General features: G+C 43.6%; 7 protein-coding genes across 7 annotated transcripts; 3 read left to right on the top strand and 4 right to left on the bottom strand.

The window, feature by feature from the left end:
• Positions 1–32,259: 32,259 nt before the first annotated feature.
• LOC138366398 (putative uncharacterized protein DDB_G0290521) lies at positions 32,260–32,949 on the bottom strand. Its single transcript, XM_069327440.1, has one exon. It carries the CDS (start codon positions 32,947–32,949, stop codon positions 32,260–32,262), a length of 690 nt encoding a protein of 229 aa, XP_069183541.1.
• A 13,430-nt stretch (positions 32,950–46,379) lies between these two features.
• Positions 46,380–47,372, top strand: LOC138366397 (uncharacterized PPE family protein PPE24-like). Its single transcript, XM_069327439.1, has one exon. It carries the CDS (start codon positions 46,380–46,382, stop codon positions 47,370–47,372), a length of 993 nt encoding a protein of 330 aa, XP_069183540.1.
• A 3,739-nt stretch (positions 47,373–51,111) lies between these two features.
• On the bottom strand, positions 51,112–51,897 carry LOC138366396 (uncharacterized). Its single transcript, XM_069327438.1, has one exon. It carries the CDS (start codon positions 51,895–51,897, stop codon positions 51,112–51,114), a length of 786 nt encoding a protein of 261 aa, XP_069183539.1.
• A 15,713-nt stretch (positions 51,898–67,610) lies between these two features.
• Positions 67,611–90,190, top strand: LOC138366256 (cubilin-like). Its single transcript, XM_069327217.1, has 7 exons — positions 67,611–67,660; positions 70,214–70,286; positions 80,705–80,853; positions 82,702–82,844; positions 84,497–84,713; positions 88,879–89,018; positions 89,569–90,190. The coding sequence occupies exons 1-7, from the start codon at positions 67,649–67,651 to the stop codon at positions 89,678–89,680; spliced, it is 846 nt and encodes a 281-aa protein (XP_069183318.1). The 5' UTR covers positions 67,611–67,648; the 3' UTR covers positions 89,681–90,190.
• A 2,792-nt stretch (positions 90,191–92,982) lies between these two features.
• Positions 92,983–109,272, bottom strand: LOC138366255 (transmembrane protein 192-like). Its single transcript, XM_069327216.1, has 7 exons — positions 109,144–109,272; positions 108,270–108,404; positions 106,984–107,100; positions 106,023–106,137; positions 100,845–101,009; positions 98,780–98,879; positions 92,983–97,412 (listed from the first exon to the last, which is right to left on the bottom strand). Exons 1-7 carry the CDS (start codon positions 109,162–109,164, stop codon positions 97,289–97,291), a joined length of 777 nt encoding a protein of 258 aa, XP_069183317.1. The 5' UTR covers positions 109,165–109,272; the 3' UTR covers positions 92,983–97,288.
• Positions 109,273–109,898: 626 nt separating this feature from the next.
• On the top strand, positions 109,899–119,160 carry LOC138366253 (small ribosomal subunit protein eS1-like). The gene is made up of 5 exons (XM_069327215.1): positions 109,899–110,062; positions 110,230–110,333; positions 115,440–115,636; positions 116,869–117,156; positions 118,991–119,160. The coding sequence occupies exons 1-5, from the start codon at positions 109,914–109,916 to the stop codon at positions 119,141–119,143; spliced, it is 891 nt and encodes a 296-aa protein (XP_069183316.1). The 5' UTR covers positions 109,899–109,913; the 3' UTR covers positions 119,144–119,160.
• Positions 119,161–120,792: 1,632 nt separating this feature from the next.
• LOC138366252 (collagen alpha-2(IV) chain-like) lies at positions 120,793–128,045 on the bottom strand. The gene is made up of 2 exons (XM_069327214.1): positions 122,321–128,045; positions 120,793–120,933 (listed from the first exon to the last, which is right to left on the bottom strand). The coding sequence occupies exon 1, from the start codon at positions 127,978–127,980 to the stop codon at positions 122,347–122,349; it is 5,634 nt and encodes a 1,877-aa protein (XP_069183315.1). The 5' UTR covers positions 127,981–128,045; the 3' UTR covers positions 120,793–120,933; positions 122,321–122,346.
• Between the last annotated feature and the right edge of the window lie 16,134 nt (positions 128,046–144,179).

Raw genomic sequence — 144,179 nt, 5'->3', positions numbered from 1 at the left:
AAATGGGACTAGGTGATAGGAGACCAAAGGGACAGTACACAATGAAGGGGAACAGCCTACCTGTAACGACGCGCGAAAGAGACCTGGGGGTGGACGTAACACCTAATCTATCTCCTGAGGCACATATTAATAGGATAACGACAGCAGCGTACTCTACACTGGCAAAAGTTAGAACATCATTCAGAAACCTAAGTAAGGAGGCATTTAGGGCGCTTTACACTGCCTACGTGAGGCCAGTCTTAGAGTATGCCGCCTCATCATGGAGTCCCCATCTGAAGAAGCATATAATGAAACTGGAAAAGGTTCAGAGGTTTGCAACGAGACTCGTCCCAGAGCTACGAGGGATGGGGTATGAGGAGCGCCTGAGGGAACTGTGCCTTACGACACTAGAAAGAAGAAGGGAGAGGGGGGACATGATAGGAACGTATAAGATACTCAGAGGGATTGACAGAGTGGACATAGACGAAATGTTCACACGGAATAGTAACAGAACGAGGGGACATGGATGGAAGCTTGAAACTCAGATGAGTCACAGAGATGTTAGGAAGTTTTCTTTTAGCGTGAGAGTAGTGGGAAAATGGAATGCACTTCAGGAACAGGTTGTGGAAGCAAATACTATTCATAATTTTAAAACCAGGTATGATAGGGAAATGGGACAGGAGTCATTGCTGTAAACAACCGATGCTCGAAAGGCGGGATCCAAGAGTCAATGCTCGATCCTGCAGACACAACTAGGCGAGTACAACTAGGTGAGTACACACACACACACACACACACACACACACACACACACACACACACACAGAGAGGTGTGTGAGGAACTCAACAAGAGGTTCCAGGAGGTCTTCACAATAGAACAGGGTGAGGTCACTGTGCTAGGAGAAAGGGAGGTAAACCAGGCGGCCTTGGAGGAGTTCGAAATTACGAGAGAGGAGGTCAAGAGACACCTGCTGGATCTGGATGTTAGAAAGGCGGTTGGTCCAGATGGGATCTCACCATGGGTACTGAAAGAGTGTGCAGAGGCACTTTGCTTGCCACTCTCCATAGTGTATAGTAAATCACTAGAGACGGGAGACCTACCAGAAATATGGAAGACGGCGAATGTGGTCCCAATATACAAAAAGGGCGACAGACAAGAGGCACTGAACTACAGGCCAGTGTCCTTGACTTGTATACCATGCAAGGTGATGGAGAAGATCGTGAGAAAAAACCTGGTAACACATCTGGAGAGAAGGGACTTCGTGACAAATCGCCAACATGGATTCAGGGAGGGTAAATCTTGCCTTACAGGCTTGATAGAATTCTACGATCAGGTGACACAGATTAAGCAAGAAAGAGAGGGCTGGGCGGACTGCATTTTCTTGGATTGTCGGAAAGCCTTTGACACAGTACCGCATAAGAGGCTGGTACATAAGCTGGAGAGACAGGCAGGTGTAGCTGGTAAGGTGCTCCAGTGGATAAGGGAGTATCTAAGCGATAGGAAGCAGAGAGTTACGGTGAGGGGTGAGACCTCCGATTGGCGTGAAGTCACCAGTGGAGTCCCACAGGGCTCTGTACTCGGTCCTATCTTGTTTCTGATATATGTAAATGATCTCCCGGAGGGTATCGATTCATTTCTCTCAATGTTTGCGGACGATGCTAAAATTATGAGAAGGATTAAAACAGAAGAGGACTGTTTGAGGCTTCAAGAAGACCTAGACAAGCTGAAGGAATGGTCGAACAAATGGTTGCTAGAGTTTAACCCAACCAAATGTAATGTAATGAAGATAGGTGTAGGGAGCAGGAGGCCAGATACAAGGTATCATCTGGGAGAGGAAATTCTTCAGGAGTCAGAGAAGGAAAAAGACTTTGGGGTTGATATCACGCCAGACCTGTCTCCTGCAGCACATATCAAGCGGATAACATCAGCGGCATATGCCAGGCTGGCCAACATACGAACGGCATTCAGAAACTTGTGTAAAGAATCATTCAGAACTTTGTATACCACATATGTCAGGCCAATCCTGGAGTATGCAGCCCCAGCATGGAGTCCATATCTAGTCAAGGATAAGACTAAACTGGAAAAGGTTCAAAGGTTTGCCACCAGACTAGTACCCGAGCTGAGAGGTATGAGCTACGAGGAGAGACTACGGGAATTAAACCTCACTTCGCTGGAAGACAGAAGAGTTAGGGGGGACATGATCACCACATTCAAGATTCTGAAGGGGATTGATAGGGTAGATAAAGACAGTCTATTTAACACAAGGGGAACACGCACAAGGGAACACAGGTGGAAACTGAGTGCCCAAATGAGCCACAGAGATATTAGAAAGAACTTTTTTAGTGTCAGAGTGGTTGACAAATGGAATGCATTAGGGGGTGATGTGGTGGAGGCTGACTCCATACACAGTTTCAAGTGTAGATATGACAGAGCCCGATAGGCTCAGGAATCTGTACACCTGTTGATTGACGGTTGAGAGGCGGGACCAAAGAGCCAGAGCTCAACCCCCGCAAACACAACTAGGTGAGTACAACTAGGTGAGTACACATACACACACACACACACACACGTGAGTGAGTACACGCACACAGCAGCCCATAGCAGCTGTCTAACACCCACATATATCTATTTACTGCGAGGTGAACAGGTACATCGGGTGAAAAAAAAACCACGCTGCCTATTTGTTTGTGCCCCGGCCGGGACTCGAACACAGGTGGGAAGGTGGGTGTCGGCGGGTGTGTGGCGCCGGGGGGGGTGGGGGTGAGGAGGGTGTCAGCGGTCACGGGTGTTACGGAGACAGCGGCGCGGAACGGTCGTTAGCGGCTCGTTAGCGCGGCTCTGATAAGTTAATCGCTAGTCTCGAGGTATCAAGACCGGTTAGGCTTAAATTAATGCTAAATAGTACGCTGTAGACCCGTCACACGCGCGTGTGTGAACGCTCTCGTACTCCGGTCAGACGCGCGTGCACGGTGCACGCTGGAAGACAGAAGAATTAGAGGGGACATGATCACCACATTCAAGATTCTCAAGGGAATTGATAGGGTAGATAAAGACAGGCTATTTAACACAAGGGGCACACGCACAAGGGGACACAGGTGGAAACTGAGCGCCCAAATGAGCCACAGAGATATTAGAAAGAACTTTTTTAGTGTCAGAGTGGTTGACAAATGGAATGCATTAGGGGGTGATGTGGTGGAGGCTGACTCCATACACAGTTTCAAGTGTAGATATGACAGAGCCCGATAGGCTCAGGAATCTGTACACCTGTTGATTGACGGTTGAGAGGCGGGACCAAAGAGCCAGAGCTCAACCCCCGCAAACACAACTAGGTGAGTACAACTAGGTGAGTACACATACACACACACACACACACACGTGAGTGAGTACACGCACACAGCAGCCCATAGCAGCTGTCTAACACCCACATATATCTATTTACTGCGAGGTGAACAGGTACATCGGGTGAAAAAAAAACCACGCTGCCTATTTGTTTGTGCCCCGGCCGGGACTCGAACACAGGTGGGAAGGTGGGTGTCGGCGGGTGTGTGGCGCCGGGGGGGGTGGGGGTGAGGAGGGTGTCAGCGGTCACGGGTGTTACGGAGACAGCGGCGCGGAACGGTCGTTAGCGGCTCGTTAGCGCGGCTCTGATAAGTTAATCGCTAGTCTCGAGGTATCAAGACCGGTTAGGCTTAAATTAATGCTAAATAGTACGCTGTAGACCCGTCACACGCGCGTGTGTGAACGCTCTCGTACTCCGGTCAGACGCGCGTGCACGGTGCACGCTGGAAGACAGAAGAATTAGAGGGGACATGATCACCACATTCAAGATTCTCAAGGGAATTGATAGGGTAGATAAAGACAGGCTATTTAACACAAGGGGCACACGCACAAGGGGACACAGGTGGAAACTGAGCGCCCAAATGAGCCACAGAGATATTAGAAAGAACTTTTTTAGTGTCAGAGTGGTTGACAAATGGAATGCATTAGGCAGTGATGTGGTGGAGGCTGACTCCATACACAGTTTCAAGTGTAGATATGATAGAGCCCAGTAGGCTCAGGAACCTGTACACCAGTTGATTGACAGTTGAGAGGCGGGACCAAAGAGCCAGAGCTCAACACCCGCAAGCACATCTAGGTGAGCACACTTAGGTGGGTCCTCCAAGCCAGGAGTTAATATATGGAAAATTAATACAAAAGTTCAAATGTAAATATGATAATACTTAAGGGGAGGGTGGCGCCACATGCAGCGATCAGGGGGTTGAGAGGCGAGGCCCAAGAGCCGCAACACAACCCATGCACATAACCTCACCCAGCCAGTTACAAGCCCCGTCTCTCTGTGCCTTAACCTCACTGTTTAACCTCATCATCTCACTGATATGAGATGATTGTAGTTATGGCATCTGTCGAGGGGACTGGAGCCCAGGAGCTGAGTCTTTATTATTAGGGCCTCTCCACACGTGGTCTGCGTACATGTGTGCACACATGCCACAGCGCGTACACACGCGTGCGCACACACACATACACATATTTGCTGATGATGCTAAAATTATGAGGAGGATTAAGACAAGAGGAAGACAGTAGGAGGCTACAAGATGACCTAGACAGACTGCATGAATGGTCCAACAAATGGCTACTAAAGTTCAACCCGAGTAAATGTAAGGTAATGAAACTAGGGGGTAGAAACAGGAGGCCAGACACAGGATACAGAATAGGAGATGAAGTACTTAATGAAACAGACAGAGAGAAAGATCTAGGAGTTGATATCACACCAAACCTGTCTCCTGAAGCCCACATAAAGAGAATAACATCAGCGGCATACGCGAGGCTGGCTAACATCAGAACAGCCTTCAGGAACCTGTGTAAGGAATCATTCAGAATCTTGTACACCACATATGTAAGACCAATCCTGGAGTATGCGGCCCCAGCATGGAGCCCGTACCTTGTCAAGCACAAGACGAAGCTGGAAAAAGTCCAAAGGTATGCCACTAGACTAGTCCCAGAACTAAGAGGCATGAGTTACGAGGAAAGGCTGCGGGAAATGCACCTTACGACACTGGAAGACAGAAGAGTAAGGGGAGACATGATCACAACCTACAAAATCCTCAGAGGAATCGACCGGGTAAACAAGGATAAACTATTCAACACTGGTGGGACGCGAACAAGGGGACACAGGTGGAAACTGAGTACCCACATGAGCCACAGAGACGTTAGAAGGAACTTTTTCAGTGTCAGAGTAGTTAACAGGTGGAATGCATTAGGCAGTGATGTGGTGGAGGCTGACTCCATACACAGTTTATAATGTAGATATGATAGAGCCCAATAGGCTCAGGAACCTGTACACCAGTTGATTGACGGTTGAGAGGCGGGACCAAAGAGCCAGAGCTCAACCCCCGCAAGCACAACTAGGTGAGTACACAGTCCTGTGCGTTGGAGCCAGGGTGTGTGTACTCACCTAGCTGTGCTTGCGGGGGGTTGAAGTTTAGCTCTTTGGTCCCGCCTCTCAACTGTCAGTCAACACTGGCACTCACCTAGTAATGCTTGCCTTGAAGAGGTTGAGCTCCGGCTCTTTGGTCCCGCCTGTGCGTGTGTACCAAGCCCCCCCCCATACACACACACACACACACACACAATTAAGATCACCCAACAAACACCCCCCCCACTCCCCCTCCCCCCCCCCCCACACACAGCATAAACACACGCAAATACGTCAACACACACACACACACACCGACAAAAACAGCCAGAAAATCCAACATCCGGCAACCCCCCCCCACCTCCCCTTTTCTCTTGGGCCATCTGTCCTATTGTGGCCCCTCCCCCCCCCCCTGGGGCCCACACAATGGCCTCCCCCCCCCCCAGGCTGTTACAAGCCACGGGTATTTAAATCTCATCGTGCTGTAGTTACCCCACACCCACATGTCACGAGCCTCTCCCCATGGTCAGTGTTCTCTCACGTTTTCTAACTCATGTTGAGATAACATCTGCCTCAAAATAACCCTCTCTCAAGATAACCCCTATCAAGATAACCCCCTCTCAAGATAAACCCTTCTCAAGATAACCCCCTCTCAAGATAACCCCTTCTCAAGATAAACCCTTCTCAAGATAAACCCCTCAAGATAACTGTCTCAAGATAACCCCTTCTCAAGATAACCCCCTCTCAAGATAACCCCTCTCAAGATAACCCCCTCTCAAGATAACCCCCCTCTCAAGATAACCCCTCTCAAGATAAACCCCTCTCAAGATAACCCCCTCTCAAGATAAACCCTTCTCAAGATAACCCCCTCTCAAGATAACCCCTCTCAAGATAACCCCTCTCAAGATAACCCCCTCTCAAGATAATCCCTCTCAAGATAACCCCCTCTCAAGATAAACCCTTCTCAAGATAACCCCCTCTCAAGATAACCCCCTCTCAAGATAACCCCCCTCTCAAGATAACCCCTCTCAAGATAAACCCCTCTCAAGATAACCCCCTCTCAAGATAAACCCTTCTCAAGATAACCCCCTCTCAAGATAACCCCCTCTCAAGATAAACCCTTCTCAAGATAACCCCCTCTCAACATAAACCCTCTCAAGATAACCCCTCTCAATATAACCCCCTCTCAACATAACCCCTCTCAAGATAACCCCTCTCAAGATAACCCCCTCTCAAGATAGATGTTTTTCAGTCTATGTTTATGTCTAAATCTACAAGTTTATGTTGGTTTCTTCCAACTTCCAACTTCAGTTGGAAGTTGGGAGTTAAGAGGGATAAGTCCACTTCTATCTTCTGTCTATGTTGGTTTCTGGACCTCATACTGACTCATGTGGTCAGTGTGACACTGAGTGTGACAGTATCTTAACTAGCCATTGGCTAAGTGGTATAAATCTGGGGCCTGATTCACGAAGCGGTTACGCAAGCACTTACGAACCTGGGGCCAGACTCACGAAGCGGTTACGCAAGCACTTACGAACCTGGGGCCAGATTCACGAAGAATTTACGCAAGCACTTACGAACCTGGGGCCAGATTCACGAGGCAGTTACGCAAGCACTTACGAATCTGGGGTCAGATTCACGAAGCAGTTACGCAAGCACTTACTAACCTGGGGCCAGATTCACGAAGCGGTTACGCAAGCACTTACGAACCTGGGGCCAGACTCACGAAGCGGTTACGCAAGCACTTACGAACCTGGGGCCAGACTCACGAAGCGGTTACGCAAGCACTTACGAACCTGGGGCCAGATTCACGAAGAATTTACGCAAGCACTTACGAACCTGGGGCCAGATTCACGAGGCAGTTACGCAAGCACTTACGAATCTGGGGTCAGATTCACGAAGCAGTTACGCAAGCACTTACTAACCTGGGGCCAGATTCACGAAGCGGTTACGCAAGCACTTACGAACCTGGGGCCTGATTCACGAAGCATTTACGCAAGCACTTACGAACCTGGGGCCAGATTCACGAAGCAGTTATGCAAGCACTTACGAACTTAGGGCCAGATTCACGAAGCATTTACGCAAGCACTTACGAACGTGTACATCTGTTCTCCATCTTTGGCGGCTTTGTTTACAATTATTAAACAGTTAATGAGCTCCGAAGCACCAGGAGGCTGTTTATAACAATAACAACAGTTGATTGGCAAGTTTACATGCTTGTAAACTGTTTAATAAATGTAACCAAAGCCGTCAAAGATTGAGGAAAGATGTACACGTTCGTAAGTGCTTGCGTAACTGCTTCGTGAATCTGGCGCCCTGCTTTATGTATATATGTATAAAGGTAGAGACGATAATGTAGAATTATACATAGGTATACTCACCTAGTTGTACTCACCTAGTTGTGGTTGCAGGGGTTGAGCTTCGGCTCTTTGGTCCCGCCTCTCAAGACACATGTATACTGTATACATAGGTGTATACATAGGTGTATACATAGGTGTATACATGGGTGTGAGGTGTCTCTTGCTGTTAGGATACAACGCAAGAAGGTGTTTTGGAGCAGTTTGAATTACACCTGAGATATAATTCATGTAGGAAATATTTTCTTCTTGCAGGTCTGGGTTCGATCCCCGTTGGTTTAAGTGGTTATAGTCACAGTTGCTTAGTCTGTCGCGTATCCCTGCCAAGGATAGTCATACTGGCTTAGTGTTTTCTTACGATAGTTAAATGATCTTTAGACAGGTCCACAGAATACTTCTGAGTTCACTTAAGAGATCTGTGGCACTTACGAGGTCGTGGCGGCATTTACTAAACTGTTTACGAGGTCGGAAGTCTTAATTGTTATGACTTACGAGGTTGTAAACTCCACAACCCGAGATTGTTATAAACAACATCGTGGCGCTTCGGGGCTCATAACCTGTTTAATATATGTAAACACACCCGCCATGATTGTGGAAAGATGTAGAGGTTTCGTAAGTGGTGGCGTAAATGCTTGGTGAATCCCGGGCCCCCTGATCTTACGAGCTCCGTCCGGCCAGACATGTGTCGACCCTTTGTCGGAGCCCACACTTGTCTAACCCCCCCTCCCCCCCCCCCCCCCCCTCCCTGGCCCCCCCCCCTCCCTGGCCCCCCACCCCCCCTCTTCGACCCATAACACAATACGAAATAAACAAAAATCTAATTTATACCCTTGATTCCCCCAATCTCTTGCGAAACCTGTACATCTTTCCTTACTCCTGACGGCCTTATATACATGTATTAAAGCAGGTTATGAGCACCGAAGCGCCTCGGGTTGTGGAGTTTACAAGCTGGTAAACTGTTTACTATATGTAAACACCGCCGCCATGATTGGGGAGGGGGAAGATGTAGAGGTTTCGTAAGGAGCTTCGTCGCTGCCTGCTGTCACCCGGGTGTAAGTTAGTGTTGTGTATACAGTCACCGGGAGGTGTCGCTGGCTGCTCTCTCCTCATACTGTAGTAGTGAGGGAGAGGTGAGGGAGAGGTGAGGGAGAGGTGAGGGAGAGGTGAGGGAGAGGTGAGGGAGGGATGAGGCAGGTGAGTAATGAGGGATGAGGCACTATAACTGTGGCAGTATACGTGTGAGGGAGGACTATGACGCAGCATACACACCCAAGACAGTACTATGACGCAGCATACACCCAAGACAGTACTATGACGCAGCATACACACCCAAGACAGTACTATGACGCAGCATACACACCCAAGACAGTACTATGACGCAGCATACACCCAAGACAGTACTATGACGCAGCATACACACCCAAGACAGTACTATGACGCAGCATACACACCCAAGACAGTACTATGACGCAGCATACACCCAAGACAGCATAATCTACCCATAGATGTGAGTGCTGTAGGTGTGTCATAAGGTGAGTACAGCTTACCCAGCGTGCCAAGAGCCGCGGACCAATACCTTAGCCTCGTGTCAGAACAATATCACACTAATTATACCACGAGCCACACCACCGTGCCCCTCGCCTGCCCAGCCGCCGCCAGGGGCAAAAAGAAAGAAAAATCGGTGCCATAGGGTAAATAAAAAGGGCTCCCCATTCCCCCCCTATACAGACCCCAGGGCGTTACGGGCTGTTGCTTGCCACCTCCCCCCCACCTACCACCCCCCCTTCCTCATGTCCAGAACCATGCACTCTGGCCTGTGACACGGGATTCAGCTTCATGGAATATATCTATTATGTGTATATTCATGGGTTGAGTCATGTGGTTGATGCAGTAGGCTGCGGGGCGGTGGGTGGAGGGTGTTGTGGTGGTGAGGGCCGGGCTGGCCACCTGTCCCCCCGGTGCGCTGAGCTGCTGGCCAATGGATCAGAACACACGGAGAACAAAAGGCGTCTTGTTACAGGGTGAAGAATGGAGTAGAGAGGACCCTTGGCCATATGTCCACGCTATTCCAAGCCAATTAATGATCACGTGGAGTTAAACGCAATAACGACATTTGCGCATAGCGGCCATTGTTGACGCCTCTAGGCACGCCGCTGGCCGGCGTATCACGTAGCTCTTGTGTAAGATGAAAGTATGACGTTATCCATATATATTTTTCCCCGTAAGGGTACCATGAACTACACCAATGTGTTAACATTGATGGATAAACGTACATTGGATTATTTGGGTCAGTCTCCCCTTGGCAGTGTTGCCACCATGTAAACAAATGCGCCTCGGTAACAACTTTTTATTTGATTTATTTATAATATGTAACTTCCCGTGTTCTATTGATCTCCAAGGAAAGTTAATATATCTATTAATCTTTTGATACTAAATAGAGAACTTTGATAACAATTAGAGAACCATTCTTAATGTAAATCAAATCAATCATATAGTGAAGCCTGACAACTTGTGTGTTCTCGGCCGTGATTGGCAGATGTTGCCAGAACTGTTATCATAAATCTATATTACATCTATTACTGTTCCAAGTCTTTAATTTAAGCTCTGGTGTGAAACCTTTCAGTGTGATGTTGCCTCTAGGTCACCCAACTACTAGTTCACTAGTTCCCTTACCACACACCTCGCCATTTATGGCCAGCATACACATATATACAACCAGCATACACACATATACAACCAGCATACACATATATACAACCAGCATACACATATATACATACATACAACCAGCATACACACATATACAACCAGCATACACATATATACAACCAGCATACACACATATACAACCAGCATACACATATATACAACCAGCATACACATATATACAACCAGCATACACATATATACATACATACAACCAGCATACATATATATACATATATACAACCAGCATACATATATATACATATATACAACCAGCATACATATATATACATATTTTCCTGTATCCTATATAGGCAGTGTTAAAGAACTGTTACAGGGTGAGGGAGGGTGACTGAGGCACCAGCAGGGTGAGCGAGGGTGACTGAGGCACCAGCAGGGTGACTGAGGCACCAGCAGGGTGACTGATGCACCAGCAGGGTGAGGGAGGGTGACTGAGGCACCAGCAGGGTGAGCGAGGGTGACTGAGGCACCAGCAGGGTGAGCGAGGGTGACTGAGCCACCAGCAGGGTGAGCGAGGGTGACTGAGGCACCAGCAGGGTGAGCGAGGGTGACTGAGGCACCAGCAGGGTGACTGAGGCACCAACAGGGTGACTGAGGCACCAGCAGGGTGAGGGAGGGTGACTGAGGCACCAGCAGGGTGAGGGAGGGTGACTGAGGCACCAGCAGGGTGAGCGAGGGTGACTGAGGCACCAGCAGGGTGAGCGAGGGTGACTGAGGCACCAGCAGGGTGAGCGAGGGTGACTGAGGCACCAGCAGGGTGAGGGAGGGTGACTGAGGCACCAGCAGGGTGAGGCACCAGCAGGATGAGGGAGGGTGACTGAGGCACCAGAGGGTGAGGGAGGGTGACTGAGACACCAGCAGGGTGAGGGAGGGTGACTGAGGCACCAGCAGGGTGAGGGAAGGTGACTGAGGCACAAGCAGGGTGACTGAGGCACCAGCAGGGTGAGGGAGGGTGACTGAGGCACCAGCAGGGTGAGGGGGAGGGGGGTGACTGAGGCACCAGCAGGGTGAGGGAGGGTGACTGTGGCACCAGCAGGGTGACTGAGGCACCAGTAGGGTGACTGAGGCACCAGCAGGGTGACTGAGGCGCCAGCAGGGTGAGGGAGGGTGACTGAGGCACCAGCAGGGTGAGGGAGGGTGACTGAGGCACCAGCAGGGTGACTGAGGCACCAGCAGGGTGACTGAGGCACCAGTAGGGTGACTGAGGCACCAGCAGGGTGACTGAGGCGCCAGCAGGGTGAGGGAGGGTGACTGAGGCACCAGCATGGTGACTGAGGCGCCAGCAGGGTGAGGGAGGGTGACTGAGGCACCAGCAGGGTGACTGAGGCACCAGCAGGGTGACTGAGGCACCAGCAGGGTGACTGAGGCGCCAGCAGGGTGAGGGAGGGTGACTGAGGCACCAGCAGGGTGACTGAGGCGCAAGCAGGGTGAGGGAGGGTGACTGAGGCACCAGCAGGGTGAGGGAGGGTGACTGAGGCACCAGCAGGGTGAGAGAGGGTGACTGAGGCACCAGCAGGGTGACTGAGGCACCAGCAGGGTGACTGAGGCACCAGCAGGGTGACTGAGGCACCAGCAGGGTGACTGAGGCACCAGCAGGGTGAGGGAGGGTGACTGAGGCACCAGCAGGGTGAAGGGGAGGGGGTGACTGAGGCACCAGCAGGGTGAGGGAGGGTGACTGAGGCACCAGCAGGGTGACTGAGGCACCAGTAGGGTGACTGAGGCACCAGCAGGGTGACTGAGGCGCCAGCAGGGTGAGGGAGGGTGACTGAGGCACCAGCAGGGTGAGGGAGGGTGACTGAGGCACCAGCAGGGTGACTGAGACACCAGCAGGGTGACTGAGGCACCAGTAGGGTGACTGAGGCACCAGCAGGGTGACTGAGGCGCCAGCAGGGTGAGGGAGGGTGACTGAGGCACCAGCAGGGTGAGGGAGGGTGACTGAGGCACCAGCAGGGTGACTGAGGCACCAGCAGGGTGACTGAGGCACCAGTAGGGTGACTGAGGCACCAGCAGGGTGACTGAGGCGCCAGCAGGGTGAGGGAGGGTGACTGAGGCACCAGCAGGGTGACTGAGGCACCAGTAGGGTGACTGAGGCACCAGCAGGGTGACTGAGGCACCAGCAGGGTGACTGAGGCACCAGTAGGGTGACTGAGGCACCAGCAGGGTGACTGAGGCGCCAGCAGGGTGAGGGAGGGTGACTGAGGCACCAGCAGGGTGAGGGAGGGTGACTGAGGCACCAGCAGGGTGAGGGGGGTGACTGAGGCACCAGCAGGGTGAGGGAGGGTGACTGAGGGACCAGCAGGGTGACTGAGGCACCAGCAGGGTGAGGGAGGGTGACTGAGGGACCAGCAGGGTGACTGAGGCACCAGCAGGGTGAGGGAGGGTGACTGAGGCACCAGCAGGGTGACTGAGGCACCAGCAGGGTGACTGAGGCGCCAGCAGGGTGACTGAGTCACCAGCAGGGTGACTGAGGCGCCAGCAGGGTGACTGAGGCGCCAGCAGGGTGACTGAGGCACCAGCAGGGTGACTGAGGCGCCAGCACGGTGACTGAGGCGCCAGCAGGGTGACTGAGGCGCCAGCAGGGTGACTGAGGCACCAGCAGGGTGACTGAGGCGCCAGCACGGTGACTGAGGCGCCAGCAGGGTGACTGAGTCACCAGCAGGGTGACTGAGGCGCCAGCAGGGTGACAGGCACCAGCAGGGTGACTGAGGCGCCAGCAGGGTGACTGAGGCGCCAGCAGGGTGACTGAGGCGCCAGCAGGGTGACTGAGGCGCCAGCAGGGTGAGGGAGGGTGACTGAGGCGCCAGCAGGGTGACTGAGGCGCCAGCAGGGTGACTGAGGCATCAGCAGGGTGACTGAGGCGCCAGCAGGGTGACTGAGGCGCCAGCAGGGTGACTGAGGCGCCAGCAGGGTGAGGGAGGGTGACTGAGGCGCCAGCAGGGTGACTGAGGCGCCAGCAGGGTGACTGAGGCACCAGCAGGGTGACTGAGGCGCCAGCAGGGTGACTGAGGCACCAGCAGGGTGACTGAGGCACCAGCAGGGTGAGGGGGACAGATGTTATCAAAGGATTACCCTAATAGTATTGAGCTATCTTGCCCCGTGTGGAGGATTATAGTCATGGAGTGTCGCCCACTCCTCCTCCTCACTCTTTGTTCTCCCTCCCCTACCGGGGCCAGCCCCCCCCCCCCCCCCCCTGGAGGACCCTTTGCAATAGGTAGGGACGCAACTTTTGCAATAAATTGAGGCAAATATATATATATATATATATATATATATATATATATATATATATATATATCACAATGGTGTGCTTTCGTTGTAACATCACAAAAACTCACAGATACTTCCCATAATAGAATACAATGTTTTTGACTATTTGTCAAGAGCATAAACGAGATATAACACTGATTCCAGTGCCTCAAACCACCACACTTCCCCATGATGCAAATGCGTCACAATTTGCGTACCTTAGAGACATTAGTGAGGGGATGTGCGTGTGGCAACTGGTTCAAGCAAGTCTCCTTCAACATGTGAACACTTCTTCACTTCCTATAGTGTGGGACAACTCTCACTTATAATAATAAATACAGGAAGTACCACCTCTGACTGGAAGAAGGGGGACCCTTAGCCTCGGAGGAAAGCACACATTACCGGGGATGTTAATGTCTCCTCCAATACAGTGTCTATGTTCTTTTCTCCTAAAGTAGGAGGCCAGATACTCGGCACTCGCCTCACCCATTTGCAGGGGAACTCGTCTAAGGTATGGGGCTGACATAGGTTACTAAATGGTTTAAGAAATATTATCATTTATAAACAGTCCAAAGTGTGAAATATTTCGTGTGATTCTCCGAGAGTTTTAGTCATTGAAATACAATATTTTGTGAAGATATCCTCACAGTATACCCAAAATATGCCAGTGCAGGCTACTAAACACATGGCTCTGTATGACTAACCATCCTGCGAGATGGGGACTTGTATTACCACTGCTACCTTATTCAATCTTGTGTTGTTGATATCCTCAAAATGCATCCGGAGTCTGCCAGTGCAGACCGCTTATCACATGCCTCTGTATGACTAACCATCCTGTGTGATGGGGATTTTTTAGCATCACCTAGTTAGCTTTTTTGACACCCTGTACTCCACTTCATATAGTCTAGGGCAGCTGCACTAATGCAGATGTACCTCATGTATTAATACAAAAAAAAATTGTGAGCCTTGTACGGCTCTTACCGTGTTACCGTGTTAATAATATATTTTATGTAAGGAGAAGACTGGGAGGTGGAGAGGGACAAAGGGACGAGGTGAGGGACCAGAGTGACTGGGCCGGAGGGACCAAGGTATTAAGTGGGAGGACAGGGTGACCTACCCCCCCCCCTCACCTAACAGACAGAACACTCTTAACTCTGTATTAGACTCATGTCAGGACCGAGGGTCAGTCATCTCAGCAGAGAAAACAAAGATACACAATCGGCGCCCACCCAGGCAGGGAGGAGCTGTTCGCAAGATGCAACAGTCTGATGGCTCCCAACTTGACTATGTAAACAGATTCAAATACCTTGGCCTTGAGGTGCCACTGTATGGTCCTGTTGTATTCAGACTCTGTCGTCAGTATAAAGAGAGGCTCCGAGCTCTCAAGGCTGTTGCAGGTGATCACTCAGACTATGGTGCCAATGTCAGCATTGTCAAAATGCTGTACCTTGCATACATCAGATCTTTAGTGGATTATGCTGCACCTCTGCTTGCTGTGACGCCTGAAAGAAAGCTTGGAGGGCTTGACAAATTGCTGAACGAAGCCTTGAGGATAATCCTTGGGTGCCCTCGTACCACAAAGATACTTAATATGAGAAAGGAACTTAATATTCCGAGCGTTGTTGATCGTGTTACTGAAATTATCTGTCAAATTGGTATAAAAATGCTTAGGCTAACTCATCCTAACCCTTGCACAGAAGCCCTCCAGAATTTCTTTATTGAAGGTCAGCATTGTTCCAAATGGATAACTGGAACTGGAACTCAACTCAGAATGTATCAGGTTCATGATTTGTACCAAGAGAAACAACAACGGCACTTTCCTGCACCGTGGGAGGTTACACCCTTTCCAGTTTTAATCCCTCCCTTTCCACCCAAGAAGCAAATTAGAGATCAGCCCAAGCTTCGTCTTGAGGCAAAGCTCAACGCCTTAAGCCATATTGATGCTCTGTCCACAGAGCATTCTCTCTCTCTCTCAAATCACATACACTGATGGTTCCCTACACCGCACCACGGGTGCAGCTGGAAGTGCAGTTGTCCTGACAATGGGCGATGGCTTGTACTTTGAGTGGGGAGTCCGTATAAACAACTGGGCCTCTACCCTTCAGACTGAACTATTTGCCTTGATCCTTGCACTGAAATGTGTACAAGTCTCCAAACTTGATACATTAATTGTAAGTGACGCCTTATCATCCTTAAATGCTCTCAACTCTTTAAGACATAACTGTAACATGCTCGTGTCCGAAGCTAGACACAAATACAACAAAATTATTAAGGATGGTAACAGAGTCCATTTCATGTGGTCTCCATCTCATGTTGGCCTCCGAATGCATGATAGAGCTGATAAGTTAGCCAAAGAATCTGCCTTTAAAGGAGCCGTTGAGTGTAACCTTGGATTGTCAATGAGCAATCTGAGAGCAGCAGTACACCGAGAACTTCAACAAGATCTTGTAGATCTGAGGCAAAGTGAAATTGACACCAGTAATTCCATCTATCATCATACTATCATGCAAGAGGAGCCACACATCTATGGATCATCCAATAAAATCAGCAGACTTCTAGATGTTACTACTGCTCGGCTTAGACTCGGTTACAAGTATCTCTGGGAATTCTCATTATCTGCTGATGTAGACCTGACCAAATGTAAACTGTGTCAACAAAATTATTCGCACACCCTCCGTCACTATGTGATGGAGTGCGAAAAGACACGTGAATTTAGAGACAATTCTATAACCAATGTTCCAGCGATGTGTCAATATTTCATTCAAAATGATCTGCTACCAGAAATTTTAGCCAAATATCCCCAGTTTGCTAACTGTAGGTAGTAACTAAGTGATTGTAACCTATCCACCGCTGCCCACTGGATGGGGGGCTGTGTAACCTATCCACCGCTGCCCACTGGATGGGGGGCGGTGTAACCTATCCACCGCTGCCCACTGGATGGGGGGCGGTGTAACCTATCCACCGCTGCCCACTAGATGGGGGGCGGTGTAACCTATCCACCGCTGCCCACTAGATGGGGGGCGGTGTAACCTATCCACCGCTGCCCACTAGATGGGGGGCGGTGTAACCTATCCACCGCTGCCCACTGGATGGGGGGCTGTGTAACCTATCCACCGCTGCCCACTAGATGGGGGGCGGTGTAACCTATCCACCGCTGCCCACTGGATGGGGGGCGGTGTAACCTATCCACCGCTGCCCACTGGATGGGGGGCGGTGTAACCTATCCACCGCTGCCCACTAGATGGGGGACGGTGTAACCTATCCACCGCTGCCCACTGGATGGGGGGCTGTGTAACCTATCCACCGCTGCCCACTGGATGGGGGACGGTGTAACCTATCCATCGCTGCCCACTGGATGGGGGCGGTGTAACCTATCCACCGCTGCCCACTGGATGGGGGACGGTGTAACCTATCCATCGCTGCCCACTGGATGGGGGCGGTGTAACCTATCCACCGCTGCCCACTGGATGGGGGACGGTGTAACCTATCCATCGCTGCCCACTGGATGGGGGCGGTGTAACCTATGCACCGCTGCCCACTGGATGGGGGCGGTGTAACCTATCCACCGCTGCCCACTGGATGGGGGACGGTGTAACCTATCCATCGCTGCCCACTGGATGGGGGCGGTGTAACCTATCCACCGCTGCCCACTGGATGGGGGACGGTGTAACCTATCCATCGCTGCCCACTGGATGGGGGCGGTGTAACCTATCCACCGCTGCCCACTGGATGGGGGACGGTGTAACCTATCCATCGCTGCCCACTGGATGGGGGCGGTGTAACCTATCCACCGCTGCCCACTGGATGGGGGACGGTGTAACCTATCCACCGCTGCCCACTGGATAGGAGGCGATGTGCAGAACATATAAACATCACATTTTTAATGTACTGGTCTATCTTTTAAAAAAAACAAGTGACGTAGGTCTGACCAAGACGTATAACATGAGAGGACAGAGGCAATACGTCTAAAAAGCGACGTATGAAGCAAGAGAAGGTGATCCAAGATGGCGTCAGCTCGGGGCATTATGGCGGGAAAACCAGTGACGCGCCCTCTACCGGATTACCACGAACGCATCGGATTGGAACCCTCTCTTTGGGCCCAGATTAGGATCCAATTGTTTCGTTAATGGGATTACAAGCCACGGTAGAAGGCTCTTTTATTATCTCCTGTGAAGAGCCACACCTTGTTAGAGGGCTGTCAGCTGGCACTGGTTCAGGAGACTGTTGTTGCTGGCTGATGGTGGTGTGTTAGTTGGTTGTTAGTGTGTTGTTGTTGTTGTTGTTGCTGGCTGATGGTGGTGTGTTAGTTGGTTGTTAGTGTGTTGTTGTTGTTGTTGTTGCTGTGTTGTTGTTGTTGTTGTTGTTACTGTGTTGTTGTTGTTGTTGTTGTTACTGTGTTGTTGTTGTTGTTGTTACTGTGTTGTTGTTGTTGTTACTGTGTTGTTGTTGTTGTTACTGTGTTGTTGTTGTTACTGTGTTGTTGTTGTTGTTGTTACTGTGTTGTTGTTGTTGTTACTGTGTTGTTGTTGTTGTTACTGTGTTGTTGTTGTTGTTGTTGTTACTGTGTTGTTGTTGTTGTTGTTACTGTGTTGTTATTGTTGTTGTTGTTACTGTGTTGTTGTTGTTGTTGTTGTTACTGTGTTGTTGTTGTTGTTGTTGTTACTGTGTTGTTGTTGTTGTTGTTACTGTGTTGTTGTTGTTACTGTGTTGTTGTTGTTGTTACTGTGTTGTTGTTGTTGTTACTGTGTTGTTGTTGTTGTTACTGTGTTGTTGTTGTTGTTGTTGTTACTGTGTTGTTGTTGTTGTTGTTGTTACTGTGTTGTTGTTGTTGTTGTTGTTACTGTGTTGTTGTTGTTGTTACTGTGTTGTTGTTGTTGTTGTTGTTACTGTGTTGTTGTTGTTGTTGTTGTTGCTGTGTTATTGTTGTTGTTACTGTGTTGTTGTTGTTGTTGTTGTTGTTACTGTGTTGTTGTTGTTACTGTGTTGTTGTTGTTGTTACTGTGTTGTTGTTGTTGTTACTGTGTTGTTGTTGTTGTTACTGTGTTGTTGTTGTTGTTACTGTGTTGTTGTTGTTGTTGTTGTTACTGTGTTGTTGTTGTTGTTGTTGTTACTGTGTTGTTGTTGTTGTTGTTGTTACTGTGTTGTTGTTGTTGTTACTGTGTTGTTGTTGTTGTTACTGTGTTGTTGTTGTTGTTACTGTGTTGTTGTTGTTGTTACTGTGTTGTTGTTGTTGTTGTTGTTACTGTGTTGTTGTTGTTGTTGTTGTTACTGTGTTATTGTTGTTGTTACTGTGTTGTTGTTGTTGTTGTTGTTGTTACTGTGTTGTTGTTGTTGTTACTGTGTTGTTGTTGTTGTTGTTACTGTGTTGTTGTTGTTGTTACTGTGTTGTTGTTGTTGTTACTGTGTTGTTGTTGTTGTTACTGTGTTGTTGTTGTTGTTACTGTGTTGTTGTTGTTACTGTGTTGTTGTTGTTGTTGTTACTGTGTTGTTGTTGTTGTTGTTGTTACTGTGTTGTTGTTGTTGTTGTTGTTACTGTGTTGTTGTTGTTGTTGTTACTGTGTTGTTGTTGTTGTTACTGTGTTGTTGTTGTTGTTGTTGTTGTTACTGTGTTGTTGTTGTTGTTGTTGCTACTGTGTTGTTGTTGTTACTGTGTTGTTGTTGTTGTTGTTGTTGTTACTGTGTTGTTGTTGTTGTTGTTGTTACTGTGTTGTTGTTGTTGTTACTGTGTTGTTGTTGTTGTTGTTGTTGTTACTGTGTTGTTGTTGTTGTTGTTGTTGTTACTGTGTTGTTGTTGTTACTGTGTTGTTGTTGTTGTTGTTGTTGTTACTGTGTTGTTGTTGTTACTGTGTTGTTGTTGTTACTGTGTTGTTGTTGATGTTGTTGTTGTTACTGTGTTGTTGTTGTTGTTGTTGTTACTGTGTTGTTGTTGTTACTGTGTTGTTGTTGTTGTTACTGTGTTGTTGTTGTTGTTACTGTGTTGTTGTTGTTGTTACTGTGTTGTTGTTGTTGTTACTGTGTTGTTGTTGTTGTTGTTACTGTGTTGTTGTTGTTGTTGTTGTTGTTACTGTGTTGTTGTTGTTGTTGTTACTGTGTTGTTGTTGTTGTTACTGTGTTGTTGTTGTTGTTGTTACTGTGTTGTTGTTGTTACTGTGTTGTTGTTGTTGTTGTTACTGTGTTGTTGTTGTTGTTGTTACTGTGTTGTTGTTGTTGTTGTTACTGTGTTGTTGTTGTTGTTACTGTGTTGTTGTTGTTGTTACTGTGTTGTTGTTGTTGTTACTGTGTTGTTGTTGTTGTTACTGTGTTGTTGTTGTTGTTGTTGTTACTGTGTTGTTGTTGTTGTTGTTACTGTGTTGTTGTTGTTGTTATTGTGTTGTTGTTGTTGTTACTGTGTTGTTGTTGTTGTTGTTGTTGTTACTGTGTTGTTGTTGTTACTGTGTTGTTGTTGTTGTTGTTGTTGTTGTTACTGTGTTGTTGTTGTTGTTACTGTGTTGTTGTTGTTGTTACTGTGTTGTTGTTGTTGTTGTTACTGTGTTGTTGTTGTTGTTGTTGTTGTTACTGTGTTGTTGTTGTTGTTACTGTGTTGTTGTTGTTGTTACTGTGTTGTTGTTGTTGTTGTTGTTGTTGTTGTTGTTGTTGTTACTGTGTTGTTGTTGTTGTTGTTGTTGTTGTTACTGTGTTGTTGTTGTTGTTGTTGTTGTTACTGTGTTGTTGTTGTTGTTACTGTGTTGTTGTTGTTGTTGTTACTGTGTTGTTGTTGTTGTTGTTACTGTGTTGTTGTTGTTGTTGTTGTTACTGTGTTGTTGTTGTTGTTGTTACTGTGTTGTTGTTGTTGTTGTTGTTGTTACTGTGTTGTTGTTGTTGTTGTTGGTTGTTACTGTGTTGTTGTTGTTGTTACTGTGTTGTTGTTGTTGTTACTGTGTTGTTGTTGTTGTTGTTGGTTGTTACTGTGTTGTTGTTGTTGTTACTGTGTTGTTGTTGTTGTTACTGTGTTGTTGTTGTTGTTGTTACTGTGTTGTTGTTGTTGTTGTTACTGTGTTGTTGTTGTTGTTGTTGTTACTGTGTTGTTGTTGTTGTTGTTGTTACTGTGTTGTTGTTGTTGTTGTTGTTACTGTGTTGTTGTTGTTGTTGTTACTGTGTTGTTGTTGTTGTTGTTGTTACTGTGTTGTTGTTGTTGTTGTTGGTTGTTACTGTGTTGTTGTTGTTGTTACTGTGTTGTTGTTGTTGTTACTGTGTTGTTGTTGTTGTTACTGTGTTGTTGTTGTTGTTGTTGTTACTGTGTTGTTGTTGTTGTTGTTGTTGGTTGTTACTGTGTTGTTGTTGTTGTTACTGTGTTGTTGTTGTTGTTACTGTGTTGTTGTTGTTGTTACTGTGTTGTTGTTGTTGTTGTTGTTACTGTGTTGTTGTTGTTGTTACTGTGTTGTTGTTGTTGTTGTTGTTACTGTGTTGTTGTTGTTGTTGTTGGTTGTTACTGTGTTGTTGTTGTTGTTACTGTGTTGTTGTTGTTGTTGTTGTTGTTACTGTGTTGTTGTTGTTGTTGTTGGTTGTTACTGTGTTGTTGTTGTTGTTACTGTGTTGTTGTTGTTGTTGTTGTTGTTACTGTGTTGTTGTTGTTGTTACTGTGTTGTTGTTGTTGTTACTGTGTTGTTGTTGTTGTTACTGTGTTGTTGTTGTTGTTGTTGTTGTTACTGTGTTGTTGTTGTTGTTACTGTGTTGTTGTTGTTGTTACTGTGTTGTTGTTGTTGTTACTGTGTTGTTGTTGTTGTTGTTGTTACTGTGTTGTTGTTGTTGTTACTGTGTTGTTGTTGTTGTTACTGTGTTGTTGTTGTTGTTACTGTGTTGTTGTTGTTGTTACTGTGTTGTTGTTGTTGTTACTGTGTTGTTGTTGTTACTGTGTTGTTGTTGTTGTTGTTACTGTGTTGTTGTTGTTGTTACTGTGTTGTTGTTGTTGTTACTGTGTTGTTGTTGTTGTTGTTGTTGTTACTGTGTTGTTGTTGTTGTTACTGTGTTGTTGTTGTTGTTACTGTGTTGTTGTTGTTGTTACTGTGTTGTTGTTGTTGTTACTGTGTTGTTGTTGTTGTTGTTGTTGTTACTGTGTTGTTGTTGTTGTTGTTGTTGTTACTGTGTTGTTGTTGTTGTTGTTGTTGGTTGTTACTGTGTTGTTGTTGTTGTTACTGTGTTGTTGTTGTTGTTACTGTGTTGTTGTTGTTGTTGTTGTTGTTACTGTGTTGTTGTTGTTGTTACTGTGTTGTTGTTGTTGTTACTGTGTTGTTGTTGTTGTTACTGTGTTGTTGTTGTTGTTACTGTGTTGTTGTTGTTGTTGTTACTGTGTTGTTGTTGTTGTTGTTGTTACTGTGTTGTTGTTGTTGTTGTTGGTTGTTACTGTGTTGTTGTTGTTGTTACTGTGTTGTTGTTGTTGTTACTGTGTTGTTGTTGTTGTTGTTACTGTGTTGTTGTTGTTGTTACTGTGTTGTTGTTGTTGTTACTGTGTTGTTGTTGTTGTTGTTGTTGTTGTTACTGTGTTGTTGTTGTTGGTTGTTACTGTGTTGTTGTTGTTGTTGTTGTTACTGTGTTGTTGTTGTTGTTACTGTGTTGTTGTTGTTGTTACTGTGTTGTTGTTGTTGTTGTTACTGTGTTGTTGTTGTTGTTACTGTGTTGTTGTTGTTGTTACTGTGTTGTTGTTGTTGTTGTTACTGTGTTGTTGTTGTTGTTGTTACTGTGTTGTTGTTGTTGTTGTTACTGTGTTGTTGTTGTTGTTACTGTGTTGTTGTTGTTGTTGTTGTTGTTACTGTGTTGTTGTTGTTGTTGTTACTGTGTTGTTGTTGTTGTTGTTACTGTGTTGTTGTTGTTGTTGTTACTGTGTTGTTGTTGTTGTTACTGTGTTGTTGTTGTTGTTGTTACTGTGTTGTTGTTGTTGTTGTTACTGTGTTGTTGTTGTTGTTGTTACTGTGTTGTTGTTACTGTGTTGTTGTTGTTGTTGTTACTGTGTTTTTGTTGTTACTGTGTTGTTGTTGTTGTTGTTACTGTGTTGTTGTTACTGTGTTGTTGTTACTGTGTTGTTGTTGTTGTTGTTGTTACTGTGTTGTTGTTGTTGTTGTTGTTACTGTGTTGTTGTTGTTGTTGTTGTTACTGTGTTGTTGTTGTTGTTGTTACTGTGTTTTTGTTGTTACTGTGTTGTTGTTGTTGTTGTTACTGTGTTGTTGTTGTTGTTGTTGTTACTGTGTTGTTGTTACTGTGTTGTTGTTGTTGTTGTTGTTGTTGTTACTGTGTTGTTGTTACTGTGTTGTTGTTGTTGTTGTTACTGTGTTGTTGTTGTTGTTGTTGTTACTGTGTTGTTGTTGTTGTTGTTGTTACTGTGTTGTTGTTACTGTGTTGTTGTTGTTGTTGTTGTTGTTACTGTGTTGTTGTTACTGTGTTGTTGTTGTTGTTGTTACTGTGTTGTTGTTGTTGTTGTTGTTGTTGTTACTGTGTTGTTGTTGTTACTGTGTTGTTACTGTGTTGTTGTTGTTGTTGTTGTTGTTACTGTGTTGTTGTTGTTGTTGTTGTTACTGTGTTGTTGTTGTTGTTACTGTGTTGTTGTTGTTGTTGTTGTTACTGTGTTGTTGTTGTTGTTACTGTGTTGTTGTATTGTTGTTGTTGTTGTTGTTGGTTGTTACTGTGTTGTTGTTGTTGTTGTTACTGTGTTGTTGTATTGTTGTTGTTGTTGTTGTTGGTTGTTACTGTGTTGTTGTTGTTGTATTGTTATTGTTGTTACTGTGTTGTTGTTGTTGTTACTGTGTTGTTGTTGTTGTTACTGTGTTGTTGTTGTTGTTACTGTGTTGTTGTTGTTGTTACTGTGTTGTTGTTGTTGTTGTTGTTACTGTGTTGTTGTTGTTGTTGTTGTTACTGTGTTGTTGTTGTTGTTACTGTGTTGTTGTTGTTGTTGTTGTTACTGTGTTGTTGTTGTTGTTGTTGTTACTGTGTTGTTGTTGTTGTTGTTGTTACTGTGTTGTTGTTGTTGTTGTTGTTACTGTGTTGTTGTTGTTGTTGGTTGTTACTGTGTTGTTGTTGTTGGTTGTTACTGTGTTGTTGTTGTTGTTGTTGTTGTTGTTACTGTGTTGTTGTTGTTGTTGCTGGTGATGACGTCACCACCTGTATGGTGGTAGACAGAGTACTGGTAATGACAAACATTGAGCCACACTCCCCTGAGAGCGAGTAGAATTACCACAAAATAACCGAGGGCTCATCCCTGGACGATAGCTAACTCACCCCTGGACGATAGCTAACTCATCCCTGGACGATAGCTAACTCATCCCTGGACGATAGCTAACTCACCCCTGGACGATAGCTAACTCATCCCTGGACGATAGCTAACTCACCCCTGGACGATAGCTAACTCATCCCTGGACGATAGCTAACTCACCCCTGGACGATAGCTAACTCATCCCTGGACGATAGCTAACTCACCCCTGGACGATAGCTAACTCACCCCTGGACGATAGCTAACTCACCCCTGGACGATAGCTAACTCATCCCTGGACGATAGATAACTCACCCCTGGACGATAGATAACTCACCCCTGGACGATAGATAACTCACCCCTGGACGATAGCTAACTCATCCCTGGACGATAGATAACTCACCCCTGGACGATAGATAACTCACCCCTGGACGATAGCTAACTCATCCCTGGACGATAGATAACTCACCCCTGGACGATAGATAACTCACCCCTGGACGATAGATAACTCACCCCTGGACGATAGATAACTCACCCCTGGACGATAGCTAACTCATCCCTGGACGATAGATAACTCACCCCTGGACGATAGATAACTCACCCCTGGACGATAGATAACTCACCCCTGGACGATAGATAACTCACCCCTGGACGATAGATAACTCACCCCTGGACGATAGATAACTCACCCCTGGACGATAGATAACTCACCCCTGGACGATAGATAACTCACCCCTGGACGATAGATAACTCACCCCTGGACGATAGATAACTCACCCCTGGACGATAGAAAACTCACCCCTGGACGATAGATAACTCACCCCTGGACGATAGAAAACTCACCCCTGGACGATAGACAGCTCACCACTGGACGATAGATAACTCACCACTGGACGATAGACAGCTCACCACTGGACGATAGATAACTCACCACTGGACGATAGATAACTCACCACTGGGCGATAGACAGCACCCACAACACCCCATCTATCGTTAACGGACGATAGACCACCACAATAGTGACCGATTATGAGCTAAATCCATAAATAAATAAAAGTTACCTGCCCCAACAGCGCGGGAAGGAGGTATAAGGGTGGAGGAGGGGCGCGGACCCCACACAGCCGCGGGGGTTAAGAGGATTTGACACTCTATTTTCTGCCTTATCAGGGAAACAATAACAGGCGACAGTCGACCGCTTACCGCGTAATCGAATTCAATCCTCCTCCTATCGCCTCCAGTCCCCTCTAAATGTTATTCAATCCGCTCTAACGTGATTATTTTCCCTGCCCTGTAATGAACGGCGGGACGATGTTGATTAGTTTTACTGATTTATTGCCCGTTATTGTCGGTTTATTTTCCCGCGTGATTTTGGGGTTTTTCTTTGTGTGTTGTTAGTGGGTTTTGGGATTTTATGTACTAGATTTATTTATAAATCTAACTTTATGTTTGTTACTCATCTTGTGTGTACGTACTGTTACCTGAATTTGAATTTGAATTTGAATTTGAATTTGAATTTGAATTTGTCCGCCAGTGTTGCCAACTCATCCAGTATACTCAATGTATATACACCGAGAAGTGTATATACTTCTGGCTGTATATACCATTTCTCTGTTGAGACATTCTTAGACTCACAGAACCACCCCACAGAACCATCCCCACAGAACCATTCCACAGAACCATTCCACAGAACCATCCCCACAGAACTATCCCCACAGAACCATCCCACAGAACCATCCCACAGAACTATCAAACACAATCATCCCACAGAACCATCCCCACAGAACCATCCCCACAGAACCATCCCCACAGAACCCTCTCACAGAACCATCCCCACAGAACCACCCCACAGAACCATCCCCACAGAACCATCCCCACAGAACCATCATCACAGACCCATCCCACAGAACCATCCCCACAGAACCACCCCACAGAACCATCCCCACAGAACCACCCCACAGAACCATCCCCACAGAACCTTCCCCAAGAAACACACCACAGAACCATCCCCCAGAACCATCCCCACAGAACCATCCCACAGAACCATCCCCCAGAACCATCCCCACAGAACCATCCCACAGAACCACCCCTAGAACCATCCCACAGAACCATCCCCCAGAACCATCCCCACAGAACCATCCCACAGAACCACCCCTAGAACCATCCCACAGAACCATCCCCACAGAACCACCCCACAGAACCATCCCACAGAACCACCCCCCAGAACCAACCCCCAGAACCACCCACAGAACCACCTCCTAGAACCAACCCCCAGAACCACCCCCTAGAACCAACCCCCAGAACCACCCCTAGAACCAACCCCCAGAACCACCCCCAGAACCACCCCCTAGAACCACCCACAGAACAATCCCCAGAACCACCCACAAAACCACCCCCAAAACCACCACCAGAACCACCCCCCGCAGAACCACCCCCTAGAACCAACCCCCAGAACCACCCTCTAGAACCACCCATCAGAACCACCCCACAGAACCAGAACCACCCCCCAGAACCACCCCTAGAACCACCCCACAGAACCATCCCCACAGAACCACCCCCCAGAACCACCCCCTAGAACCCCCCCCCCAGAACCACCCCCTAGAACCACCCCCCCCCCAGAACCAACCCCTAGAAAAACCCACAGAACCACCCCCAGAATCACCCCCCAGAACCATCCCCTAGAACCCCCCCCCAGAACCACCCCCTAGAACCACCCCCCCCCAGAACCAACCCCTAGAAAAACCCACAGAACCACCCCCAGAATCACCCACAGAACCAACCCCCAGAACCACCCCTAGAACCACCCCCTAGCCCCCCCCCCCCCCTCCAGAGCCCGGGGGCCGGATGGTCGAGCTCCCGGCTGACACGGCCTGAATTACGGCCCTTATCACCCGGCCGGTCCGAACTTAACGTCATGTGATCTATAATAAATATGATAATAATGCTATAGTGAACAAGTTATCCTTGGCGGGGTGCCGCCACGAGAGGCGCGGGCCGGCTCTATAGGTCCGGCGGGACTCTGGCCTCTACGGCGGAAGGGGATAGAGGCTATAGAGCCCCAGGTGGACGGCGGGCCGGCTACGTCGCTGACAAAATGGCGGCGGTTCGCGGCCCATCTCGGCTATCAAGACCACATTAAAATTCATTGGCGCTAATCGCGGGAGGACGGGTATGTGGTTAGACGGGTGTGTGGTTAGACGGGTGTGTGGTTAGACGGGTGTGTGGTTAGACGGGTGTGTGGTTAGACGGGTGTGTGTCTAGACGGGTGTGTGGTTAGACGGGTGTGTGGTTAGACGGGTGTGTGGTTAGACGGGTGTGTGGTTAGACGGGTGTGTGTGTCTAGACGGGTGTGTGTGTCTAGACGGGTGTGTGGTTAGACGGGTGTGTGGTTAGACGGGTGTGTGGTTAGACGGGTGTGTGGTTAGACGGGTGTGTGGTTAGACGGGTGTGTTTGGTTAGACGGGTGTGTTTGGTTAGACGGGTGTGTGGTTAGACGGGTGTGTGGTTAGACGGGTGTGTGGTTAGACGGGTGTGTGGTTAGACGGGTGTGTGGTTAGACGGGTGTGTGGTTAGACGGGTGTGTGGTTAGACGGGTGTGTGGTTAGACGGGTGTGTGTGTCTAGACGGGTGTGTGGTTAGACGGGTGTGTGTGTCTAGACGGGTGTGTGGTTAGACGGGTGTGTGGTTAGACGGGTGTGTGTGTCTAGACGGGTGTGTGTGTCTAGACGGGTGTGTGGTTAGACGGGTGTGTGGTTAGACGGGTGTGTGGTTAGACGGGTGTGTGGTTAGACGGGGGTGTGTGGTTAGACGGGTGTGTGGTTAGACGGGTGTGTGGTTAGACGGGTTTGTGGTTAGACGGGTTTGTGGTTAGACGGGTTTGTGGTTAGACGGGTTTGTGGTTAGACGGGTGTGTGGTTAGACGGGTGTGTGTGGTTAGACGGGTGTGTGGTTAGACGGGTGTGTGGTTAGACGGGTGTGTACTCACCTATATGTACTCACCTATATGTGCTTGCAGGATCGAGCATTGACTCTTGGATCCCGCCTTTCGAGCATCGGTTGTTTACAGCAATGACTCCTGTCCCATTTCCCTATCATACCTGGTTTTAAAATTATGAATAGTATTTGCTTCCACAACCTGTTCCTGAAGTGCATTCCATTTTCCCACTACTCTCACGCTAAAAGAAAACTTCCTAACATCTCTGTGACTCATCTGAGTTTCAAGCTTCCATCCATGTCCTCTCGTTCTGTTACTATTCCGTGTGAACATTTCGTCTATGTCCACTCTGTCAATTCCTCTGAGTATCTTATACGTTCCTATCATGTCCCCCCTCTCCCTTCTTCTTTCTAGTGTCGTAAGGCACAGTTCCCTCAGGCGCTCTTCATACCCCATCCCTCGTAGCTCTGGGACGAGTCTCGTTGCAAACCTCTGAACCTTTTCCAGTTTCATTATATGCTTCTTCAGATGGGGACTCCATGATGAGGCGGCATACTCTAAGACTGGCCTTACGTAGGCAGTGTAAAGCGCCCTAAATGCCTCCTTACTTAGGTTTCTGAATGATGTTCTAACTTTTGCCAGTGTAGAGTACGCTGCTGTCGTTATCCTATTAATATGTGCCTCAGGAGATAGATTAGGTGTTACGTCCACCCCCAGGTCTCTTTCACGCGTCGTTACAGGTAGGCTGTTCCCCTTGTGTGTGTCCCCTTGTGTGTGTGTGTCTAGACGGGTGTGTGTGTCTAGACGGGTGTGTGGTTAGACGGGTGTGTGGTTAGATGGGTGTGTGGTTAGACGGGTGTGTGTGTCTAGATGGGTGTGTGGTTAGACGGGTGTGTGTTTAGACGGGTGTGTGTTTAGACGGGTGTGTGTGTCTAGACGGGTGTGTGGTTAGACGGGTGTGTGGTTAGACGGGTGTGTGGTTAGACGGGTGTGTGGTTAGACGGGTGTGTGGTTAGACGGGTGTGTGTGTTTAGACGGGTGTGTGGTTAGACGGGTGTGTGGTTAGACGGGTGTGTGTGTTTAGACGGGTGTGTGTTTAGACGAGTGTGTGTTTAGACGGGTGTGTGTTTAGACGGGCGAGGAAGGGAAGGGGAAACATACAAACAGATCAATCTCAAAACCAATAAAGAGTTTTGAATTCCACTCAACATTTTTATTTACCTGTGATTCAGGAGTTGAACTGGATACCATTTGACTTCCACTGATGTGCAATTCAAAAATAAAGTAAAAAATAACTATTTTCTTTACTTCTTACTTGAATTTGATTCATATTATTTGTAATAAATTTATTTTTATTTCATATTAATCCCATTTTGTATTCATAATATATTTAGGAAGAAGGAATAAGGAATATGGAGAGAAGGATTAGTGACAAGAATGAATAGGTGGGAGAGAAGGACTAGAGAGTCAAGAAGGGACAGAAGGAAGGGACAGGAGGAAGGGACAGGAGGAAGGGACAGGAGGAAGGGACAGGAGGAAGGGACAGGAGGAAGGGACAGGAGGAAGGGACAGGAGGAAGGGACAGAAGGAAGGGACAGAAGGAAGGGACAGAAGGAAGGGACAGGAGGAAGGGACAGGAGGAAGGGACAGGAGGAAGGGACAGGAGGAAGGGACAGGAGGAAGGGACAGGAGGAAGGGACAGGAGGAAGGGACAGAAGGAAGGGACAGAAGGAAGGGACAGGAGGAAGGGACAGGAGGAAGGGACAGGAGGAAGGGACAGAAGGAAGGGACAGAAGGAAGAGACAGGAGGAAGGGACAGGAGGAAGGGACAGGAGGAAGGGACAGAAGGAAGGGACAGAAGGAAGGGACAGGAGGAAGGGACAGGAGGAAGGGACAGGAGGAAGGGACAGGAGGAAGGGACAGGAGGAAGGGACAGGAGGAAGGGACAGGAGGAAGGGAAGACAGAACAAGGAGACGGTGACTTGATAATGACAACACAAGTGGATAATAAAGACAGAATTACAGAAAAATTGAATTTTAACTCAATCCGGTTGTAAGATGGGGTCTGGCGGAGTGGGGGGGGGGGGGGGGAGGGGGAGAGGGGGGAGAGAGACTGAGAGAGAGAGAGAGAGAGAGAGAGAGAGAGAGAGAGAGAGAGAGAGAGAGAGAGAGAGAGAGAGAGAGAGAGAGAGAGAGAGAGAGAGAGAGACAGAGAGACAGACAGACAGAGAGCGAGAGAGAGAGACAGACAGAGAGACAGACAGACAAACAGGAACACTACAATAGAACAGAACAACAGAGAACAACAACAGGATATAAGCAAGAGAACAACAGGACATAACCAACAGAACAACACAACAGAAAAACAGGAATTCAAGACAGAACAACATCAACAAGAACAAGAACAGCAACAATAACAACAGAAGAACAGTAACATAACAACAGGAGACACGACACCCACACCAACAGAACACCAACAGAAAAGCAATTCAAACAACAGATGAATATCAACAAATCATCCCCCTCCCTCCCCCCCAACCCCTCCCAATCCCCAACCCCCCCCATCCCCTCCCCCCCCCATCACCCTGGGAGCGAGTGCTGGGAGAAGCGGCGGTCGCCCACAGCAAATTGATGCATGATAGCCATTTGTATTCAAGCTTTATCACTCAAAGTCGGCCCAGTCAATCCCTGCCCGAGCAGCGCCATTCAGAGCTCCCTTGTTATATGTGGGGTTTATTTGTGTCTTCTCGGGGTCTGGGGAGAGTTGGGGGAGGTTAGGGGAGGGTCTGGGGAGGGTTGGGGAAGGTTAGGGGAGGGTTGGGGGTGGTTGGGAGGGTTGGGGAGGGTTGGGGAAGGTTAGGGGAGGGTTAGGGGTGGTTGGGAGGGTTGGGGAGGGTTGGGGAAGGTTAGGGGAGGGTTGGGGGTGGTTGGGAGGGTTGGGGAGGGTTGGGGAAGGTTAGGGGAGGGTTGGGGGTGGTTGGGAGGGTTGGGGAGGGTTGGGGAAGGTTAGGGGAGGGTTAGGGGTGGTTGGGAGGGTTTTGGAGGGTTGGGGGAGGTTGGGGAGGGTTGGGGGAGGTTGGGGAGGGTTGGAGGTGGTTGGGGAGGGTTGGAGGTGGTTGGGGAGGGTTGGAGGTGGTTGGGGAAGGTTGGGGGTGGTTGGGGAGGGTTGGGGAGAGTTGGAGGTGGTTGGGGAGGGTTGGAGGTGGTTGGGGATGGTTGGGGAGGGTTGGAGGTGGTTGGGGAGGGTTGGAGGTGGTTGGGGAGGGTTGGGAATGGTTGGAGAGGGTTGGGGGTGGTTGGAGGTGGCTGGGGATGGTTGGGGAGGGTTGGAGATAGTTGGGGAGGGTTGGAGGTGGTTGGAGAGGGTTGCAGGTGGTTGGGGAGGGTTGGGAATGGTTGGAGAGGGTTGGGGGTGGTTGGGGAGGGTTGGGGATGGTTGGGGATGGTTGGGGAGGGTTGGGAATGGTTGGGGAGGGTTGGGGAGGGTTGGGAATGGTTGGGGAGGGTTTGGGAGGGTTGGGGATGGTTGGGGAGGGTTAGGGATGGTTGGGGATGGTTGGGGAGGGTTGGGGAGGGTTGGGAATGGTTGGGGAGGGTTTGGGAGGGTTGGGAATGGTTGGGGAGGGTTGGGGAGGGTTGGGAATGGTTGGGGAGGGTTGGGGAGGGTTGGGAATGGTTGGGGAGGGTTGGGGACGATTGGGGGTGGTTGGGGAGGGTTGGGGATGGTTGGGGAGGGTTGGGGAGGGTTTGGGAGGGTTGGGGAGGGTTGGGGTGGTTGGGGATGGTTGGGGAGGGTTGGGGAGGGTTGGGGATGGTTGGGGAAGGTTGGGGATGGTTGGGGATGGTTGGGGAGGGTTGGGGATGGTTGGGGATGGTTGGGGAGGGTTTGGGAGGGTTGGGGAGGGTTGGGGGTGGTTGGGGAGGGTTGGGGATGGTTGGGGAGGGTTGGGGAGGGTTGGGGAAGGTTGGGGAGGGTTGGGGATGGTTGGGGAGGGTTGGGGAGGATTGGGGATGGTTGGGGAGGGTTGGGGAGGGTTGGGGGTGGTTGGGGAGGGTTGGGGATGGTTGGGGAGGGTTGGGGATGGTTGGGGAGGGTTGGGGAGGGTTGGGGAGGGTTGGGGAGGGTTGGGGAGGGTTTGGGAGGGTTGGGGAGGGTTGGGGGTGGTTGGGGAGGGTTGGGGATGGTTGGGGAGGGTTGGGGATGGTTGGGGAAGGTTGGGGATGGTTGGGGAGGGTTGGGGATGGTTGGGGAAGGTTGGGGAGGGTTGGGGATGGTTGGGGAGGGTTGGGGAGGATTGGGGAGGGTTGGGGATGGTTGGGGAGGGTTGGGGAGGGTTAATTGGGGGTGGTTGGGGAGGGTTGGGGGTGGTCGGGGAGGGTTGGGGAGGGTTAATTGGGGGTGGTTGGGGATGGTTGGGGATGGTTGGGGAGGGTTGGGGATGGTTGGGGAGGGTTGGGGAGAGCGTCAAGCAGGGCGGGCGTGGGGGCGGGCGTGGGTGTGGGCGTGGGGGCGGGCGTGGTTGTGGGCGTGGGGGCGGGCGTGGGTGTGGGCGTGGGGGCGAGCGTGGTTGTGGGCGTGGGGGCGGGCGTGGGGGCGGGCGTGGGTGTGGTCGTGGGGGTGGGCGTGGGGGCGGGCGTGGGGGCGGGCGTGGGGGAGGGCGTGGTCGTGGGTGTGGGCGTGGGGGCGGGCGTGGGTGTGGTCGTGGGGCGGGCGTATGTGTGGTCGTGGGGGTGGGTGTGGGGGCGGGCGTGGGGGTGGTCGTGAGGGCGGGCGTGGGTGTGGTCGTGGGGGCGGGCGTGGGCGTGAGGGCGGGCGTGGGTGTGGTCGTGGGGGCGGGCGTGGGTGTGAGGGCGGGCGTGAGGGCGGGCGTGGTAGGGGCCACAGAGAACATTAAGGGTGGCGGGGCAGGAGAGTGAGATAGTTGATGGTCCCGCCGCCAGGGTGAGACGGGGCGCCGCCACCACCGGCAAATGGATGGGTGTCTTCCCCTCCCTCTCCTTCACTCTATCCTTCCTTCCTTCCTTCCTTCCTTCCTTCCCTGTCTTCTGTACTCTTCCCGTCCTCCCTTGCTCCTTCATTCATTCCATATCGACTTTTACCACTATCTCCATCTCTCTGTCTCTTTGTCTCTCTCTCGTCTCTATCTCCATATCTCGTGTGGGTATGGTGCCCATGTGCCTGGGAGAGGAGCGGTCTCCCAGGCACCAGTGGGAGACGGTGGGAGAGGTGGTGGGAGTATGGCGGCTGGCGGCATATCCGCTCCGCACCGCGGGCTTATACTCACAAGTTTTGATTAAAGCTGCATATTTTAACGACTGTGGAATACTTCTATTCCTGCGTGTGTTGGGGGGAGGGGGCTCTCTCTCTCTCTCTGTCTCTCTGTCTCTCTGTCTCTCTCTCTCTCTGTCTCTCTGTCTCTCTCTCTCTCTCTCTCTCTCTCTCTCTCTCTCTCTCTCTCTCTCTCTCTCTCTCTCTCTCTCTCGTTCTCTCTCTCTCTCTCTGTCTCTCTCTCTCTGTCTCTCTCTCTCTCTCGTTCTATCTCTCTCTCGTTCTCTCTCTCTCGTTCTCTCTCTCTCTCGTTCTGTCTCTCTCTCGTTCTCTCTCTCTCTACGGCATTTTAAACCCAGATTTCGTTAACTGACACTATCACATCTGTATCAAATGACGTTTGTTTTTTTGCGAGGTATGAAGCTGGACGCTAGGGAATAGCCTCATAAAAATTGACGGAATTAGTGGTTATATTATGGGGAGTGTCATATAGTGGGTGACCCCCCATGCCCTTCTTTAAGTAGGATTAGCTTCAGTTACGATCAAGAACGAGTCCCCATGAAGTGTGGGTTCGATCCTCAATAGGATACTTTCCAGCTGATTGCTCTGTTTAATTTATTAAGAACGTTAGTGACAATTCTGTTCTTTTCCAAGTTCTCACGCATGAAACAACAGCCTCCTCTATCAACAATTTAAGATCTCACGGGTCAGTACAATTACATAAGAAAACATTAGGATAAGATGACACCATTACTATCCCGTCTATTCAAACCGTTCTCCTAAGGTTTCCCAATTTTCCCTAAGGAAAACGGTCAATTTAAAGTGGTCCCTCCTAACCTACCAGAGGACGTAAAACAGAAAACGGGACAGTACGTCAATTTCGTAAGATGCTGCCATTTTCTAGTACGACAATTTTTGGCCGTATGTGACGCCTACGAGCGAAGAGCGATGCTCTTTGTAAAACTATTTGTGTAAAAGATTTACTATCGAAAGAAAACACAGAATCAGATGTTGTAATCTCTAATAACTTACAAAGTTGATTCACATTTAAAATTATACGAATTTTCTCGAAGAAAATAATTCAGTGTCAGCTGAGAAGTGTCTCTAAATGAGACATTTGTGAACCAGGGTTCGACCCCCAATTTCTTTAACAAATTGAAATGCATTCTCAACAGAATAATTATTTCTAGTAAAAAGTCTTGTAATTGGAACTAAATAATTTAGCTCAATTACAATCAAAAGTAACTATTGAAGGGATTGTGTCTAATTCAACAATTTGTTTATGGATTTTTAGAAGACCTTAAATCCACCCGGGTTTAGGTCCGTATAAAGATCATTATTAATTCTATTTCCTTAATTACTTTTTTTTTTTGAGATATATACAAGAGTTGTTACATTCTTGTAGAGCCACTAGTACGCGTAGCGTTTCGGGCAAGTCCTTAATCCTATGGTCCCTGGAATTCGATCCCCTGCCGCGAAGAATCGTTTTTTCATCCAAGTACACATTTTACTGTTGCGTTAAACAGAGGCTACAGTTAAGGAATTGCGCCCAGTAAATCCTCCCCGGCCAGGATACGAACCCATGACATAGCGCTCGCGGAACGCCAGGCGAGTGTCTTACCACTACACCACGGAGACTGTTAACTTTAACTTTACTTTACTTTACCAACTTTAACAAGTAACTATTTAATTTGTCATCAAGCTTTGACACAGAGGAAGAAGTATCGACTTTGTGGCTCTCACACCCACAGTGCCTCCGTCCAACACTGTCCCTACCATCCAAGGACCAAGATTTACGAAGCAGTCACGCAAGCACTTCCGAACCTGGGGCCAGATTCAAGAAGCAGTCACACAAGCACTTCCGAACCTGGGGCCAGATTCAAGAAGCAGTCACACAAGCACTTAGGAACCTGGGGCCAGATTCAAGAAGCAGTCACACAAGCACTTAGGAACCTGGGGCCAGATTCAAGAAGCAGTCACACAAGCACTTAGGAACCTGGGGCCAGATTCAAGAAGCAGTCACGCAAGCACTTCCGAACCTGGGGCCAGATTCAAGAAGCAGTCACACAAGCACTTCCGAACCTGGGGCCAGATTCAAGAAGCAGTCACACAAGCACTTCCGGACCTGGGGCCAGATTCAAGAAGCAGTCACACAAGCACTTAGGAACCTGGGGCCAGATTCAAGAAGCAGTCACGCAAGCACTTCCGAACCTGGGGCCAGATTCAAGAAGCAGTCACGCAGGCACTTCCGAACCTGGGGCCAGATTCAAGAAGCAGTCACACAAGCACTTCCGAACCTGGGGCCAGATTCAAGAAGCAGTCACATAAGCACTTAGGAACCTGGGGCCAGATTCAAGAAGCAGTCACGCAAGCACTTCCGAACCTGGGGCCAGATTCAAGAAGCAGTCACGCAAGCACTTCCGAACCTGGGGCCAGATTCAAGAAGCAGTCACGCAAGCACTTCCGAACCTGGGGCCAGATTCAAGAAGCAGTCACGCAAGCACTTCCGGACCTGGGGCCAGATTCAAGAAGCAGTCACACAAGCACTTCCGGACCTGGGGCCAGATTCAAGAAGCAGTCACACAAGCACTTCCGAACCTGGGGCCAGATTCAAGAAGCAGTCACGCAAGCACTTCCGAACCTGGGGCCAGATTCAAGAAGCAGTCACGCAAGCACTTAGGAACTTGGGGCCAGACTCACGAAGCAGTTACGCAAGCACTTACGAACCTGTACATCTTTTCTCAATCCTTAACTACTTTACATACAACTATTAAACAGTTAATGAGCTCCGAAGCACCAGGAGGCTGTTGCTAACAACAACACCAGTTGATTGGGCAGTTTACCTCGTGAGAAATTAGCCAAGGAGGGAATAAGCTTTCCGAGTAGAGGGTTATCTGGAGAGGTTATCTTGAGATGATTTCGGGGCTTTGTAGTCTCCCCGCGGCCCGGTCCTCGACCAGGCCTCCACCCCCAGGAAGCAGTCCGTGACAGCTGACTAACACCCAAGTACCTATTTTACTGCTAGGTAACTGCTAGGTAGGTTGGTTTAGGGAGGTAGCCATCTTGGACGGCAGAAACTGTGGCGGGACGCCTCGGCCAGAGAGGAGAGGATTAACACACCGTCACCGCTTGTGGTCAGGAGGGAATCGATACCGTTGCGGTGAGGTCACGCCCCACGTCACGGGGAGGGACCTATCAGGAGCCTTCAGCGTGCAGGGTGGTAAAGGTGCCTCTGATAGGCTTATTGTGAGATAAGGCTATCATACCTTACCTTGAGGTTACCTTGAGGTGCTTCCGGGGCTTAGCGTCCCCGCGGCCCGGTCGTCGACCAGGCCTCCTGGTTGCTGGACTGATCAACCAGGCTGTTGGACGCGGCTGCTCGCAGCCTGACGTATGAGTCACAGCCTGGTTGGTCAGGTATCCTTTGGAGGTGCTTATCCAGTTCTCTCTTGAACACTGTGAGGGGTCGGCCAGTTATGTCCCTTATGTGTAGTGGAAGCGTGTTGAACAGTCTCGGGCCTCTGATGTTGATAGTTCTCTCTTGAACACTGTGAGGGGTCGGCCAGTTATATCCCTTATGTGTAGTGGAAGCGTGTTGAAGAGTCTCGGACCTCTGATGTTGATAGTTCTCTCTTGAACACTATGAGGGGTCGGCCAGTTATGTCCCTTATGTGTAGTGGAAGCGTGTTGAACAGTCTCGGGCCTCTGATGTTGATAGTTCTCTCTTGAACACTGTGAGGGGTCGGCCAGTTATGCCCTCATGTGTAGTGGAAGCGTGTTGAACAGTCTCGGACCTCTGATGTTGATAGTTCTCTCTTGAACACTGTGAGGGGTCGGCCAGTTATGTCCCTTATGTGTAGTGGAAGCGTGTTGAACAGTCTCGGGCCTCTGATGTTGATAGTTCTCTCTTGAACACTGTGAGGGGTCGGCCAGTTATGTCCCTTATGTGTAGTGGAAGCGTGTTGAACAGTCTCGGGCCTCTGATGTTGATAGTTCTCTCTTGAACACTGTGAGGGGTCGGCCAGTTATGTCCCTTATGTGTAGTGGAAGCGTGTTGAACAGTCTCGGGCCTCTGATGTTGATAGTTCTCTCTTGAACACTGTGAGGGGTCGGCCAGTTATGCCCCTTATGTGTAGTGGAAGCGTGTTGAACAGTCTCGGACCTCTGATGTTGATAGTTCTCTCTTGAACACTGTGAGGGGTCGGCCAGTTATGTCCCTTATGTGTAGTGGAAGCGTGTTGAACAGTCTCGGACCTCTGATGTTGATAGTTCTCTCTTGAACACTGTGAGGGGTCGGCCAGTTATGTCCCTTATGTGTAGTGGAAGCGTGTTGAACAGTCTCGGGCCTCTGATGTTGATAGTTCTCTCTTGAACACTGTGAGGGGTCGGCCAGTTATGCCCCTTATGTGTAGTGGAAGCGTGTTGAACAGTCTCGGACCTCTGATGTTGATAGTTCTCTCTTGAACACTGTGAGGGGTCGGCCAGTTATGTCCCTTATGTGTAGTGGAAGCGTGTTGAACAGTCTCGGACCTCTGATGTTGATAGTTCTCTCTTGAACACTGTGAGGGGTCGGCCAGTTATGCCCTCATGTGTAGTGGAAGTGTGTTGAACAGTCTCGGGCCTCTGATGTTGATAGTTCTCTCTTGAACACTGTGAGGGGTCGGCCAGTTATGCCCTCATGTGTAGTGGAAGCGTGTTGAACAGTCTCGGACCTCTGATGTTGATAGTTCTCTCTTGAACACTGTGAGGGGTCGGCCAGTTATGCCCTCATGTGTAGTGGAAGCGTGTTGAACAGTCTCGGGCCTCTGATGTTGATAGAGTGACTAGTGAGCGGGATAGAGTAAGATAGAGTGATAGAGTGAGGGTGAGAGTGATAGAGGATAGAGTGAGTGGGATAGAGTAAACCATGACTAGGCTTCGAGAAGGATCGAGATGCCCGATAGAGAAGGATTCTCATTCCACCAGGAGCTGGATCGAGGATCATTCCGTAACCGAGCACTGTACAAGGCAGTTGAGTCGTTCATCATTGTCTATTAAGTCTGATAGATAATTCATCATACCACTAAACTGTAACTTTAATTTATACATCTATACAAAGGGAGCCGAGCGGACAGCACGCTGGACTTGTGATCCTGTGGTCCTGGGTTCGATCCCAGGCGCCAGTGAAAAACAATGGGCAGAGTTTCTTTCACCCTATGCCCCTGTTACCTAGCAGTAAAATAGGTACCTGGGTGTTAGTCAGCTGTCACGGGCTGCTTCCTGGGGGTGGAGGCCTGGTCGAGGACCGGGCCGCGGGGTCACTAAAGCCCCGAAATCATTTCAAGATAACCTCAAGATATATCTGGCGGATGTCAGGACTCAAGGACATGAAGTTATACATTATAGAGGTGAGTGAGGCAGTTATAAAAGCATCAACCCGGCCTCTGACCAAGTCCATTCCATCCAGCGGTCGACCCCGCGGACGCATTCATCAATTTTAACATGCAGTTCATTTGAAACAGGAATTTTCTCAAATATAAATTAATATTATAATAGCATATTGTGCATATATAGGCATAGGTTAGGTTAGGTGTTTAGGTTCTGTTGGCGATTATTTGTAGTACGTGGGTGAAGCATTTACAGCGTTGTGGTTCGAACACAAGTCGTCAGTGAAGCACTTGTTCCGGAAGTGTTCGGACGTCATCAGTTGTGAGTCATGTGTAAACTGTTTTTCATTCATAAACAGCTTGGGTTTGGCGGGTGGATGGAATGGATGGTCTTTGTTTATGAGGACGGGCTGTATGAGGACGGGCTGTATGAGGACGGGCTGTATGAGGACGGGCTGTATGAGGACGGGCTGTATGAGGACGGGCTGTATGAGGACGGGTTGTATGAGGACGGGCTGTATGAGGACGGGCTGTATGAGGACGGGCTGTATGAGGACGGGTTGTATGAGGACGGGCTGTATGAGGACGGGCTGTATGAGGACGGGCTGTATGAGGACGGGCTGTATGAGGACGGGCTGTATGAGGACGGGCTGTATGAGGACGGGCTGTATGAGGACGGGCTGTATGAGGACGGGTTGTATGAGGACGGGCTGTATGAGGACGGGTTGTATAAGGACGGGTTGTATGAGGACGGGTTGTATAAGGACGGGCTGTATGAGGACGGGTTGTATGAGGACGGGTTGTATGAGGACGGGCTGTATGAGGACGGGCTGTATGAGGACGGGTTGTATGAGGACGGGCTGTATGAGGACGGGTTGTATAAGGACGGGTTGTATGAGGACGGGTTGTATAAGGACGGGCTGTATGAGGACGGGCTGTATGAGGACGGGCTGTATGAGGACGGGTTGTATGAGGACGGGTTGTATGAGGACGGGCTGTATGAGGACGGGTTGTATGAGGACGGGCTGTATGAGGATGGGTTGTATGAGGACGGGTTGTATGAGGACGGGTTGTATAAGGACGGGCTGTATGAGGACGGGCTGTATGAGGACGGGTTGTATGAGGACGGGTTGTATGAGGACGGGCTGTATGAGGATGGGTTGTATGAGGACGGGTTGTATGAGGACGGGTTGTATGAGGACGGGCTGTATGAGGACGGGTTGTATAAGGACGGGTTGTATGAGGACGGGTTGTATGAGGACGGGTTGTATGAGGACGGGTTGTATGAGGACGGGCTGTATGAGGACGGGTTGTATAAGGACGGGTTGTATGAGGACGGGCTGTATGAGGACGGGCTGTATGAGGACGGGTTGTATGAGGACGGGCTGTATGAGGACGGGCTGTATGAGGACGGGCTGTATGAGGACGGGTTGTATGAGGACGGGCTGTATGAGGACGGGTTGTATGAGGACGGGCTGTATGAGGACGGGTTGTATAAGGACGGGCTGTATGAGGACGGGCTGTATGAGGACGGGCTGTATGAGGACGGGTTGTATGAGGACGGGTTGTATGAGGACGGGCTGTATGAGGACGGGTTGTATGAGGACGGGCTGTATGAGGACGGGTTGTATGAGGACAGTCTGCGCTACAAGTGATCGTCTGCACTATCTATGGTGATCTTTATTCTACTTCTAATTATTTCTATCTTTTTGTGTACTTGCATTTATTGTTGTGTTTTGCTATAATAACTTTCTATTTACAGCAGATTTAGTATTTAACTGTTCCTGTAATTGCTTATCTTATTGTATCATGACCCATTGCATCTATATGCTTACTGATATTGATCCTGATCGAAATCTTCTGTCTCATATCCACACAAATCAGCACATTGATCATCATTATTGCAGGTATTACACAGCAAGTCTTGCAAAAAACAAACTCCTAAATAGCACCTGCTTATCAGTTTACAACCAAAATGTTAGATTCACTTGGTAAACATTTTGATGATATAAATGCATTACTCACAGCACTAGGTACTAATTTATCATTCATCATTTTAACAGAAACTTGGCTAAGTAATGACTATACCCAACTCTACAACTTAGCTGGTTATAAAGCCATTCATAACTGCAGGCCTAATAAAAAAGGTGGCACAGCAATATATTACAAAGATACCTTCATCTGCAATATTGTCATCAGTGATAGAGACGACTATTGTGAATATACCTTTGCCAAGTTCTCCAGTAAATCCCTTAAATCCTCTCTGACTATCGGTGCCATCTATAGATTTCCTAATACCAACATAGCGTCATTCTCAGATAACCTAAGGTATCATAAATAACAATCTCAACAAAAATCACATCATTCTAGGAGGTGATTTCAATATTGACCTGGGTCTTCAAAACAACCCTCAAGTTGACTATTTCCGTAACAGCATGCACTCCTGTATGCTAATCCTCACAATCACCAAGCCCACCCGAGTCACTCAAACATCTGCCACTACCCTGGATCACTTATGGACTAATATAACAGCTGCCCTTACATCTGGGGTAATTTATGACAGAACAACTGACCACTATCCTACCTTCCTCATAGCAAACATGGACACAACACCACCAGAAACTAAGAAACTCACATTCAGGCTACACAGTGAATCAGCTTTAGGCAATCTCTCTAATGCACTTCACAATATTAACTGGGAATCTGAATTTAATAATACACAGGATATAAACTCATTAACTAACCTCTTTCTCTCCAAAACTCTAAGCCTCTACAACACTCACTATCCCCTCCTTACCAAACAAGTAACTGATAAAAGATTAAACAATCCGTAGCTCACACGTGGCATATTCAAATCAACAAAAATCATGAATATGAAAAGAAATTTAGGTTTGGCCTAGTTACAAAGGAAGTAGTTAAGAGGTACTCATCAGTGCTTACCAGTATCATAAGAAAAGCTAAACTTTCATATTATGAGACTAGATTCAAAGAAGCAAAAGGCAACATGAAAAGCACATGGAATATCATCTCTAATATCCTAGGAACTAAACAACACTCCCACAACCAGATAACACTCTCTAAGGATGCCCTTACACCGTCATCTGATTTAGAAATGGCGAATGAATTTAATAGCTTCTTTTCATCGGTTGGTGCTAACCTTGCCAGTAAAATCCCACAGACTCAGACACATATCAACACATATCTCTCAGGCAGCTATCCAAACTCTCTTCTCCTCTCACCAGTCAGCCCGACAGATGTTGTGTCCATCATACACTCACTAAAAACCAAAGTTGGGAACATCAGTGAAATACCATCCATTGTATACAAGAGCGCCTCCCATGCCCTTGCACCACCTATAGCTCTGCTGTTCAACAAATCCCTTGAGTGTCATACCTTCCCTGATATCCTTAAAAAAATAAGCAAGAGTAACGCCAGTTCATAAAGGAGGTAATCCGGCGGACATAAACAATTATAGACCAATATCAAACCTACCCATACTATCAAAAATATTTGAAAAAATGATCTACAAACACCTCTACTCCTACCTCGTAAAATTTGACATACTCAGTCCCTGTCAGTTTGGCTTCCGCTCCCAAAAGAGTACCATTGATGCAATTATTAGCTCTCCTTGATATAATTTACTCAGCCCTTGATAAAAATGAGTTTCCGATTGGACTCTTCATTGACCTGAGAAAGGCCTTTGATACTGTTAATCACAATTACCTCTTACTTAAACTCCAGCATTATGATACCCGAGGCCATGCACTGGACTATATCCAATCCTATCTTAGTGATAGACACCAATGTGTAGCCACCAATAATATAACCTCTCCCACTCTACCAATAATCGTTGGAGTGCCACAGGGCAGCATCTTGGGACCTCTCCTATTTCTTATATAAATCAATGATCTGCCTAATGTCTCTAACATTCTGAAACCTATTTTGTTTGCTGATGATACTACCCTCATCTACTCCAACCCCAACTCACATATACTAAATAATGTTGCTAATAATGAACTAAAAAAAGTCCACTTATGGATGTCAACCAACAAACTAACACTTAACATAGAAAAGACCTACTACATCCTATTTGGAAGCAAATCAACAAATGCAATTCAGCTTCAGATAGACAATGTAAACATTAGCAATAAAAATGATGGAAAGTTTCTTGGCCTATTCCTAGACAAGAGACTCAACTTCAGTACCCACATACAACACATAACTAAGAAAGTCTCTAAAACAGTTGGTATACTCTCCAAAATCAGATATTATGTACCTAACTCTGCTCTCATCTCTACTATATTATGCACTAATCTATCCCTATCTTAATTATGGTATCTGTGCATGGGGTTCAACCACTGCAAACCACCTTAAGCCCATCATCACCCAGCAAAAATCTGCTATCAGAATAATAACAAATTCTGCTTTCAGACAACACTCAGCTTCCTTGTTTAACTCCCTAAACATGCTAAACACAACCTTACTCCACACATTCTCTTGTGTCAACTACATTTACAAAACCCTGTTCTTAAATGCAAATCCTGCTCTGAAACTCTCCCTGGACAGATGTAATAGGACCCATTATCACCACACCAGAAATAAATATCTCTTTGATATTCCCAGAGTCAAACTTAATCTGTGTAAACACTCAATGCAAATAAAGGGACCCAGTCCATGGAACTCACTCCCTATTGAATTGAAAAGCCGTCCAACTTTTGCATCATTCAAAAACAACACTAAAAAGTACCTAATTTCATCTTCACAGTTTTTTACCTTTTGCTTAAAACTTGCTCTGTATCTAGTGCTACCCAATCTTCCAATCTTTATGTACCTAATCCAAACAATTTTACCATTGTGATCATTGCTGTCTTCTTATATGTGCTATCAAAATGCTGTATTGTGCCTATTAATCTTTGTTTAAATTACCAATAAGTACACACATCTCATTTTTTTTTTGCAATGTATCTATTATCATTTTATTAATTCTGCTAGAATTTACCTACTTAAAATTATCTGTTAGATTAAGGACCTGCCCGAAACACTGCGCGTACTAGTGGCTTTACAAGACTGTAAACACTATGCTAGTGGCTTTACAAGAGTGTAAACACTATGCTATGTATCACACAAACCCAATATACCTTCTTGTATATAAATAAATAAAATAAAAATAAACAAATAAACAAGAATGGTCCCAGGGGTTCGAACCCTGGCCGGAGACCCCAGTCGCGGGTTGTTCATCTTGGTGTCACTGGAGGATCATCAAGAGTGTATTACCTAACCAACGAATCATCAACCACCTGTTGACCACCCATCAACCACGTGCCATCACGTGATTGATGTATTCATCTACATGCAGAGAACTACAGCTGTATCAAGAAGACCTACACGACGGAATACTTGAGTTGACTGCATGCGAACGAGGACCCGGCCACCCCAAGTACACACTCCCGTCTTATAGATAAAGATATTATCTTATATAGACTAAAGACACCACGTAAGTTATCTGTGATAGTTCTGCATCACTCTTGTCCCATCGGGGAGGTTTTTGAGAGTTATTCCCGCATGTACAGTGGTTACCTGCGGGTCAGTCACCAACATGGACCGCAGGTGAATACCGCCAGTGGCTGGAGAAGCCAAGTTAATGATCCCTTAATTGAGTTGAGATTGATCCTGTGGGGACCCGGTATCCATTACTCAGACGTCTCACTAGCGCCAGTCTCCTTACACCAACACCAAACACAAGTCACGTGTGTTTGAATTTACTCAACAGACTCAACATTAGCGAGTGAGTTGATTTACTAAACTATGTTAACTGTTATGTGATGTTTTGGAGAGAGAGAGAGAGAGAGAGAGGGAGAGAGAGAGAGAGAGAGAGAGAGAGAGAGAGAGAGAGAGAGAGAGAGAGAGAGAGAGAGAGAGAGAGAGAGAGAGAGCGTAAAGAAGGGGAGATAGAGAATGACGACTGGAAGGGAGACAAGCAGATAAAGAAGTATGATAAAGTGGAAGGAGGGGGGCAGGATAGAGAGAGATAAGGAGGTAGGTATAATGAATGAGGGAGGGAGAATGAAAGACAGGGAGGGAGGGAGAGAGGGAGAGAGAGAGAGAGAGAGAGAGAGAGAGAGAGAGAGAGAGAGAGAGAGAGAGAGAGAGAGAGAGAGAGAGAGAGAGAGAGAGAGAGAGAGGGAGGGAGTGCCAGAGAAGCAGCATCCGGGCGCTAAACCGGCATCATATCTGCAGAAAGAAGTTCCTCACAAGCCATATATCACTAACCCCGCCGCCGCCCCACTTGACGAGGTGGGAGGGGGCGGCTGGGAGGGGGGCGGCTGGGAGGGGGGCGGCTGGGAGGGGAAGGGGGGCGGCTGGGAGGGGGAGGGGGGCGGCTGGGGAGGGGGAGGGGGCGGCGGAAGGGGAGCGGCCGAGGGGACTCCGCATCGCTTCCTGACAAACAAATATTAGAGGAAACAGTTAGCGACGGCTCATTTCATTATCAAAGTGATGACTTAATCTCCAGTGACGTCATGCGAGGGGACGAGGCGTCTTAGCTGAGGGGACGGACGGACGGATGGGGGGAGGGACGGACGGACGGACGGACGGACGGATAGGGGGAGGGACGGACGGGACGGACGGACGGGCGGACGGGACGGACGGATCACTGTCACCTGTAGTAAAGAGAATGGTAAGAACAGCATCAAAGGCACCAATGAAAGAATAAAAGGAATCCCATTCTTCCATCACCCTCATCCTTACCTCATCCCTTTCGTACATGTCATTGTGTTCTTTCACCTCATTCTTATCTTCTCCTAGATATTACCCATGTCTTGCCTGTTCCTCACCCCACCCTCTCTCTCTCTCTCTCTGTCTCTCTCTGTCTCTCTCTGTCTCTCTCTCTCTCTGTCTCTCTCTCTCTCTGTCTCTCTCTCTCTCTCTCTGTCTCTCTCTCTCTCTGTCTCTCTCTCTCTCTCTCTCTCTCTCTCTCTCTCTCTCTCTCTCTCTCTCTGTCTGTCTGTCTGTCTCTCTCTCTCTCTCTCTCTCTCTCTCTCTCTCTCTCTCTCTCTCTCTCTCTCTCTCTGTCTCTCTCTGTCTCTCTCTGTCTCTCTCTCTCTCTCTCTCTCTCTCTCTCTCTCTCTCTCTCTCTCTCTCTGTCTCTCTCTGTCTCTCTCTCTCTCTCTCTCTCTCTCTCTCTCTCTCTCTCTCTCTCTCTCTCTCTCTCTCTCTCTCTCTGTCTCTCTCTCTCTCTCTCTCTCTCTCTCTCTCTCTCTCTCTCTCTCTCTCTCTCTCTCTCTCTCTCTCTCTCTCTCTCTCCCCTAATATTCCCTTCTTCTCCTGACGGGTTATTCATGCCCGTGCCACCACTTGTGGGGGGCTTAATCTTCAACAACCAATCACCAATCCTCTCCTCCACCACACGAAGATAGATGATTGATGAAGATTAAGCCACCCAAGAGGTGGCACGGGCATGAATAGCCCGTAACGAAGATAGATCATCACACTATCTTCTGATAATGGTCTAGAACGAACCAAAACGTCGTCGCTTCAACTCACATAAAATATGAGTACACGGACTCACACTCACCAGTACGTGGTGAGTGTGAGGGGTGATTAGCTAGAGTGTCTGAAGGGTGAGTGTGAGGACAAGGGGAGTGTGACCTAGGGTGAGGGGTCAAGACAAGGGGGGAAGACAATGGTGGTCACTCTTCCTAACCACTCACTTGATTGCCCACAATATATCACTAATATTTATGAGTGGAGAGAGTGGAGCCTCATTCACGGAGAGGTCCGTCGCCACACTCTTGTACTGGTATTCTGCCTGCTGTTTGGCAACACTGTAGACCTTCCCGCCAAAATACTGATCGACAGTGAGATACATCACGCTAATGTGCTGCCTTTCTCGTCGACACAAAACACTCATGCCCGCTAAAAATATTTTTGCCAGAACACTTCCCGCCAAAACTGTTCCCGCCAAAACTTTTCCCGCCAAAACTGTTCCCGTCAAAACACTTCCCGCCAAAACTGTTCCCGCCAAAACTGCTCCAATCAAAACACTTCCCGCCAAAACTGTTCCCGTAAAAACACTTCCCGCCAAAACTGTTCTCGCCAAAACACTTCCCGCCAAAACTGTTCCCGCCAAAACTGCTCCAATCAAAACACTTCCCGCCAAAACTGTTCTCGCCAAAACACTTCCCGCCAAAACTGCTCCAATCAAAACACTTCCCACCAAAACTGTTCCCGCCAAAACTGTTCTCGCCAAAACACTTCCCACCAAAACTGTTCCCGCCAAAACTGTTCCCGCCAAAACACTTCCCACCAAAACTGTTCCCGCCAAAACTGTTCTCGCCAAAACACTTCCCGCCAAAACTGTTCCCGCCAAAACACTTCCCACCAAAACTGTTCCCGCCAAAACACTTCCCACCAAAACTGTTCCCGCCAAAACTGTTCTCGCCAAAACTGTTCCCGCCAAAACTGTTCTCGCCAAAACACTTCCCGCCAAAACTGTTCCCGCCAAAACTGTTCCCGCCAAAACACTTCCCGCCAAAACTGTTCCCGCCAAAACTGTTCCCGCCAAAACACTTCCCACCAAAACTGTTCCCGCCAAAACTGTTCTCGCCAAAACTGTTCCCGCCAAAACTGTTCTCGCCAAAACTGTTCCCGCCAAAACTGTTCCCGCCAAAACTGTTCCCGCCAAAACACTTCCCACCAAAACTGTTCCCGCCAAAACACTTCCCGCCAAAACTGTTCCCGCCAAAACACTTCCCACCAATGCCCTCTGCATACTGGACTTTGTATTAATTAATGAAATAATTTCTGTGCAGTATGAGCCTTGTACAACCTTAACAAGTCATTGTCTAAAACTTTCTTTAGTAGTGTGAGTCTTACGGCGTCTTGTGCTTCAACCCTAAACACCCTAATGTGCTTGTTATCGAACCCTTCCACCACAACAGGGACCCTCCCACCACAACAAGGACCCTTCCACCACAACAGGGACCCTTCCACCACAACAAGGATCCTCCCACCACAACAGGGACCCTTCCACCACAACAGGGACCCTTCCACCACAACAGGGACCCTTCCACCACAACAGGGACCCTTCCACCACAACAAGGATCCTCCCACCACAACAGGGACCCTTCCACCACAACAGGGACCCTTCCACCACAACAGGGACCCTTCCACCACAACAGGGACCCTCCCACCACAACAGGGACCCTTCCACCACAACAAGGACCCTCCCACCACAACAAGGACCCTCCCACCACAACACGGACCCTTCCACCACAACAAGGACCCTCCCACCACAACACGGACCCTCCCACCACAACAAGGACCCTCCCACCACAACAAGGACCCTCCCACCACAACACGGACCCCTCCCACCACAACACGGACCCTCCCACCACAACACGGACCCTCCCACCACAACAAGGACCCTCCCACCACAACACGGACCCTCCCACCACAACAAGGACCCTCCCACCACAACAAGGACCCTCCCACCACAACACGGACCCTCCCACCACAACAAGGACCCTCCCACCACAACACGGACCCTCCCACCACAACAAGGACCCTTCCACCACAACAAGGACCCTCCCACCACAACACGGACCCTCCCACCACAACAAGGACCCTCCTACCACAACACGGACCCTCCCACCACAACAAGGACCCTCCCACCACAACAAGGACCCTCCCACCACAACACGGACCCTCCCACCACAACAAGGACCCTTCCACCACAACAAGGACCCTCCCACCACAACACGGACCCTCCCACCACAACAAGGACCCTCCCACCACAACACGGACCCCTCCCACCACAACACGGATCCTCCCACCACAACACGGACCCTCCCACCACAACAAGGACCCTCCCACCACAACACGGACCCTCCCACCACAACACGGACCCTCCCACCACAACACGGACCCTCCCACCACAACAAGGACCCTCCCACCACAACACGGACCCCTCCCACCACAACAAGGACCCTCCCACCACAACACGGACCCTCCCACCACAACACGGACCCTCCCACCACAACAAGGACCCTCCCACCACAACACGGACCCCTCCCACCACAACACGGACCCTCCCACCACAACACGGACCCTCCCACCACAACAAGGACCCTCCCACCACAACACGGACCCTCCCACCATAACAAGGACCCTCCCATCACAACAAGGACCCTCCCATCACAACACGGACCCCTCCCACCACAACACGGACCCTCCCACCACAACACGGACCCTCCCACCACAACAAGGACCCTCCCACCACAACACGGACCCTCCCACCATAACAAGGACCCTCCCATCACAACACGGACCCTCCCACCACAACACGGACCCTCCCACCACAACAAGGACCCTCCCACCACAACACGGACCCCTCCCACCACAACACGGACCCTCCCACCACAACACGGACCCTCCCACCACAACAAGGACCCTCCCACCACAACACGGACCCTCCCACCATAACAAGGACCCTCCCATCACAACAAGGACCCTCCCATCACAACAAGGACCCTCCCACCACAACACGGACCCTCCCACCACAACACGGACCCTCCCACCACAACAAGGACCCTCCCACCACAACACGGACCCCTCCCACCACAACACGGACCCTCCCACCACAACACGGACCCTCCCACCACAACAAGGACCCTCCCACCACAACACGGACCCTCCCACCACAACACGGACCCTCCCACCACAACACGGACCCTCCCACCACAACACGGACCCTCCCACCACAACAAGGACCGCTGCTACTCCCACTAACACTACTCTGGGCCCCCCAGGGTCCCCAGGAGACCAGCAAGGCATGACCAAACAATTAGTGCCAGCAGTACCAGGGGATGTCGACGCCCGTGGGAACACAGCCAGGACACGCTGTCAACACCACCCTCTCTATATGCTGCATTAGTGTATACGGCACCCTAAATCTAACCCAACTTTAATGTGTATGCGTTTACATATGTATTAACCTATTTGTATTCACCTATTTCTGCCTACAGGATGGAGCACTAGCTCTTGGACCGTGTAAGTGCCTCCAGGTGTGTAACTAGTCTCCAATATTCTCTAGAGTAGTTTGATTTGCTCGTCAATGTTACTGGTCTGTAGTTAAGTGCAACCTCTCTATGTCCTTTCTTGTAAAGTGGTACCACATTCGCTTTCTTCAGGCTGTTGGGCAATTCCTCCTTCGTGAGTGGTTCATTAGAGTACTAATGGTACAACAAGGGCTTGAGCAGATTCCTTTAGCACCCATGGTGATACATTGTCTGGTCCGATAGCTTTAGCTTCGAGTAGTGGTGGTAGTTGTTAATGTACTTCCTCTCCTGTTACTTCAATCTTTGAGTCTGTCATTTCCAGCTGCCTGTTCTTTGAGCTCTGGGGTGCTAGGAGAACCATTCTTTGAGCTCTGGGGTGCTAGGAGAACCATTCTTTGAGCTCTGGGGTGCTAGAAGAACCATTCTTTGAGCTCTGGGGTGCTAGAAGAACCGTTCTTTGAGCTCTGAGGTGCTAGGAGAACCATTCTTTGAGCTCTGGGGTGCTAGAAGAACCATTCTTTGAGCTCTGGGGTGCTAGAAGAACCATTCTTTGAGCTCTGGGGTGCTAGAAGAACCATTCTTTGAGCTCTGGGGTGCTAGAAGAACCATTCTTTGAGCTCTGGGGGTGCTAGGTGAACCATTCTTTGAGCTCTGGGGTGCTAGAAGAACCATTCTTTGAGCTCTGGGGTGCTAGAAGAACCATTCTTTGAGCTCTGGGGTGCTAGAAGAACCATTCTTTGAGCTCTGGGGTGCTAGAAGAACCATTCTTTGAGCTCTGGGGTGCTAGAAGAACCATTCTTTGAGCTCTGTGGTGCTAGAAGAACCATTCTTTGAGCTCTGTGGTGCTAGAAGAACCATTCTTTGAGCTCTGAGGTGCTAGAAGAACCATTCTTTGAGCTCTGAGGTGCTAGAAGAACCATTCTTTGAGCTCTGAGGTGCTAGAAGAACCATTCTTTGAGCTCTGAGGTGCTAGAAGAACCATTCTTTAAGCTCTGGGGTGCTAGAAGAACCATTCTTTGAGCTCTGAGGTGCTAGAAGAACCATTCTTTGAGCTCTGAGGTGCTAGAAGAACCATTCTTTGAGCTCTGAGGTGCTAGAAGAACCATTCTTTGAGCTCTGAGGTACTAGAAGAACCATTCTTTGAGCTCTGAGGTGCTAGAAGAACCATTCTTTGAGCTCTGGGGGTCGTTCAGACTCAGAACACCCTACAGAAGCCGACACTGAGTTCCTAGTAAGTTTTCCTTACTTGGTTCTTCACTATCATTCTCATTCTTATATGACTGTGTAGGAGTCTAGGTTGTTTCTTTGCTTCAGAAGCAATGTAGTTCTCATAGTTTCTTTTCAACACTTTTCTTATATTGATATATCCATTCCCAGCTCTGTTGCATCTGTTCCAGTTTTTGTCTAGCTTTGACTTCTGGAGTTCCTGCTCTACCTCATCCTTTTCCATTTGGTTTCTTGGCGCTGTTTATTGAACTATAGGTCCTGGCACTGTCTATTGAACCCCGGGTCCTGGCACTGTCTATTGAACCCCGGGTCCTGGCACTGACTATTGAACCCCGGGTCCTGGCACTGTTATTGAACCACGGGTCCTGGCACTGTCTATTGAACCCCGGGTCCTGGCACTATCTATTGAACCACGGGTCCTGGCACTGTCTATTGAACCCCGGGTCCTGGCACTGTTATTGAACCACGGGTCCTGGCACTGTCTATTGAACCACGGGTCCTGGCCCTGTCTATTGAACCCCGGGTCCTGGCACTGTCTATTGAACCCCGGGTCCTGGCACTGTCTATTGAACCACGGGTCCTGGCACTGTCTATTGATCCCCGGGTCCTGGCACTGTCTATTGAACCCCGGGTCCTGGCCCTGTCTATTGAACCACGGGTCCTGGCACTGTCTATTGAACCCCGGGTCCTGGCCCTGTCTATTGAACCACGGGTCCTGGCACTGTTTATTGAACCCCGGATCCTGGCACTGTCTATTGAACCACGGGTCCTGGCCCTGTCTATTGAACCACGGGTCCTGGCACTGTCTATTGAACCCCGGGTCCTGGCACTGTCTATTGAACCCCGGGTCCTGGCACTGTTTATTGAACCCCGGGTCCTGGCACTGTTTATTGAACCACGGGTCCTGGCACTGTCTATTGAACCACGGGTCCTGGCCCTGTCTATTGAACCACGGGTCCTGGCACTGTCTGTTGAACCCCGGGTCCTGGCCCTGTCTATTGAACCCCGGGTCCTGGCCCTGTCTATTGAACCCCGGGTCCTGGCCCTGTCTATTGAACCCCGGGTCCTGGCACTGTCTATTGGACAACACTGTTCTGTTGATATTCATTGTAAACATTTCCTCCTTTTCCACCCTGTCAATCGTCAATGTATTTTATACGTCTGGATCATGTTCTTTTCTAGCGTCGTCAGGTTCAGTTCCTTCAGTCTCTCTTCATCCCTCACACTTCTAGGAGGAGTCTCGTTGCAAACTTCTGCAAACTGGTGGTGTATGACGGGGCATAAAAGTCCACCAGGCAGGCAAATCCTCGACTTTTATGGCCGTCACCCACCATAAACTTCCCTTTTGTTTATCAAATGAGCTTCTTCCCAGTAAAGATACGTTGGTCTGGTTCTACATTCACCACTAACTTTATACAAAATGTTATATTTAGAGACCCTCCCAGGAGGTGAGACCCTCCCAGCCTCCCAGGAGGTGAGACCCTCCCAGCCCAGCTAGGACACGCCCCCAGCCCAGCTTGGACACACCCCCAGCTCAGCTAGGACACGCCCCCAGCCCCAGGGAGCCACCAACGATCTCTGTGGGACCTTCCCCGTGATTGCTTACTAATACTCCATCCTAATCTACCACTGGCATCTCCCATCCACTCTCCCGCCCACGCTCACGCCCACGCTCCCACCCACGGTCCCGCCCACGCTCCCGCCCACGTACCCACCCACACATGCCAGGTGTGGGTGAGAATGACTCTGGATACCTGGGCCATACCTGCAGAGGGGTTCTGGGAGTGCTACTCCCCAAGTCTGGCCCGAGGCCAGGCTTGACTTGTGATAACTTGGTTCACCAGGCTGTTGCTTGGTGCGGCCCGCAGGCCCACATACCCACCACAGCCTGGTTGGTCCGGCACTTCTTGCAAGAACTTGTCTAAGTGCTTCTTGAAGACATCCACCTTTGTTCCAGCAATATTTCTTATGCTTGCTGGAAGGGTGTTGAACAGCTGTGGACCTCTGATGTTCAGACAGTGTTCTCTGATTGTGGCTATGGCACCTCTACTCCTCACTGGACCTCTGATGTTCAGACAGTGTTCTCTGATTGTGGCTATGGCACCTCTACTCCTCACTGGACCTCTGATGTTCAGACAGTGTTCTCTGATTGTGTCTATGGCACCTCTACTCCTCACTGGACCTCTGATGTTCAGACAGTGTTCTCTGATTGTGTCTATGGCACCTCTACTCCTCACTGGACCTCTGATGTTCAGACAGTGTTCTCTGATTGTGGCTATGACACCTCTACTCCTCACTGGTTCTATTCTGCATTTCCTTCCGTACCTTTCGCTCCAGTATGTTGATATTCTACTGTCACAATACTATATTCTTTACGATAAAATACGATATTGTAAGACGCATCTGATAGCCATCATGACAACACTCCACTCTAATGACCATTACGCTGTTGCTAGACTTCCCTTAACGACTCCATCGGCTGCTTCATGACCAGCTCTCCCTCTAATTCACCACAGATGAGACCGTGGCCGCCATATTGGTGTGCCTTAGGGAGGAATTAAGAACAGATAATTGAGAGTCCCCAGTGTAAGGAGCTTGAACACACACCAGGTGTGACTTGTCATTCCTAGAGATATTATAGAGGCAATGTTTATAGAGGCAGACTAACACATGGGGTGTAACTTACACCTGAGGTGCAGGAGACACTTAAGGTGTAACTTACACCTGAGGTGCAGGAGACACTTAAGGTGTAACTTACACCTGAGGTGCAGGAGACACTTAAGGTGTAACTTACACCTGAGGTGCAGGAGACACTTAAGGTGTAACTTACACCTGAGGTGGAAGACACATGTGGAGTAGCAGCCATCGCCGCCGAGGACACGGGGTTGCAAGTGTTGCACAAGACTTAAAGACCACGGACAGCTGCAACCTGCCCGCTCTCACACTCTACGTCGCATTCTTTACGTAGTCGACCAATCCGCTAAACATTGCGACGAATTAATTCAACTTAAAACACCGTAATACTGACGATTTCTATACACATCAATGCATGTATATATATACACATATATATTATTTACACATCGACAGGTTAAGTGGGTTATTTGAATTCGTTAATTTCTAATTATGCAAAAAGTTGCATATTTTTGTTTACGAAAATCCTACTGTTTTTGACTTATCAAAAATGATAAGTCAAAAACAGTCGCATTTTGTACGGAGTGCGAAAGTTTCAAAACAGCCTATGGGGCGTCCATTTTGAGGTTTCAGGCCTATATATATGCTCGTAGAAGCCTCCCAATCTTCCAAAAAAGACAGTACCTATAGCGACTATGTATTGTACAAAATATGTACTATTGTACCGCCGCAAAAATCCACTTTTGTGCCATTGTTTTTAAAATGGCGTCAGAGAGAGTGAAGCAGCCTAACCAACAAGCTAATTTATCCGCTTCCAGGTTCCAAATAAACAAAACTAGGCCTAATAAACTGAGTCTAAAGCCTAATTTAGTACAAATATGTACTACATTAGGCCTAAGAATATTTATTTTTCTAAGCAATTGTTACTTGTCTGCTAAGCTATTGTTAATTGTCTGCTTTAATCTATTGTTACTTGTCTGCTTAAAGTAATTTTGACTTCTTTCCTTTAAGCAACTTCTACTCTCCTGCTTTAAGTTATTGCTACTTCTCTACTTGAAGTAGTTGTTACTTGTCTACATTAAGCTAGTGTTACTTCATGAGGTAGAGGAGTGAGGTGAGGGACGCAGCAGTGAGGGAGTGACCACAGACACTCACAGTAACTGTTGAATACTTCAGCTGTTGTAGCTAAGTAACTCTCCCTCCCCCATGTTCCCTTGACTACAAGTGCCTTTACGCAGCTCTTATGGCATTATATTATAGAAATTCGTATATTAGGATGTACTTGGGTGTGTGTATATATATATATATATATATATATATATATATATATATATATATATATATATATATATATAATGTTATGGTGTGGTGAAGTAAGTAGTGGCCATAAGGAATTATTCACATCAGATGATAGCCTAATGCGAGGAATTATTCGGCAGTGAATCTTCTATGAGAGAATTCAAAGTAAGATATGGTTTTCAACCTCCTAATTTCCTGACAAAATAAATCAATGTGCAAAGACAATATTACATATTACAAGACTTGTGTCAGTAATGTTCATTAGGGTTACCAGTGGATGAGGCTAGCGCTGGCAAAGGTATTGTTTCAGATTTGTATATTATCCTTAAATAAATGTTAATTTTTTTTAAACACTGTGTTTGCATGTACTTCTGTTTGAAACATGCTTTGATCTACATGAGAATGTTTAGCAATTTACACTATCACTGAATAAAGGTTATTTATGTGAAGAGAGATTTCTGCCCGAAACGCTGCGCGTACTAGTGGCTTTACAAGATTGTAAACACCATGCTATGTATCCTCACAAACCTAATGTACCTTCTTCTATATAAATAAATAAATAAAATTAAATACCTACAGTTTGGAGGAAAGTGAGGCAAGGTTGTGAGACAAGTGAAGACGGTCATCTAGGTGACCATGCACGCCTGCTTGTAAGGATTTCTAGAACGTAGGACCAGTCCAACCAGGTGATTCTAGAAACGTTAACAAGTCCAAAGTAGCAACCTGCGTCATTGAGGTAGCCTAGCCTCACAAATTGCTGTGGAGCTACGCCAATGGTGTAGTTCATGTTTTCAGCAGTTTCTTTGGCACTGTTCACCCCGATAACTAAGGAACGACGGTGTTGTACAGTGAGTGTGGCGGCTACAAAGGACACACCTCTACACCTCTCGTTACACTCTGAGGTCGTGTGTTTCTGGCGGTCATCGGAGGAGCCGAGGACTATTCTGAGGAGGATTCAGCTGCTAAGGTCCCCCTGTGTTTCTGGTGCAATATAGAGATAAAGTGTTGACTCCGGTTACGGGTGCAGGGGCGTGTGCTCGAGTGCGGTTACTAACACTCCTTTCCCCTCACCCCGTGACAAAACTAATGGTGTAAGATGCTCCCGGACGCAGGTTCGAATCCTCGTCACGGCCCTTGTGGATTTGTTCATTAGTGGTGTAAGTCTTACCATATGAGAAAGGTAACATGAGCTTGCTAACAGGAGTCAGCAGTCGCCTGCTCCTGTACCCACCACTGTGAACAAAGAAAACGTCTTTGTTCTTAAATGTTTACAAAAAATATATATAATTCCTACACGGTTCACAACATATGTAGTAAATATCCACAAATTAAAACTGAACATTTGAACTGTAACTTCTTAACAATAGTGTGTATTTAAAGTCCAATGTGCTGATGTACAGAGTCAGAGCACATAAACGCTGCTCCACTGACCTTGCCCGGGATTCATCAAGCATTTACGTAAACACTTACGAAACCTCTACATCTTTCCTTAAATCATGGCGGCTCTGTTTACATTTACTTAACAGTTTACGGGCTTGGACACTTCACAACCCAAGGCTATTATTGTTATAACAACCTTCTTGTGCCTCGGAACTCATAAACTGTTGTATAAATGTAAACAAAGCCACCATATCATACAGTTGCACCATCGCAGACTCGAACTGTCGACCACCGGAGCTCTACCGACCTATGAATACCCATTATAAGAGAGCGTCTCTTGGGGTTTGCAATTTTAGAAAGCCACCATGATTCAGGAAAGATATACAGGTTTCGTAAGTAAACACATAAATGCGGACCTCACTGACTTCCTATAGACTGTTGGAAAGCTCTTGCATTTATGTATTGTGATATCATCCCCCCTCACTCTTGCTATCTCCCCGCCGCATCTCTCATCCCGCCCCCCCCCCTCCTACAGCACCCCCCCCCTCCTGCAGCACCCCCCCCCTCCAGGACCTCCCCCCCCACCTCACATGATACATCTCCCGCCAGCTCCTCTGCTAGACGCTCACATTTTTTTATGGTTGTGATTAGGTTATGATCTCGTTATGTGCTCCCGGCTACCCTGGTGCCGCCCGCACCGCCGCCCGTACCGCCCCTACGTCCGCTCTCACCGCCGGCACCGCCCCTACGTCCGCTCTCACCGCCCGCACCGCCGCCCGCACCGCCCCTCCCGCCGCCCGCACCGCTGCTCCTACCTCCGCTCGCACCGCCTTTACCGCCGCCCACAAGCGCCGTCCCGCCGCCAGCAAGCGCCGCCCCGCCCCTACCACCGCCCACAACGGCGTCCCACCGCCAACCGCCGCCCCTACCGCCGCCCCTACCGCCGCCCGCACCGCCGTCCCGCCGCCCTCCGGCCCGTAGACATAATCGCTTAAAAAAATATTTTTTATTACATCAAAAAGATCAATATATTGTTCATGGTGTATTTGTATACATGATCTGCTGCCTCCTCTCGGGCGAGAGAGAGAGAGAGAGAGAGAGAGAGAGAGAGAGAGAGAGAGAGAGAGAGATCAAAAGGCGTCATGGTGTAAGAGAGAGACTTCCAGTGTGATAAAACTGTCAGCCCTCAATAGGAGGTGTCCGGGGGGGCCTCCACCTCCTCCTTCGGGGGGGATTGATGGGGCGGCCGGAGCCACCCCGGGCAGAGTCACCCATCATCAACACTAATATGACACTTACTCTTATTGGAGCCGTTTTTAGGAGAGTTTGTTGTGAGTTACGATGGTTAATATGCCAGTCGAAGTCCATCCACTCCCAGCAACCTTGGTGATTACTTCATCAACCGTAGCGAAGTAGTCTGCGTCCGCAGCTCACACTCCTAGAACCCGGGTTCAATCCCCGGGGTGGAGAGAGGATGCAATTGTAACTATAAGGTGTGAAGGATAAATGAAATTGTTTATGTAATAATCTAAGATGAGGTCTGATAAAGACCTTTTGTGCCCTCTGTAACGCTTTTGCGCTACCGCTCACAGGATGAGTATGGGGTGCACAATAAACTAGCCACCTTCGGCGGCAACAATCAATGCAATTGTTGAGTGTTGGAGCCTAAGAAAGGTTAGCAGTTAGCCTAGACGGGTCTCTCGATATTACAAACAATGGGAAACCATAAATATATTTAATACAAATAATAAATAACAATAGTTATTGATACAAAATATATATACACAGGATATGATACACTTCAGAGTAGTTAACAGGTGGAATGCATTAGGCAGTGATGTGGTGGAGGCTGACTCCATACACAGTTTATAATGTAGATATGATAGAGCCCAATAGGCTCAGGAACCTGTACACCAGTTGATTGACAGTTGAGAGGCGGGACCAAAGAGCCAGAGCTCAACCCCCGCAAGCATTGTATACACTAAATATATACACACAATTCTGCACTATTATTATTCCGCTAATTATACCGACGCATGGATCCGATATTTAATATAACACAAATTTGCTCACACATTAAAATATTAAATACAAATAAAGTACAAATATTTGTACTAAATAAAGTACAAATACAAAATACTGTCTTCAAGTTTGTATACAAAGTAAAGAGTGAATAAGAGTTGAAGAGTCTCAGAGAGTGACGGTGTGCTGTCTCAAGAGGCTCTGGGCCTAAGAGTGATTCCTGTCAAGTATCACATGTATTTTATATTAATAAAAATTACTACTTTTATCATTATACATATTTTATGTAATTAAAAATTATTACTTTTAATTATTATACACATTTTATGTAATTAAAAATTATAATTTATTAATAAAAATTAAGATTATTTAAACATTTAACATTGGAAAAAAAACCCAGACTTATGTATCATCTTTACATAAAATTACCAAACACGTAAGTGGAAGTTTTCATCCTAATATTATTATTAAAAATTATTATTATAATTATTATCTTAAAATGTTTTAAATACCTTTAGGATATATATATATATATATATATATATATATATATATATATATATATATATATATATATATATATATATATATATATATATATTAGTTACATATGCTGAAAGTATGTCCTAAAAAATAATGAATAAACTATTGTGCAAATACATATACATATATATATATATATATATATATATATATATATATATATATACATGAAAAAAGTATTGTTTCCAATAAATAGTTTTCCATTGTGTTAGTGTTAATGTCTGTGATGAGAACATGTTATGTATTATATGATCAAATCAACGATGATGTTATACATGCTGTATACCTATATAAGTCCTATATAATGGTCAGTATGAATGTATATATAGTCTGTATACATATACTGTATTCAAAGTCTGTGTTGATATATTGAACACAGTCTGTATATATATATTGAAAAACAAAATTTGTATACATATACTCCATGCATATATTGTGTATACACATTTACTATACAGTATACATATACTTTCAGTATTTCCCACAATGGGATAGTCAGTACATCAATCAGATTTAAAATGTTTAAAAACGTCTTAAAATAGTGAATATTTTCAAACTTTTATAACGTATCCTGACGTCTGGTCAGGGTCATCAGGGTGAAAGAGACGCGAGCTATTCGAACGATGCGCCAAGCGTCAATTTTCAAGTGCTTTTGCTCTCGCCAGAAGCGTACGAACCTGGACGGTGATGGTGTTCGGTAGGGCCAGAAATTGACAACATAAAGGAGCTTCTAATTTGCATATAGCAGCTGACTTTGGAAGTTATAATCGGCAGCGTCAAAATAGAGGTGCATTAGGGGGGTGGGACCAGGAGCTGGAGCCCGTCCCATGCCACCATACTGATCAGTGCCACCATACTGATCAGTGCCACCATACTGATCAGTGCCCCACCATACTGATCAGTGCCCCACCATACTGATCAGTGCCACCATACTGATCAGTGCCCCACCATACTGATCAGTGCCCCACCATACTGATCAGTGCCCCACCATACTGATCAGTGCCCACCATACTGAGCAATGCCACCATACTGATCAGTGCCCCACCATACTGATCAGTGCCCACCATACTGATCAGTGCCCCACCATACTGATCAGTGCCCACCATACTGATCAGTGCCACCATACTGATCAGTGCCCCACCATACTGATCAGTGCCCCACCATACTGATCAGTGTCCCACCATACTGATCAGTGCCCCACCATACTGATCAGTGCCACCATACTGATCAGTGCCAACATACTGATCAGTGCCACCATACTGATCAGTGCCCCACCATACTGATCAGTGCCACCATACTGATCAGTGCCCCACCATACTGATCAGTGCCCCACCATACTGATCAGTGCCCCACCATACTGATCAGTGCCCCACCATACTGATCAGTGCCACCATACTGATCAGTGCCCACCATACTGATCAGTGCCCCACCATACTGATCAGTGCCCCACCATACTGATCAGTGTCCCACCATACTGATCAGTGTCCCACCATACTGATCAGTGTCCCACCATACTGATCAGTGCCCCACCATACTGATCAGTGCCCCACCATACTGATCAGTGCCCCACCATACTGATCAGTGTCCCACCATACTAATCAGTGCCCCACCATACTGATCAGTGCCCCACCATACTGATCAGTGTCCCACCATACTGATCAGTGTCCCACCATACTGATCAGTGCCCCACCATACTGATCAGTGCCACCATACTGATCAGTGCCCCACCATACTGATCAGTGCCCCACCATACTGATCAGTGCCCCACCATACTGATCAGTGCCCCACCATACTGATCAGTGCCACCATACTGATCAGTGCCACCATACACCACCAATGCCACCATACTGATCAGTGCCACCATACTGATCAGTGCCCCACCATACAGACCAATGCCACCATACTGATCAGTGCCCCACCATACTGATCAGTGCCACCATACTGATCAGTGCCACCATACTGATCAGTGCCACCATACTGATCAGTGCCACCATACTGATCAGTGCCACCATACTGATCAGTGCCCACCATACTGATCAGTGCCCACCATACTGATCAGTGCCACCATACTGATCAGTGCACCACCATACTGATCAGTGCCACCATACTGATCAGTGCCCCACCATACTGATCAGTGCCACCATACTGATCAGTGCCACCATATTGATCAGTGCCCCACCATACTGATCAGTGCCCCACCATACTGATCAGTGCCACCATACAGACCAGTGCCACCATACTGATCAGTGCCACCATACTGATCAGTGCCCCACCATACTGATCAGTGCCACCATACTGATCAGTGCCCCACCATACTGATCAGTGCCACCATACTGATCAGTGCCACATATTGATCAGTGCCCCACCATACTGATCAGTGCCCCACCATACTGATCAGTGCCACCATACAGACCAGTGCCCCACCATACTGATCAGTGCCCCACCATACTGATCAGTGCCACCATACAGACCAGTGCCACCATATAGACCAGTGCCCCACCATACTGATCAGTGCCACCATACTGACCAGTGCCACCATACAGACCAGTGCCACCATACAGACCAGTGCCCCACCATACTGATCAGTGCCACCATACTGATCAGTGCCACCATACTGACCAGTGCCACCATACAGATCAGTGCCACCATACAGATCAGTGCCACCATACAGACCAGTGCCAACAAAGAGATCCATACAGTGATCTGTATGGATGAGTGGCAGTATGATCAGTATTACCTGTTAAAAATAAATATACATATTTATTTGTAATGATACTGTATAAAGTGAGACAGTCAGTATGACGTAAGAGGGTCGACGCCGGGGGAACATTTTGGAGCGTGGCGGCGGCGCCATGACGCGGCTAAGATGGCGGCTGGCGTCACGCGGGCACTGTGTAGTTACGGCACCCGCCGCAGAGGGCACCACCTGCTGGCACGACGCCTCCCAGCTGGCCGCGTCCAAAAAGTTCCCACCAGTGCAAGCCTATTACGTCACAGTGACGTCACATGATTTGGATACCGTCTATTTAAGAGTTAACAATGTACATTTTAGACTATGTTAGGACAGGATGTGATATATATATGGCTAATTTATATTATGATAGCTTGTGATAGGATAAGATAGATCACGGTAGATTAGTTTAAAAGAGAAGGGATGACGTTAAACAAGTATTCTTGGGGCCCTTTTTCAAGTGTGAGTCAGATCAAATTTTATGCAACAAATTTAGTGAATATTTCATGGAATAAATTTTATACGCCGAGATAAATGTATTGATTGAACAATTAGTCTATGCGTGTTGGCACTCTACTGTGCTCCTCTGTATATTTTTACATAAATATTATTGTTATTCTTAGGCGGTTCCCACTGAGAACGAAATCTTCCTCAATACCGGAATTTACCCGAGAGGACAAGAAGCCGGCGGCTTGTCGAACGAATACGGACCAGGTGATTGTTGGGTCACCCAACCAATTACTGGTTGCACCCAACGGTGCTTAACCTTACTTACGGGTAGGTGTATTTGACCACTAATAACTGGAATAATTATATTCTTGGGACCTGGCAGTGTTTTCCCACAAATTACAATCCTGTGCAGAATACAGCACTAAACAGTTGCATGGGTCGAGGGGTTACGTGTTTACTGGTAGGTGAACAGAGGTATCAGGGGCCAACCAGTGACTTATTAGAATGTAATCTATATTAACAGATACCTAACTCCAGCGGGCCTATTGACAGTGGGTCTATCTGTCTCTCTATGTCTATCTATTTGCATCTGCCTCTCGCTCTCTGCCTCTCTTGGTTTTTCTGCTTGTCTGTTTCTCTCTCTCCCTTTCTCCCTCTCTCCCTCTCCCTCTCACCCTCTCTCTCTCTCTCTCTCTCTCTCTCTCTCTCTCTCTCTCTCTCTCTCTCTCTCTCTCCCTCTCACCCCTCTCTCCCTCCCTCTCCCTCTCTCCCCCCCCGTTTCCCCCCCCTCTCTCCCTCTCCCTCTCTCCCTCCCTCCCTCCAACCCATCCTCATGTATATAGCAGTTTCTGTAACACTGTGAACCATCGTACACACATAGACGTAATGAACAATTAATAGAATGACACGATTCATTTTATAGAGTTGGAACAAAATTAAGTTAAAACCAAACTTAAATATTCCTGGACCAGGTATAGCACATATTCCTGGACCAGGTATAGCACATATTCCTGGACCAGGTATAGCACATATTCCTGGACCAGGTATAGCACATATTCCTGGACCAGGTATAGCACATATTCCTGGACCAGGTATAGCACATATTCCTGGACCAGGTATAGCACATATAGGTACTATATTTGGCCTCGGCGTGTATTAGGCTTAAGAAGGTTAGGTTAAGTTTTCTGAGCAACATCAATATAAAATCCTTTTTGGTTGGCCAATTTCAATAATACCGATTTCTAGTTTCTAATTGCCTGTTATGTCACTTTACAATAGTACTTATAGTCACGATGAGTACTATCTAAGCGGGAGGATTGCGGCGGATCAAGAGGATACAAGAGGATCAGGCTGCGAGCAGCCGCGTCCAACAGCCTGGTTGACCAGTCCAGCAACATGGAGGCCTGGTCGACGACCGGGCCGCGGGGTCGCTGAGCCCCGAAATCACTTCAAGGTAAGGATGGGGTGTTGTGTCAGACTCGCACTCTCTCTCTCCCTTGGAACCAAACCATAGGCTGCGTGACATGACACAGGGTAAAATCTAGATAAAGACAGTCTATTTAACACAAGGGGCACACGCACTAGGGGACACAGGTGGAAACTGAGTGCCCAAATGAGCCACAGAGATATTAGAAAGAACTTTCTCAGTGTCAGAGTAGTTGACAAATGGAATGCATTAGGAAGTGATGTGGTGGAGGCTGACTCCATACACAGTTTCAAGTGTAGATATGATAGAGCCCAATAGGCTCAGGAACCTGTACACCAGTTGATTGACAGTTGAGAGGCGGGACCAAAGAGCCAGAGCTCAACCCCCGCAAGCACAAATAGGTGAGTACAAATAGGCGAGTACAGGAGAGGGGGGTGCACGACAGGGGGGGGGTGCATGACAGGGGGGGGTGCATGACAGGGGGGGTGCATGACAGGGGGGGGTGCATGACAGGGGGGGTGCATGACATGGGGGGATATCTGGGAGGCTGCAGGGGGGAGGGTAGTGAGGGGGGGGGGATAATGATAATTAGGAACCTAGTGTTGTTGACGTCATGAATAAATATTATAGGCGAAGAATGATAGTTAGAATTTTTCAAACAATTTACGAACATTAGTGCATAATATTTTATGATACAGTAAGAAAAAAGTAAAAATATATTTGACTCAATTTAATACAATATCGAAAAATTCGTCGTTGAGGACGCTTTGGCACTTTGTCAAGTGGCACTCATTTATGACACTGCTGAATTGTCCATGTTGGGCACGTACCCAACAGCAATTACTGTTAAAAACTGGTGAGTCTAGCCATAGCTTCTGGCCTCTTACCCAGGACAGACAGACACTTTATTTTATAGATAATTGTATAGTCACCCTGACTTACAGATACTTCTGGTAATTACCTCATCTTTCCCTTCCAAGTGCCTTATACTTATACTGACTTACCAATTTTTGTCCTCATAATTATCTGACCTTATAAATAATATATATTACACTGATAATGACTTACACTTATGCTCATATTTCAGAGCGAAGACTTACGTAGTCTGGCACCACTGGACCACACACACCTGTGCCATAGTTAGGTGCCCCACACACACACCTGATGCTCATACACTCACACACCTGGTTGTCATGCAAGTAAACACCTGTTGGTCACACACACACACACACACACATCCTGGAGTATGCGGCCCCAGCATGGAGCCCGTACCTTGCCAAGCACAAGACGACGCTGGAAAAAGTCCATAGGTATGCCATTAGACTAGTCCCAGAACTAAGAGGCATGAGTTACGAGGAAAGGCTGCGAGAAATGCACCTTACGACACTGGAAGACAGAAGAGTAAGGGGGAGACATGATCACAACCTACAAAATCCTCAGAGGAATCGACCGGGTAAACAAGGATAAACTATTCAACACTGGTGGGACGCGAACAAGGGGACACAGGTGGAAACTGAGTACTCACATGAACCACAGAGACGTTAGAAGGAACTTTTTCAGTGTCAGAGTAGTTAACGGATGGAATGCATTAAGCAGTGATGTGGTGGAGGCTGACTCCATACACAGTTTATAATGTAGATATGATAGAGCCCAATAGGCTCAGGAATCTGTACACCAGTTGATTGACAGTTGAGAGGCGGGACCAAAGAGCCAGAGCTCAACCCCCGCAAGCACAAATTGGTGAGTACACACTGGGGTCTGGTAGCCTGGTGGATAGCGCGCAGGACTTGTAATTCTGTGGCGCGGGTTCGATTCCCGCACCAGGCAGAAATAAATGGGTAAAGTTTCTTTCACCCTGAATGCCCCTGTTACCTAGCAGTGAATAGGTACCTGGGAGTTAGTCAGCTGTCACGGGCTGCTTCCTTGTGTGGGGGGAGAAAAAAAGTAGTTAGTAAACAGTTGATTGACAGTTGAGAGGCGGGCAAAAAGAGCAAAGCTCAACCCCCGCAAGCACAACTAGGTGAACACAACTAGGTGAATACACACACACACTTAGGGGGTTTAGGGGAAGAGTTAGGGGGGGGACTTGATCACCACATTCAAGATTCTCAAGGGAATTGATAGGGTAGATAAAGACAGTCTATTTAACACAAGGGGAACACGCACTAGGGGACACAGGTGGAAACTGAGCGCCCAAATGAGCCACAGAGATATTAGAAAGAACTTATTTAGTGTCAGAGTGGTTGACAAATGGAATGCATTAGGCAGTGTTGTGGTGGAGGCTGACTCCATACACAGTTTCAAGTGTAGATATGATAGAGCCCAGTAGGCTCAGGAACCTGAGCCAGCCGTGACACAGCCTCGTGACACAGGTGATTGACAGTTGAGAGGCGAGACCAAAGAGCCAGAGCTCAACCCCCGCAAGGGAGCTTACTTGGAAAAGATGGGGAAAAATGCAATAAATGAAAACTCGTTCGATTTCAATCAAACATTTTTGACAAGTTGTATATAAAAAGTGTTTCATCTGGTCCAAGTCTCAGCATCGTAGCATAAATAGGAAAGAAGAAAAAAAATTTTGAATTAAGTGTCAAAAATTTTCCAAAATGGTCAAAAAGGATTATGAAACAAAAATGTCAACTGAAATCATGTCTATGACTTTCAGCTATCACAATAGCATATATTAAAAACAAATTATAATTAGTTTTATTAAAAAAAATTTAAGTTAAAAAAAAGGCAATTTTTGTTTGTTTTTTAATTTTATCTCTTTTGTTTAAAAAAAAAAATCGGGCGATTTGCATGAAACTTATACACCTGACTGCACGTAGGCCTATCTGTAAGGGTGCCAATTTTGGAGGAAATTGGTTGATGTCAACCTCAGCCACAGATGGCAGCACCTTAGACTTTATTTTTTACTTGAACATTTGTTACTTGAACATATATATATCTCTTTTCATTTTTTATTGAATATACTTTAACTTACACCTTATATGTAAAATTTATGTCTCTAAAATCGTAAATAAGCGTTTTATCCTGAGTTTATTTATTGATTTATAAGAGCAATAAACATGATATATTTGCATAATTTTTTTTTTTGGGGGGGGGGGGAACTTAGACTATTTGTATTAGGAAAAGTGAAGACGTTTTGGAAAATCCCCTATTTATTATCCTTTATTATATGCTAATGTGTCAGAAAAGTGTCATAAAATGATTATATCTGAAAGGTGTTTGTTCATTTACACTTGAAAATGTGTAAAATTCATTAAAAAAAAATAAAAATAAATAAAAAAAAATCCCCCTTACTATTTAGGCTACAGTACTGAAACTTAGAACAACTGCAGCCCTTTTCATATAGTCAAAAAATAATGGTTGACATTGGACAACAATTTTACTTTTCCAAGTAAACCCCCTCAATTGAGCACAACTAGGTGAATACACAGGAACCTGTGTACCTGTTGACTGACGGTTGAGAGGCGGGACCAAAGAGCCAGAGCTCAACCCCCGCAAGCACACTAGGTGAATACACAGGAACCTGTGTACCTGTTGATTGACGGTTGAGAGGCGGGACCAAAGAGCCAGAGCTCAACCCCCGCAAGCACACTAGGTGAATACACAGGAACCTGTGTACCTGTTGATTGACAGTTGAGAGGCGGGACCAAAGAGCCAGAGCTCAACCCCCGCAAGCACACTAGGTGAATACACAGGAACCTGTGTACCTGTTGATTGACGGTTGAGAGGCGGGACCAAAGAGCCAGAGCTCAACCCCCGCAAGCACACTAGGTGAGTACACACACACCAGATAGCACTGTAAAGACTGCTATATTAGCCATATTAATTACACACACCTGTGGATTTTGACGTTAGAATAAGAGTTTAAGAATTACCTAAACTGTGTTCGAATCCTTCACCACGGTTCTTGAATAGTCATTAAAATTTAAATTTAAAAATTAATGTATAATTTATTATAGTTAGTGATATAACCATCCTTGATTTTTCTTAATTCAATATCTCCGTGTAAATTGGGGGGATTTAATTTTATATAAACATTCATTTTTTTTGTACTGTTTGGTAGAAGTTGGCTGAAGTCGGAGTCAGAGAGAAAGTTGAGATGAGTGTCACTACAGATGACCTAGAGATCAACTCTACTCTCTCTCTCTCTCTCTCTCTCTCTTCCTCTGTCTGTCTCTCTCCCTCTCTCTCTCTCTCTCTCTCTCTCTCTCTCTCCCTTTCTCTCTCTCTCCCTTTCTCTCTCTCTCCCTTTCTCTCTCTCTCCCTCCCTCTCTCTCCCTGCCTGCCTCCCTCCCTCCCTCCCTGCGTCACAGGTAAGTCAGACCAAACACCTTCACTCCACACACGCAACAAGACTCATTTGGAGTCATGATCACACAGGTGAGTGTTCCAGCCACAGTGTGAGGCAGCCTTGATTACTGTGTCATTAATTACCTAAGTGTAGTTACAGGATGAGAACTACGCTCGTGGTGTCCCGTCTTCCCAGCACTCTTTGTCGTATAACGCTTTGAAACTACGGACGGTCTTAGCCTCCACCACCTCGTGACACAGCCTCGTGACACAGTCTAGTGACACAGTCTAGAGACACAGTCTAGTGACACAGTCTAGAGACACAGTCTAGTGACACAGCGTTGTGACACAGCCTCGTGACAGTCTAGTGACACAGTCTAGTGACACAGCCTCGTGACACAGTCTAGTGACACAGCCTCGTGACACAGTCTAGTGACACAGCCTCGTGACACAGTCTAGTGACACAGCCTCGTGACACAGTCTAGTGACACAGCCTCGTGACACAGTCTAGTGACACAGTCTAGTGACACAGCCTCGTGACACAGTCTAGTGACACAGCCTCGTGACACAGTCTAGTGACACAGCCTCGTGACACAGTCTAGTGACACAGCCTCGTGACACAGTCTAGTGACACAGCCTCGTGACACAGTCTAGTGACACAGCCTCGTGACACAGCCACGTGACACAGCCTCGTGACACAGTCTAGTGACACAGCCTCGTGACACAGCCTCGTGACACAGGCTCGTGACACAGTCTAGTGACACAGCCTCGTGACACAGCCTCGTGACACAGTCTAGTGACACAGTCTCGTGACACAGTCTCGTGACACAGCCTCGTGACACAGCCTCGTGACACAGTCTAGTGACACAGCCTCGTGACACAGCCTCGTGACACAGTCTAGTGACACAGTCTAGTGACACAGCCTCGTGACACAGCCTCGTGACAGTCTAGTGACAGTCTCGTGACACAGCCTCGTGACACAGTCTAGTGACACAGCCTCGTGACACAGTCTAGTGACACAGCCTCGTGACACAGCCTCGTAACACAGCCTGTCTCCTCAGTAAGTCTACTTCCGTAACTACAATTGTCACAGTTCATCACTGAAGACAGTGACTCCCAGGAATATGCCCAAGAAAATAGTTAATACTGTCAGCGAAAGATTTTCTAGACAGTTGAAAATGTCATAAATGGAATTTCAGAATCTCAATTTCTTATCAAGTGTAAATGACTTGAACACTTATAATAATAATACAAATAATAATAATAATAATGTTGATTTAGAGAAAAGTACATACATACAAAATGAGTTACAAGCAGAATGTTGTAATGCTAGATAGAGGTAGTAGTATACTAAGCCCTCTTTCGTGTAAATGACTTGACGTGTAAATGTGTCCCTCCTTTTTCTGCAGTTCTCTGCATCAGTCACTAAACCGATCATTTCAATATTTTCTAGTTCAGCTTTTTATGTCGATAATATTGTCCAATAAATTGAACTGCTTAGTAAATGAATCAATTACATCTCAAAATCATCAAAATCAATCCACTGTAACAGTTATAGGTTCAGGTTGTCTAATGTTGCACTGTCTGCACACTTTATCAACTCTGCAGTTTCTTCAAATGACCTGAATTTAATACATTTTAAGGAAAATTGCACATGAATGCTGTACTCCGAATTTGTAATAGTTTTCTGGTGAACGTAGAGATACCTCGTGTGTTTCTAGGTCTGGCAAATATTTAAATGTGCCCTTGTCCACAACACGATTACAAATTTTCGGTTTGATTTCAAAGGCTTTTATGTTATCAAAGATAACATAAAAAGATCTTTTTATGTTATCAAGTGTTTTACCAGATCCCGGTTAACTTGTCCGAAACGCTGTTCGCATTAGTGGCTTTAGGCTTAGTATACTACTACCACTCTGTCTAGCAATACAACATTCTGTTTGTTACTCATTTTGTATGTATGTACTTTTCCCTAAATCAACATTATTATTATTATTATTTTTATTATTATTATTAGTGTTCAAGTCATTTACACGTGATAAGAAATCTATGAAAATCCTCAGTCTATAAATCCACTGAACATTACTTGCTTCTTAATTAGATTCTTAATTATTCTTGATTAGAATTTATCAAAAATACACGAATGTCATTTAAATATTTAACCAATCGTTCAAGGCCAGCCGCTATATTAATCTGCTTCATTTGCCAGTAACGATAACTTTAATATCTTAATTTAATATGGGTGGGGGGGGGGGTTGAGGCATCATGGGCGCCACTGCATGCCGTGTGCCAGCAAAATTTACTGGTGTGCCACGCTAGGCACGTGTGCCATTGGTTTACCACACGTGGCCTAGGGAAATCTTGTTCTGATGTCTCTGTTCACGCAGCAGCAAATTGGTACCCAGGAGCTAGGCAACTATGTAACATCCTGGGTGAAAAATGGCCTTGGGGGACGTCAATAAACTTAAATATATTAGGCTTCCCGTACAAAGGGAATTAAACCCCACATAAATAAGCACGGAATAAACCCAGTTATATAAATTATAGATTCTCAGATGTGTTAAATTATCATATAACTGTACTAGATGTATACTGATTTGTTTACCTTAATGCTGCAGTATTGACGTAACGGTTGTGTTCCAGGTGGTGGTGGCTGTGATGGTCGTCTGGGGCGCTCTCGCCTGGCCTATCACACCTGCTCCGAATGACCTTTCAAGTAAGTGTTCGAACTTCGTTGTCCAAAGTTTCTGCCAGTCTGTCTGTATCAACAAAGGTTCGTTAATCCAGTCCATCCGCATAAGCATAACTTTGAACTTTCCTCGAACAGTTGTCTGTTCGAATCCCGAAATATTTCACCCAAGCCCAACAAATATCAGCCCGTTCTCGTAAACAAAGACCAAATCTTGGTTAATCTAGCCGCCAAAATGAAAAAAAAAGGTTTACACACGACTCTACTCAAGTCCATTCCATCCAGCGGTCGACCCCACTGACGGATTCATAAATTTTAACTTGCTGTTCATTCAAAACGGGAATTTTCTCAAGTATAAATTAATATTATAATATATTAGCATATTGTGCATATATAGGCATAGGTTAGGTTAGGTTAGGCGTTTAGGTTCTGTTGGCGATTATTTGTATTTGTAGTACGTGGGTGAAGCATTTACAGCGTTGTGGTTCCTACAAAATTCGTCAGTGAAGCACTTGTTCCGGAAATGTTCGAACGTCAGCAGTTGTGAGTCGTGTGTAAACCGCTTTTCATTTATAAACAGGGGGTTTGGCGGGTGGATGGAATCACTTTTGGATCTTTGTTTGGAGGACGGGCTGGTTACACACGACTCACAACTGCTGACGTTCGAACACTTCCGGAACAAATGCTTCACTGACGAATTTTGTTCGAACCACAACGCTGTAAATGCTTCACCCACGTACTACAAATACAAATAATCGCCAACAGAACCTAAACACCTAACCTAACCAATGCCTAAATATGCACAGTATGCTAATGTATAATAATGCCAATTTATATTTGAGAACATTCCTATTTTGAATGAACAGCATGTTAAAAGTGCTGAATGAGTCTTTGGGGTCGGCCACTGCATGGAATGAACATAGCCTGAGGCCAGGTTGTAAGTCCCTCAGTCAACATAACCAAAACACCTCGCCTAACCTTTCCTAGGCCTTACTATGCGTAAATCCCAACCTAAAAAATATTTTTAAGTATTTAGTAAAAAGCTAGTAGTTATTTACAGGAGAAAGCGCTAAGCCACCATGATTATCTATAGCACTTGGAAGGGATAAGAGGACGAGGAGCTGGGATATGAGGACAAGGAGCTGGGATATGAGGACAAGGAGCTGGGATATGAGGACACGGAGCTGGGATATGAGGACAAGGAGCTGGGATATGAGGACACGGAGCTGGGATATGAGGACAAGGAGGCCGGAGTGAAGGAACGATGCGCAACCATTTGGACCATTCAGGAATCGAATGCCGACCTTACAAGAAGCATGGCCGTCGCTCTACAAACTAGTCCAAGTGGTTGAGTTATTAACACCATGAAAGAGAGGCTGCTCGAACCTTAACTGATTTTTCGTGTGGTTTACCATCTTTAATCAGACTGCGCTTATCCAAGCAGCGGCCCGCCAAAAAACACGCATATAATCGTCAGTTTAAATATTCTGAAGGTGTGAGCGAAACGCCGTATGGGAATAAAATAATTTGTGTGAAAGATATCAAGAGATATGAGGTGTGATGAAGTGGGAGAACTGGGTGCAGGCGAGGAATCACAGTAACGTGGCTAAAGTATGTTGACCAGACCACACACTAGAAGGTGAAGATACGACGACGTTTCGGTCTATCCTGGACCATTCTCAAGTCGATTGTCGACTTGAGAATGTCTAGTGTGTGGTCTGGTCAACATGGGAGAACTGGGACCCCATCACCTCAAGCCACACCTTTCGTCACACTAAATTTGTTGCAAATTTGTTATGTGTATATATCAGCAACGGCTGTATATACCTGTGGCCGTTACCTGGACGTGGGGAACCGCCACAGGGGCCAGTTCGAGCCCCTGTCACCAAAGCATGCTGACGAAGTCCATTAGGCCACAGCCTCATGTGCAATGATTTCTTGCAGTCGGCTTACTCGAATCTGTTCCCCACTCTATTGCAATACAGCCTGATGTAATGAAAGGTTAGGGTAAGCTGTTGGTCAGAATTGCTTGTGCGCTCACCTCAGGGTTTCAAGGTACGAGTAATTCAAACTATGCCCAAATTTAGCATGACTTTACCCCAATAAAAAATGTGTACATCTTTTATCATAAATTAATTAACGTCATCAATAATCGTAGCCGCATTGATGTTGTCCAGTCTTCAATAAAGAATTGAGTAGCCTAGTTTCTCGGCCACGAAATCACTATTAGTTATTATACATTTCAAATATATCGCAATGTTTTCTACTGTCCACTATAATAGTTGTCCAGATAGCTCAATGCAAGAAAAATCTTGTTTACAGAATAGTGTAAATAATGGACATGTATCTCACAATCAAATGAAACTATAATACTGCCAGAAATTGTCCCTGGAAATGGGACCGTAAGAATAATGCAGCCTAACAAATTCAGAATCGTTATCGGTCAACAAATCGTTACTCACAAAGAAATGTCTACAGCTTATCCATTGTATCATTCATCTCTCAGTTCTCATTTCTTAATACAGATACTAGGCCACAAAAATATATAAGCATGTCCTGTGATAAAGTTATTGGTTCAAACGCAATAAAGTAGCCATGGCGTTGCCCCACAAATTTCACCGTCCAACATTGAGAGCGGGCACTGACCCAGATAACTAGTAATCTGGATAAGCATAACTTACCCCAGATTACCCACAATGATTTACTAGTAATCTGCCCCCGCTTTATTAAATCAAATTAGACAAGCAGGTCCAACCGGAGACGAGCATCAGTGTACCTCTGATGTCTCTAGGCTGAGTGAGGCGTCACGGTTATACAATTAATATCAACTCTCCGGGCCGCCTTGCACGATCTTGCACGACGCTACAAGATGGACCATCTACATGAGTCTTTCTTGGTTGTCATGGTAGCTTGGCGTGGTGTCTTGAGCTTCTAAAGGCTCTGGCACGTTCCTGCTTTAGGCGGGAGAATGTCCTCGCCTCCCCAAGCTCTCCTCACCACATAATCGTCCCTAAACTCATATAGTCACACTCGGACTGATCCTACCTATACCTTGTCTAACTCAAATATACTGGCACGAACGATTAAACCACCTCAAGTTACAGCCCCGCTCCTGTGCCGGGTAAGTTCACTACGGGCTCACTATAGCCCGTGCTACTTGGAACTTATAGTTCCCAGTAGCTGAATCTTAAACAACAACAACAGATTAAACCACAAAAGAACGGGTGAGAGGGAAAAGCTCTCATGCGAGGCAGCCTCGGCTAGGCTACCTGGAATCATGACAGGATCAAATAAATTGGAGTAATTGAGTTGAAATTACATTGAACTGAATATCATAAAAGGAACATATGATGTAATGACATTGAATATAACAATAACTTGTAGAATGAGGCTTGGAATATAAATAAGGAATGTGGGAGAGGGTAAAATACGCCAGCTAATAAACTAGGAAATAAGAAATATATGGAAGAGGGAATTATATGTACAAAAGAGGGAGCAGTAGAGAAAATTTGTTATTGTACTGGAAGGCATACACATTCCGGTCACTTGTAGAACAGGCCTAGTCTCACACTTAATTAATTTAATTTTGCCCCGAGGGGCGAGTTTATTGGGCAGCGCCACTCATCCTGTGAGTGGACACACCGCCATAGTGACAGTATTGGGCAGCGCCACTCATCCTGTGAGTGGACACACCGCCATAGTGACAGTATTGGGCAGCGTCACTCATCCTGTGAGTGGACACACCGCCATAGTGACAGTATTGGGCAGCGTCACTCATCCTGTGAGTGGACACACCGCCATAGTGACAGTATTGGGCAGCGTCACTCATCCTGTGAGTGGACACACCGCCATAGTGACAGTATTGGGCAGCGCCACTCATCCTGTGAGTGGACACACCGCCATAGTGACAGTATTGGGCAGCGCCACTCATCCTGTGAGTGGACACACCGCCATAGTGACAGTATTGGGCAGCGCCACTCATCCTGTGAGTGGACACACCGCCATAGTGACAGTATTGGGCAGCGCCACTTATCCCCTGAGTGGACACACCGCCATAGTGACAGTATTGGGCAGCGCCACTTATCCCCTGAGTGGACACACCGCCATAGCAGCATGTACAACACTCCCCAATAGGAAGAAAACCCGCTGGGTTGTTCATCCTGTCACTTGTACCCAGACACAGCTGAGACTTGCTTAACTGTCTCAAGTGAACAGCTCCTCAAACAAGATAGTCTCACACTGTCCCGGCCAAGACAGAGTAGGCTAGGCGCCAGGGGTGAGGAGCAGGCAAGGCCTGGGTGCTAAGGTTTTTTTTTCTACTACAGACGTGGCCAGACATTTACAATGCTAACCAGCATATATACATTTTATTCTGTCCTCCATGGACAGGGTGGGAGATGTGTTAAACATATAGTTCAGCGATTTATTGAACAATCAACCACAAAAGGTGATTGTAGTGCTAACCGACCAAAAAAAAAAAGACATAATTCGTCAATTTTAACATTCTGGGTAACCAAAAAACTGTGTTTCCCAGGATAAAAATATTTTGTGTATATTGGGTATCTATAATAGGTAAGGTATTGTTGGTAATTATTTGTATCTTGTCAACTTATCCTCAAGTTATGCTCGTCCAAGCTGAGGCGACGCTATAGTTAACTACTCAGTTAACACGACTCTATAGTTAACTACTCAGTTAACACGACTCTATAGTTAACTACTCAGTTAACACGACTCAATAGTTAACTACTGAGTTAACACGACTCAATAGTTAACTACTCAGTTAACACGACTCAATAGTTAACTACTCAGTTAACACGACTCAATAGTTCACTACTCAGTTAACACGACTCAATAGTTAACTACTCAGTTAACACGACTCAATAGTTCACTACTCAGTTAACACGACTCAATAGTTCACTACTCAGTTAACACGACTCAATAGTTAACTACTCAGTTAACACGACTCAATAGTTCACTACTCAGTTAACACGACTCAATAGTTCACTACTCAGTTAACACGACTCAATAGTTAACTACTCAGTTAACACGACTCAATAGTTAACTACTCAGTTAACACGACTCAATAGTTCACTACTCAGTTAACACGACTCAATAGTTCACTACTCAGTTAGCACGACTCAATAGTTAACTACTCAGTTAACACGACTCAATAGTTCACTACTCAGTTAACACGACTCAATAGTTCACTACTCAGTTAACACGACTCAATAGTTAACTACTCAGTTAACACGACTCAATAGTTCACTACTCAGTTAACACGACTCAATAGTTCACTACTCAGTTAACACGACTCAATAGTTAACTACTCAGTTAACACGACTCAATAGTTCACTACTCAGTTAACACGACTCAATAGTTAACTACTCAGTTAACACGACTCAATAGTTAACTACTCAGTTAACACGACTCAATAGTTCACTACTCAGTTAACACGACTCAATAGTTCACTACTCAGTTAACACGACTCAATAGTTAACAACTGAGTTAACACGACTCAATAGTTAACTACTCAGTTAACACGACTCAATAGTTCACTACTCAGTTAACACGACTCAATAGTTCACTACTCAGTTAACACGACTCAATAGTTAACAACTGAGTTAACACGACTCAATAGTTCACTACTCAGTTAACACGACTCAATAGTTAATTACTCAGTTAACACGACTCAATAGTTAACTACTCAGTTAACACGACTCAATAGTTAACTACTCAGTTAACACGACTCAATAGTTAACTACTCAGTTAACACGACTCAATAGTTAACTACTCTGTTAACACGACTCAATAGTTAACAACTGAGTTAACACGACTCAATAGTTCACTACTCAGTTAACACGACTCAATAGTTAACTACTCAGTTAACACGACTCAATAGTTAACTACTCAGTTAACACGACTCAATAGTTAACTACTCAGTTAACACGACTCAATAGTTAACAACTGAGTTAACACGACTCAATAGTTCACTACTCAGTTAACACGACTCAATAGTTAACTACTCAGTTAACACGACTCAATAGTTAACTACTCAGTTAACACGACTCAATAGTTAACAACTGAGTTAACACGACTCAGTAGTTAACAACTGAGTTAACACGACTCAGTAGTTCACTACTCAGTTAACACGACTCAATAGTTAACTACTCAGTTAACACGACTCAATAGTTCACTACTCAGTTAACACGACTCAATAGTTAACAACTGAGTTAACACGACTCAATAGTTCACTACTCAGTTAACACGACTCAATAGTTAACTACTCAGTTAACACGACTCAATAGTTCACTACTCAGTTAACACGACTCAATAGTTAACAACTGAGTTAACACGACTCAATAGTTCACTACTCAGTTAACACGACTCAATAGTTAACTACTCAGTTAACACGACTCAATAGTTCACTACTCAGTTAACACGACTCAATAGTTAACTACTCAGTTAACACGACTCAATAGTTAACTACTCAGTAAACACGACTCAATAGTTAACTACTCAGTTAACACGACTCAATAGTTAACTACTCAGTTAACACGACTCAATAGTTAACAACTGAGTTAACACGACTCAATAGTTCACTACTCAGTTAACACGACTCAATAGTTAACAACTGAGTTAACACGACTCAATAGTTCACTACTCAGTTAACACGACTCAATAGTTAACTACTCAGTTAACACGACTCAATAGTTCACTACTCAGTTAACACGACTCAATAGTTAACTACTCAGTTAACACGACTCAATAGTTAACTACTCAGTAAACACGACTCAATAGTTAACTACTCAGTTAACACGACTCAATAGTTAACTACTCAGTTAACACGACTCAATAGTTAACTACTCAGTTAACACGACTCAATAGTTAACTACTCAGTTAACACGACTCAATAGTTAACTACTCAGTAAACACGACTCAATAGTTAACTACTCAGTTAACACGACTCAATAGTTAACTACTCACTGAAGGAACTACCTACGAAATAATCATGTATGCAGAGGACTCTAAAGGTTGTTAAATACTCTCAAATATTTTGATTATATATCAAATAACTATATATATTATTGTAGAGTTACTGAAGTATCATATATAAATGTGGCAAGCAGTTATAAAAACAAGACTTAAGGCCAGACTTTACCTTGAGAGGGACACAGGAGGAGCGTGACCGTCCTCCCTGACCTCCAGAAACACATTAACTCGGCCACAAAGTTTTCAACAGTATTTCAATGAATGCCTCAAAATTACCTAAAAAGTACCATAAATAAGAAATTCAAATTGTTAAATATTTTTTCTGTTTTGGAGTGACTTCCAGTATGATACTCCCTTGTGTTTCACATTCACATGTTTTACATACTGCGTTATTCAGGGCTCTTACTCTCTCACTCCCAAAATTGTTCATAAAGGGGGTTGGTTAGGCTCGTGCGTTTCTCCTTAGGCAAAACTGTTGTATTTTTAAACTTCTGTTAATCAAAACTGTTGTAGTTTCTACGTTTCTGCTGGGCAAAATGGACAGAACGGTATGAAACTATATATACCTGTTTCTGGTCTTGTTTAGAATTTGTTAGTAAGAAGTATTTTGTGATTACTTATATCTCCAAAATCATTTCTGATCTAAGCTGACTCATAACAAGGAAAGTTGAGGGCCACAGGACCAACAACACAACAAACCAGACATGACAAGGCTGATCTCATCCAAACTTTTAAAATACTGAACAATTTGGAGGATGTTGACCCAGACAACTTCTTCAATAGGTCAGATGTAACACAAACAAGGAACAACGGGTCCAAGCTCAACAAGCCACACTGTCGGACTGAAAACAGATGCTTTTTCACCCACAGGGTTATAAACCCATGGAACCGCCTACCCGCCAAAGCTCTGCTGAATTTTAAAATCGAGCTTGAAAAAATCATCAGAGCAAATGGAAGGGAGGACCTTTGACAAGCCGCCGGCTTCCTGTCCACCGTAAGTCGCCAGCCCTCGGTACCTTCAGGACGTCTCTCCCTAAGCTGTCTGAGACAAAGGTCAAAGCAAAGTTTGAGGGGAGAGTAACAGTAATTTTTTACCTGAAGACCACTAACACTTGCGGCCTCGACGTGGACAGGAAGCCGGCGGCTTGTCAAAGGTCCTCCCCTTCATTTGTCCTGATGATTTTGTATATGGTATATAAATAAACAAAAACTGTATATAAATATAAATAAATAAAAATGGTATAATGGTATATAAAAATGGAAAATGGTATAACCATTTAATATGCTTTGGCGACATAAGCAAATCAGAAAGTAACTCCCCGACCAGGCATTATACAGTGTACTTATTCTTATACTGACTGTGTCCACCCGGAGTGAGACGTAAACGCAGTTGTGGTCAGTGTAGTGGTTGACAGTGTTGTCCTTGTCAGTGTAGTGGTTGTCAGTGTTGTTCTTGTCAGTGTAGTGGTTGTCAGTGTTGTCCTTGTCAGTGTAGTGGTTGTCAGTGTTGTTCTTGTCAGTGTAGTGGTTGTCGTTGTTGTTCTTGTCAGTGTAGTGGTTGTCGTTGTTGTCCTTGTCAGTGTAGTGGTTGTCGTTGTTGTCCTTGTCAGTGTAGTGGTTGTCAGTGTTGTTCTTGTCAGTGTAGTGGTTGTCAGTGTTGTTCTTGTCAGTGTAGTAGATGTCAGTGTTGTTCTTGACAGTGTAGTGGTTGTCAGTGTTGTTCTTGTCAGTGTAGTGGTTGTCAGTGTTGTTCTTGTCAGTGTAGTGGTTGTCAGTGTTGTTCTTGTCAGTGTAGTGGTTGTCAGTGTTGTTCTTGTCAGTGTAGTAGATGTCAGTGTAGTGGTTGTCAGTGTTGTTCTTGTCATTGTTGTCCTTGTCAGTGTAGTGGTTGTCAGTGTTGTTCTTGTCAGTGTTGTCCTTGTCAGTGTAGTGGTTGTCAGTGTTGTTCTTGTCAGTGTAGTGGTTGTCAGTGTTGTCCTTGTCAGTGTAGTGGTTGTCAGTGTTGTTCTTGTCAGTGTAGTGGTTGTCGTTGTTGTCCTTGTCAGTGTAGTGGTTGTCGTTGTTGTCCTTGTCAGTGTAGTGGTTGTCAGTGTTGTTCTTGTCAGTGTAGTGGTTGTCAGTGTTGTTCTTGTCAGTGTAGTAGATGTCAGTGTTGTTCTTGACAGTGTAGTGGTTGTCAGTGTTGTTCTTGTCAGTGTAGTGGTTGTCAGTGTTGTTGTTGTCAGTGTAGTGGTTGTCAGTGTTGTTCTTGTCAGTGTAGTAGATGTCAGTGTAGTGGTTGTCAGTGTTGTTCTTGTCAGTGTAGTGGATGTCAGTGTTGTTCTTGTCAGTGTAGTAGATGTCAGTGTAGTGGTTGTCAGTGTTGTTCTTGTCAGTGTTGTTCTTGTCAGTGTAGTGGTTGTCAGTGTAGTAGATGTCAGTGTTGTTCTTGACAGTGTAGTAGATGTCAGTGTTGTTCTTGACAGTGTAGTAGATGTCAGTGTTGTTCTTGACAGTGTAGTGGTTGTCAGTGTAGTGGTTGTCAGTGTTGTTCTTGTCAGTGTAGTAGATGTCAGTGTTGTTCTTGACAGTGTAGTAGATGTCAGTGTTGTTCTTGACAGTGTAGTGGATGTCAGTGTTGTTCTTGTCAGTGTAGTGGTTGTCAGTGTTGTTCTTGTCAGTGTAGTGGTTGTCAGTGTTGTTCTTGTCAGTGTAGTGGTTGTCAGTGTAGTGGTTGTCAGTGTTGTTCTTGTCAGTGTAGTGGTTGTCAGTGTTGTTCTTGTCAGTGTAATGGTTGTCAGTGTAGTGGTTGTCAGTGTTGTTCTTGTCAGTGTAGTGGTTGTCAGTGTTGTTCTTGTCAGTGTAGTGGTTGTCAATGTTGTTCTTGTCAGTGTAGTGGTTGTCAGTGTTGTTCTTGTCAGTGTAGTGGTTGTCAGTGTAGTGGATGTCAGTGTTGTTCTTGTCAGTGTAGTGGTTGTCAGTGTAGTAGATGTCAGTGTTGTTCTTGTCAGTGTAGTGGTTGTCAGTGTAGTGGTTGTCAGTGTAGTGGTTGTCAGTGTTGTTCTTGTCAGTGTAGTGGTTGTCAGTGTTGTCCTTGTCAGTGTAGTGGTTGTCAGTGTTGTTCTTGTCAGTGTTGTCCTTGTCAGTGTAGTGGTTGTCAGTGTTGTTCTTGTCAGTGTAGTGGTTGTCAGTGTTGTCCTTGTCAGTGTAGTGGTTGTCAGCGTTGTTCTTGTCAGTGTAGTGGTTGTCAGTGTTGTCCTTGTCAGTGTAGTGGTTGTCAGTGTAGTCGTTGACAGTGTAGTTGTAGTCAGTATAGTCGTTGTCAGTGTAGTGGTTGTCGGTGTTGCCAGTGTATCTGTGGTCAACGTAACTGACAGTGTAGCTGGAATGGGATCAGTCTGTCAGGCAGTGAATGATGATAACACTGACAGTGTCAAACATTAACACTGAGTGTAATATTGTCTACACTGACGCAGACGACAGAGTGAGCGAGCAAGCGTCGTGTGGCGGGCGCGGGAAGGTCATGCTGGAGGTCACACAGGTGTTGGAGGTCACCTTCAGTAGTGATGGACAGGTGTCTGACCTGGGTGACCTCTGTACCTACACTCTCCGCGTCGCCTTCAAGGTCAGTGTCACTCTCTCTTTGGCAAGTTACAGCACCGCTCCTGTGCCAGGTAAGTCCACTACGGGCTCACCATAGCCCGTGCTACTTGCCCCGCTCCTGTGCCAGGTAAGTCCACTACGGGCTCACCATAGCCCGTGCTACTTGCCCCGCTCCTGTGCCAGGTAAGTCCACTACGGGCTCACCATAGCCCGGGCTACTTGCCCCGCTCCTGTGCCAGGTAAGTCCACTACGGGCTCACCATAGCCCGTGCTACTTGCCCCGCTCCTGTGCCAGGTAAGTCCACTACGGGCTCACCATAGCCCGGGCTACTTGCCCCGCTCCTGTGCCAGGTAAGTCCACTACGGGCTCACCATAGCCCGTGCTACTTGCCCCGCTCCTGTGCCAGGTAAGTCCACTACGGGCTCACCATAGCCCGTGCTACTTGCCCCGCTCCTGTGCCAGGTAAGTCCACTACGGGCTCACCATAGCCCGGGCTACTTGCCCCGCTCCTGTGCCAGGTAAGTCCACTACGGGCTCACCATAGCCCGTGCTACTTGCCCCGCTCCTGTGCCAGGTAAGTCCACTACGGGCTCACCATAGCCCGGGCTACTTGCCCCGCTCCTGTGCCAGGTAAGTCCACTACGGGCTCACCATAGCCCGTGCTACTTGCCCCGCTCCTGTGCCAGGTAAGTCCACTACGGGCTCACCATAGCCCGTGCTACTTGCCCCGCTCCTGTGCCAGGTAAGTCCGCTACGGGCTCACCATAGCCCGTGCTACTTGCCCCGCTCCTGTGCCAGGTAAGTCCACTACGGGCTCACCATAGCCCGTGCTACTTGCCCCGCTCCTGTGCCAGGTAAGTCCACTACGGGCTCACCATAGCCCGTGCTACTTGGAACTTTTTGTTCTAAGTAGCGAATCTTAAATAACATCTCTGTTTGGGTACTTTTGTTATCGCAATCACCATCTTTTTGTCCTCGCCATCACCAGGTATCCTCGCCATCACCAGGTATCCTCACTATCACCAGGTATCCTCACTATCACCAGGTATCCTCACTATCACCAGGTATCCTCGCCATCACCAGGTATCCTCACTATCACCAGGTATCCTCACTATCACCAGGTATCCTCACTATCACCAGGTATCCTCGCCATCACCAGGTATCCTCACTATCACCAGGTATCCTCACTATCACCAGGTATCCTCACTATCACCACCATCATAGTCACTGCAGTCTCCACAGGGTCATAAACCCGTAGAACCGCCTACCCGCCGAAGCGGTAATGGCCAAAACATCGCTGAATTTGAAAATCCAGCTTGATAAAATCATCAGGACAAGCCGGTGGCTTCCTGTCGAGTCCACTAAAGAGATAGTGCGCCTTAGGTAAATGCGGGTAAACCACTATTAACATCCCCATCACTGTTCACAATCACCACCACCACTAACAATCTCAATATTGACCTGTTTGTTGTTGTTTACTAAATTCAAAAATTCAAAAATTCAAATTTTTATTCAGGTAAAAGTAAATACATAGAAGATGAGTTATAAATATAATATTGGATTTACAGATAGAGTTGGTACATAGAATGTTGACCAAACCTCACACTAGAAGGTGAAGGGACGACGACGTTTCGGTCCGTCCTGGACCATTCTTAAGTCCATTGTCGACATTCTCACAATCGACTTGAGAATGGTCCAGGACGGACCGAAACGTCGTCGTCCCTTCACCTTCTAGTGTGTGGTCTGGTCAACATACTTTAGCCACGTTATTGCGACTCCTCGCCTGCATATAGTACATACAATACCTAAAGTCACTAATACAGCGTTTGGGGCTTGTGGTAACCTTTGTGGTGGCGTCCCCTGGGACAGGGCGTCGGGCTGAAGAAGTACGGCATCCGGGTGGCCGGCCACGTGGCCCTGGACGACGGTACCAACGACCCCAACTGTTCCAACTCCTTCCTCAGCCTCGTTGATGCGGACGACCTCACCTACGACAAGGCCAAGAAGCAGCGGTGAGAAATATTGACCTCTCTAGCGTCTCACTCCTGGGGCAGGTAAGGTGAACAGGGGTATCAGGTGAAAGGCTTCGAGACCCGGCTTACTGTCTCGTAGCGGGAATTTGTGAGCTTGGAACTGCTAGGAGATTGTCAGTAACTAGCTCGTAAATTGTCATATAAATACAAGGCCGCCATGATCGAGGAAAGATGTACAGGTTTCGTAAGTGGATACTTAAGTACTTGGTGAATCACGGCCAGAAGAAAGTGCTAAGCATAGTGGCCAGGGCAGTCGCCTCACAGCCAAAAGGCACCGGGGTCGATTCCCCCGGCAGGACTGAGGCGTTTGGGCAACTAACGTGGATTGCATCCTGGGGAAAGTTCAGTAGTTGGCTTAGGTGGAACTTGCACCTGATACTTCTGTTTACCCAGCAGTAAATTGGTACCCGGAAGTTGATCTTTTCTCGTTAGAGTTAAGCATTAGAGACATCGTACACAACATTAGAGACATCGTACGCAACATTAGAAACATCGTACACAACATTAGAGACATCGTACACAACATTAGAGACATCGTACACAACATTAGAGCCATCGTACACAACATTAGAGCCATCGTACACAACATTAGAGCCATCGTACACAACGTTAGAGACATCGTACACAACATTAGAAACATCGTACACAACATTAGAGCCATCGTACACAACATTAGAGCCATCGTACACAACGTTAGAGACATCGTACACAACATTAGAAACATCGTACACAACATTAGAGCCATCGTACACAACATTAGAGCCATCGTACACAACGTTAGAGACATCGTACACAACATTAGAAACATCGTACACAACATTAGAGCCATCGTACACAACATTAGAGCCATCGTACACAACGTTAGAGACATCGTACACAACATTAGAAACATCGTACACAACATTAGAGCCATCGTACACAACATTAGAGCCATCGTACACAACGTTAGAGACATCGTACACAACATTAGAAACATCGTACACAACATTAGAGCCATCGTACACAACATTAGAGCCATCGTACACAACGCTAGAGACATCGTACACAACATTAGAAACATCGTACACAACATTAGAGACATCGTACACAACGTTAGAGACATCGTACACAACATTAGAAACATCGTACACAACATTAGAGACATCGTACACAAGATATAATTTAATTATATTGATTTAATTGTTTAATTACAATTTAATTAGCAATAATTTAACATTAAATTAGCTAATTTAATTACATATAATTTAGCAAAATAATATAATAATACCGAGACATAAATCCATTTATCCTTATTGATTGATATTAATTCATTTAAGACTTTAATATTGTCTCCATACAACTACTGTCATTAAGACTTTAATATACTTACTAAGCTCTCTCATCTCATTTTTCTCTTGCAATGTATCTTTATCATTTATCAATTCTGATAGAAATTACCTACTTAAAATTATCTGTTAGATTAAGGACCTGCCCGAAACGCTGCGCGTACTAGTGGCTTTACAAGAGTGTAAATACTGTACTATCCAATGTATTCTCACAAACCCAATGTACCTTCCTGTATATAAATAAATAAATAAATAAATAAATAAATAAATAAATAAATAAATTAAGACGATATTTCTTCCTGGCAGATATTGCAAGAAGGCAAAGGTCAGCTACGAGACCAAGTCCGACGTCGTCGTGCTGAAGCTGAACCTCAGAGACATCGCGCACAAGAAAGGGGAACTCCATCTGCAGATAACGTCGGAGTTCGTGTGCGGGGGTCTGGTTGACTTCGAGGGCACCCTCAGCACACCTTACTACCCCAGTCTGTACCCGGCGGACATCGTCTGTCTGTGGAGGATAAGGGTGAGGCATAATGGGCTGGGGGAGAGATAAGGGTGAGGCACTCACTGGGCTGGGGGGAGAGATAAGGGTGAGGCACCCACTGGGCTCATTAGGACTTTCCCTACTTGCTGTTTTGTCATAATTTATATATATATATATATATATATAACCTTGCATAATAAAGTGTACATCATAATAAAAAAAAAAAGGGGGTGGTAGGAGAAGTGAACACTCTTTCGTATTCAGAGTTAAATGTCAAGTTTTTCCCTGAGTGCTCTGTGTTCCCTTCTCTGAGGCTGTGGGTCCCTATAATTACACCAGTGGTGGTACCCCCCTATATATATATATATATATATATATATATATATATATATATATATATATATATATATATATATATATATATATATATATATATATATATATATATATATACTGTATATATATATATATATATATATATATATATATATATATATATATATATACTGTATATATATATATATATATATATATATATATATATATATATATATATATATATGTCGTACCTAATAGCCAGAACGCACTTCTCAGCCTACTATTCAAGGCCCGATTTGCCTAATAAGCCAAGTTTTCATGAATTAATGTTTTTTCGTCTACCTAACCTACCTAACCTAACCTAACCTAGCTTTTTTTGGCTACCTAACCTAACCTTACCTATAAATATAGGTTAGGTTAGGTTAGGTAGGGTTGGTTAGGTTCGGTCATATATCTACGTTAATTTTAACTCCAATAAAAAAAAATTGACCTCATACATAGAGAAAAGGGTTGCTTTATCATTTCATAAGAAAAAAATTATAGTAAATATATTAATTCAGGAAAACTTGGCTTATTAGGCAAATCGGGCCTTGAATAGTAGGCTGAGAAGTGAGTTCTGGCTACTAGGTACGACATATATATATATATATATATATATATATATATATATATATATATATATATATATATATATATATATATATATAAGTATATTTTGGTAGCAGTCTTTCCTGTAGACATATATTATTAAATATGACCGAAAAAGTAAGATTAATAATTCTAACACGAATTTTCTCAATCTTTCGTACATTACGCTTCACTGTTGGAGGTAAATCAAAAATCAATTCTCCAAAATTCATTTTTATTTCTAGTCTGACGCGACACGGGCGCGTTTCGTAAAACTTATTACATTTTCAAAGACTTTAGTTCACAAATACACAACTGATTAGAACTTACGTATCTCCGATTTTATATCTACATTTGAGTGAGGTGGGAGGGGTGATGTGGCATTAACACAAGACAGAACAAGAGGGGATATTAATAGGGTATTAAAAGTATCAACACAAGACAGAACACAAACAATGGGTATTGAATAGAAGTGTTTGTAGAAAGCCTATTGGTCCATATTTCTTGATGCTTCTATATTGGAGCGGAGTCTTGAGGCGGGTAGAATATAGTTGTGCAATAATTGGCTGTTGATTGCTGGTGTTGACTTCTTGATGTGTAGTGCCTCGCAAACGTCAAGCCGCCTGCTATCGCTGTATCTATCGATGATTTCTGTGTTGTTTACTAGGATTTCTCTGGCGATGGTTTGGTTGTGGGAAGAGATTATATGTTCCTTAATGGAGCCCTGTTGCTTATGCATCGTTAAACGCCTAGAAAGAGATGTTGTTGTCTTGCCTATATACTGGGTTTTTTGGAGCTTACAGTCCCCAAGTGGGCATTTGAAGGCATAGACGACGTTAGTCTCTTTTAAAGCGTTCTGTTTTGTGTCTGGAGAGTTTCTCATGAGTAGACTGGCCGTTTTTCTGGTTTTATAGTAAATCGTCAGTTGTATCCTCTGATTTTTGTCTGTAGGGATAACGTTTCTATTAACAATATCTTTCAGGACCCTTTCCTCCGTTTTATGAGCTGTGGAAAAGAAGTTCCTGTAAAATAGTCTAATAGGGGGTATAGGTGTTGTGTTAGTTGTCTCTTCAGAGGTTGCATGGCTTTTCACTTTCCTTCTTATGATGTCTTCGATGAAACCATTGGAGAAGCCGTTATTGACTAGGACCTGCCTTACCCTACAGAGTTCTTCGTCGACTTGCTTCCATTCTGAGCTGTGGCTGAGAGCACGGTCGACATATGCGTTAACAACACTCCTCTTGTACCTGTCAGGGCAGTCGCTGTTGGCATTTAGGCACATTCCTATGTTTGTTTCCTTAGTGTAGACTGCAGTGTGGAAACCTCCGCCCTTTTCCATGACTGTTACATCTAGAAAGGGCAGCTTCCCATCCTTTTCCATCTCGTAAGTGAAACGCAGCACGGAACTCTGCTCAAATGCCTCCTTCAGCTCCTGCAGATGTCTGACATCAGGTACCTGTGTAAAAATGTCGTCAACATACCTGCAGTATATGGCCGGTTTCAAGTTCATGTCGACTAAGACTTTTTGCTCGATGGTACCCATGTAGAAGTTTGCAAACAGGACACCTAGGGGAGAACCCATGGCGACCCCATCTACTTGCTTATACATGTGCCCATCCGGGCTCAAGAAGGGTGCCTCTTTAGTACAAGCTTGGAGTAGTTTCCTCAGAATATTTTCTGGCTGTCAAGAGGAGTACAGGCTGGATCACGATACACTCTGTCGGCTATCATTCCGATTGTCTCGTCCACAGGTACGTTGGTAAACAGCGATTCTACGTCCAACGAGGCTCTTATCCCTGTGGCCCGTGTGCCCCGCAGTAAGTCCACAAATTCCTTTGGAGACTTCAGGCTGAAGGCGCAAGGAACATAAGGAGTCAGCAGGCCGTTGAGTCGCTTCGCCAGTCTGTACGTGGGTGTGGGTATCTGGCTAATGATTGGCCGAAGTGGGTTTCCAGGCTTGTGCGTCTTGACATTTCCATACGCATATCCAGGTTTATATTCCCCAATGATCTTTGGCAGGTGGAGTCCGGATTTCTTGGCGTTCACAGTTTCGATCAGCTTGTTGACCTTTGCTTTTAATTCGGCTGTAGTGTCCTTCGTTACCCTTTGGAACTTAGTTTGGTCAGAGAGTATGATGTTCATTTTCGCTAGATATTCGTCTTTTTTAAGAATGACATATATTGGCGACTTGTCACCTCTCCTGACAACTATCTCCTTGTTCTCACGAAGGCTTTTAGCTGCCGCTTTAAGCTCGGGGGACAGTATGGTGCTTCTGTAGTTGCCTCGATTCTTTCCTCCTTCTGCAATAAGTTCTGCTTGTAAGGTATCTTTGGTAGTGACCTTCTTTTGTGTCTCGAGGTCGAATATGTAGATATAAAATCAGAGATACGTAAGTTCTAATCAGTTGTGTATTTGTGAAGTCTTTGAAAATGTAATAAGTTTTACGAAACGCGCCCGTGTCGCGTCAGACTAGAAATAAAAATGAATTTTGGAGAAGTGATTTTTGATTTACCTCCAACAGTGAAGCGTAATGTACGAAAGATTGAGAAAATTCGTGTTAGAATTATTAATCTTACTTTTTCGGTCATATTTAATAATATATATATATATATATATATATATATATATATATATATATATATATATATATATATATATATATATATATATATATATATGTGAGGGGTCAGTCTGCATTTTTCGTCAAGCCACTGTCAATATATATATATATATATATATATATATATATATATATATATATATATATATATATATATATATATATATATATATATATATATATATATATATATACTGAATGGGGCACCATTCAGTCAGGATTCATAAAGCACTTACGAGGCCTGTACATCTTATCGTGATCATGTTAAATCGGTATTTACTAAAAGCAGTTTACGAACTACAAAGTGCTACGAGGTCCACCATAACAATGATAATCTTGGGATGAGGATGGTCTCAATGTGCTCCGGAGCACGTAAACTGTTTAGTTAATGCAGACTAAGGTGCTAAGATCGAGGTAAGATGCACTTGCAAGACGCTCAAGTAATGTCTTGTAAGTGAACACGTAAGTGCTTCGTGAATCCTAGCCCATGAAGGTAGAAGTCAATGAACCTTTTGCACTAACATCCCAGGAAAGTAGAAGCCAAACCATGTCTAAGATATCCATAAATAATATAACCATATTTTCAACATGACAAATATGCCCATAAAAAGCAGATGAAAGTAAAATTTACAATTACAGGCTCCCAAAGGATTCATCATATCCCTTGACTTCGCTGAATTCGACCTGAGACCTCAGAAGGGAAGTCAATGTAAGGATTACGTCAATATCGAGTTCGTCAAGAAGTTTTGCGGCAGACAGCTGGAAAATGTGTCTCAGACGTGAGTATATTGACCTGTCCTCACACCTAAAGCACCACAATTTTACTGCTATCGACTATACAGCGTCAGAATTCTGGTGCTTTAATGAAATTAAAACCACCATGATATTGACGCTTCCTGCAGACTATATCTCTCTCTGTTTTCAAAATACATAGCTAGGTGTAGCCGGCGGGCATTGTGAGGGCCAGAATGTGACCCGAACATACTGTTCCCTCTTGAATTATGGCCACCCTGGCCAGCCTATGTCCTCCTCATGCCCCAGACCGTTCCCACTGCAAAGTTGGGTAAGGCTAACCCTAAGCATCCTTTCTGATATATAAAGGATGCTCAAGACCTCAAATTTTACAGGTTTCTTTAAACTCCAAACCTGTGCTGTTGCTGCAAATGAACACACCGTTTTCTTCCTACTCATATACAACAATATTGAATATTAAAAACTTTGTGAAATCCACATTGTCTAGCACAAGTAATTATTAATTGTGAGTGAGTGATAAATTACAAACTTTTTTTAGTTATGGTTTGGATTTTAATACTGTGATCTTTTTCTCAGATATAACTCTGAAGATATTTTTATGACCTTTCAATCAAGTCAACTAGAAAATAATGAATACGTTGGTTTCACATGCAACGTGACCTTCCAGAGGACGACCTGGGACTTTTAATCGACTAAGTTCTTCAGATCGCATATATTATGAAGGATGTTACCACCATCTTGAAAGGATCAGCTGAGAAGTTAAATAGATGATGTCAGAGACCGGGCCGCAGAGACATTGATCTTCAGAACCAACGCAAGGTAACTGCAGTATCAACTAATGGGTATTTTCCAGTCATTCAATTTAAAGTAGAAGCTCCCATGCAAAATATACAGACCCCTTAAAACCAACAGACTTGTAATTGCCCGAAACGCTATGCGTATTAGTGGCTTTAGGTATTGTATGTACTAACTCTATCTTTAAATCCAACATTATGTTTGTAACTCATCGTCAATGTGTGTACCTTTACCTGAATAAAAAATCTAATCTAATCTAAAAGAAACACAACCAGTCACAAGGTGTACAGTCCCTCCACAGGAAGCACATTCTCCATGGAAACATTAGCCACCTTCTGTAATAAAATGTTGTTGCTTACTAAAATATGTTTTGCAAGTACCAAAATAAATTATATTCTACCAGTGTAACAGTCTGATTTTCCATTATAAGTATCCTGGATCAGCGATACGAGAAAAATAATTAACGCAAGTCTCTGTCGATTACATGCATGAATAATCTGTATGCCGGTAAATAAACTCCTTGCTAGACAAAGAAGTCAACAATGCTATACATTGCTCTCAAAGTCACATGTAATTTTTAAAATTCAACAGCCACATTGGGGATTGAATACAGGAGAGATTTTCCAGCCTGCTATGCCCATCCACTTGGGCTGGTTGATACATCGTCTCGTTTCTTCCAGGGTCAGTGGTCAATCCTCAATGGTCCAAGCCGTGAGATTCCGGTACCCATTGAGGTCACTGGAGATAATAGCCCTCAGATAAATTCATAACCCTTCTGAAGTCTATTCTCATATCCTATTGTTGTCTGTCCACATATCCCAACTTTCAGTCTGTCTTCATATCCCATCAAATATACAAGTATCAAATTTGAAAAATGAAAGCAATGTGCAATGATGAAAAGTATGACTAAATTGAGTGAAAGTAAGTACGTTATTATCAAAAGAAGGCACCAAACCGGGAAGGCTATGTAGCACCACCAAATGTGCGGAATAATCAGAGGGCGCTAAATATCACCAAGGATACCAATACGAAAACAGAAACGCATAAGGCGAACGATATCAAAAGTATCCGATTCACCAAGAATTCTATCGAGGGACAAGTGACCGCGAGGGGCAGTCAGAAAGCAAGACACACGCTCGTCCTGGAAGTCAGGACATTCAACAAGGATATGCACGACAGTAAGAGGGGCAATGCAATTTGGACAACAAGGAGCTGGGCGACACTCCATTAAGTGACTCCAAGATGCAACTGCGCCAGAGCCATTTCCCACTGCCGGTTACGGTGACAGGAGGAAGGCCACAGGGACACACGACTCCTAAGAGTACGCAGTTTGTTAACAGTAACAGACGACCAATAACCCTGCCAACGGGCAAGGATGGAGGAATGAATAACTGGGTAAAAGTCGGAATAAGGAATACCTTTATGGGAGATGGGACAAGTGTGGATAGCTTCCTTAGCGGCAGCATCTGCATGCTCATTTAAAGAAACACCAACATGGCTGGGAACCCAGCAAAACTCCACGGATTAAAATTTACTAGAGATAACAAACAGCCAATGTTGAATCTCGACAACTACCGGATGGACAGGATTAAAGACCCGAGAGCCATGAGGGCACTACAAGAGTCAACTACAATCACAAAGGAGGATTGTGGACGAGAAAGCAGGAGACGAAGAGCAAAAAGATTGAGGAAGATGAGAACCAGAGCTAACAGAATTAAAGTGGGAACCCAGTTCGGTTGCGACCTGCAATGAGTCCGCCACAAGAGAACCACGGAGGTGAAGGACCGGCGAGACATCGGGAACGAACTTACCCGCTATCTTGAAGACACACTTCCAGGTCTGTGGCAGAGGAGTTTTGGACGTAATCGTGGAAACATAAGACCTCCAACACTCAAATTGAGTGAAAGTAATGCTCCACTATATAAACATATTGCACAATCTTCTGTTAGTGGAGGGGAGTAAAGCATCAGAAGTTACGTGAAAAATTTGCGAAGTTAAATTATTATTTCCAAGGGCGCCTGACAGCTGGGTGGACAGCGCTTCGGATCCGTAGTCCTGAGGTACCGGGTTTGATCCCCGGTGGAAGCGAAGACAAATGGGCAAAATGTTTCTTTCACCATGATGCCCCAGTTACTTAGCAGTAAATAGGTACCTGGGAGTTAGACAGCTGCTATGGGCTGCTTCCTGGGGATGTGTAATAAAACGGAGGCCTGGTCGAGGACCGGGCCGCGGGGACGCTAAGTCCCGAAATCATCTCAAGATAACCTCAAGTAGGAAGGACTGTATCATTGGATACTTTCATGGAAATAATAAATTACGTCTCCTTCATTAATTAGGCAGCTGAAACCCAACGATCAATTTTGGATGGACATAAATAGGAGCTGCCTCATATAGGCCAATAGGCCTCCTGCAGTTACCTAGATTCTTAAGCAATGACTAGAAACTCTACAGTTCAGGGTAAACAAACACAAAAAAGGTACATGTAAATATACCCAAAATACAATAGAAGATAACAAAATAACATTTCAGCTAAAGATGTTCAGTAGCACGACTAATTGGCTTCAACTACCCAGAGCAGCACTAACATCAAGGGATGAATAAATGTCATTAACAAAAGTATATGTCAAGCGTGGAAGACTATATAGCCCTGTGTGACAAAATATATAAACATTTCCAAAATATCATTCAAGATGATAGTATGAGAGCAAAGTAAGTAATCATCAAAAGAAGGCACCAAGCCAGGAAGACTATATAGCACTGTTTGTGTTGCAGAATATTCATAAGTTCCTATATCACTCGGGATGCCGATACGAGAGCAAAAAGGTGCAAGATGAGCAATGTCAAAGGTGTTCAATTCAACAGGGATTTTATTGAGGGGCAACAGAGGGGAAGAAAAAGGGAATTAATCTTCAAATTTTTGTATTCTTTTCCTTGGATTCACTTGCATAGCAATATGACTAATTTGTTACAATTTCCTCACACTTTCCATGTTGAATTCTGCATAAATAGCAACTTTTCCATACTTTTCTTTCATTGCTTTAAATTCCTTGTGATTTTCAATATCTTCACATCTATTCTCTCACCTGCCTGCCAAGGGAAGCACTGCTTTCACTCAGATATTCACATTTCCAAAGCACTGCTTTCCCTCAGATATTCACATTTCCCAAGCTGTAACTAGGAATAAAGACCACCAAGTACAGATTCATTTATTTATGTTCATATAGACAAACACAGTATACTGTATTCCAATTGACGATGTTTCACACATAAGGGTGCATCGTCATTTAATTCATCCATCGTCTTTTGTGTCTACATGATGCAAGTAGCAAATGGCTCGCGTAAATATCAGCAACGACAACAAGAATTATATGACACCTGAAGACATTTGAACATTTGGGAAAGTGAGACAACTTTGGAGCAATACGGTGGGACCAAACTCGTGTGCAACAGGTCCCACTCTATTGCTCCAGAATTCGCTCGTTGATACAGTACATCATGCTATTGTGATTTCGTTTTACCTCTGGGAAAGAATCTGCATGTGGCTGACCTTAAAGATGGAGCCATTCCAAGGCAATGTGGCATCAGATAAAATAAAAAAATTAAACCAAAAGCAATAACAAAATTAATTATATATTCTGAAAACACAAATCCATCCTCCAGAAACGATAGTTCTTAGAGCAACTAGTAGTGGAATGTGCAAAAATGGATTGTAGAATCCCCCAAAAGTTCATGTTTTGTACTATTGGAATACAGTACTCCAAATGGCATGCCAAAAGTTAGAAAAGTACAGCAACTCTGCAGTGCAATCTTAATTCAGCAAACTATATGGGACCAAACATCCAATTCATTGGAGTGAAGGATTCATTGCAACTGAAAATGCCTTTAGGAGGTATTTGTGTGATGCAATATTTTTTAATTTTAAAGACAAGGAAAGTACAGTTCTATTATTGCTTCTTTCTCCTAATGTTTCATTCATATATGATAATTGTTTAACATGTGACTGAAGCCATAACAACAGTTGCCATTCAATCTTTAATTTTTCCCAGATCCTATGGGTTAATTTCACTGATTACAATTTTAATTTAAATGTATTATTTGCTCAAAAACTAACAGGAGAATCTGTCTGTAAAGACACTTCACCACACTGAGCATATTTCACATGCCCCGGCCTCAAAACCACAATTTCAAATGTAAAAGGGCCATGTGTATGTGAACAAAAGCCACAAGTCAAAAGACACTAAATCATAGAATATAATTTTAAATATGCTCAATGGTCTTTTCAAGGCTCCAATTCCACCCCCCCCCAACATTGAATCCATCTATTAAAATCATGAGTGCAACAATATTACAAGTTATTATTTATACACTTGGAGGCCTGGTCGATGACCGGGCCACGAGGATGCTATGCCCTGAAATCATCTCAAGGTAACCCTAATATTTCCCCATGCTCAATGGGTTAATTTCACTGAGCGAAATATTAATTTCAACCAATCATATGATGGGCAACTTTCCCATAAGTCTGTGAATTCTGGCCCAGCTTCCAAAGCAATCCACACACAGCCCACTTCGCCGATGCTAAGTACTTGTTCAGTGAAACGGGTGAGTAAACCAACGTGAAGTGTGTGTATTGCAATCGGAGATTTGGCAAAATGAGGCTGCACTGTTCAACTTAATCTAACCTGTCCTAGGTCAAATATATGCCATCTTAGGCCTAATTTAGTACATATATGTCCTATAATGGACCAATAAAAGTTTAGGTTGGGTTCCTGCCTTGTTTTGTGTCCTCTACAAAATTAATATTGCAAAAAATTTTTTGGGGTAGAAGAGTCTGCTTTTGTATGTTTTGACCAATAGTTGCTGTACTCTACTATTGTTTCTATTGTTTCTCTACTATTGTTTCTGGATGACAGACTGAAAAAAAACATTCCCTCTTCCAAAGCAATGTGAAAATAACCATAATATTTTATGGAAGACTTCAATAAATGCAAAAAGGTAACAATACAGCTTGCTGCCTAATAATTAAAACTAAAAACTCTTACAGATAATCTTAAAAAGAAATAGTAAAAATTCTATTTGGCTAGACAGATATATAATTGCACTTGCTGAGGCACTGTTTGTTAAAAGTGATATAGACACACATGTCAAAAATTGACAAAACTAGATTATTCTAGAAATTTACTAGTATTACTCCTTATTGTTCAAAGCATCACTTACCATTTATAACAAAATTCAAAATTCAGTCAATTTATTTTACGTGTATTTTACGCGTTTACGTATTTTACGTGTTACGTGTTTAAATGACATCTGAAATGTCATTTAAATCGGTTACCTGGAGGCAAATTCAAATACGTAATGACAAGAAAGAAGATGATATGCCCGAGATAATTAATGTTAGCAAGTTATAATTCACTTTAGCATCTAATCACGACTAGATACGTTTCCATCACAAGAAGGGTAATCAAGAAAGGTATCCCCGAGCTGGCAAATCACAGGACACAAACAGGGCGGTGTAACAAGTATGAGGCTTGCTATGATTGCTGGGCACTGTACTGAGTACAGGGGATATATACAGAGGGGGGTATATGGGGGAAGGGGAAGGGTTTATGAAGCATACATATGGGGGGGGGACGGGTTTATGAAGCATACATATGGGGGGGGGGGGGGGGTATACGGAGTAGTCTGAGGTCCAAATAACTTTACAAATATATGGGACATGAAGATGAAAATTTGCTTAGCATATGTTACAATTTTAAGACATTCCAAATCTAATTTGAATATCTTTGACCATTCTTTCAATATTCAAAAAAATGAGCCTACATTTGGTTCTACTGCAAAATTTCCTAGTGTTCTGTTCACAACTGAGACTGGTGGAAGCATCTCTAGTCAACAACGCGTGTCAAAATCTTGTCTGTGTTCGGAGTATTCACTCATAGGATATCATTCAAAGTCTTTCCCTTCCTGGAGAAGCCTGTGTTTAAAATGTCCCCAAAATAATAGGCACCTTCCTTCCTCCACCATATATCAAAATTGAAATTTCCAAGGTGATATACAAGGCCATTTTGCAGATATTGCACAAAGAATGCCATTGGTAAAAATAATTCCTGGGAAAACCATTAGGTATCCCAACTGGAGAATAACTACATATTTATGTAATTTAAAATAATATATTACACACTTTGATTCACAAATAATTACTCACATTAATATGACTATTCACTTGTCAATTTAACCTCTATGTCATACTGCACTGATGTAATATATGCAAAGAAAAACATTGGTACAGTAAACCATAAAAAGGTTACATAAACAACAGTGTTCAATAATATGCAATCTGCATTGCAATTACATTGCATAAGCAAACAACCTCAACTCTAGCACAGCTGTTAGGCTAAAAAAATATATATACTTTCCGTATATATTTCTAGCACAACACAATATATCAACATTGGCACAAGGTGATGCAATCAGTCCATGGTACATGACAACTGGAGGCTCATGTAAAATAGCTAGTGATGTTGTTAATAAACAGCAACCCTTAAATGACTACAATCGCAGAGCATTGCGAGGGTTAATTAGCCGAGCCATATTTAACGGTTAAATGACAATCCTACAATGTAAACAACTAATCTCATTTGCATTAGCTTATGCATGAAGAACAGTGACTGTGTATTAACACTATTCAATGGGGGCTACACAATAAAAACATACCTCACTTTATACAGTATATCATATGGCCCATAACACAAAAGGACAGCATTTTCAAGAAGAAACAAATAAAAAAAAAAAAAAAAAAAGAGCCCAATAGCAAAATCCACCTTTTGATATGCTAATAAACGTAAAAGTGGTCCCATACAAACTTGAGCTCAAATACTTGAACTATAAAGGCTACTTCTCAGAGATTAAGTGAAGTGATTTGCTACAGTAAAAATATAGCTTTACAAAGACGTAGTGTAATAAATCTCAACAAGAACCATGGAATCCACCATAAAAACATTGTTGATATAGGATACTGATGCATCTTGACCTTAAATATAAAGCAGGCGACTTTTATATCAAATTACTTAAACTATGTAATATATAAAACAGTTTGTCAGCCAGTCTTGGTCATTTATCAAGACCATTATACAAAATTACAAATTTAATAAAATTTTCATTTTTTTTAAATACTGCACCTATTGTTTTTAAAAATACAGCTTAGTCTCTTTGATAAGCAACTTTGGCAATAAATTTCCAATAGTTATTCAACGCACTCCATAAAAGACTATCTGATATTACTGATAATCAAATACGACACAAATGTCTTTCAAATATTTGGCATTGGATCACTTGCATGAAGTATTTACAAAATCAAGGACACTAACAATCAATATACTCAAGAAATCCATCCTAGAAATACTGGATTTGGAAGCCAGTGCCGCTACATTGAAGCATGGTAAATTGTTGGGAGTACGGGCAAATTGGCGAGTCATCACCGAGTTTCTGTGGAAGCCTGCTACATTACTCAAGCATGCTGAATTTGTTGAGAGAGCATATAAACTTGTTGAGTCAACACAGAGTTTCTGTATCGAAGAACTTGCAGCAAGTCTGCTTGACGCTCAAGAACCCATTCAAGATTACTTGGACCCCTGAAAAAAAGTTGTAATTAGTTATCTCTTAAAATATTTTGGCTACATACCAAGATGTTAGATTTCATAAACAAAAGATGTAATAATAAAAAAGCAAGTACAGTACTGCAATTAAAAAAAGGTAGCACCAAGCCAGGAAGACTATTTAGCACCATCTGTGCCAGAGGAGGCTTAAAATGTACTAAATATCACTCATAAAGCCAGTATGTACTAATAAGGAAAACAAAAGGTAATACCCCTGTATTTACATTTTTATCATCGTCATCATCAGTGAGTGTATAAATACACCTTATACAATATATCTGAGGCTGAGAAGTGACAGGAAAACACTGTAATAACATCTAAATATGTACTTTATTGAAATAGGAAAACAAAACATCACGGAATGTAATGAAGCGCCTCTTTCTGGTGGATTCCTTGGTGGCTTCCCGTTGCCAGGCTCTGTAGCCTCTTCAGAAAGAGTACATTTACCACTTGGCGTAAATTTAATATTCGTGGGGAATTGTTCCAGGAATGCATCAATTGCAAAACTAAATCTCAAATATATTTTGTAAACTAATTCCTTTTTTAATTTAATCCATCTATCAGATATCCCTTTAATCACACAGTAACATAATTAATAATTACTACACTGGAGTATAAGGAGTGTAGTGTGATAAATTTGATATTTATAAAAAATTTACTGTATATCTAAGACAGCATTTAGCAATCTATCTGAAGACATCAACGAAGAAAGAGATACACTGACGATCAGACGTCAGCGAAAGTTGGAAAAACAATCTCCATTTCGAAATAGCTATTTTGTGGCAAGGGAAGGGAACTATCAGGAGAAAGCACCAAGCCATTATGACTATATAGCACTTGGAAGAGATCAGAATAAGGATTAGGGATGGAATAGGGAAAAGGGGGAAAGGAAGGGAGGTAGGGAGGAAGGTAGGTAGGAGGAGGAATGGTGCCCAACCACTTGGACGGTCGGGTATTGAACGCCGACCTGCACGAAGCGAGACCGTTGCTCTACCGTCCAGCAAATGCATACTAGATTAGACAAATTGAATAGAGCTTCATTTAAAAAACTATCTCGTGCTGTACACTGAATCTCGAAACTTTCAACAGAGCATCTTAGCAGAGGCCCTTATATTGACAATAACAGCTAGTATTTATGTATACGTAAACTAATTTGTATGTACTATTTTGGAGAACATTTGCATATGCTATACTTGTCAATGTACTAGTACAGTACAGTATTTGAAAACAAAATTACAGTAGTACAACATTCATGCTTACACATATACATCATTATTACACTGTTTCTCATTTTCACATACTAGGGAAAGCAAGGTTATAAATAAATAATAAACTATGCTCACCTGACCCCTACATAGGAATCGGGATGAGTGAATCTTAATGCCACATCTTCTGCCAGGGTGTCTGGGGGAGAATCCGCCACATTGAATCGGACAACATCCACTGTAAGACAACAATTATTAACAGATATGGGACACACACATGGAACACAAGGCCCCAATTGGACATCCTGGAAGAGGAAGGGTTAAAGTAACAATCAAAAGAGGGCACCAAGCCTGGAACACTATTTATTTAGCATGAGATAAAAGATTTCTTCAGTGGTACTAATTTTTTTTACTTTGAGGATGAGTAAGCTCCTATAGACCTTCCCATTCCACCTAATGCCTGCGAGATCTTTTACTCCAACAAGATCTCGCAGGAATAGAAAATTTGATTTTCTTTTAGAGAAAATTCACACATTATTTAAAATGATTATTTATGATGTTACAACCAGACAAGCTAGAATCTTATTTGCTACAACATTTGATCAAGCTGCCGGTCCCCATCCAAGCCTTTATTGCCCTATATACTCGGTGATTACATTATACGCATTCAGCCAGTTTCTGAAAGCATTCTTTTGTTTCCAACTATTAGTTTTTCTTTATGGTGCGTTTATTCCATAATACAGTACAGTATTTTATGTAGAGAAATTGATATTCTGATAATGAACTTATTGTATAATTTTAAATAATACATATTCAATAGAAGAAATTATTATTTATAAAAGTAAAAGGACTTGGGAGAACAAATACCCTTGCTTGTACAACACTCTTAAGAATAGTTGTGCAATATAGCTTGCATCAACTATAACATAATATGGCAAGTTGGCCATACTGGAAAACATGTTCCAAAGTACAGTAGTCCAAAAAACTAAAAAACAATAATGTGTCACCACATTGCAATACTTTTGCCATTTCAGTTTCAACTTGTATGTGACATTGTGATGCCCTCCTAGTGTGGGTCAAGAAGTGACAACACCCAAACATTGCAGATATTGTACTCTTGCAATTAAAAACAGTAAATGTCCCAACAAAGTAAATTGCAACATACAAGTATGCCTTTCAGCATAAACAATTTCAGTTTGGTATCTTAGCCAGGAACACCAATAGAAAAAATTCAAGAACCAAAAATATTGTGCTCAGCTGTGCTAATCAACCAATCAAGGGAATGCAGAGAACTAGTTACTGTATTTTCCAAGGCATAAGATGCACCTCCACATACAACCAACTCCTATTTTATAAGGATATTTAACATACCAAAAATAATTTTAGTATGTTTCATTATTCATTTATTGAAAGTAATTTTAAAGTACAGCTGCCCTATTACCATGATCTTTTGCATAATCTATGGTATTTACCTTAAAATTAATGTTATAACCATGCATTCTATCCACCAGATACCAAGACTCAATCAAGTTCTCTTAGGCAATCTCTCCTTGTGTCCAATGCACTACAGGTACCCAGCCTAAGAACCCCAACCACTTGCTAGAAGGAAGCAAAAAGCAGAGATCTATGTCCAACCCAAAAGAACCTGAGCATGGACCTACGCCAGTCTCTAAAGAACGAGTAGCTGGCGGCTAACTGATGAATACTCACTTGGGTACATGGGAGTAATAGTCCAGAATAAAGCATGAAAAGAAATGCTTGTTTCTGCAGAGCAAGCTGGTCCACCCAATGCCTTGAGAGCAATATCAGCTTTTGCTGCTGAAATTCTGCCTGGAATAGCCAGGAAGCGGCCAGCGAACTGTGACAAGAAAGGAAAAGAGGCAGCAGGAAAGTGATGACAGACATCTCCATCCCTTTTGCATCCCAAGGCGACATACAAGCAGAGCCGGGGAGCCGAGCTGACATGGGTGGCTGGAGAGTTTGTGACGCCGACTGGTGTATAGGTTCCAGAGCCCATTAGGCTCTATTATGTCAACGAGTTAGTAAGTTTGTCCTTCAGTCCTGTTGATGATTGCGAGAGTTCTATTCCTGAACCTGTTTGTCCTCATAGCCCAAAGGCCTACACAGCCATAACATCCAGGCTGATCTGGTAATTCCACCACCTGTATTCAAATAAATTATACTAAGACAAAACACATCTTACCTATGTGTTTGATAACAAAAGGAATGGCAAAGAAAATTTCCATTATAAAGATGATTTGCTGGTAGTTAACAGGGGTGAGGGAGATCTCCATGCTGCAGCTGGAAGTGCTGTCCCCGAGGCAGTAATCCTTCACCAGGCTTCCCAAAACAATTAAAATCACATTACCTGTGAAAACAAAACTTAATTGAAATTCATATCATAAATGGAGTACAGTACTCCCCTCCTACTTGTACTCACCTAGTTGTGCTTGTGGGGGTTAAGCTTTGGCTCTTTGGTCTTGCCTCTCAACTGTCAATCAACTGGTGTACAGATTCTTGAGCCCATTAGGCTCTATCAAATCTACATTTGAAACTGTGTATGGAGTCAGCCTCCTCCACATCACTACTTAATGCATTCCATTTGTTAACTACTCTGACACTGACAAAATTATTTCTAATGTATCTGTGCTCTTTTGGGTACTAAGTTTCCACCTGTGTCCCCTTGTTTGTGTTCCACCCATGCTAAAGAGTTTGTCTTTGTCCACCCTGTCAGTTCCCCTGAGAATTTTGTAGGTGGTTATCATGTCTCCCCTTACCCTTCTGTTTTCCAGGGATGTGAGGTTTAGGGCCCTTAGCCTTTCCTCGTAGCTCACACCTCTTAGTTCTGGGACTAGTCTGGTGGCATACCTCTGAATCTTCTCTAACTCTGTCTTGTGTTTAACTAGGTATGGACTCCAGGCAGGATCTGCATATTTCAGGATTGGTCTGACCTAAGTGGTATACAAGGTCCTGAACGATTCCTTACACAAGTTTCCAAAGGCAGTTCTTATGTTGGCCAATCTAGCATATGCTGCTGCTGATATCCTTTTGATGTGGGCTTCTGGGGACAGGTTCGGTGTGATATCAACCCCCAGATCTTTCTCTCTATTTGACTCTTACAGGATTTCACCTCCCAGATGGTACCTTGTGTTCAGCTCTCTGCTCCCTTTGCCTAATTACATTACTTTACACTTTCCTGAGTTGAACTTTAGTAGCCATTTTATAGACCATTCCTCCAGTCTGTCCAGTAGTCTGTCTTGATTCTTCTCATAAATTTTGCATCATCAGCAAAACATTGAGAGGAATGAGTCTATACCATCTGGAAGATCATTTAAATATATTAGAAACAGGATGGGTCCAAGTACAGAGCCCTGTGGGACTCCGCTGGTGACATCTCACCACTCTGATGTCTCCTCCCTCACAGTTACTTGCTGTTTCCTGCTGCTTAGATACTCCCTTATCCACTGGAGCACCTTCAGTGCTCCAGTCCAGGAAAACATTCTGCCCGCCCTTCTCTTTCTTGCCTAATTTTTGTTGCTTGGTCATAGAATTCTGTTAAACCTCTGAGACACGATTTACCATCTCTGAACCCTTACTGGTGGTGTGTTACAAAGCTATTTCCCTACAGATGCTCTACGAGCCTTTTCCTCACGATCTTCTCCCATCACCTTGCATGGTATACAAGTTAGGAAAACTGGCCTGTAGTTCACTGCTTCTTGCTTGTCACCCTTTTTGTATATTGAGACTACATTAGCCAACCTCCAGCTTTCCGGTAGGTCTCCTGTTTCCAGTGACCTGTTATACACCATGGAGTGAGCACACTTAGTGCTTCTGCACTTTCTTTTAGTAGCCAAGGTGAGATTCTGTTAGGCCCAACAGACTTTGTCACATTCAGCTCCAGCAGATTCCTATATAGCACTTTGAATGGGAAGGTAAGTAATTCAGAGAGAAAGCATTAAGCCAATCTGACTATATAGCACATGTGAGAGATATGAGGGTTTGAAGGAACAATACCCAACCACTTGCACCATCGGGAATCGAACGCTGACCTGCAAGCTGTAAGGCCACTCACCTGACCAGTCCAAATGGATGACAAAAGCAATGTATGGGAAAGCTCTTACATTTCTTATAACTTCATGCTAAGCAACATTGCATGGAATTCCTACCCCTTTAAAATATCCACAGCAATACCCATTGGTAACATACAACTAAGTGAAGGGTGCTTCTGGTAATTAGTCATTTAAACACAATGCAAAAACAATCACTTGCTCTTAAAATATGTATTCCACCATTGTATAATCCCTATTGCTTTTTGTGTACTAGTCACTCTCAATCTATTTCCTCACATACTCTTTCCCAACTCTTCTCCTAAAGTCAAATTCCCCTGAATAAACTCTCAGGAGGACCAGCATTCATCGAGCATTTACATATCCACTTTTGAAACCTGTACTGTACATCTTTCTTCAGTCATGGCGGCTTTGTTTATATTTGTTAAACAGTTTACCAGCTCCAACGTGCTATGAGAACTTCCATGACAATAGTAACAAACTTTGGGTTGTAAAGTTTAAAGCATGTAAAGTTTAAAGCATGTAAATTTTTAATAAACAGTCTAAGTTGTCACGATCAAGGAAAAATAAACAGATTTCATAGGTGGATAGGTAAATGCTTCATGAATCCTGGCCAAGTGCTCTATCATCATCCAGCTGGAAATACGAATGAGCCAAAGAAATGTAAGGAAACACTCTTACCTAGTATGGGTGGTCAACAAGAGGAAGGCACTGAGAGAAGTTGTAGAGGCCACCTCCATCCAAAATTTCAACAAAGAATTTGAATGCCAGAATACACTATAATGCAACAGATACATCAAGGATAGTAGGTAACATAAGCACCGTCACTTTCTCCATGAAGTCCTCAAGCAGCATCTCCTTTTATCATATTCTTCCTAACTCGGGTATTCATTGCACCCGCCACTTTCCATTCAAAATCCCTAAACCTCTACATTTCACAAATTCTGCTGTAGTAAATAACCGACTGCATTTATCAAATTAGCGCAACCCCAATTATTCAGACCAACTGATACCTCTATGTGTTTCAATAATTGTGGCACAGTCGAGTCACAACAGAGGTCCTTGGTTCAATTCTCACGGCAGGACAAAAATGTTTTCGCACATTTCTTTTTTGCTCGATGCCTCTGTTCAAGTAGCAGTAAATAAGTGCCTGGGAGTTAGCAGCTATTGTTGGTTGCGTCCAGTGAGAGGTCAATAGTTGGCCTAGAGTGACTTCGTTATGCCAAACAGCCTTTCAACATGTGACATTGGCAACCCAAAAGATCGTGTGATGCCATTAGGACAAGGTCAGGCTGGATGTGATGGAGCTTCTGGCATATCTCCACACCAACAATGCTTAGCTTGTAACTTTTCCAAAGTTTTCTTTATCATTTCTCGTGTCAATAAGCATTCTAAAACCTTTCACTATACAGAACGTGAAATAACACGACTAGGTTTACTTAAATAAGAAAATAAGGAAGACATTACCTAGCAGATTACATTTTGCAGTCAATTGAATATAGTTACCAAAGTACTTTCTCATTAATTAATCATGATTCAAATGGTATTTATTGCCCCTGGCATTAGAAAAAACGTGTTTCTCAAAAATTTTTTGCTTGTTGGAAAGCCGAGTAAAAACTTACTCGAACACTAGCAGCGTTTAACCATTCCTCAGGATGCAACACACAACAGTTGACTAACAGCCAATTACCTACTTACTGCAAGGTAAACAGAGGCAGTGGATGATAAAATAGTTTCAGTAGCCTAATACAGTCAAGTGAGGCAGTACACAACCTTTGTTATACGGTACAAATTTGCTGTTATCGACAGCCAATGTCATAAAACCACGTATTGTTTACTTTTGCGCTCTATTGATGTTAAAATAGTGTGGGTTGGTTTTATAATGGAAAATATTAAATGAAGCAGCTGTGATTGAAGGAATATTGATTGGTAGAAATAGCCATCTATTCACATCATCCACAACTATTTCTCACTTTGTAAGCATACATTTGGTCAAAATTTGTATAGAACACAAAACACTTTAATGTTATTAATGATTCTTGTGTTCATAGGGACTCTATTGCTACCATCTTTAATGTTATTTAGGATGATATAATGCTAATATGGCCAGGAAAAAGATGTAAAGACAGTAGTGAATTTGAGGGTTCACACCACTGGATTTCTTAAAAAAAAAAGTGTTGAATGCAATGAAATACCAGTTTCTGGGTGAGCTCCAGAGGCTCGTTGAGGCTATTAAACGCTAATCAGTGCTATACTACTAGGTGCCATCAGTTACGGAGCTCTAGTGGCCTACCAGGGACTAGGAGCCAGAACCTGGGCCCCTCAAAGAAGCACAGGGAGCGATGGCCTATGAACACTTTACACCTAAAGTTAATCATACCTGCCACTGACTGGGGGAGACACCCTAAAAGATAGGTGAACCAGAATAGACGACTACTGTACATAGTTAAAAATGGGACCAGAGCCCCAAAATAACTTCCCCTCCCCCCCCAACAACAACAAAAAGTTTGTGAAACTAGCACATGATAGTTCCCCCCCCCCCCTCCCCTCATTTATGGGGAAAGGGAGGCATACCGGGTCAGCCAGCCCACCCCACATTCAGTTCTATGATGATGAAACACACCGACGCTTTGGGGGGACACTTTGGGTGTCATGACCATGACCAGCGACCGGGGAACCAGTCGGCCGAGCGGACAGCACACTGGACTTGTGATCCTGTGGTGCTGGGTTCGATCCCGGGCGCCGGCGAGAAACAATGGGCAGAGTTTCTTTCATCCTATGCCCTTGTTACCTAGCAGTAAAATAGGTACCTGGGTGTTAGTCAGCTGTCACGGGCTGCTTCCTGGGGGTGGAGGCCTGGTCAAGGACCGGGCCACGGGGACACTAAAAGCCCCGAAATCATCTCAAGATAACCTCAAGATAACCCTCTGGCTCATGGTCTCCAGTAGGACAATGACTGATGGCAACTAATAGAATGGCACTAAATCAGTGATAATTGCTTTAGGGAACCTCAAGGGGGCTCCCCCAGAAAATCTAAGATTGTAACAGAAGATTTAATACAGTTACAAAAGAAAATCTAAGATGATTACAACATAAAATTGAAGATGACAACACCAGAAAATCTAAGATAGTAAGAACAAAACACCTATGCTGGTAAGCCTCAAGTAAAATATAGCTTTTTTATAAGAAAACAATTAAACACTGAACTAAAGAAGGGAATAACTTGTCAGATATCTAAAACAATCATTAATCATTATTTATTCCTTTATTGAACAGTATAATTTGTTTATACAATTAATATAATCATAACTCACCCCCACTAAGGATATAAAATGTGACCCTATGGAGGTGCCTCGTCATGTTGTAGAAATCGTGGTAGCCAAGGATACGAGACTTCTTGTGCTCAGCCTTTATATACCATGTCAGAGCCTGTAAAATAATAAATAAAATTTACTTCTAATTCCATGGTGGTGCCTGTATGAACTATATATATATACAATACTGTATATACAAAAATACAGTACTACCATTTTGTATAGAGAAAATATAACAATAACACAGCTGAGAATTAATACTCAATTCACGCGTTTGAAAAGAAGAAATATGACAATGTTTCGGTCCATTCTGGAACTTTATAGACACTTTAAGTAAGAGAGGGAGATAGAATCTATATTGCCACTCCTTTTCTTCCTTGGCACAACTTGATAAGTGTCCATGACTGTCTAAAATGTCGTCACTTTCCTTTCTTTTTATTCATGTGAGTTGGGTACTACAGTTTTGTACATTATTTTGGTTTTATTTGAAGTTGAAAACTGTATACAAGGGATTAAAATGTAAACACACACACACAATAAATGGAGCTTGGGAGTTATCACACATATCAATTAGTGGTCAAGCAGTAGATCCCTACACACTCAACTGGGCAAGTACCATATTTGCCAATGTATAACACACAACAGTGTAGTATTTTATAAGGATATTTTCTGTCCAGCCAATTTTAGTATGTTTCGATATACTGCATTAGCTATGCATCTAGCAGTCATGGTGCTGGCTCCCAGCCAGGTACATTACACACAAGGTAATTATTTTGACAAATTTATTTATGAAAACCTTGCATCCTATCTGCCAGAAAATATGGTACATACTGTACATTAATATATATATTTGACGTGTTACTTGTTTTTACAAAAACTATCTCGTTTACAAAAACCAGCACAGATTTATACAAAAACATATCGTGGCAAACCACTATAAACAATTCTTGATATCACGTACCATGACAAAGCCCCATATGACAACATGGAGGTACTGAAGAGCAGAAAATGCATCCGTTGTCCCTGGGCTGGAATGCTGAAACACCGGCACCAGGAAACCCCCTGCTGGCAGCACAATCTGAGGCAAGTTTATATGTGAAAGTGACTTAGGAAATGTACAATACAACACTGTAAGAGCCCAGTAATTCAGATTCCAGTAACCCGAATTCCAAGCAATCCAAATGAATTCATGTTTGAATTTTTTCCCATTCTGACCCTTTAACCTAAATAGGAATTCAGGTACAAAAATTATACAGTACTGAATGAGAAACTGAAATTCGAGTCCGAGAGCTTTACAGCTCAGCCTGAACAGAAATTCAGGTTACTGGGGTTTCTGCCAAACGAGAAATTTGTTAAAGGCTCCTGGTAAAGAAGTTGGCTAACTCAAATGGGGGATGGAGCCCATATGATTTAGATTACTGAGCACTGGCAGTGTACACTGTAATTCCCAATATTGGGGACCAGAAGCTTGTACTGTATAAGGCTTATTGAGGTCCTCTGAGGCTAGGGGTGGGGAACCCTTGGCACACAAAACCCAAGGCTCACCTTAAACAGCAATTAAATAAATAAATATCTAACTTCTTTGCTGAGTTGTGTATTTTAACATATTAGCAATATCAAATAAAATGCAATACAGAAACAATGACAACTGTTTTAGCAATAACAAGAACAATAATAAGAAAATTATACAGACATCCTATTTCCAAGCCTGGCGATATGTCTCCACGATATACTGATGTACAAACTTTATCCCATTCAACTGTTGCATCATTCGCCAGGCAGCTAGACCTCACACGACTCCATTACCATCATTGTTGGTAGGCCTATAACTGTACTATTAGCCAGTCTGCACTATCCTGCAAAATTTCTGGTTATCCAAATTGCTATTCAAAAATAACAAAGATTTGCCAGAATATCCAGCCTTAATCTTCGCCGGATAACCTAAACATTCGGGTCAGTGGGCTTCGGATAAGCAAGGTCATACATTATTAACAAAAATAAATACAGTTCAGCATTTTAGATATAATTCCCATTGTCAGGAATAACCCCACATAGGCATATATTAACATTTTCCCTTAAGTTAACTACTGACCTTTGCCAGTATGCCACACCCACTACAGTTGCCACACTCCCAGGCACATATTTACTGCTAGGTCAACTGATGCATCATGTATAAGGAAAACATGCACAACCATTTCTGTACAACTGTACAAGATATAGATTTATAGAATCTATGTAATGCCTTACCAAAATCAGCAGTTTAGTGTAGAGTGCTGGGATAATGGGCAACGGGTAGTGATGATGCTCCTGTCCAATAATCAGCAGTTCTTCATCTCCCGCAGCAGAATTGACATGGACATCATCTCCAATCACCACAGAACCCTGTACAACAAGTAAAAAATACATATTGTTGTGAACCCCAAATAGCCTCATGAGCTATGTTCTGCCTGGCATGAGAGTTACTGTATTCCTCACTCACATGCACACATGGTTAAAACAGGAGGTCTAGGTGTGTGTGTGTTGGGGGGGGGGGGGGGAGATTGAGGGCAGTGTGCACGCGGGGTACAGATGAGGGTGTGGGGGTACACATGAGTGTGGGGTACAAATATGGGTGTAGGGTACAAGTGAAGGTGTGGAGGGATACACATGAAAGTGTGGGGTACAAATAAGGGTGTGGGGTACAAATAAGGGTGTGGGGTACAAATAAGGGTGTGGGGTACAAATAAGGGTGTGGGGTACAAGTGAGGTTGTGGGGTACAAGTGAGGGTTTTGGGGTACAAGTGAAAGGTGACGGGGTACGTGAGGATGTAGGGGTATAGACGAGACTGTAGGTACAGATGAGGTTGTGCGGGTATGACCACAGACGTGGGTATAGAAGAATCTGAGTGGGTACAGACGAGGCTGTGCGGGTATGACTACAGACGCGGGTGAACTCACAGATAAGGGCGTGTACCCACAAACGAGTGATGCGGTTGTGAACGCGGCCCTGCCAACAAGACTTAATATTAACCCACGCCTTCCCCACAACCTTGAGGGCCTCCCACACCCCAATTACGGCGCCTATAACCATAGTCAACTAGTAAAAAGAGATGACAAAGAGCGTGAGAGGTGTGATAGAGACCTGAGAGTGGTGGGTCGCCATCAGCCGTGTTGAAGGAGACTCTCAGCCGACACTATCAAAACAAACCCAAACTCTCCACATCATCGTTAACCCAAATAACTGCAAATTAAGCTTTAATTGAAAAATATGGTGGTTTTCATATTTTATGGATATGTAAGGGGCTATTATATTTGTTTTTTTAGAAGTTTGTAGGGAGGAAGGAGAGAGGAATGGGCTAGGGATCTTGAGGTGTCCAAAAAGAGCATAATAAGTGGGTGTTCTACGTCATCAATAATTTTGAAACTCGCTTAACTTCTTCTATGATAACCTAAGCTATCGAAAATTAAGCTAAACTAACCTAATCTATTCTTGCTTAAGCTATTCTAGTCTATCATGAGCTAAGCTAACCTAGTCTATCTTTACCTCATGTACTTGACCTAACCTATCTTCAGGTAATCTGAAAAATCCTGATCTACTGTAACATATTTAAACGTAACCAATCTAACTCAGTCTAATGTAATCTATCATAACCTAAATCACCATTACAAACTTAAACTAACCTAAATTAACAAGCAAAAAATTTTTTTTATAAATACTCTAAGAGAGTAACATCACTGTGACGTAGACACACTACCTCAAGTGGGTTATATTTGAACCCTCCCGCACCCATTCCTCCACACACCAATAACAACCCTAAACAACCCCAAACCATGACTAAAACTAACAAATAACCAATTAATAATATTTAACAAATGTAATTATAATAGTAACAAATTTAATGGTGGGATAATATGGGTTCAGGCGAGAGGAGGTGGGGAGGAACCTCCTACCCGACGTCCACAACACTCCGGGTCTCCTCTACCGCCGCTCCTCCAGCCATGGCCGTCGGCAAGAACAAGGGCCTCAACAAATCGGGCAAGAAGGGGTCCAAAAAGAAGGTGTAAGTGTTTCTCGTGATGGCGTAGCGGGCCCCGGGAGCCGCGGGGAGGCCTGGGACCAAGTAACGAGGGCCCGGCGGGTAGAATATGGTGGATGATGGGTGATATAAAGATGTGATGGGGATTGCTCGGGTGGTGTAAACAAATGTCTTGTTCTGTGTTTCCACAGGATCGACCCCTTCACCCGCAAGGACTGGTACGATGTCAAGTCTCCGGCTCTGTTCTTCAACAGGAATGTGGGCAAGACCCTCGTTAACAGGACTCAGGGCACCAGTAAGTAGTTTCCTAAGTGTTGTATAGGCCTAGAGTAGCGGGGCACGTGTAGCCATGTGATGGTCCTGGGGGTCACACGGCCTACTGCTGGCCAGGTAGGCCTATGGTCGGCCTTAACCTTGCAACCACGTACTCAAAATTGGGGGAAATTTGATACCAATCGTTCCATACTCATAACTATACAAATTGTATACTTGAGGCCAAGCTTGTGTTGTAATTGTTATATATGGATAGTTGGGTTGTTAAATCAGATTTTAAAACCTGGTGACCTATTTTATTTTTTTGTATTTCCAAGAGTATCGAGGTTGGCAGCCTGTAGTAGTGGTGCTCGAGGAACGTTACGTATACGAGCACTTGGTAAACCCGTACGTCAACCTGGTATCGTGGTGGCTTTATTTGCTCTTATTAGAACGGCTTTGAACTGTGAAACATTGCGGTTATAAGAAGTTAGGTTGTGAAGTTTGAGCTCAAAAGCTGCTAATAACTAAATAAAGGTGCGAGGGTTGCAGAAAGCTGGACATGTTTTGTAAGTTGTGTAAGTGGTTGATGCAGCGTTGGCACGAGGAGTTACAGCGCTGGTTGTGCTTCAACTCTTCAAAACTAACCATAACAAAAATATAGAATGGGTGATTATCTGAGGCATGTGGTTATCTTACACCTGCCAAGACCTCATGTTGTCTTGGAATGTTTCTAGATTGCTGGCTAGACCCACATGGTTATCTCGATTTCGGGGCTTAGCGTCCCCGTTCCATTTAAAGAAAACCATAGTATAACATTAAAAATTTGTGACAGTATTATATATACTATATATATTCAATGCTTGTAGTTACAATTTCATGTAAAACATGCATTGCTAGGCTGAACTGACCACATGTTAATTACCAGACCCACCAGAATGCCTTGGTGGTTTGTAATTGTGAAAATGTAGATAGTTATATATAGTGTGTGTGTACAGTATAACAGCTAAAATAATGTTTTGTCTAGTATGCAGCATAGTGACTTTATATTGAACATTCAGCTGTTCTAAGCATTTTATTATATATATATATATATGTATCAAGACACATTATTGAATAATATTGAAAAAGCAAACCAATCAAAAACATGGGAATATATATGTAAAAATATATTTGTGGCATCTCATGCCTCTGCTGGCTTCGGGTGACCGCCCCAGAGCAGTTGGTCGATGAACGCTCATGAATCGAGAGTTTGGTTCACGGGCTTGTTATTGCAGGGGACAATCTTTGTATTTCATTCACAGCATATAAGGATACCTAAAGACCTTCCTAACCATGGATTCTGGTGGAGATAAATGTCCAGAACCTGTGCCGACTTGTAAATTATCACACCTCGTACGCAATCAAAACATATATATTGCAATTTTATCATTGTTTTAATAGATTGGGTTGGATTAAGTTTGATTTAATCCTTTAACAGTTATGCATATAATGTACAAAAGCCTTGGGTGACTCACCGCAGCAAAGCCTAAAGTCTGCGAAAGTTACCAGTGAGCGCACAAAATCCGTAAAATGTGTATACTCATTTCAGTTTTCTCACCTTAATTCTTTTACCACATTGTTCGTTTTAGTATTGTTGTTGTTTGCAATTAAATTCCCTGAAGGTGTATATACATATAATGTCCAAACGCACGCCGTGACTCTCCACAGCAAAGCCTAAAATTACCCGTGAACAAGCGCCAATTTGCACACCTCGGTCTAATATGTATACTCGTTCAGTTTGAAAACATCAATTTTTGTGTTATGTCTTTCATTTTGGTATAAAATTGTTCAGAATATAAAGGCGCGTATTTTAAACCTATTCCCATAATGATAGAGCAATAACTGGAATTTTAACATTTTTATTTTGGACGCTCATCACAAAATTGTTTTTGTTAAAGATTTGCTACTTTTAACAAAGTTCCAAGCAGCATGGGCTATGGTGAGCCCTTAGTAATTGTTTATATTTTTCCAGTGTTCTGACATAAATTTTTGTTACATCTTTCATTTTGGTATCAAATTGTTCGCAATCTAAAGGTACGCAGTTTAAAACTAGTCCCATAATAATAGCACAATAAATAGAATTTTAACAAATATTTCAAAAATTTTGACCAAAAACGTATTTATAATCTTTCAAGTGTTCTGACAGTTTTGTGTCACATCTTTCATTTTGGTATCAAACTGTGCATACTAAAGACGCTCATTTTGAAACTATCCTAAAGTCTATCAGATAATAAAGGAATTTTATACAAATGTGTTTTTATCGACTGCACATCATGTCCGATGCTTGGACTCGAGAGAGAAAAATAAAACGTCCATTGCATTCGAAGAGTGCTATAGTGTTACAACCTCAGGTTGTGAACCCTGCGTGATGAATATCTGCACAGAGGTTGCAGGTCCATGAGGTGCTGTGCTACAGAATTAGGTTGAGTAATACTGAATAAAATAAGTAATAGCACTGATCCTAACTGTGAAAAAGACTTGTGTACATAATGTTCAGATATCGATGATCACAGCATGAGGCAAGAGAGAACATTGCCACTGTTTCGTGCATCTACGCATCATGAAATGACCTCGTGCTCCTTTATAACCTTGTGGAAATATATTCATATTCAGGATTTAGTTCATTTATTCAGGAATATGATAGCAGTTCTGTTGCTAGTCTTAGTAATGTGTGTAGCGTATTGGAAGCATTTTCTAGTGTCGGATGACTTACCGGGGCACCTGTTTGTATCATGTGTCTCCCATGCCGTGTTGATATTACGACCCAAAAATGGTTTATCGGTTAGTTATGGTGCCTAAAAAGTTGATATAGTGTATATAGTGCTGAACAGCAAAAACTGTATTGTTCGAAGATGTATTTGATATTTGAACTAGTATCATGAATTGAAGTTAAATAACTAATTGAAACAACAAATTGAACAAATTTCAACTCGTATTAGCACACGACAAGAATGCTGTATATCCGAGTACCAGTATTCTTGTATCACTTTCTGTGATACAAATATTAACAGCCCAAGCATCATTACATTTGAAAAAATGTTAAAAACTTTTACAATTTAAAAGAAAAATATTGAATGTGTGCTTTTACAACTTATGGGGCCATGGTACCAGGATATAAGAAATTGTTGTAGGGTATTCATAATTTATTATCCTGATACATGTGAAAGGTGCTGCACCTAGGCCAAGTTTCAGCATCTCAGCCTAAATAGAGACGGAGAAAAAAAAACGAAAAAAAAAGGATTTTTCAACCATGTTCAATTGATTTCACAGCCCACAATTGTGAACCAAAATCATTTATACGACACTCAGCTATGACCTTACTATATAATAAAGATTTGCATGTCACATCATTATCCCAGATGTATTTAGTGCAATAATACAGATTTTATAAAAGTTTCCCAAAAACGTATGCAACAAAATGAAGTGTATCATTATTTATAAAATCAATAAATCTACGTAGATAAGAATAATGGCATGCGTTTATAGAGGCGTAAACTCTACATATAATGTGCAAGTTTCATGTAAATAGAATAATAAATAAAGGCTGTGAAACGAGATCTAGTTGTAAAAGTTGGAGTTGCGTAGCGCGCTCGACAAGTTTACTCAACCTGCTGTCACTCGTGACTGGTGATTTACGCATTGCGGCCAGCTCGTATGGAGAGCTCGCATGCATCTAGCTGTCAATGCTTTTCTCTTGTTCGTTTGGTAAGTCATATTGCAGTACAAATAGCTAAAAATAGCAAAAATAGCATGTTCTGGGAGATAGTGTGAGCGCGTCAGCATACATCCTCTCTCCATGAGAGACACGCAGTCACTGACTGCACCACCCTCGTGTCAGACCATATGTTGTGTTGCCATATGTGTTAGTTTATATTCATTTTATGCATAACATGTTATTTTCAACGCTATTACGAAAAATAAGACATCTACAACGTAAGATACAATACCCCGCGGCGTACTCACGGCGCGAGGACCAGATTCACGAAAGTTGCAGCGGGAAATTTGACTCTAATTACGTTATTTTTCAAGATATCATTAAACTGTTTGGACCACAGTGTTGCCAGAATGTTGTAGTATTTTTCGTAAATATTCCATTTTTCATCGGATTTTCGGGTACCATGGCCCCTTATGTCAACAAATTCCATGATCAGGGATTGCATCCCTGATTTATTTATTTATATAAGAGTTCTTACATTCTTGTTCAGCCACTAGCATGCATAGTGTTTCGGACAGGTCCTTATCCCAATACAGTATTCCCCAGAATACGACCCCCACCAAATCATTTAACAACCCAGTACCCATTTTATTGTTGTGAACATAGGCTACAGTTGAAGGATTGGTACCCAGTAAATCCTCCCTAGCCAAGGCGATCGTGAGGTGAGCATTTTGCCACTATGCCACGGGGACTGATTTATCTTGCATGCGCATAGCTTGTAGGTCTGGCGTTGCCTGTGAGCATACAACCAATGTTAAATTCTTTCACTTGCAAAGTTTATACTAATAAGAATGAGCACAAATTTATTGTTGATGGCATTGGCATCATGCCTCGAACTGCGTGTATTGTTTTATTTATTATGCGAATGTCTTCACGATGCCAAAGTGTGTTGACCATACCACACACTAGAAAGTGAAGGGACGACGACGTTTCGGTCTGTCCTGGACCATTCTCAAGTCGATTGTGATGAGGAAGTAGATGCAGGCAATAAATAGGCAAGAGAGAGGTGAGGAACAAAGTAAGGTGTAGTAGAGGGGGATAGTAGGAATAAGAACTGCAGAGGGCCTATTGGCCCATACAAGGCAGCTCCTATTATAACTACCGAATGAGGAGATAGTATTAGGAATAAGAAGAGGATAGTAAGGGAACGTAAGAGAAAACAATGAACAGAAAAGAGAGAAGAAAAGGAAAGGGAAAGAAAGATAATTGGAAGGGTAAGCTTATGTTTGGTCACGTTTGTTAGAAAGATTAGAGCATTTGAGTATATACTGTGAAAGGGAAGTTCACAGCAACAAAGCCAAAGTGTGTTTAATGCACAGTAGAATGGTTAAGGATATGAATAAATATGGCCTAACCCTATATGTATTTGTATCAAATTTTTTTTTTTTTCAGAGATTGCTTCTGAAGGCCTGAAAGGTCGTGTGTTTGAAGTCTCCCTTGCTGATCTTCAAAATGAAGCAGATGCCGAGAGGAGTTTCCGCAAGTTCCGACTTATTGCTGAAGAAGTCCAGGGCAAGAATGTTCTTTGCAATTTCCATGGATTCAATTTGACAACTGATAAACTACGATCCATGGTCAAGAAATGGCAGGTAATAATGTTCACCTTTTGGTGAATTGAGTCGTCTAATCCTGTGTTAATGAAAATCCTAGTTGGTTGGATTTCATATGTAGCAAAGTAAGTTTTCCTTGGGTTTGCCCCAAATGGTCTAGCATATGCAGTAGATCTGGAAGTGTTGTCTTCTACAAGTTGGTAAAAGGAAGGACACCAAGTATAAGTGCTAGTTGTAAATACTCCTTTAGAACATTGTATTGCGAACAATTTGATACCACATTGAATGAAGTAGCACAAAAATTGAGGTACGAAAGCTAAAGGGTGTTTTGTAGTGTGACGCCGAGCTGACGGCCACTGCATGGCCTGCCTTGGGGTGTGCTGTGTGCCTGGGCAGCAAAAGTGTTATTACATTTGAAATCAAATGTAATGTGTAATAACAAATGTTAGTGCCAGGAGAATTTTAGGGGGATGCCTTGCACATTTAAAATATACAAATGGGTTTGACTAGAGAACTGTACCAGTGATGGCATTTAGAGTACAATCTTAAGTTTACTTAAAATATTTCAGATAATTATTTTTGGTAGTACTGTAGTTCAAAGCCGGTTTTAGGGGTTGTTTAGGCTACATAAGGTTCAGGCTAATACCCCTATAGTATACAGTACATTTAAAAATTAAAAGTTATCCGGGGTGCTGTAATTTATCCTTTGATGAATTCATTCATCTTCACCTATACATTCATTCAACTGCATAGGTGACAAAATATTGAAATGATAAACAACTGCTAGTACAGTACTGTACTTGATTCTTACAGCAACGGCCTCGAGTATTGCAGGTTGGCATTTGATCCCCAGTCCAGATGGCTTAGCACCATTCCTTACCTTCTTCCTATCTTGAAACGAATAAAAGGACAGTGTTGCAGTCATGCTGACTTAATACTTTCTATTAATAATTAACTTGCCTTATCCTCATGGGAAACTATATTAAAACATTTAATTAGTTTGAGATCTAGTGAAATAGGTACAATGAGCAGAGAAGACATTGAAGAAAGGCAACATACAATAATGTTGGTTAGTGATGTCAGTGGTCCAGGTTAGAGGATGTGGTGGCCACTTGTGGGGAAAAGTGGTTGGTGATGGGACATGCTTGACAAATGATAGATTCCTTTTGTCGATGTTGTTTACAAATGAATACATTTATTGTATTTTAATATTACCCCTTTTTTAAATTCCTAAATCCTCACTGCTCTAAGAGACTTCATTTTTTTTATAGACTTGCATTGAAGCTAATGCTGATGTCAAGACAACCGACGGCTACATCCTTCGTGTTTTCTGCATTGGCTTTACTGAAAAGGTTACAAGCCAAACCAGGAAGACTGCCTATGCCCAACACACACAAGTTAAGAACATCCGCAAGAAGATGGTGGACATCATCACACGTGCTGTGAACAGTAGTGAACTGAAGGAAGTGGTCAACAAGCTTATCCCCGACTCGATGGCTGATGATATCCGAAAAGCTTGTAACCTCATTTATCCCCTCAAGGAAGTACATATTCGTAAGGTACGGACCCCTTATTCTTAGTTTGTTTATACTGTGTAAATACCAGTAGATGATACCTTTTTTATTTGTAGTTGTTCTTCGTCTTTTGTAGACACGTGGGCTGTCGGCCATATATTCTTGGATATTATTATTTTTTATCCTAATTGGTAAAAATACACGGGTCAAGTCAAGCCTGGTCTCGGACCTGGCTTGGGGAGTAGAAGAACTCCCAGAATCCCATCAAGCGGGTATTAATAGCTAGAGGTCTAGCAAATGACATCCTCCAGAGAAATGGTGGGACAGTTAAGTAATGCAGGGTGACAGTAATTACCCCTGATAAAGAAACTATCTCACTATATCTTTAGGACCCTGGTGAATGAATTACTCCCACAGGATCCGACACTTGTGTTTTAGTTGGGCCCAGATTTGTGTGAACTTAACCTGGATATTAAATAGAGTACGTACTGCCAGTGACCTCATGTTTACATTTCCAGATAAATTATTCCAAAGTCCAGGTTGTCCTGTAACTTATAAAATGTAAGATATTAGTTATTTATGAGGTATACCAGTTGTTGAAGAAGAAAAAACTAGTGAATGCCCATGTACTGGTGGTTATTTGGGACAGTATTTGATATCAAAGTAGGATTTGCACATGACAGCTCCAATAGTTTTGAGAAACCCACAAGAAAAGTTCATAAACATGATGTCAGTGCTCATTTACTTTGTTTGCTTTAGCACTGCTACTAGAGAAACCATTTGTTTCTTGATATTTTAACCCTTCAACTGCATATGACAATCTGGGAAGTACGACGTAAATTTTATAAATCCCACCAGTGCACAGGGCTCTTGTCTTCTTCCTCAGGCCTCCAGTAAACAGATTTTCTTGAGAAAAAATGGGCACTCCTTGTGTGTGAGGAGCTCTGTACCGAGTGGTACACAGTGGCAGCTCATAGCACTGCAATATCATTTAATAATGATTGTCATAGAAGAATATATATAAAGATAAAACACAAAGCAGTAACTTAATGTTCAAAAGAGTATAATATTGTGCACATAATAGTGTTACTAATGTGTGTGTACTTACGTTCTACTCATTCTGTGATATATCAAACATTGATAACCCGATGCACTTGAAAACTTTGTAAAGGCATTAAAAATACCAAGAAAATATAATATTTTCAGTGTGTGTGTGTGCAGTTACAACTTCATGCAAAATATGAAGGGTTATGAACATTGGTAATTGGTACGAGCTTATTACACCTTCCAGAAATGTTCAGTGGTTCAAAATGGTACATTAAAATGTAGGTGGTTGTGTGTGCTCGCAATGTAATATCAGTTTTTTATTATTGTTAGAATGTTTAGAATTTATTAGCAACACACATTTGAGCACACTGATGTTCCACACATGTTCTTACATAAGTTTCTCAAATGGCACACTTAAATAATACTGCAAGAAAAGTAAATTAACATATCAGTGACATTGAAATAATGAGGAATGTATCTATGACAAAATCAGTAGGAGCCATCACATTAATATTATTCCATTGTGCATTGAGGTAATGTAAAAATATCTGCTGCAGCTCCTGGCCCAAACTGCATTATTTCTCTTACGGTCGTGCACAGTCTTGTTGAATGTCCCAACTTCCAGGACGAGTGTGTCTTGCTTTCCGACCGTCCCTCGCGGTCAATTGTCCCTATGCTACATTGCCTTTTGATAATTACTTGTGGACTGGTGGATTGGTAAATGTCTCCGCATTTGTTGTACGTTATTCCAAGGTAACGAGTCGTGCGCCTACTAATGTTGTTCTCAACTCCAACAATGAGAAGTTAGTGATATTTACATTTCTTCCCCCAGGTAAAGGTCCTGAAGAAGCCACGTTTTGATCTAGGGAAGCTGCTGGAGATGCATGGCGAGAGTGGAAAATCTGCCACAACCACTGGTGAGGATGTTGGTTCCAAGGTGGACCGTCCTGATAATTATGAACCTCCAGTTCAGTCCAAAGTTTAAATAAATGTAAGGATTGATTTATTGTATTATTCACCACCTCCATCCAACAGATCACTTAAGAAACCAGTATGTGTAAAAACATTGCACATTAATATTCACAGTACTGTAAAGTATTTTGACTAACTGGGATTGTAGAATTATTTTTTGTCTATTGAAATATACAGTAAGAATTTAAAATTATCTAGATTCTTCTGCATGATCTGGTGTAGTGGCTGCTCACTTTCACCACACACATGGCTGTATGCTTTTGTGCAACTGAATAATTGAAATTGCTATATTCTCCAATAATATAAATCGCTAAAACAATGATTGAAGTTTTTAAGTTATCCATTAATAAATGTAATTCAGCAACTAGCTTGCTATTGTGTGTAGGATGAGTACACAGTGGGGAGTCAGTTTTGGTGTAGAGTCCTTTGGTGACGAGGTTGGGAACCACTGATCTAGGTTGTTGATACCGTTTTCGGGGCTCAACTTTCCCACGGCCCGGTCCCCGGCCAGGCCTCTAATGATGTGGTGTAACAATTTTAAATACGTTTATGGTGAATCTAATGAATATTTTTGTATGTGCCAGAAACCTGGTAATATCCAAGGGGAGTTTAGTAGTGCCATTTTAATAGTAAATGGAAAAAATTAATAAATTTGTAGTCACCCAGGCTATTATAGTTAAGAAATAAAACACTGAGGTCTTATTTGATATAGATAAATTATTGCGGAAATATAGTTTTAAAGGTAATTTATAGATTATCTACTAGAGCAGGAATTTTCAACCCGTGTGCCGCGGGAGTTTGAGGGAAGGTAAACAAAAATGAAACATTCATTTTAGTAATCTTTTTGAAGTTCATGAACAATATACTGTATACAATGTTCTTAAAAATATAATGGTGTCTTAATTTCAATAGTATTAGTACTAAGAGTTGAAAAATATTGAAGATCTGTGCATGAGCTTTTTTTTGGCAGGGATAAGCCTGCGCGGGCCCTAAGCCTTTGGCTGACCCACTAAGTGTTGCTTGTTTCTGTTTTACTTGGGCGGAGTATGAGTATTTGACTAGCATACCAGTCGCTTCAGTAAGGTTTTGCCCCATGTATTTAACAACTGCTTTGTTGAATCCAAGTTGAAATCTTATTGGGTTTGTAACTGCACTGTGTAAACTGCCTTACGAATCACCTCTTCAGTTCCCCCATGTAAGTGTAAGAGCGGTTCCCCCCACCCACAAATCTGGCTAGGCTGGATTAAGACAAATTAGTTATACTGCACATAAGTGTAAATTTAATGAATAAAATACAAATGTTATTCCATCAAGTGATACGCTCAGGGAAAGGAAATTTGATTGCATTTGCCTACTAGGTTAATTTTGTCCTTGTAAACTTGGTGTATAAGCTGTGCCCTTATCTGGCAGATATTGTAGAGTACATTCAAATGGGTTTCAAACTAAAATTAAGAAATGGGCATTATAGCCTCACAGTATTTGATTAACAAGAGCTCAAATATTTAGAAACGTAATTTAAATGTGTATGTACCTGAAACATAACTTAAATGTGTGAATATACTGAGTATATATTTTTTAATGTACAAAGCAAAATAGATGTCAATGCATACACAAAACCTTAGTTTACAAAATGTGGTTTGTAACTTATCTATCTGGCAACATTTTAAGAACTGAGAAAAATATTTGTTTTCCGATAAATCTTGTCCTAGCGGTTAAATATATCCTCTTAGGATCTTACAGCAGCAACAGAAAGGTGCTTTTGGCACCAAGGGAGGTCAGGTAAGCGTGTCTTAAGGATTCGAGCTGAAATTTAGAAAGAGGAGTTATTACAAGCGTTATTACAAGTTATTATACACACGGTGCATTATAGTACATACACGGTGTGTGCTTGCCTAACTATGTGAATGTGAGTACATACACGGTGTGCTTGCCTAACTATGTGAATGTGAGTACATACACGGTGTGCTTGCCTAACTATGTGAATGTGAGTACATACACGATGTGTGCTTGCCTAACTATGTGAATGTGAGTACATACACGATGTGTGCTTGCCTAACTATGTGAATGTGAGTACATACACGGTGTGTGCTTGCCTAACTATGTGAATGTGAGTACATACACGGTGTGTGCTTGCCTAACTATGTGAATGTGAGTACATACACGGTGTGTGCTTGCCTAACTAACTATGTGAATGTGAGGTCTAGTGTTATGCCCAGCTAACCAGCCTTGTTAGACCTGCTGCATTTTATTTTAATTTTATTGGCATTCAAATTCATTGTTAAAAGTGGCCTAAGTAGTAGATGGAGGTCTTCCAAGACTTCTCTCTTTATTAAGTGCGTTTTACGCATTGACAACATGATAGGAGTATTTACTCATATTTATTCAATTTATTTGTATTCCCTTCAGTATTTTGTATATAAAGATTATATCTTCAGTTCCTTTTAGGATGAAAGATTTACTTCCCTTAACATATCTACAGAGTAACTACTATTTTTAAATATTGTGAATTCGTTTCTCAATAATTTTATTGTAATCATATCTACCCAAGCCTATAGAATACCATATTAGTTTTATGTACTGTATTCCTAAAATTTCGTTCTTTACAAATCTGAACTCAACAGTACGCTAACAACGAATTTAAACCAAATAAGAAAAGAAAATAAGTCACAGATATGAGAATTTAGGAATTGAAACCTGTTATATTTGAAAGGTAAAAATATCTTATGATTTCATCCACAATCATGTTAGACACTGGCAGATTGTATATCTTTTTATACTAGGTTTCCATTTTAGACTACAGAAGAATACTCAATGCTGACTTCTTATCAGCGTTTTAAAATAAAGATAAAGGTAATGCAAGCATGTTATGTCAAGTAACTTAGTAGTTGCTGAGTTTGCTAGCCGATTTGGTTTATGTATTAGATAACCAAATTATGCCAAGTTTGAGCATCACATGATATAGAAGTCAAAGTTGAACTCTACTCAGACTTTGGCTCATAGAACTACAGTCATTCACATCCATTTCATGTCAGAATTTTTTTGCCTATCACTCTTTAGTTAAGACTAACAAAAATATTGTACCAAACTGCGAGTCTAAGTAACGGCTACACTATTATCTTATACCAAATAAATATAATAAATGTTGTAAAAGGGTTCTTAAAATCGACTATAGTAAAATACCAATATTTACCGTTGGCGCTGGCCATGTTGTCTGTTCTAGGAGGGCCGTGCTCCAGGAAGCTCACTTTCACATGTGGGTGCTCCAAATACATACACTCCTGGTATTTGTGTTACAGGTACCTGTGTGAGTGTTCCAGGTAGCTGTACTCCCGATGTGGGTGTTCCAGGTACCTGTGCTTCCGATGTGGGTGTTCCAGGTACCTGTGCTTCCGATGTTGTTGTTCCAGGTACCTGCGCTTCCGATGTGGATGTTCCAGGTACCTGTGCTTCCGATGTGGATGTTCCAGGTACCTGTGCTTCCGATGCTGATGTTCCAGGTACCTGTGCTTCCGATGTTGATGTTCCAGGTACCTGTGCTTCCGATGTTGTTGTTCCAGGTACCTGTGCTTCCGATGCTGATGTTCCAGGTACCTGTGCTTCCGATGCTGATGTTCCAGGTACCTGTGCTTCCGATGCTGATGTTCCAGGTACCTGTGCTTCCGATGCTGATGTTCCAGGTACCTGTGCTCCCGATGTTGTTGTTCCAGGTACCTGTGCTTCCAATGTTGTTGTTCCAGGTACCTGTGCTTCCGATGCTGATGTTCCAGGTACCTGTGCTTCCGATGCTGATGTTCCAGGTACCTGTGCTTCCGATGTTGATGTTCCAGGTACCTGTGCTCCCGATGCTGATGTTCCAGGTACCTGTGCTTCCGATGCTGATGTTCCAGGTACCTGTGCTTCCGATGCTGATGTTCCAGGTACCTGTGCTTCCGATGCTGATGTTCCAGGTACCTGTGCTTCCGATGTTGATGTTCCAGGTACCTGTGCTTCCGATGCTGATGTTCCAGGTACCTGTGCTTCCGATACTGATGTTCCAGGTACCTGTGCTTCCGATGTTGATGTTCCAGGTACCTGTGCTTCCGATGTTGATGTTCCATGTACCTGTGCTCCCGATGTGGATGTTCCAGGTACTTGTGCTTCCGATGTGGATGTTCCAGGTACCTGTGCTTCCGATGTTGATGTTCCAGGTACCTGTGCTCCCGATGTGGATGTTCCAGGTACCTGTGCTTCCGATGTGGATGTTCCAGGTACCTGTGCTTCCGATGTGGATGTTCCAGGTACCTGTGCTTCCGATGTGGATGTTCCAGGTACCTGTGCTTCATGTACATATGCTCTTGGTAGTTGTACTACTAATGTGTATGCCTCAGGCATTTGTTCTCTTGATGACCGTGCTCTATAAACATATGTTTCAGATATTTTGGGTTTCGATGCATGGGTTTCAGATGTGTGTTCTCTCGGTCCCTGTGACTCCGAATACTTCTGTTCGCCTTTAGAAGAAGCTTTGCAACTCCCCTGCACAGGTAACCGAATTTTGGTGCCTCCACCGAGAACATTCCTCCTGGCGGTCTCTCGATCGAGAGTAATCGGTATATCTAATGTTCTTGAATGAACTTTTACACAATCAAGCCATTGTATACCAGTATAGCAATTCATCTGGAACGAAGCAGGGCCCACCTTTCTATTGGCCTTAATGCCACAGTAGCTAAGGTGACGACCGGTGTTGATAGGACATCCAATTAACTTACCGTGAATCAGACAGTAGGCTATGTAGGCTTCCTTTAGAGCTTTTTGACAAATATAATACTTTTTCCTCATCTTTGATGCTGTCTTTCTAACGGTGAATTTATTCAAGAACTCTATAAAGCTGTCCTTTCCTACGTAGTTACGTGGGTAATCTGTGTACTCTCTCCTGGCTTTTCGACTAAAGGATCGTTGAGCGGAGGGATTAATGTCCTGCTTAGTGGTTGGTTTACTATCCGAGGGTTGACTGGCTGGTTTACTAACCGAGGGTGCGGGGGCTTGCCCGGTGGCTTGACCGCTGTCAGGGAGGTCTATATTTTGTTCAGTGTCAAAGAGTCCTATGTCAAAGTTATATAAATAGTCGTTTCCTTCGGTGATAAATGGATCGCTGAGAGAGGGTATGCTTGCTTGCCTGCTGACAGTTGACTCATAATGTTCGCTGACAGTGAACCCATCAGCTTCTTTGCTATGAGTGGACCCACCATCTTCACTGACGGTGGACCATTCATCTCCGCTGACAGTACAGCAATCAGCTTCTTCGCTAACAATGGTCCCGCTATCTTCGCTGACGGAGGACCGAACAACGCTAACACTCGTCCCAGCGTCGCTTACGGAAGACCCATCAGCGTCTTCGCTGATAGCGAACCAATCAGAGTCTTCGCTGATAATGGACACATCAGCGTCTTCGCTGATAGTGGACCAATCAGAGTCTTCGCTGATAGTGGATCTATCAGCGTCTTCGCTGATAGCGAACCAATCAGCGTCTTCGCTGTTAATGGACCCATCAGCGTCTTCGCTGATAGTGGACCAATCAGTGTCTTTCCTGATAGTGAACCAATCAGTGTCTTCCCTGATAGCAAACCAATCAGCGTCATCGCTGATAATGGACCAATCAGGGTCTCCGCTGAAAGGGTACCCACCAACGGCTTCGCTGACTTTTCCACTTGTGTTTCGCTCCCAGTCAATGAGTTCTTTGTCAAATTCAAATCTGACGTCGTATCTTTCGTTATAAAACAACTCTCTAGGAAACAGTCCTCTGGGAGGTTTGCGGGCTTGTCCGCTAACACTGGGTACGTTGACCTGTTCCTTAACACTGGGTATGTTGTCTTGTCCACTAACACTGGGTATGTTGTCTTGTCCAATAACACTGGGCACGTTGTCTTGTCCACTAACACACGGTATGTTGTCTTGTCCAATAACACTGGTCACGTTGTCTTGTCCAATAACACTGGGCATGTTGTCTTGTCCACTAACACTGGGTATGTTGTCTTGTCCAATAACACTGGGCATGTTGTCTTGTTCAATAACACTGGGTATGTTGCCTTCTCCAATAACACTGGGCACGTTGTCTTGTCCAATAACACTGGGCATGTTGTCTTGTCCACTAACACTGGGTATGTTGTCTTGTCCACTAACACTGGGTATGTTGTCTTGTCCAATAACACTCGGCATGTTGTCTTGTTCAATAACACTGGGTATGTTGCCTTGTCCAATAACACTGGGTATGTTGTCTTGTCCAATAACACTCGGCATGTTGTCTTGTTCAATAACACTGGGTATGTTGCCTTGTCCAATAACACTGGGCATGTTGTCTTGACCACTAACACTGGGTATGTTGTCTTGTCCAATAACACTCGGCATGTTGCCTTGTCCAATAACACTGGGTATGTTGTCTTGTCCAATAACACTGGGCATGTTGTCTTGTCCAATAACACTGGGCATGTTGTCTTGTCCAATAACACTGGGCATGTTGTCTTGTCCAATAACACTGGGCATGTTGTCTTGTCCAATAACACTTGGCATGTTGTCTTGACCAATAACACTGGGTATGTTGCCTTGTCCAATAACACTGGGCATGTTGTCTTGTCCAATAACACTGGGCATGTTGTCTTGTCCAATAACACTGGGCATGTTGTCTTGACCAATAACACTGGGTATGTTGACTTGTCCACTAAAACTGGGCATGTTGGCTTGTCCAATAACACTGGGTATGTTGACTTCTCCACTAAAACTGGGCATGTTGTCTTGTCCAATAACACTGGGCATGTTGTCTTGTCCAATAACACTGGATATGTTGACCTGACCAATAACACTGGGTATGTTGACTTGTCCAATAAAACTGGGTAAGTTGACCTGTCCAATAACACAGGGTATGTTGACTTCTCCGCTAAAACTGGGCATGTTGTCTTGTCCAATAACACTGGGCATGTTGTCTTGTCCACTAACACTGGGTATGTTGTCTTGTCCAATAACACTGGGCATGTTGTCTTGACCAATAACACTGGGTATGTTGACTTGTCCACAAAAACTGGCTATGTTGACTTGTCCAATAACACTGGGTATGTTGACTTGTCCAATAAAACTGGGTATGTTGACCTGTCCAATAACACGGGGTATGTTGTCTTGTCCACTAAAACTGGGCATGTTGTCTTGTCCACTAAAACTGGGCATGTTGTCTTGCCCAATAACACTGGGCATGTTGTCTTGACCAATAACACTGGGTATGTTGACTTGTCCACTAAAACTGGCTATGTTGACTTGTCCAATAAAACTGGGTATGTTGACCTGTCCAATAACACTGGGTATGTTGACCTGACCAATAACACTGGGTATGTTGTCTTGTCCACTAAAACTGGGCATGTTGTCTTGTCCAATAATACTGGGCATGCTGTCTTGACCAATAACACTGGGTATGTTGTCTTGTCCAATAACGCTGGGCATGTTGTCTTGTTCACTAAAACTGGGTATGTTGACTTCTCCAATAACACTGGGTATGTTGTCTTGTCCACTAAAACTGGGAATGTTGTCTTGTTCACTAAAACTGGGCATGTTGTCTTGTCCAATAACACTGGGCATGTTGACTTCTCCACTAAAACTGGATATGTTGACCTGACCAATAACACTGGGTATGTTGACTTCTCCACTAAAACTGGATATGTTGACCTGACCAATAACACTGGGTATGTTGACTTCTCCACTAAAACTGGGTATGTTGACCTGACCAATAACACTGGGTATGTTGACTTCTCCACTAAAACTGGATATGTTGACCTGACCAATAACACTGGGTATGTTGACTTGTTCACTAAAACTGGGCATGTTGTCTTGTCCAATAACACTGGGTATGTTGACTTGTCCACTAACACTGGGCATGTTGTCTTGACCAATAACACTGGGTATGTTGTCTTGTCCAATAACACCGGGTATGTTGTCTTGACCACTAACACTGCGCATGTTGTCTTGACCAATAACCCTGGGCATGTTGTCTTGACCAATTACACTGGACATGTTGTCTTTGTCTTGACCAATAACCCTGGGCATGTTGTCTTGTCCAATAACACTGGGCATGTTGTCTTGTCCAATAACACTGGGCATGTTGTCTTGACCACAAACACTGGGCATGTTGTCTTGTCCAATAACACTGGGCATGTTGTCTTGACCAATAACACTGGGCATGTTGTCTTGACCAGTAACACTAGGCATGTTGTCTTGCCCGCTAACACTGGGCATGTTGTCTTGACGAATTACACTGGACATGTTGTCTTTGTCTTGACCAATAACCCTGGGCATGTTGTCTTGTCCAATAACACTGGGCATGTTGTCTTGACCACAAACACTGGGCATGTTGTCTTGTCCAATAACACTGGGCATGTTGTCTTGTCCAATAACACTGGGCATGTTGTCTTGTCCAATAACACTGGGCATGTTGTCTTGTCCAATAACACTGGGCATGTTGTCTTGTCCAATAACACTGGGCATGTTGACTTGTCCAATAACACTGGGCATGTTGTCTTGACCACTAACACTGGGCATGTTGTCTTGTCCAATAACACTGGGCATGTTGACTTGTCCAATAACACTGGGCATGTTGTCTTGCCCACTAACACTGGGCATGTTGTCTTGACCAATAACACTGGGCATGTTGTCTTGCCCACTAACACTGGGCATGTTGTTTTGACCAATGACACTGGGCATGTTGTCTTGCCCACTAACACTGGGCATGTTGTCTTGCCCACTAACACTGGGCATGTTGTCTTGCCCACTAACACTGGGTATGTTGTCTTGACCAATAACACTGGACATGTTGTCTTGCCCACTAACACCGGGCATGCTGGGGGTGTCCAGGAGAGAGAGAGAGCTCGACGTCCGTCCCCCAGCTGACGAAGAGATACACTGACTGTGTTTGAAATTGTTGTGACCTAGTTTTAGCTTTTAGAAAATATGATGTTTTGAAAAGCAAACAATATCAACAAAGCACAATATTTTCTTAAAATAACTCTAGTCGTTTTACTGCCTTATTACTCGAAGTAAATAAGCTGCTAATAAGCGTGTATAGGAATCTTTTACACCTGAAGGATATATATAATGCGTCTATCAAGAACCATAAACTGGTCTCCTCAGTTCCAATAATATTAATATTATATTAGGCTATAAAGTGCACTTTTCTTTATATATTTTATAATGCTATAATAAAGACGACATAATCCTCATACGAAATATATGAGTGTTTAAAAGATATATGTGTCATATTGGGCCTCAGAATAGCGTGTATTAGGCCTCAGAGTGATAGATTAGTTTAGGTTTTATTACTAATGTAAATACAAAACCTTTTCCGATTTTCTTAAGTTTAATAGTAACCAATTCTGCTTTCTAATTGTCCATTACGTCAATATATGTACGATGATGCACGTAGTAATACATTCTATATGTAACGTTTTGAGTTAAAATGGCAGGTGTTTGAGTGAATGTGGCAGATGTGTGAGTGAATGTGGCAGGTGTTTGAGTGAATGTGGCAGGTGTTTGAGTACATCCATATTCCTATTATCACCGTAAACAAAACATTAATAACATTATATATATATATATATATATATATATATATATATATATATATATATATATATATATGTGTGTATATATATATATATATATATATATATATATATATATATATATATATATATATATATATATTAACTATTAAACTTAACTAAAGAGGGTAGACGAGAATCGCTCATATTCTACTAGGCTTTGCAAAATATATTATTTTAAGCCTGTGATTTCTTTAATAATATCAGCAAAATTTGCAAATAAAAATACCCAGTATATAGTAAATAAAATATTAAAAAATCCAATTCCCTTCACAAATTTGTACAATTGTGATTTATTATCTATCTAGATAATAATTATCTAGATAATTAGATAATACATAAGTAGCAACCAGTTATCATGGCGAAAATATAACCACGCTCTCTAAGTTATCAGAACTATTCTAACCTCTGCTATCGTCATGATAGCCACACGGGTATTCAACACATCTATACTATGAAGAGCATGACATAGCATGCAGATGTTGAGTCATTATAACGTGGGTGAAGATGGCGACCAAATCACTCATCACAGGATGAGGAAACGATGATGTTTTGGTCCGTCCTGGACCTCATACTCATCCTGTGAGTGGTGGTTTATTGTGCACTCTGTACTCATCCTGTGAGTGGTAGTTTATTGTGCACTCTGTACTCATCCTGTGAGTGGTGGTTTATTGTGCACTCTGTACTCATCCTGTGAGTGGTAGTTTATTGTGCACTCTGTACTCATCCTGTGAGTGGTGGTTTATTGTGCACTCTGTACTCATCCTGAGAGTGGTGGTTTATTGTGCACTCTGTACTCATCCTGTGAGTGGTGGTTAATTGTGCACTCTGTACTCATCCTGTGAGTGGTAGTTTATTGTGCACTCTGTACTCATCCTGAGAGTGGTAGTTTATTGTGCACTCTGTACTCATCCTGTGAGTGGTAGTTTATTGTGCACTCTGTACTCATCCTGAGAGTGGTAGTTTATTGTGCACTCTGTACCCATCCTGTGAGTGGTAGTTTATTGTGCACTCTGTACTCATCCTGAGAGTGGTAGTTTATTGTGCACCTCATACTCATCCTGTGAGTGGTAGTTTATTGTGCACTCTGTACTCATCCTGTGAGTGGTAGTTTATTGTGCACCTCATACTCATCCTGTGAGTGGTAGTTTATTGTGCACTCTGTACTCATCCTGAGAGTGGTAGTTTATTGTGCACTCTGTACTCATCCTGTGAACGGTAGTGGAAAGGGTTACAGAGGCACATAATGGGCTCAGGGACTGAACCCCACAACTCATTTAGCTAAGCATGTTACAATCTTGATGAGCTAGTTACGAAATTCAATGCACATCGTCACATCATCAATGGGCTCGAGACCGACCACATGTTAGTAAATCATTTTGGTAATATTTAACATATTTTTCAATATTAGATATTGAAGAATAAATGAAAAATTGGTGTTTATAATTTTCGGCTCCACAGCTGAAACTTAGATAAATTTTTATCTTCTGAATAATTTACAATGGATATAGTGACAGAATTTCAGATTATAATTAGCAATGGAATACGAATATTTTAGACTTATTCTTAATTGCAGAGACATAATCATGGTGTCTTAATCATTTTCCAAGAGAAGTGAACCTTGATATGAGAAGGAAAGAATGCTAGACATTAGTTTATAAGGATATCTTTAGTACTAATACTATGTAGACAAGGATGGAAAAATTATGGATGTAACATCCGTCAAAAATGCAGAAAGTTCATTTCATTACACTCAAATAACCAAATAGTAGTGCTCGGGTTAGTTGCCTCCTAGAAAAATATTTTAAATATAAAAGGAAGTCAGAATTTTATGTAAATACTTTGAAAATTAAAAGAATGTTATTCTTTTGTTTACTAATTCCACATAACGTTTTAATAAAATTTATTACTGCATTTTATAATTTTGTAATTTGTATTAATAGTATATAAGTTTTATATTAAAGTTCTGTTAATCGTAGAGCGAATTATGATCAACTGTATCAACGCTGCCTTAATCGACTGAGCTACGACATGGTCAAAAGAGTTGAAACCAGTAGTTCTACTGCCCTTGGATCCTGCAGCCTCTCCGAGACATAAACCTGCATGGGGGAGTTGTGTAAAACCCTGGTTTGTGTCTCAGAAAGGCTGCAGGATCCAAGTAAGGGCAGTAGAACGTCTGGTTTCTTTTGACCATGTCGTAGCTCAGTCGATTAAGGCAGCAACAGGGATGATCTCGGACGCAGGTTCGAATCCTCGTCACGGCCCTTGTGGATTTGTTCATTGATACATCACGTTATTGTGATTTCTGTGTGTAAATCAAAGCAAAAAACCTAGTTTGTATAAAATAATTTAAAGTTAAAATACTTGGTATCAGTATAAAATAAATTCAGAACTTTTGGCTCTTAAATTCAACAAATAAGAAATATAAGTATATCTAAAATGTGTTTAATCAGTTTATGTTCGAGTTTAGAGTAGTCGACCAGCAACATCTCTCCGACGCTTACATCTATAAAAGAAAATGAAAATTGCAGATGGAGATTATATTGTTTGACTTAGATATGGTTTATTAGTATAGCCTTTATGCTTTTTCAAAAGTGTTTTATGATTTATCATTGAATTTAGCTAATCGAATAACGCGCATGTTATCAATGCATCATTGAGTTTTTTTTTATATCACAATTGTTGAGCCACTGAGATTAATAAACATAGTCATTTTTTTTTGGTATTAGCAAAATTAGGTCTACACAGCAAAGTGTTACTACACCACTCTATGAGAGATGTTACAGTCTATATTAAGAGCAAGTTATTATATTTACATACTTTTAGATATGTTTTTGGTCATAATTGACAATTATTTACCTTTTTTAATAATTAACAGTGATAGGAATATTCCTCCGTAACCCTTCCCACTACTGCCAACAGGATGGGTATGGGGTCGGAACGGGTTGGGGGTACAGACTAAATGAACTAAGCTAAAAAAAAATCTCAGCAATATACTGCTACCCTCTTTACCTGGAGGCCATTCCATCCATCTTGTTGTGTTGGGAGAATTTATGTCGGTTGTGTGTGAGGTGTTGGTGTGTTTTGAGGTGTGTTGATCTGGTAGAGTTGGTCACTGTGTGAAGCCTGAGGATGGTGTTTACATCCAGGGATGCCAGATTGGGCTACAAGTAGCGAATTGGGCTACTTTTCAGAGCCCCGCGCTCCCAAATTTTTAATTTCGCTACTTGCGACTTTTTGGGCTACTTTAAAAACAAGTTGGGCTATTGATGTTAAGAAACTCAATGATGATTTTTATGCTTTTTATAATGTCATGTGTAGAAATCACAGCCGCGTCCAACAGCTTGATTGAATAGACCACTTACCGCAGGAGGCCAGGTCAGAGACCGACCCCCTGGGGACGTTGATCCTAGGAACTTCCCAAAGAAAAAGTAACCACAAGGCAAGATAATCCTCCCCAGGGGCCATAGATTTCCCAACCTTAATTTGCCATTAATACTTCATCCCGGGTACTGTCTATGTTAAGTGACCTCCCACTGTTGCCTACTGTAAGTATTAGGTTTCTCTTTAGGTGTTTCCAAGAATCAAATGACTGTCGTTAGAGCGGATTAGCATACAGTGAACTTGGCAGCTTCATCTGTGCTTGCATTGTTAGTGTGGCTCTGACCTCCAGAAGGATAGTTCGACACAAGTTACCGCATATAGAAAAGAAGTTACCGCAATAACAGCACCGCTGTTACTTTTAGAATTTGCTTAAGTGTTAAAATAAAGAAGTGAAAAATGGGGAAGTAGTCTAAATACCAGAAAGCGTTTCACATGTCCTGGCTTAAGGATCCCGTGTTTGAAAAGTGGTTGGCTGAAGTGAAAGAAGATGGAAATAAGGCATATTGTAAAGTTTGTAGAACTGAGATAAGAGCTCGTAGAAGTGGTTTAAAGAAACACAGTGAAACATTAAAACACAGACAAAATATATCGGAGGTAAGTCATCAGCAGATGAGCATCAAGTCTGTTCTATCAAAGAAGGAAGATAAATTTACTAAATTTGAATGTCGTCTGTCTGTATGTACTGTCGCTATCTAGAAATCTAACAATATGTTTGTAACTCATCTTGTATGTATGTACTTTTACCTGAATAAACATTTGATTTGATTCGATTTGATTAAACAAAAAATTGGGCTACTCTACTTGCAAATTCGCTACTTTTTGACCATCAGCTCGCTACTTTTAGCAATTTGGATCTGGCAACCCTGTGTTTACTTCTGAGGTTAGTGGAACACCGGAGCTGGACGTGGGAGGACGCGCACGCTCCTGGAAGATAAGGCTGTTATTTTCAGTTGATTATTAGCTATTGTCTGGTTTTTCATTCAGTGATTAGGTTGATTTATACGTAAATATATAGTGAGCATTGTGTTACATTTGTAATGACAGTACCACTTGGTTAATTCTGCCACCACCTGAACCCTCAGGCCTATAAGAGTGGTTTTTCTTAATAATAATAATTGTCAGTGGTTTCTTATTGTATTATACAGCAAGTGATTTCAAGATTAATATTTGTGGTAAGTATTTAGTAGTTTTGATTCAGTTATATTGAAATAAACTGGTAGCTTTTTAAACTGTTTCCGTTTGAACTTAAGAGTAACTCTAGCTTGGGGTTAAGTTTATTAAGGAAAAGACTATAGGGAACACGATAACTATGACCCTATATAGATCACTTATAACACTAACCTATCTTAGGCCAATATACACAATTATAATAATTCGTTTATATAAAATTAGAGAAAATAGTTATTTAGATTGCACAGCACGTTAAGATTGACGAATGCTTGTTTGGGTCAACAAGCAGGTCAGGTCAGGTCAGTTAGGAGACGAGCAAAGTCTGAAGATGAGTTGTGTCAAGAGGTCAAGTGCAGCACAAGTTTATTATCTTAATAACCTGAAAAGAATGTCCAACATTTTTTTGCCCGAAACGCATTGCGTAATAGTGGCTTTAGGCATTGTATGTACTAGCTCTATCTATATATCAATCCATTAATGTAACATCACTTGTATGTATATACCTTACCTGAATAAACATCTGAATCTGAATCTGAATCTGAATTTGGGATGAGTTCTTGACAGTTACATATATGAGGCTGTTTGGATGGAGACCGACGACACGGGAGACATCTCCCGTCACGCAGGGTGCAGTCACACCTCCACAGATCTCCAGTATCAGCTCTCGATACTGGTAATGGCTCAAAAGGGCCACCACTTACGGGATATTCATGCCCGTGCCACCTTTTGGGTGGCTTAATCTTCATCAATCGAGACCGACGAAGTATTCGGGATATAATTCACTGTGTCGGGGGGACAGGAAGCCAGAGTGTATTCATACACGTTAGGCTTTTATGCAGTCTCCGTGGCGACGCTCGCCTGGCGTTTCGCGAGCGCTTTGTCCTGGGTTCATATCCTGGCCGGGGAGGATTTACTAGGCGTCAATCCTTGGCTGTAGCCCCTGTTTACCCAACAGTTAAATGTTGGGTAATACTTGGTTGTTAAACGATTAGGCGGGTCGTTTTCCGGGAACATAGGATTAATTAAGGACTTGCCCGAAACGCTACGCGTGCTGGTGGCTGTATAACAGTGTAACAACTCTTGTATATATAATAAAAAACAAAATAAATAAAAATATCTAGGTCCTCTCCTCCCTCCCTCCCCCCCCAGCGGTGTCGAATTACTGACCCCGTCCAGAATGCAACCCCGCAACAAGCGGACTAACTCTTGGATACCTACTTGCTACTAGGTGAGCGGAGGCATTAGGCAAAAAGAAATGTGGCCAACCATTTCTGTCCCGTTCGGATTCGAACTTGGAATTCATGATTGTGTATCGAGAACAAACCCAACTGTACTACCGAGACTCTTTAACGAAGGGCTGCAGTTCGAAGTTTTCATTTCGATATTATGGACTCTACATCCGTCAAAAATATTAGAAACATTTCAAATTACTCGAAAATTAATTACCTATGGTTTCTTATTTTTTATCATTTACATCAAAATTTCAGAAGTTATCAGAATTTTATGTAATTTAAAAAACTTTTATTATCTTATACTAATTATTATGAAGATTTTTTACTTAATTGATAATTTAAAAATTTATTTTATTGAAAAATATTTCTTTTAAGATTTTTTGATTGTCAAGCAGACTATTCCTTTTTTGACCGAGCTTAATTTTGTCCTTGTATGGAATAAGGCTTTGATATTAATTCGGTTTGTCGAGGACAGAAAGCCTGTAGTACTCCTGAGGTACCTATTTACTTCTAGGTGAACAGAGGCATTCGGTGAAAGAAACGTGTCCAGTCATTTCTGTCCTGGCCGGAAATCTGAATCCAGAATCCTTGATTGTGGGATCCACTGAAGCCGAACTAGGCTTCAGTGGAAGCCTCGGAAATCTTCGTGGATTCAGCAGAACCCCAGGTTGCAATTCTATTGACCATGTCGTGGCCTAGTTGTCTAGAGCGTGTCTGGGAATACCCAGCGCATAGTTTCGAATCCTCATCACGGCTCCTGTGAATTTTCTCAACTCTAATTAAATTAATGAAGATTAAACCACCCAAGAGGTGGTACGGGCATGAATAGCCCGTAAAGGTCTCAACTCTCTTGTTGTTTTAAAGTCAGCTCCTGGGAACAAAAAGCTCCAACTAGGACGGTGAGCCCGTAGTGGACTTACCTGGCACAGGAGCGGGGCTGTAACTGCTCACCTCTCTGCTTCCTATTGCTTAAGTACTTCCTTATCCGCTGGAGCACCCCCTACCATTTAACTCTTGCCTGTTTCTCTAACTTAAGCACCAGCCTCTTATGGGGTACTGTCAAAGGCTTTCCTACAGTCCAAGAAAATGCAGTCTGCCCACTCTTCTTTTTCTTTCGTATTCTTTCTCACCTGGTCGAAGAACACACCTGGACGTGTGGCTATTCTTGCATGCTTGTGTGATGATAGATGTAACTGCTAGTGTAGATTTCACTTTCTCAGATGTATAAAGTTTTGATGAGGTTCGTAGTGTATTATTGCTCTCAAACTGTTTATAGGTAATCCAAAGTTATGATTAACTCACTTGAAGATAGATTCTTATCTAGCACGTCAGCTCTATCATAGATTCGGAGGCCAACATCCACCGTGGAGATGTAGTCCACATGAAATATGTGGACTACATCACCAACAATAATTTTGTTGTATTTGTGTCGAGCTACAGACACGACTGTTAAGTTTATCATGCCCGAAACGCTTTGCGTAATAGTGGCTTTAGGCATTGTATGTACTAGCTCTACCTATAAGTCAAACAATCCTTGTAAATATTTATTGTATGTATGTACCTTACCTAAATAAAATTGTATTGTATTGTATTGTATTGTTGTATTGTATTGTATAATTGTGTCTTAAAGAGTTGAGCGCAATTAAGGATGATAAAGAATCACTTACAATTAATGTGTCTAGCGAAGTGGGACGTGAAACACCCCCCCCCCCCCACACACACACTGGGAGTACCCGGGAAGTGGGTTGCAGTGTTGCATCCTTCCAGAGAGATTTTCCCGCTGAGTATGTATAGAACTTTGTAACCCAGGTCCCGTCCGTGGTCGATCACTACACTTCTTCGGTCGTTCTTCACTCTCACAATCATTTAACTCGCTACACACAGTTTTCCGTTTGTTTCTCCTGATCATCACTAAGGCCTGGAATCGTCTTGTCCATCGAAGTCACTGGATCACAAGTTCACAACTTCATAGAGCGCTGCAAGACGCGCCCTTCTTCCACTACGGCTGTAACGTCAATCCCTGTGCAGTCTTGTTGCATCTGTCTGGTGAGATGTTCTACTAGAGATTTGTGAAAAATTAAAGACCTTAGTCCTGTCATGCGTCGATCATGGATATTTTTTTCAGTTGTTTGTCGTCCCGACTACTCTCACTGTCGCTTCTTACCCATGTGTAAGAAATAAAGAAAAAAATCTTACCGGTTTTTCTATTCATTACTACCTGAAATGACCTGGAGTCGTGTTGTGTCATCCTCTCTCTCACACTCTGTACACATAATAGATGTTCGCTCCATTTCCTTGATAAGCCCGAGTACTGGTTCGCACAAGTTCAATATGCAACAGAAAACTTCACTCTTGAAGGATTCGAACCCAGACAATCCTTGCCCAACTGAGATGTTCCACTGTCCCTGCCTCCCTCTAAACACAGTAATTTAGTGATCCACAGCGCTCTTGTCATATAGATTGTCAACTACACTGGTGGAAAGTTCATCGTCTGTCCTGATAAACTTCAAACACTTAAGTACAGGAAAACTTTAAATAATTAACAATTATAGAAGCCTCTCAATTATAGGTATAAATACTTATGGATGAAATATCCAGTAAAAAAATGTTTTAAATTATATTTTTGATTTATGTAAAAAGATATTACGATTGGGTATTTAATAGAAATAATAAAAGATTTAACAAAGACCTGAACATTTTATGCAATACTTTGTTACATTTAAAAAAATATTTATTTTAATATTATTAAAAACAAATATAAAATTTACAAAGCTTTTATTTATGGATATATTTATATATATATTACGTTGTAAACAACATCTGAAAAATGTAAGTTTAACATAATTATTACAGATTCTTGTTATTTAGTTTAGAGCAGTTTACCAGAAAATTTGTCGGGGTATGGGGGTAGGGGGGTGAATGAAGAAAGAAAACGAAAAATAGTAAGGGACACTATTTTTTATTTATATATCTAACCTTCCGTCTGTAAACTGGACGAAGAGATGCGATGTTCAAACATTCTCGATATTTACAGTCATTACTCTCAATGGTATCTTATCTTGAGGTTATCTTGAGATGATTTCGGGGCTTTAGTGTCCCAGCGGCCCGGTCCTCGACCAGGCCTTCACCCCCAGGAAGCAGCCCGTGACAGATGGCTAACACCCAGGTACCTATTTTACTGCTAGGTAACAGGGGCATAGGGTGAAAGAAACTCTGCCCAATGTTTCTCGCCGGCGCCTGGGATCGAACCCAGGACCACAGGATCACAAGTCCAGCGTGCTGTCCGCTCGGCCGACCGGCTCCCAACTAACAGCTTTTACATATATAAAACAGCTTATCCTCCATTAATGATAGTACTTACTATCATAAGATGGTACTTAAGTTGGCTGGCGGTTTTCTTGTTTTTTGAAGTAAATTGTTCTGTCTACTATGTAGTGAATCAACCAACACCTGTACCTCCTATTAGATTGTGTTACAGGAACTTCTTTTCCACGGCTTATAAAACAGAGGAAAGAGTCCTGAAAGATAATATTGGTAGGAACGTTATCCCCACAGACACAAATCAGAAGATACAAGTCACAATGTACTACAAAAATAAGAAGACCGCCAGCTTACTTATGAAGAACTCTCCAGACACCAATCAGAACGCCTTAAAAGAGGCCAACGTCGTCTATGCCTTCACATACCCACTTGGGGACTATCAGCCCTAAAGATCTCAGTATATAGACAAGACAACAACGTCTCTCTCTAGGGAATTAACAATGCACAAACAACAGGGCTCCATCAAGGAGCATATAATCTCCTCACACAACCAGACCATCACCAGACATCTTAACAAGCAACACTGAAATTATCGACAGGTATAACGACAACAGAAGACTCGACATGAGCGAGGCCCTACACATCAAAAAGTCAACACCAGCAATCAACAACCAGTTAACACATAATTACATTCTACCCACTTCAAGACCCCGAACCAACACAGAGACGGTAGAAGCAAGAACATAAGCTGCTTATGTTCATACATGTAATAGCCTCATTAATATCCATTATATTTCATCCACTTGTTCATCTCAATCACGTCCTATACCACCTCACCCCAAGCGAATATAAGCCTCTGCGACAGCATGGTAAATTTGTCTTTTAAAATGTAAGGAGTGTACAACAGTTACTGTTGTAACATGTCACCTCACCCAAATGCAGGTATAAAAAATCGAAGCTGTTTTAAACTCTGTTCAGTTATAGTTGTGTGTGTGTGTAAGCTAAAGTCTTTGAAAATGTAATAAGTTTTACGAAACGCGTTCAAGTGTCGCGTCAGACTAGAAATAAAAATGAATTTTGGAGAATTGATTTTTCAGTTACCATCAACAGTGAAAAAGAATATTAGAAACATTGAGAAAATTCGTGTTAGAATTATTAATCTTACTTTTTCGGTCATATTTAATAATATATGTCTACAGGAAAAACTGCTACCAATATATATATATATATATATATATATATATATATATATATATATATATATATATATATATATATATATATATATATATATATATGCAAACAAGCCTGAATGGTCCCCAGGACTATATACAACTGAAAACTCACACCCCAGAAGTGACTCGAACCCATACTCCCACAACTGGTATGTACAGGGACGCCTTAATCCGCTTGACCATCACGACCGGACAATAAGGAAGTGATAGCCGAGGCTATTTGAACCACTTCCCCGCCGGCACTCGGATGGTAATCTTGGGCATAGCATTTTATCAAATCACCTCATTCTTTGGGGCACACGTGAGGAACACAAATGCAAACAAGCCTGAATGGTCCCCAGGACTATATACAACTGAAAACTCACACCCCAGAAGTGACTCGAACCCATACTCCCACAACTGGTATGTACAGGGACGCCTTAATCCGCTTGACCATCAAAAAGTGGTTCAAATAGCCTCGGCTATCACTTCCTTATTGTCCGGTCGTGATGGTCAAGCGGATTAAGGCGTCCCTGTACATACCAGTTGTGGGAGTATGGGTTCGAGTCACTTCTGGGGTGTGAGTTTTCAGTTGTATATAGTCCTGGGGACCATTCAGGCTTGTTTGCATTTGTGTTCCTCACGTGTGCCCCAAAGAATGAGGTGATTTGATAAAATGCTATGCCCAAGATTACCATCCGAGTGCCGGCGGGGAAGTGGTTCAAATAGCCTCGGCTATCACTTCCTTATTGTCCGGTCGTGATGGTCAAGCGGATTAAGGCGTCCCTGTACATACCAGTTGTGGGAGTATGGGTTCGAGTCACTTCTGGGGTGTGAGTTTTCAGTTGTATATAGTCCTGGGGACCATTCAGGCTTGTTTGCATTTGTGTTCCTCACGTGTGCCCCAAAGAATGAGGTGATTTGATAAAATGCTATGCCCAAGATTACCATCCGAGTGCCGGCGGGGAAGTGGTTCAAATAGCCTCGGCTATCACTTCCTTATTGTCCGGTCGTGATGGTCAAGCGGATTAAGGCGTCCCTGTACATACCAGTTGTGGGAGTATGGGTTCGAGTCACTTCTGGGGTGTGAGTTTTCAGTTGTATATAGTCCTGGGGACCATTCAGGCTTGTTTGCATTTGTGTTCCTCACGTGTGCCCCAAAGAATGAGGTGATTTGATAAAATGCTATGCCCAAGATTACCATCCGAGTGCCGGCGGGGAAGTGGTTCAAATAGCCTCGGCTATCACTTCCTTATTGTCCGGTCGTGATGGTCAAGCGGATTAAGGCGTCCCTGTACATACCAGTTGTGGGAGTATGGGTTCGAGTCACTTCTGGGGTGTGAGTTTTCAGTTATATATATATATATATATATATATATATATATACACAACTTTAGAACACTTTTCCACCAGGAGACTCGAACCCTAGCCAGCACAGAAGCCTTCCAGCAACTGGCATAACAGGTACGCCTGTAACCCACTGCACCACCGCTCAGACCCTTATGGAGTATGGGATTTTTATTTCACCCGGGATTCGAACAATGTATTCCCGATTGTGAGTCAAGAACGAACCCAAGCTTATTAGGATCCAGCAATCCACTTTTCTGTTTGAGCAAATAGTTGCTGTAATTACTATCATTAATGGAGGCTAAATATAAAATAGTGTCCCTTACTATTTTACGTTTTCGTTTCCTTATATAACCCCCCCTCTAAACAGACATCATTGCTGGTAAACTGCTCTAAACGTATAACAATCATCAATAATAGTTAAGGTAAACATATTTTTCTGATGGTGTTTACAAATATTATGTACAAGTAAATACAAACAAAAGTGTTTATAAATTTTAAATTTAGTATTTATAAAAATAAAATAAATAGTTATGTACATTTTTTAAATTTTTCATAAAACCTTCAAGTCTTTGTTTAATCTATAAATATATTAATAAAAGTGGCAACTGTAGCCTCATTAGTTACCCAAAAATATTAACTTTAAAATAGTTTTTTGATGGATACATCATCCAGAAAGATCTTGATTCAATATATCTCAGGCCTCATCATGTATAGTTAATTATTTAACCATTTCCTGTACTTGAAAGTGTCAACACCTAGGGTGCAGTCGCACCTCCACAGATCTCTAGTATCATCTCTTGTTACTGGTAATGGCTCATAAGGGCCACCACTTACGGGCTATTCATGCCCGTGCCACCTTTCGGGTGGCTTAATCTTCATCAATCAATTAAAAGTGTCAGAAGACAACCAGGAGAGATGATGAGTCCTTCCAACATAGTGTGGTAGACAATTTATATAACAAGGACGCTGTGGATCACTAATTTACTGTGCTTAGAGGGAGGCGGGTACGGCCTCACCATAGCCCGTGCTACTTGGAACTTTTTGTTCCAGGAAGCGAATATATGTCAAAACGGTCAGTTACCAGGGAGCTGGTCGGCCGAGCGGACAGCACGCGGGACTTGTGATCCTGTGGTCCTGGGTTCGATCCCAGGCGACGGCGAGAAACAATGGGCAGAGTTTCTTTCACCCTATGCCCCTGTTACCTAGCAGTAAAATAGGTACCTGGGTGTTAGTCAGCTGTCACGGGCTGCTTCCTGGGGGTGGAGGCCTGGTCGAGGACCGGGCCGCGGGGACACTAAAGCCCCGAAATCATCTCAAGATAACCTCAAGATACCATTGAGAGTAGACTGTAAATATCGAGCATGTTTGAACTAAATCGCGTCTTCTCGCTCAGTCAGGTTTACAGACGGAAGGTGAACAGTCTCCATGGCGTAGAGTTAGACGCTCGCCTGGCGTTCCCCGAGCAGTTTATCCTGGGTTCGTATCCTGGTGCAAATCCTTAACTGTAGCCTGTGTTTAACTCCACAGTAAAATGGGTACCTAGTTGTTAAAACTATTCTTCGCGGGGGTCGTATTCCAGGGACCTTAGGATTGATGACTTGCCCGAAACGCTACGCGTACTAGTGGCTGTACAAGAATGTAACAACTCTTGTATATATAAATAAATAATAATAATAAAAAAAAAAGATGCTAAAATAAAGAAATAGTGTCCCGTAATATTTGACGTTTTCTTTCTTCATATAACCCCCAGAAAATGTTGCTAGTAAACTGCTCTAAACTTATAAGTCATTGATAATAATTATATTAAAGTTATATTTTTATGATGTTGTTTAAGAAATTAATATACATGTATAAATATACACAAAAACGTTGTAAATGTTAAATTTTTTGTTGATAAAAAGGAAATTAATAATTTGTAAATTTACAAGTTATTGCATAAGATATTTAGGTCTTTGTTTATTCTTTTATTATTTCATTCAAATAAGCATACATAGAACACACTCTTATCCAAATCTTTACTACTAAAGTATATTTTTAATGGATATAACATCCCTAGTTTCTTAAATGTATATATATAAAAGGCTATAGTAATTAATGTTAATTATTTAACCTTTTCTTATACTTAAAAAGGTTAGACGACAGCCAGAGCCCTTCCACCATAGTGTAGTTGACAATGTATATCCCGCCAAACACACCGAAACTACGACGTTGGTACAACGTTCGAACAAGTTTTAACACCTCCTAACCAGTTATAACAAGTTGTAATAACGTTCTAATACGTCATAAACACGTTAAGCCAAGATGTAACAACTTTATTACAAGTTGTAACAAGCGGAAAATAGAGACAGTTTCGGTTTGTTTCCAGGGTATGACAAGGGCACTGTGGATCATTAATTTACTGTGCTTAGAGGGAGGCAGGGACGGTGTAACACCTCAGTTGGGCAAGTGTTTATATACATATATATATATAATGTTGTATACCTTAACACTACACTTATGATACACTGTGTATGATACATTTGACCTAAATCTTGCTTTTTATTCGTTTTGGATGAGGTGACACAAAGGTTTTGGGTGACGTGGGTACATGAGAATGGAAGTAACTGCAGAGGGCCTATTGCCCCATTCGGTCCCTTGAAGTGGGTAGAATATAGTTGTCCATTAATTGGCTGTTGACATTTTGATGTGTAGTGCCTCACTGATGTCGAGCCGCCTGCTATCGCTGTCCCTATCGATGATTTCTGTGTTGTTTGTTAAGATTTCTCTGGTGATGGTCTGGTTGTGAGAAGAGATTATATGTTTCTTGATGGAGCCCTGTTGTTTATGCATTGTTAGTCGCCTGAAAGAGACATTGTTGTCTTGCCTATATACTGAGTTCTTTGGGGCTTACAGTCCCCAAGTGGGCATTTAAAAGCATAGGCGACGTTGGTGTCCTTCAAAGTGTTCTGTTTGGTGTCTGGGGAGTTTTTCATGAGAAGATTGGCCGTTTTTTTGGTTTGATAATAAATTATCAATTGTATTTTCTGATTTTTGTCTGTAGGGATAACGTTCCTATCAACAATATCTTTCAAGATCCTTTCCTCCATTTTATGAGCCGTCGAAAAGAAGTTCCTGTAAAATAGTCTAATAGGGGGTACAAGTGTTGTGTTGGTTGACTCTTCAGAGGTTGCATGGCATTTCACCTTTCTTTTTTATGATGTCTTCAACGAAACCGTTAGAGAAGCCGTTGTTGACTAGGACCTGCCTTACCCTACAGAGTTCTTCATCGACTTGCTTCCATCCTGAGCTGTGGCTGAGAGCACGGTCGATGTAAGCGTTGACAACACTCCTCTTGTAACTGTCTGGGCAGTCACTATTGGCATTGAGCCACATTCCTATGTTTGTTATATATATATATATATATATATATATATATATATATATATATATATATATATATATATATATATATATATATGTCGTACCTAGTAGCCAGAGCGCACTTCTCTGCCTACTATGCAAGGCCCGATTTGCCTAATAAACCAAGTTTTCATGAATAAATTGTTTTTCGACTACCTAGCCTACCTAACCTTACCTAACCTAACTTTTTCGGCTAACTAACCTAACCTAACCTATAAAGATAGGTTAGGTTAGGTAGGGTTGGTTAGGTTCAGTCATATATCTACGTTAATTTTAACTCCAATATAAAAAAATTGACCTCATACGTAATGAAATGGGTAGCTTTATCATTTCATAAGAAAATAATTAGAGAAAATATAATAATTCAGGAAAACTTGGCTTATTAGGCAAATTGGGCCTTGCATAGTAGGCTGAGAAGTGCGTTCTGG

The sequence above is a fragment of the Procambarus clarkii genome, chromosome 19, assembly GCF_040958095.1.
Source record: "Procambarus clarkii isolate CNS0578487 chromosome 19, FALCON_Pclarkii_2.0, whole genome shotgun sequence".
NCBI lineage: Eukaryota > Metazoa > Arthropoda > Malacostraca > Decapoda > Cambaridae > Procambarus > Procambarus clarkii.
Note: the sequence above shows the minus strand (reverse complement) of the source record. Positions and strands in the feature narration are given on the sequence as shown.

Coding starts and splice junctions, on each gene's coding strand:
- LOC138366256 (XM_069327217.1), top strand. Junction 70,287..80,704: donor TGCTCCGAATGACCTTTCAA/GTAAGTGTTCGA, acceptor ACACTGACGCAG/ACGACAGAGTGAGCGAGCAA. Junction 89,019..89,568: donor CTGGAAAATGTGTCTCAGAC/GTGAGTATATTG, acceptor TCTTTTTCTCAG/ATATAACTCTGAAGATATTT.
- LOC138366397 (XM_069327439.1), top strand. CDS start 46,380: ATGTGCTGCCTTTCTCGTCGACACAAAACACTCATGCCCGCTAAAAAT.
- LOC138366396 (XM_069327438.1), bottom strand. CDS start 51,897: ATGAATATCAACAGAACAGTGTTGTCCAATAGACAGTGCCAGGACCCG.
- LOC138366252 (XM_069327214.1), bottom strand. CDS start 127,980: ATGCCCGGTGTTAGTGGGCAAGACAACATGTCCAGTGTTATTGGTCAA.
- LOC138366398 (XM_069327440.1), bottom strand. CDS start 32,949: ATGAAGGAGCAAGGGAGGACGGGAAGAGTACAGAAGACAGGGAAGGAA.
- LOC138366255 (XM_069327216.1), bottom strand. CDS start 109,164: ATGGCGACCCACCACTCTCAG. Junction 107,101..108,269: donor ACACTAAACTGCTGATTTTG/GTAAGGCATTAC, acceptor AACTTGCCTCAG/ATTGTGCTGCCAGCAGGGGG. Junction 98,880..100,844: donor TTTTGTTATCAAACACATAG/GTAAGATGTGTT, acceptor GTTGTCTTACAG/TGGATGTTGTCCGATTCAAT.
- LOC138366253 (XM_069327215.1), top strand. CDS start 109,914: ATGGGTTCAGGCGAGAGGAGGTGGGGAGGAACCTCCTACCCGACGTCC. Junction 110,063..110,229: donor AAGGGGTCCAAAAAGAAGGT/GTAAGTGTTTCT, acceptor GTGTTTCCACAG/GATCGACCCCTTCACCCGCA. Junction 117,157..118,990: donor AGGAAGTACATATTCGTAAG/GTACGGACCCCT, acceptor TTCTTCCCCCAG/GTAAAGGTCCTGAAGAAGCC.